At 42.2% G+C, this 144,179-nt stretch overlaps 3 protein-coding genes across 3 annotated transcripts in view; 1 reads left to right on the forward strand and 2 right to left on the reverse strand.

Moving 5' to 3' along the window:
* angpt2b (angiopoietin 2b) overlaps positions 1–9,377 on the reverse strand; it is an 18,978-nt gene extending 9,601 nt beyond the window's left edge. The window contains exons 1-5 of the mRNA XM_070921653.1: positions 9,060–9,377; positions 4,235–4,390; positions 3,408–3,529; positions 814–1,046; positions 164–288 (exon numbers count right to left, since the gene is read on the reverse strand). Of these exons, the coding sequence (XP_070777754.1) occupies positions 164–288; positions 814–1,046; positions 3,408–3,529; positions 4,235–4,390; positions 9,060–9,377 (954 nt within the window). The remainder of the gene's footprint in view (positions 1–163; positions 289–813; positions 1,047–3,407; positions 3,530–4,234; positions 4,391–9,059) is intronic.
* Positions 9,378–28,641: 19,264 nt separating this feature from the next.
* Positions 28,642–44,308, forward strand: col9a2 (procollagen, type IX, alpha 2). Its single transcript, XM_070922282.1, has 32 exons — positions 28,642–28,713; positions 29,991–30,065; positions 31,400–31,435; positions 31,546–31,608; positions 33,450–33,503; positions 33,861–33,896; positions 35,178–35,201; positions 35,337–35,390; positions 35,525–35,578; positions 36,969–37,019; positions 37,110–37,166; positions 37,290–37,343; positions 38,723–38,776; positions 38,944–38,997; positions 39,479–39,532; positions 39,622–39,675; positions 39,798–39,851; positions 39,950–40,003; positions 40,092–40,145; positions 41,001–41,045; positions 41,130–41,183; positions 41,302–41,355; positions 41,440–41,493; positions 41,589–41,660; positions 41,995–42,030; positions 42,154–42,198; positions 42,626–42,658; positions 42,842–42,988; positions 43,094–43,148; positions 43,301–43,489; positions 43,597–43,674; positions 44,103–44,308. Exons 1-32 carry the CDS (start codon positions 28,642–28,644, stop codon positions 44,306–44,308), a joined length of 2,076 nt encoding a protein of 691 aa, XP_070778383.1.
* Positions 44,309–47,292: 2,984 nt separating this feature from the next.
* col16a1 (collagen, type XVI, alpha 1) lies at positions 47,293–100,818 on the reverse strand. The gene is made up of 70 exons (XM_070921757.1): positions 100,735–100,818; positions 93,095–93,163; positions 92,899–93,016; positions 86,961–87,084; positions 85,934–86,215; positions 84,938–85,018; positions 82,821–82,889; positions 79,561–79,593; positions 75,825–75,860; positions 75,693–75,728; positions 75,343–75,375; positions 75,142–75,186; positions 74,539–74,577; positions 74,328–74,390; positions 73,326–73,370; positions 73,127–73,222; positions 72,833–72,862; positions 72,101–72,145; positions 71,951–71,986; positions 71,732–71,854; positions 70,993–71,028; positions 70,515–70,550; positions 70,116–70,244; positions 69,763–69,807; positions 69,370–69,405; positions 69,225–69,278; positions 68,823–68,873; positions 68,591–68,668; positions 67,419–67,454; positions 66,492–66,599; positions 65,998–66,120; positions 65,849–65,902; positions 65,695–65,736; positions 65,277–65,312; positions 65,141–65,194; positions 64,953–65,021; positions 64,800–64,853; positions 64,374–64,400; positions 63,336–63,392; positions 62,985–63,029; positions 62,747–62,818; positions 61,914–61,967; positions 58,835–58,888; positions 58,479–58,598; positions 58,170–58,211; positions 58,003–58,074; positions 57,820–57,864; positions 57,082–57,126; positions 55,051–55,104; positions 54,905–54,958; positions 54,722–54,775; positions 54,584–54,628; positions 54,427–54,480; positions 54,318–54,353; positions 54,168–54,230; positions 54,012–54,083; positions 53,841–53,894; positions 53,660–53,704; positions 52,494–52,538; positions 52,306–52,359; positions 52,105–52,158; positions 51,818–51,868; positions 51,392–51,481; positions 51,216–51,251; positions 51,054–51,098; positions 49,405–49,599; positions 49,119–49,182; positions 48,743–48,919; positions 48,558–48,635; positions 47,293–47,708 (listed from the first exon to the last, which is right to left on the reverse strand). The coding sequence occupies exons 1-70, from the start codon at positions 100,808–100,810 to the stop codon at positions 47,515–47,517; spliced, it is 4,767 nt and encodes a 1,588-aa protein (XP_070777858.1). The 5' UTR covers positions 100,811–100,818; the 3' UTR covers positions 47,293–47,514.
* Between the last annotated feature and the right edge of the window lie 43,361 nt (positions 100,819–144,179).

Genomic DNA, 144,179 nt, shown 5'->3' on the forward strand with positions numbered 1-144,179 from the left:
ATAAGCCCCCTCAATGGCATTATGTAGTTTGTGTGTTTGAGCATTACCTTACGCAGGCCGGGCAAAGTAAAGTGATTCCAGAGCTAAATACTAAAGTTTCATGTCAAAGTCAGTTAGGTGATATTTGCAAGAAAAGGCCAATGACCTTTTAAAGCCTTACTACCTTGACAGTCTGGGTGGAGTTGGGGAGGTGTATGCTATATATTCCACTCTCTGTCACTCCAGATCGCAGGATCTCTGCGCAGTCCCTGAGACTAGGGAGCTCCTCCTTGGACTTATTGGAGATTTCTGCAAATAAAAACATGCAGGCATTTATTTACAGATGGCAGCCGTATGGGTTTTTGCACACAAATCCCAACTCCATATGTGAGTTCTCTTGTAATGTTAAGCTCTGGCTTAAGCCTGCAGTGTCTGCGGTGCATGCATGTAAGTCGAGTGTCTGAGATTTGAATTACAAGCTGCTCTAGGTGATATTTTTCATGTAAAATGATACTTTTTCAGCCTAAATCACAAATCCCATGCTCATAAATTGAAATACTGTAGATCCCTTTTTTGCCTAAATTAAATTTCATTTATTTCATTCATTACCTCGTCTTTCAAGTCACTGACATGGTGTTCTTTTTTGCACTAAGGAAGTAATGAATGATAGGAATGCAAAATATAACTGTGTGCTAAATACTAGTGAGTGTTCTGTCCTTTATTTCATATTGACTAGTATTTTTTTTCTTATGTAAATGTATATCTTTTGTTTAAAATACTGGATGCTGGCGGTACAATATGCTCATTCAAAACCAGTGAACCCGTCAGCCTTACCATTGCATTGTTTGACCATAGCCAGCAGCTGCTGAACAGTGTCTGTGAGCACGGCCTGCTGCCTCTGTAGTAAGGTGCTGTTGAGCGTGGATCTGCCCAGTTCACCCTGGAGCTGACCGACCAGTCGACTCTGCCTCTCCAGAAGCTCTTGAAGCTGCTGCTTTTCGCCCTGCAAGCCCTGTAGCTCCCTCCCATATCGAGCCTCCAGCGCCAAGAGCCTCTGTTCCAGAAAACTATCAAAAGACAAAAAAGCAAGAAAAAAAAAAAAGGGTTAGTCTTGTGATGATTTATTTTTCTAAAAACGTCTTTACAGTGCACTGGAGATGAATAAAAATCTGAAAACATTATGCCAAGTGTTAAGATGCAAATTGATATGGTATGGGTGGCAGCAATCTCAGAACCTATAAGCTATCGTCTGATGACGATCTGAATATGGATGAATTAAAAAAAGCTAATAAAAAGCTCATTTGTAGGGTTCCAAGATTGATGAAAAGCTAAATCGTGTTGCGATTTAGGTTTACCTGCATGCAACAATAACAAAATCTTGTCCCTTGCCTACAGATTCTGCATTCAGATGCAGATATCTGTTTAGAGAGATTAGGGTGGCAGAAGATATATGTGAGTGGGTGCAGGTGGAGAATCCATGCATTCAGCATTTACCTTTCACAGCAGAGGTTTCACAAACTTGCGCTTTTACATGAGGATGACTAATAGGCATCGGCGTGACAGTCTCATTGGGCTAACATCATATAAACACCTGTACTGCAGCAGCATTCACAGATGGGCCTGCATGCTAAGCCTCTCGATCATAGCCATGAGGCAACAATCTGACAGCGAGTGTGTGTGTGTGTGTGTGTGTGTGTGTGTGTCTGCACAAGTGCCACACCCCCACCTCCAGATGAAGATCATAAATCCCGGCTGCCTGATCTTTATGGCTTTGACTAACGACTCTGCAGCAGTTATTTATTGAAACAATCCAGCCACCCAGATTGAACAAGCTACTTTTCAGCCCCGTGCACACACTGCCGCTGCACAAAACGTGTCTCAATGTTCCACTTTAGGCAGTGACTCACTATGTGGCCTGGAAGGAAAGCTGGATCAATCCAAATCATTTTTAACACCGCTTCCATTTCACATTTGCTTTGTGGGAGAACACTCAATAAAAGTGGCAAATCAAGCTAACAAATTGTTCTGCATTATGTGTACTTTACTTTGAGGAACAGTCAAAGTGTAAAGCACAGCGGTAAACCAGCACAGCAATGTTGAAACAGTCAGGGGCTTTGACAGAACAAACATGGCATTTTGTATCACATTGCATCCTGGGCAATTAAACTGTTATGCTTATGATCTTGTGCTATTTATTGTTATTGTAATATATATTGCTATCAGACTGCTCTCACTCTCTCTCCGCATACTGTTGCACTTCCTGCCAATAGTATTTTACATGTAATGCCTATGAAAACAAACATGTCTCCCTTCTCTTTTTTGCTGGCAGGAGTTCAAAAACTGGCTCCATGCCTTCAAGGATCAGCAGCAGTAGCCCCCTGCAACCACCGCAAGTCCTTATTTCCCTTTTATACCACAGCTGCCTGGCTGAAAACCCACTACGACCTTTCAGATTTCATGCGTCCTATCATGGTGTTTACCCATGTGAAGATGTATTCATTTGTTTACACGTCAGAGCCATGTCACCGACTTGAAGGACGGGGGCCAAAGGGCAGTGCAGGGCCAAGCAGGGCCAGATGTGTAACAGGTGTTGGAGCTGGGGCACTGGTGTTCTCCCAGGCACACTTGGTACAGATGGATGGAGTGATAAACAATCAGTTACAAAGAGAAAAAACACCCGCCCCATTTCACCCTGTCCTCAACCTATGCTGGCCCTAATTTGACCTTGTGTTCCTAGAGAGAAGAATGGGAAACCCCTCCTAACATGCACTGCCTATTCACTGGCTAACACACACACATGCTTACACAATATGCATTATATTGTTGTTAAGTGCCCTCTTTTGCAGATCTGCTGGATTTATTCACATATTCTTTTACAGTTGTATAAAAAGGAGCTGTTTCATACGTGCACATGTACTCATACAGTACATTACACTTTTGAAGGCCTTCATATTTTGCCACCCAGTGTAAAGTGGCTTTTTCCTGAGAAAACATTCTTCGGTGCAGAGGAAGAAATTCTTTCCTACAGCAGCCACATCAGCTCATTTGGAATCAGTGAAGGAAAAGCAGCAGGTAAGTGAAGCAAAGAAAATAGCGTTACCTGCAGTAACTAAAGCCTCACTAACAGAAAATCCAAGAAAAAATACGACATTGTGGTAAGCATAGTTCTTGACAGATAGGTGATCTCTGGGAAAAGTAAAAAAAAAAAGTAAAAACAACCGCATAAATGACTGCGTAACATAACCTGGTGATGTCTGGCCTCATGAATTTAAACTAACATAATGGATCTAAAAAATGAAGTGCCTTTACACAGTAAAAACCCACCTACTAACCCACCCTACCCGTGTCTTGCAGTGCCTAAAAATGTACTTGCCTGAATAATCTTTTGAAGTGTGTGTGTGTGTGTGTGTGTGTATGTGTGCGCTCACCCATTTTTATCACTGAGGCGTGAGATCTCCTGAGTCTGCAGGAGAATATGTTTCTCCAGCCGGTTAGTGAAGAGCGAGTACTCAAGCAGCTGGATTTCCAAGCGACTTGTCTGGTTCAACACCTATAGATTGATTAAAATTTTTTTTTAAAAACTCCATCACAGTATGTGCAGGTTGAAGAATGGATGGGAGTGATTGATGGAAAGGTTGATGGCAAAAAAAAAAGGGTGCCCACCAGGTGGATTCATAAAAAGCACCCTTGGGCATAAACAATGTCACACAGCATATCACAAGGTTCGTAATGCTCATTCTTTGATCTTACGATGAAAATTTGAGCAAGAATTATCTCACACGCACCTATGACATGTTTTTGAAGTTGATGAAAGATTAAACAAAAAAACCTGAACAAAGCAGCTCAGATATTTGTACAGGTTGCGGTTTCATATCGACTTTGATAAGAGAAAAAGAAAGCACGAGGACCAAAACAGCCCAATCTGTAATAACAGCTCTGTGGCATGATTGAAGACACATCTGTGTTGTGCTACTGAGTTTTATGTTTTAATTGGCTTGCTGTCAGACGCCGAGCTCAACTCATTGTGTCAATCAGAGCCTGTAGAACCAAATACCAGCTGTTTTGAAGCAGTTGCCGCCACCTTTGGGCATGGCCTCTCAGTGGGTTACATCTGATTTACATTTAATTAGCTATTCGCCAAGTGTTTCGCAAGTGACATTTGTTTTTGCACGGCTGTGACCCCCACAGTTGTGCATTTTGATTGGCTGCAAACAAGTTATCTTGCGCTCACTCAAACGCTTCCTGATGGGCTCACCTGGGTCTCAACGTCTGTCAGTTTGCGGGTCTGCTCGGCTGATTGGCTGAGGAGGTTGGTTCCCATTTCCAGCATGGCAGCCGTCTGGGTGTGTACCGCAGTTCTCTTCATTTCCTCCATCCCAGAGCGTACATTCTCCTGGATGAAGTTCTCCAGCTGTAAGGAGAACAAGACTCTGAGAATATTATACCGGATGTCAGATCCCTTGGTTTCATTGCGGTGATAGTCATATTTTAGGAGGTAATGTCCTTATACATTCTCTGACAGCTTGATGCAGTGTGAGAGTAGCAATCTTAGAGAGATCTGTCTTTTTCACCTCAATCTTTTCAGGTACTGTGATGGAGTCACGAAATTTAGTATCCCCAGGGTAGTTGCGGTGTCTCACCACCCATCTATCCTTCTATCCATCTGCAGGTCTACCTCAGGCAAATACCAACCTTTCCATTAATAAAACTATGCAGTGTATAGGCATTTCAGTGGTATTTCAAAAAAGAGCAGAAATGATATACAATGTGAGGGCGACATCATGATATTCATGTGCAGGACTTCAGGGATAGTTGCCTACACTCTGTAATCAATCACAAGCTCTGAGAAAGATGCATTGGCTAAACCCATCATATGTTGCAGCAGGAGTAAAAATAGAATGACATCCATCTTGCTCCAATAAATAGATTTTCTTATTAATGTGGTCGCTTTGAGAAAACGGCATCTGGAAGACAAATTTCGACTTTTCCTGTCGTGAACGTTGGAATTTAGTTTGATGCTTAACGGGCAATCACCTGTGCCTTGCAATAAAGCAAAGTGGAATATTGAACAATAATATTTATGACTTTTCTGGGGAGAGGTCAGACTTTGCTCATTAAACATCATGATTGGAAAATGAAGTCTCTAAGGAGAAAGCATTCAAAATGATCCAGCTAATAAGCTGCTATTTGCAAAAATCGAAGAGAATTCAAATGAGACTACGATTGTTTGTTTTTTCCAAGGCTAATGGCCATTTCAGAGAGGAATGGGGTTATGATTATGCATTACCACAGGAGAGGGCTTTTCCTATTTTCTTATGCAATTTGAAAAATACTGATCCCAGTGGGAAAATAGAGATGAATCGGCAATTAAATTGTTTGCCTGCTTGTAAGCTTTCTCTCTTTGTCTCTTACTTCCTCTTGATCTCTCTCTCACTAACTCCCTCTTTCATTCGAACGCCCCCCCCCCCCCTTTCACAGTAAATCCGTCTCTCACATTTTGCTACTTTAGGACAACTGAGACAGCAGAAAGAATCCCTCCATAACGAAAGTTATGAAGAGATTACCAAGCGGATTAAAGCCAACTCCAGAAGAAGGACCAAAGATCCCTGCATCATAATCAGCCGCATGTATTGGAGCTGCTATCAGCCGCCTGTCCAAAGTGTTCCTATTACAGCCTTCTGTGATAGAGCTCAGTCCAGAGGTTTTGATACGCTCCATCTCCAACTGCCAATTGCATTAATTGCAGCTCTGTCACACGGTGCACTATGCAGCCAGATAAATCACATTTGGGATGTAGCATAAGTCTCTCTTATTGTGTCTAAGAGGGACCGAGTAGGGATCAGTACTGAGAAAATCATAGGAGTTGTATCACTTGATATCTTAATTGTAGAGCCAATAGACACATTTATTCTCACTTACAATTACAGAGGAGAAGGGGGACATATCTGCTGGGTGTTCTTGTAAATGATAATGATGGACTGAGGCACATCAGGATAGTTATGATTGTGAGGAACAGGAATTAATACTTTTCCATGAAAAAGGTGACTTGATTGATGTGTAAGTGCAACACCATGAAAATCCACTTTTCACCAGAGATAAATGCATTATTTGCCTTAAGGGTCAGTTCATTTACTTCTCATAGTGTATAACCATGCAGGTAGCTTTGGTTTTATTTGAATTTCTGCCTCCACCCCAATAAAATGAAGGTGCCAACAGCATTTTTAAATTACATTTTAAAAAAATCAGCAGCATCGTGTCTTTCCAGAAACAATCTCCCTGTTACTCTGGGTAATCCACAGATCTCACTGTGGACAGTTTTCTTTGGAACTGCTTTCTGTTGAAGAATTTGTCCCTGTGAAAATGATTGACAGCATGTTCTGTGGATTATCCAGAGTTGCCAAGACATTGTTTCTGGAAGGAGACGTTGCGGTTGTTTTCATCTGGACTTTCATCAAGGCTAATCATGGCAGTGTCAGTTGATCCACCACTTTTGTCTCCACTGAAATATCTAAAAAGAATTATGGATGGATTGCCATGAACTTTTGTGCAGACACTCATGGTCCCCAGAGGAATCCTAATGACTTTTGTGCCACCAGCAGGTCAAAGTTTTGATTTATCCAAGTTTTTTCAATGTATAAATAAAACCAAAACGACCCTATGACTTGATACCACTAGAAGTAAGTAAGAAAATACGTATTTGTCAAGTCAAGGGCCATAGTTTAAGAATGTTAAAGACAGAGAAGAGGGGTGTATGCTTTTGTAAACAAAAGAAAATGGAGACCAATTGAATGATGTGAGTAATGCGGGTGACATACTTCAGTATTGGCTTAATGAAATACTGGGCCAGGAATTCCGGTCACCAAGGGTAGCCTAGCCACCTTGATCTCTATGCAATATTTCTGCATTAGCATAATCCGCACAGGCTCTTAAAAGCACTAACAAAAAAACGCTCACATCCCTTTTGCCAACCCCTCAGGGCAGCAGAAGGCTAAAGGGACTAGATGGGGGGGGGCTGCATTGGGGGTTAGTACAAAAGAAAACAAACACTAGTTGCTTCTTGGAAACACCACAGAAGGTATCCTGAACATTAATACAGTCCAGTTGCACTCGTCCACTTGGAGATTCATCTGCGGAACATGCTGGATTAGTTTGTGTGCTCCTGCGTTTGTGTGTGTGTGTGTGTTTTCTTTCAAGGGGTTTGGGTGGAAGGCTCACCGTAAGAGTCATACCATCCCAGGGGAGCTGTGAGTGACATCGTATAAAGTTTCACAGACATGCCGACACACACTTGCCTCAAGCTCTTCCGCATACATATTACCAATTTCTCCCCAAACGTATGCAGATAGGCTTAATGAGATCCACAAGGTGCTGAAAAGGCTTTGCCATCTGGGGTCAAAGGTCAGTATACCCTCGTGTATGTCTCAAAGAGGCTCTCCAGGGTCGCGCTATGTTTATGTGGAAATCCCACCTACAGTGCGATCATTTATGCATCACTATGGCCTAGTGGGGGTAGCTTGTTGAAAGGTTGGATCTTTGTGTTCATTCCAGACGTTATGTGGAGGAAGTTTGGCAACAGAGCAAGATATGTGTCAGCAGCGCTTTTTCTGTGGAATGGGGGGAGGGGGGGGTGGTTAAACTGCATCTCCTTCATGACCGCTCATATCACAACTCTGGTAGAGAAAGAGAGAGTACATGCTGCACAGAATATGCCCAAGATATGTGCAATATGTGATGCTTTTTATATTCTACGACTAAGCCTGTGCTTTGCAGACTGTATACATGAATAATATACTGCACACATGAGGGGAAATGTGTACACTTTCTCACTATCTCTTCCTCGCTCTGTCTCTCAAACACACATGGATATACAGTGTGGCCTCATGGGAGGCTTCTCATGGAAGCTAGGTCTCCAGTTCATAGACTGAGCATCAGACAGAGTGTGCACAGGGGAGCTGAGTGTGTGTTTTCCTGTGTGTGTTTCCGAGAGAGCGTGAGCAAGATAGACAAAAGAGTTTGAGATCTGATGGTCGACAAGTCAAGGTGTGAGATGAGACACATTCATCATCCCAGAGGTGCTGAATGGTCCGGATAGAAGTGAAGGAGATGGATAGAGAGGAACAGAGTGTCAACAGAAAAGGGAGACTCGGGGAAGGAAAAGAAGGAGAAAACGCCCACAATTTTGTGGTGTGTGAGTGTGGGAAGTGACAGTAGCACAGTAAGAGCTTTGGCACTCGTAATACCCCATTTTCCCCAAATCCTGAAATATAATCAACATGTTTGCTCTCATTTGGCCAACCTAAACACTCAACACAAACGCTTATAATCAGCCCGAGGATTAGTGTGTACCATAAATATTCTGTGAGTGATGCAGACAAGAATAGAGAGACGGGTGGAGAGGGGTGGCGTGTCAGTCAGTCTGTCCTAGACAATGGCCCAACACTGATTCTGCGCCCTGATGACCTTAGCAATGAAAACACTATTGTGAAGCCACTTTGAATCGCATCATTTCATTTTAGTCAATCATAATCCGGGCTAAATGGAATCGCAAAGGCCAACGGCCCGCAAAAGAGACATGCTGAAATGTGTCTCCCGCAGATAAACACATTTTTTTCACTGAGCAGTGTGTGAGTTTTTGAAAACGGGCTCAAACATGAGTCAAGAGTGAAGTTTCTATGTACTTTTTGCCTGTGGGGGTGAAAATACTAATTTTGCAGGTTTAACTGTGTGAGACACATTTGGCACCAGCGGATTTTAGCAGAAGTACTTCATCTTGTCTCTCTCCTCTCGCATGCAACAGAGAGTTCTGGCATCCCAGTGGTCTTAAATACAGACACACACTCATACACAAGGCGTTGTCATGGAGCCAGATATACATACAGCGAGAGCCCAGGAAATCCCAGCTGAGCACTGAACTTATCAATAATCAGGGCTTGTCAACAGATGTTATCGGGTAGTGTACTCCGGGGACATCTCGTGTTTTTTTTCAGCATTTTGTTTGAAGGCCTGCAGGCCACAATGTGACATGTGAAAGGGACAAGAAGAAGACAGTGTGACAGTGTGTTACATGACAGAGACCTTACCTTCTGCAGCCACTGGGTGTTGTTCTCCATTGCACTCTCCAGACTATCCAGCTTCCTCTCCTGCCAGGAAGGCCTCTCCTTTTGGGCCTTACCTGGCTTGGATTGGCTTGTATCGGGCTCTGCCTCGGGCGGGGAGTCCCTCTGGAGGGTGTTGGTTACCTGGAAGTCCTTTAAGGGATGGCAGTGCTCCACCTCGGGGAGGATGAAGGTGTAGCTGCAGGGGCCGTGCTGCACGTGGTGCTGTTGGCGCTCTGAGCCCATGGCGGTGGCCAGCAGGTAGGCCAGGTGGGCAAGGGTCAGGGCCAGCAGGCGGCCCATGGCAGGGGGAAGAGAGGGAAAGGGGAGGAAGGGGGGAGAGGGGGAAGAATGATGGACAGGTGAGTTTCTCCTTTGGTCCTCTATATCTCCTATATCTTTTTATATCTGTCTTTTGTTAAAGTGTCCCTCAAGACTCTTGTCTTCCTCCTGTCTTCTCAGTCCAACTCCTGCAGCTCCTGTCTCTGCTTTATCACTTTATCTTCTCCTCTTTTGGCTGGTCCTCCTCTTTACTGTTGCATCCAGAAGTCTTCTTTAGCCCAGTTCCTGCTCCCGCTGTTCCTCGTGAGGGTAGACAGAAAACATGCACAGGAAAAGGGGATTGCCTCTTATTGTAACTCCAACACTCAGCCAGCGCAGTGGAGCTCCGTCCAGGAAACCAACAGCAGACTTCCCTCCCACCATTTATCTCTCTTCTGAAAAGTTGCTTTCCTCACTGACTTCTTTTCAAGCTGCTGGAGTCCATGCGTTGGTCCGGACGAGAAGTGAGAGGAGGGGTGGAGTGGAGAGTGGCCCGCTGCAGGATGTTGACTGAAGTGGTGAAGCTCTTAAAGTAGAGAGAGTGGCGTACCTCTCCACACACACACACACACACACACACACACACACATATATACACATGCACCTCCTTAGCACATAATCACTCAACCACCCTTCCCTCTTACACTTTCTCCCGCCCTCTTACGGTACTCCTGTTTGCGGGGGTTAGAAGAGGAAGCTACAAAAATACACACTGCTCACCACAGAGCAAAAAACTTTCTCTGACAACTTTTTGCTCCCTCCCATTCTTTCTCTCTCTCTCTCTCTCTCTCTCTCTCTGAAATTCAAATTTGCTTTATTGGCATGACCATAATTAAGTGCTGTATTGAACATGTTATGCATGGGTTTAAATGTATTTAAAAAGGTAAGTAATAAAAGTATGACAAGTTAGAAGTAAGTAAAATAACCATATCTCTCTGAGCTTTTGGCTGTATTGTTCAGAGAGGGGCTGCGAGATATGGTCGAAAGCTCTGAAAAAAGCTATTAAGTGAATTTTGAGATTAGAATATTTTATCTTATTAAAATGAAATAGTGATACAAGAGAACCATAGAAGCAAAGAGATAACCAAAAAAAACAACGAGGTAGGTTTTGGGGGTATTCTACTGGTTTTCCCTCAGGCTGTTACATACTCTGACATATTTTGCTGCTTCCACGGCAATGCCTCAATTTTTGCCGAAGTAAATATTGAATTATATTTTCCGTCTGAGAGTGTGTCGGATTCTTGGTATTGGAGTTTTGTTTTGGTGAAGAACTTGGTTCTTCCGTTGTTACACAGGCTGCAGTGTTGCACCATGTGCTGCTCGGTCTCTACCTCTTGTTGTTGGCTGAACCGACTCTCTGGTTTGCCAGATTTGTCTGTGTCAACCATCATCAATGGCCAAGTTTGTGCACACTCATTCTGCATTTAATTAATGTGTTTCGTTAAAGTCAAGCTGACACTTGAATTCCCTTCACTTTTTGTGGAAGGCAATATAACTATTGTGATACTGCAGCTATTGTGTCTATTTTTCAACAGAGGACAAAATGTTTTGGACTTGTTTGTCCAAGCTTCAAGACTCTGTGGGCGTTTCCCATGGCAGTGTTTGACTGATGTCTGAGAACCTTTGTGTGCTGCTGTATGGAGCATGTAATACTGTATGTGTGACGGATGTTGATATGTAACAGCTATCAACTGTTAGCGATTTAAGCTTGAAGCTTGATGTGCTTTTTTACTTTGGCTGTAGGCTTTGTTAGACTGTTAGAGGAGATGAGTCTCAAGACCAGCTGGTTGACGGGACTTCTCTCCATCGTCTCCTCTTGGCAAACACAGAGCTATATAATGTTAGGAGCTGGGTTCAGTGCCTTTTAAGTGTTTATAGAATTGTATTGTTCTTTTGTAGATACAAATTAAAAGCAGAAATTAATTCATCCTCTGTTTGTTCTGTTACTGTGGACTCCAGGGATGTTCTCTCTCACTCTCTCTCTCACTTACATTGTCAGCCAAACCTGCCTCTCCATCACTTTCCATTTCCTCCCATCTACACAGTTATTGTTTTATTCATATCGCTACTATTTTCTGATGCATCATAAATGCCTTCCTGGACCTTATCTCCCGCTGTGCTATAAAAGATTCAATTCACACTACAGCACACAGATCATCCACTTAATCATAGTCTGAATGGACGTAGTCACAGAAGGGCGCCAAACTCCCTTTCAATACATCCTGTTTCTTTTCAATACTCTCCCGTGACAGTGATCAAGTACCACTGACTCAAACAAGCAAAATAAAAACTCTCCAAGGATTGCAAGAGAGGAAGCTACCCTGTCACACATCCGACATGAAGGCTGTTTGTTTCCTTCCTGTGATCAATACTCCCAAAGAGGAACAAACCAACATTAGACTTTCAAATTCAACATTTTCGCTCTGACTTTTTCTTTTTTCAAGCTTTTTCCTGTGTTAATATTGCATTAGGAGACGAGTGTACAGTATGAGAGTCTTAATCTTTCATATGCTTTTCATGCGCTGTAGAGTCTTAGCCCTTATCTCCCAGGCATGATGAGCATTCCACACTGCCACTGTTGTGTGGACGCTTAATGACCCGGCAGTCTTGAAACCCAGTGTGTGGCCCCATCACTCAGCATACCGACGGCTTGGATCTATAGTGATATGCATCAACTCATGTCCGTCCCGGTCCTTCATGCACTGTATATACAGCACCCACCTTGCGAACGCTGCACTGATTGATTGATTGATTGATTGTCATTAGTAAATGAACTTCATTGCACAGATGATGGCGTTGATTTCACAAGCAGAGCTGTCAGTGTGTGATGTTCTCCTGTGGAAAACAAAAGAAAAACAAAGCGTGTTTTTACTTCAGCCTCGAACTGCGGTGTGGTTCTATTTAATTCTGCACAGGGTCTCTCTGTAGACAGCGGTCAGACATCAAATTGACTTGTATGTAGATTCGATTTAATGACTTCCAACTACTGTTCACGGCAGGAAGAACTCCCTGTAGTATCTATTCTTGCCATGGATAATAATCAGATGTCACTTTATGTCCAGTGCTGTCCCACAATTGCGGAAATCTGGAAACACAAGATAATTGAAAAAAAATATGTTTTCCCTCTGAAATGATTTATGAATACAGACAAGTATTCTGCTGTTTTTATGTATGAATCATATTTACATGTGAGACTTGAGGTGAAATGAAAGATGGACATAGCAAGTGTATTGGGTAACAGGACGCAACAGAGTAATGATCTCGTGCAAACTCACTGACACTGTAATATCCTGAGGGAGAACTCCTAACGTGGTTCCCCTTGTGGCCTCTTTCTGGGGAATAAAAAGAGCACAGTCATATTGCACTTAGTTTCATAAAAAAAAAAACACTGACCAAGGAGGAAGATAGGATTGGATCTTTTTGGCGGAGGATGGGCACAAGCAGAAATAAACCAAGTGGCAATCTCAGCGAGTCACGTTGGAGAGCGATGCATCGATATGATTATTTATGGAGATGGCTTGAGCAATCAAACTGCCTCAGGTCTGCTGTGTGTCCAGAAATACAATATGTATCATCACTGTTTCCAGTGTTCAATCACAACGCGAGAGTAAATATTTAATATTAAACAGAGTCTGCTTTCAGTTACGCAACTGGACATGAGCGAAAGTGAAAAGCAGTCGTTGCTGTGTGCAGAGTGGAGTTTGACTGCCGTCCAGTATCCTTTCATATAACAAATATCTGCTCATAAACCAGGCAACCCATTCTGAAACACTCTGTAGAGTATCTCACATAATATACATCTGTGGGATACATGTGGAATAAACACTTAAACAGTCTCTTTTCTCTTTCTCACATATTTCACTGTCGATCGGTCGGTCGGCCCATCACTTTGGTCCAGACTGAAACGTCTCTGCTTCTTTGTCCGGACATTCATGACAACAGACAATGAATTCTTCTGACGTTTCCTCAAGCGCCACCATGAGGTTTTGTGTTAAATGTCTCCACAGCTATTGGATAGATCGCCGTGAAATCTGATACAGACTAACTTTGGTGATCCCTTAACTTTTCATCGGGTCAACATTTCTATTTGTTTGGTTTATGACCAAATACCTGCAAAACTATTGGCGTTCCCATCAGCCTCAGCTGTAGTTTGTGTTTAGTTAAATATCTTTCCCTGGTGAAGGTGATGAATTATGTGTTACAATAAAAACCTGTGTTGATATATTTTCAGTCATCTGCACTATTTTTAGACTTGTCCCAAAAGTTCGAAGGAAACATCTCATACATAAGGTTAAGTGCTTTGTTTATTGAAGTACATTTCAAAGATAAACACATTTTCTGCCACATAAAACAAAGTATGATGTAAAAAGAAATTGCCAAGGGCCCGTAATTCATAGTGTGCCGCAGTTTAACGCTCTCCCAGGGGAACGCCGGTTGTTTAGTTTAGTGTCTCCTGTCAGGCCGAGGTATTTCCCGCTGCTCCCTGAAGGCCCTGAATCAATCCGCCTGCTGCTGGATCTGAAGGTGACATTCGGCTTCAGTATAGCGACTGGGTTTCTTCCTCGTCTGCGCCACTTGTCACCCAACCCTGTCCCCTGAGAACAGTACTATGAAAGCCACAGAAACAAAACTGTAAAAAAAAATGAAGCAATCGTTCTGTGTTAAATAGAATCAAGAAAAGGGGAAAAAAAAAACATGAGGTCATTATTTTATTTTATTTTTAGAAGCCAAACTTGCTGAAAGTTTTCCCTATGCTGAACACATCCGTAGCCTCATGACCTGTCACTCCACACATCAATCTAAACCTTCCTCCTGGGCAGGAGGGGAAAGACCGGAGAGAGAGAACAGAACTGCCTCAGATTCCCTTTAAAAGTTCCTCCTTTTAAAGGCCTGTCCGAAACACTTAACACCCTCATCCACTCTCATCTGCTCAGGCTGCCACTCACAAATGACCGTCTGTTTTTAGGGTCTGTTTTTTCAGACAGAGAGAAGTGTGAGAAGTGCCCCGGCTCAGGCTGGACTGTTTCTGTCTGCAGTGGGTTAATAATAATAATTATGATAACAATGATGATGATGATGTTAGCATAGCTTTACTACCTCCCCTCATGCTGTTTCGGGGGGAACAAGGCATCCAGGCAACGGGGAGCCCAGGGGAGCTGTTCTGAAGAGAAAACAAAGTTTAGTTCCGCTAATTTGAACTGGAAATAAGATGAACTTGAATGAACCGCATCTGACAAACCAAAGAGCGAGACAAGTCCTGCTACAGTCTGTGTTCACTAAAGACATGCAGGGCAACTAAATCAAACTCCTGATGCGTTCACTCCCTTGTGGGTCAAATCACTTGGGCGAAGGTGCTTGAAAGATGACATAATCACAAACTGACAGGTCCAGAACAAACAAAGCTCCATATTCAGAGCCGGTGACTGAATTGTAACTCAAATGCCATGGCGAGTGATTCACCCGTGGACCCTTTTGATTGTGTACACAATGATACGCATTCATTTCCATGGAGACTAGACAAATAAGAACGGTCTGTGTTCCCCCTTTCCCCATTCAGGATAGCTTTACCTCTCCTGACCCGCCTATCAAAGCAACCAGGCTATTCCAAAGAGGAAATTCCTGCACTGGCAAAGAAAAATCTATTATTAACCATAAAACCCAACCTTGCTGCAATTAAAACATGAAATGTACTTGTGTGGAATTGATTGAGGCTAATACAAACAGAAAAAAAAAATAATGGCGTTGACAAATGAGCACTTGGGAAATAACAGTTTCTCATTCCAACTCCAGCATCCAGTCGCATATTAAACGCAGACAGGTAAAGAGTTGTGAGAATGCAGCGCTCAGTGTGTGTTCAGGCCTGCCAACCACTCTACATAGACAATTTAACAGCCCTCATAAAAACAAGAACATTAAGCAAAGCAGGTCCAGGTCCATGTTGGTCTCTCATCGACCTTCCCCATCCGTTCCCCATTTGATCCACTTCTCTTGAATGAAAAACGTCCTACTTCGCTCTCCCCTTTTTAAATTTCCCCGTTTAATTTTTTATTCCTAGCCGCCTGTGACACACACGGTCTGCTATGTGAGAGCTGCCTGTTACACAGCCCAGAGACAGTTATTCATAGCAAGCTGTCTCTTGTAAAACACCACAAGAACCAGTTCGAAGCCTGGGCGCAATTAATTAGAGAAATAGGCAGATGAACACTGTAATGTGGTGCGTTTTTACCACTGTTGCTTCCTGCCCAATGATGAACGCAGAATTGCATCAAACAGAATTGGTTGCGGCGCTTGGCAAGGGTGGGATGATGGCAATGAATGAGGTAATGCACATATATTAAATGGTGATGTCACAACAACAGAGGCTAAACTGTGAGCCATCAGCAAAATCGTCTGTTTCATGCAATCACAGCTCATGTCACCTTTGCTCCTTCAACATGTCTGTTTCCATTCGTTCACCCCCTTTGGTTTGAGAGGTTTTCAGTGTCTCCACACGTGATTCAACTATAAAGACCTGTAATGTGCTTCATATGTGATTTCAAACTGCAGTGTGTGAGGCAGTGAGTGTGTGTGCATGGTTGGGAGGCACCTCTGTTGTTGTGCAGTGAGATTAGGTTATGCAAAGCATTTTATGGATGAAACACATATTGGAAGCAGCTGCTTTTCCCCAGCTGTTCTCCCATTGCGTTTCTTGTGTGTTGGAGATCAGGAAGTCCACCCCCAGTGCCCAATAGCTCAACCGTTGCTACTTTCCAAGCTAATAAACAATATACACTTTCGGCTATGCGTGCTTGAATCTGTTTGCCTTTACTGAGTGTCATTGAAAGTGAGTTCCTTTTGGGACGGCTGCTGTTGATACTGTTGCGGTGTTACAATGGCTGTGCAGGAACATCTGTCTCTGCTTTGTAAAATGATAGGGCTATTAACGCCTGTGTGTTTGAGAGAGACCCAGAGAAACATGTAAACAGTTTCATGCACGCTGCATAAGGCTCTGCAAGTCTGTACTTACATTAGGTTTCATGTGGAACGCATGCAACATGACCTCTGACCCCTCACACACTCAGTAGTCAGTTTCCTTTTCCTGACACCAGCACCTGGGTGCAGTTTTCCACTTTGCACTTTTTCACCCCGGGGGGCTATCCTTTATGTATATATATATATATATATATATATATATATATATATATATATATATATGTGTGTATGTGTGTGTGTTTATGTGGGCATGTGCACATGCTTTTTAGGCCCCTAGCGTCCGGTTCTGGAGGTGGTAACATGGTCACTGATTGGAGCTCATTAGTGTGTAGCCTTTCAGAGGACTGAAGTTCAAGAGTTGTTTGTGTGTGTTGTGTTTTCTTGGCCAGCAAGCTGCATAACAGACAGAAATATTGTGATGCCTTGATTTTATTTTAATACTTAATACTTAATAATCATTTTACCCGTCCAAAAAATTGTTGTCATATTACATACATAATGCCTAAAAACTGCAGGTAGAATACTTTGCCTTTGGAAAAAAAGAAGTGGGGGGCGGCAAATCCCTGCCTTGTCGAGACTCCATATTCAGCTGTGCTACATCTGACAGCCTCTGGTTCACAGTGAAACTAACAGAAAACGATAGGTAATTTTTTTATGGGATGCAGAACCAAAACTGTACATAAACCATCTGAGTGAGATTTTAACACAGCATCAAGACAATGTGTATCCCATGCCCACACAAGTGAACATGCTGTACAGACGCAACTCCCTTCAGTGACATGTGCATCAACATAGATAATCTTACTATCTGACACAAACACACGTACAGGACCATCTCGAGTGGATCTCGCTGAAGTCTTCGGAACATTATGTCCCAGTGAATTATGGTTTTAATGCTTCATCCATTCCCATTAGGCTATCCATCACGGTGAAGCTCACTTAGTCATGGAGCAGTTTCATCAAGCGGGAGAAGGGCGAGGGGGAGACGGGGAGACATGCACATGACAGAGAGACATAGAGAGAGAGAGAGAGAGCAAAGAGTTGAGAGAGGAGTGGAAAGAAGTGGCAAAAACGGTGAAGAAAATGGGAGGGAAAAATGGCATGCAGATAAGTGGTTGTAAACTAAGGAATTAAAGCGAGGGAGAGAGCTAGGGAGAGAGATGTTGATATGACCTGGAGGGAGATAAAATGTGTGGATAAAACAGGCGAGCAACAGCAGCAGTGGGAGAGACAGAGTCATTTAGACAGATTGATGGTGATGAGGGAGGGCTTGAGATCCCTCCAATACTGATAACTACTCACGACTGCTCCGACTCAGAAAATGAGCCGCGTGCGTGTGTGTGTGTGTTTGTTTTTACTCATTTACTCATTGCACGGTCCCTGGCTGCAATAGTAGCTCTGGAAAAGTGGCCTTGACATCAGGTGGGATCCAAACAATATTAAAACACAACATTGGCCTGTTTTGACTTGCATGAACTAAAACACCTATTCCAGCAATGCCTTTGAATTCAATTCCAGGTCCCAGGTTGTTTCTGAGTCGGTTTGCATTTGGTGGTGGGTAAAGGAAAGGGAGAACTGTGGTGAGGACAAAATGTCTTACGAATGCAAGTAATCATGGGCTGGAACACGCAAATGTGTCCTATAATGCAAGCTCATTATAGGAACCTGTGCCATGAAATTGTCCCTGGCCCCTCTATCAAACATGTTATTAACCCTCATGTAGATTATCTGCGCGGATTAAATATTGATTTGCATAAGCCTTTATGAATGCATGCCTATATCATATAAAACTGTTCTTCTTTTTGTAAGATCAGGGACAAAAGAAATTCTTGCAATGAATACAGACTTCTGCAAGCAGCTATTACTTCCAAAGCAGAACCTTGTCATTTTCTTGTTTAAAGAAAAATACATCTCACACAATTGTGTTTGTTTGCCTGACAGTCTAGCGCACAAGGAAATTGTATTTTAATGGCAGCTGCCCCCAGAATCTCAATTTTATCTTTGTCCCTGCTGCTTTTCCCACTTCTTAGAACAGCTCAGCCTGATGTTTGAATAAACAATGTTACAGGAGCATGTTATATACCATAGTGCGCTGACACAGACACCCTTTGGTGTGCTACATGCCAGGCCACACTGGTCTTTATATGGAGGAAGTATCAATTCAGATGGAGGTGTTAAAGTAAAATGTTGTCAGCAATGTGGATCATTGGCCACAGAGGGTTTCAATCAACCATGCAGTGTGAGAGGAAAAAGGTAACTCTCACCAAAATGTCAGTGACAAATGCGCAGGGTGAGAGCTCTGAAGGTTGCGGGAGAAGAGGGAGGAATGACAAGGAATGAAAGAGTGGAAGATAAAGAGATGGATGAAGCCGGACAGGAGACGGGAAAAGGGGAAATGGTCAGCGATAACACAAATGAAGACAAGTAGGAATGGAGAGAGAGAGAGTTCACAGAGTCCGGGGAAGGAAGAAGTTGGTCGGGGTATGAGAGGACACAAAGCCATCGGTTGGGGTTAAAGCTTGAAACTAACAAGTCTTATCGTACAAGATCAGCCCGAGGGATGGGATGAGAATCCTCCACAGTGGAGTCTGGAGGAGGAGGAGATGGGAATGCAACAGCTGGTCTGTCTCATAGAAACCTGCGAGGAGAGAGATGGAAAACAGAGGAGATGCAGCAAGCCATATGCTCATCCTGGCTCACTTACGTTCCTCCCCGAGCACCTAAAGAGAAACATCCAACCCTGTTCTCAAAATGAAACACGAGCTCTTGTTGTTCTTGTTGCTTTACAATATGGTGAGGTTGTTTGAAGTAAGAATAAAGACGTGGTGCATAGTGTCTTGCCTGAACTAACCCATTGCTCAATTTGTGTTGAGCATGTTCTAGCTTTCATTATCACAGACTGCAGGAAAAGTCAGCTAAAAAAAGTCACTTGATGTTAAGCCGGCCAGGTAGCATCTGGTGTTACTCAAGAGTCAGTGTGTGCTTGTGTGCGTGTGTGTGTGTGTGTGTGTGTGTGTGTGTGTGTGTGTGTGTGTGTGTGTGTGTGTGTGTGTGTGTGTGTGTTGTTTGGGGAATGTTGGTTATTAGCCAGTTTTAATGCTTTCTACTTAGAAATGAAATGCCAGACAATGTCAGCATGGGATCTGAGGCAACTCGATGAAAGTCCGAAGGTGAATGTATGTGTGTTTGTAAGTGTGTGTGGATAGCTACTTTTAAGTTTGATATATTTTAATATTTTATATGTGAGCGTGATGGTTTCCAACTGTGCCATATTTGTCAGCAGTGCTTTATCAGTAGTGCTTTCTATCATACATTTCTCATTTATAAGTTGGACCGAACACACCAGAGAAGTTGTACCAGGTCCAGATGACTAAACGAGAGTCTTCAGTCCTTATTCTGGCCTAATGGAGACTGTAGGCCATTGGCAGACTTGACTTGCACGTCTACAAGCATGGTGGCGGGTTTTTTATTTGATCGTTTTCCTATTGGTTTCTGACAAATAACAGAACACAGTATTAAACCTCACAAGGAAAAACACAAGGCTGACATTTTCAGTGCCAAATGATCCAAATATAGCAAAGTGCAACACACCTTCGCTGACTTAGACAAATAAAATCTGTGTTCATATCGACTTTGACAGATGTGATGTCATTAAATGTTCCACTTTTATTTTATTTTATGATCTATTCAAAATCTACAGTACTGTTCCTAAATGTGTATACTGCAATTAAACAGTGAACTTTAACTTAAACCTGCATTCATTGATTTTTGGCCACTTGGGGGCAGCACAACAAACTGTAAAAACAACACTGACTTATCAACTTATAAAACAAAACAGCAAACAGTTGCCTATTAACACATCTAGCAGACACAATGCGAGATGTGTTTCTCGCCACCTGGCTAATATTCACTCACTCATTCATTCACCAACTCTTGAGAGAAATATCTGGCTCTTTAGCTGCTAAATGTTCCACTATGTTCTCGTGCTGTGCTGGGCAGGAAGTGTACAGTGGGTTTATCAGAGCTTTTTCCACTGACGGCGGTCAATGAGGTTGATGGGAGCGGTCAGACCGAACCAAAACAGTAAAGTTTCAGGCCGTGAAACCAAAACAATGAGCTAAAAGATGAAAAATGCAAAAAATGCTTTGGGGGGCAGAGAGGAAATGTAGTTTAAAGTTTATCTGAAATATAGTTGAGAGAGAATATGTTTTAATGTGGGGTGTGTGTGCTTGTCAGAGGTGCTGTTGGGGGGGGGTGAATGGTTGAGGTAGTCCTGAGCTTGCCGCAGATCCTGAAACAATCCAGGGATGATATATTTTATTGTGTCAGGGTTGGATTTGAAGTGTTGATGTGTATATTTTCTTGGCAACTGTGTGTCCTCTTAATTTACCTCATGGTATGTGGGCTTAAATCTGTCACTGCTGGCTCAGACAGCCAGCTGGACGTTTTTCTGCCGTGTAGAATTGTTCACTGGTACAATTGAGCGATTACCTGAACCATCTTGGACTAATTTGTTCTTAAGTACGTATAGGAAAAAGAGAGGATGAATGCGAGGGTATGAATAAGAGCTTGTGCGTACCGCTTGTAAGAATGAATCATGCTCCACTTTATTTTTCGCCTAATCCAATTCAGAGCTGATGTTGGAATGTCACAGCAGGCGTAAGATTTAATTACTGTTCTCTTTAACAGTTTAAATGTGGCATTGTTAACAATCCATTTGTGCATGCCATCCGGATGTAATACAGTAATTATGATATGCCTTTGTTATTTAACAACTTTTTTTTGTCTTTTATAACTCTAATGCAGAAATTGACTCTTAAGTTTCAAATCTATTTTACTGGTAAATGATCCGCAGGGCATGTTATATGAGACAGATTTCTGGCACTGATAAAAGTAGAGAGCTTAGTTCCACATCATCTCAAATCAAATTTATTTTCTATTTGTGTGTGTGTGTGTGTGTGTGTGTGTGTGTGTGTGCGTGTGCGTGTGCGTGTGTGTGTGTGTGTGTGGCTATATCTACACAAGCACACCTATACTAACATACTCACAGCAGCTGTTCTCTGACCCCTGTGGATAGGATTGGACTGGACTACAACAGAAAGAGCTGTTTAAGAGGACATCTCTCCCTGACATGTCTGAGTTCTCTATTTATTTTCCTTTCTCCTCTTTCTCCGACAAAATATGCAAATATGCATTTTTTTTAATCTCATTATCTCTCAGGCTGTGAGGCATGCGAGTATATCTTTGTCTCAACCATGTCTGTCTTAGAGAGACCACATATGCAGTCCTCTGTTTTACTTTCAGTATCCAGATCTGGTGTTGGAGTCCCTGTGATGTTAGGAATACTAACAACAGGTAAAAATGACTTGTAAATTTCCCCGCTGTGGGATAAATCAAGTCTATCTTAATCTTAATCTTAATCTTAAATCGTTCAGAAAACTGCTTGTGTGATTGTTTTAACTTTGTTGTACATTATCTCACTCACAGCTGTCGTACTGCTATCATTAGCTGTACATTGATAATAACACATCCTTTTTAAAGCTACATCAGGTAGTTTTTTTTTTTTGGCCACTTGGAGGCAGAATTTGACATATTATGACCTTATAAAGTTGCTATGGCATGTTAGCAAACAGTTGCTCCTTTGCACATCCAACACATTCATCACAGTCATCTGGAGTCGTGTTTTAGACCACCTGATGAATTAAAGTCCAATAACCACCCTCATTTTAGCTCTGTTTTGGTCTGTGCCAACTCCTGACAAATATATCTGGCTCTTCGGCTGTTAAATGTTTCACTATGTTCACCAGCTCGTCACTAATGTTGTCTGTCTGCTGTTTGGTGCTGGGCAGGTGGCTTAAGTGGGTTCATCAGAGCTTTTTTACTGAAAACAGCTGTGAATGAGGTTGGTGAGAGCCTTGAGACTGAGCCAAAACAGTAAAAGTTCGAGCCGTAAAACCTAAACAATGAGCTAAAAGATGCTAAAACGATCTGTAGAGCTGAGGGGGAACTGCAGAGTTTGTACTCTGACACCTTTCACATTACATATAGTCTTTTGGACCATTGTTTATATATGATAATATTGGTGAGTGCAGCTTTAAGTAATATATAAAAAAAAGTCTGGTATGTTTTTTTTATTTATTTTAGAAGCAAAGGCATTTCAAATACACTTTTAGAGTTAATGGAAGAGGAGCACGTTTTTCCTTCACTTCTCTTGTTCCCATCCCTGCTTTTCAATCTCAGTGCTATTTTATTTTAAGGAAGAGAAATGGAATGACGATTGTAATGTGCCCTCGTAAAAACATGTCAACTTACTGTGCAAAGACCTCCTCAAAGCCTAACTGCAGGAAATGAGGTTGATTACAGCAAATCTGCATGAAATCGTCCTGCCTCCTGTTATGTCACGGCACCACCTCACCACAGTAACATCGCATTTATCATCATGCATTCAGTAATTCATTAATGACGTCGTTGGAATAGCTTTTAAGAATATCGCTGTAAATAAAGATGATACATATTAAATGTCATCTCAGCTTTAAAGAAAGACACACCAGCTTGGTGGGATAACATCCAGCATGGACAATGCCCCCTTTCTGTCCCACACACACATATTTGAAACAGCAGATGCAGCTGAATCCTGGTGCATCCCTTTAAGTCCTGCTTTTGGATCATCCAGGGGGCACAGAGCTGGACTGTTTATGATCATTGTTTGGATGTCTTGGCTCATTTTGGGTGCAGGGCTTTTTGAGACAATATTGGCCAGCACTCCATTATGGATTTATTTTGATGTATTTTGCATTCCATCAATGCAATGACAGTTTCTGTGCTGCACGGTTGTCAGACTAACACAACATTTTTCACTCATTTTTCAAGAGGAGGGTATTGCAGGTCCAAAACTTATATCCCCCCAGACTTGTTCTTGGCTGGGGTGGAGAAAATGGTGTAACAGCGGGGTGTTCGTGGGGAGTCAAGGTAAGCTTACTGAGTTTGGCTTTTCCAAAGGAGAGTGACAGTACATATTTGTAAGGAACGGAAAAATGCCTGATACTTTATTGCACATTTTAAACCCAGAGCCATGAAAGAAAAGGAGGCAGTACTGTGCTGCTGTAGCCGTCTGATTTACAAGGATAGGAGATTTAAGTAAACAGTAACAATTTAAATGACGTTCCTCAAACTTTATCTATCATATAATAAGTGATTTCATTCTTTTAATGGAAGTGTGGGAACATTTTTTTTTGCGAGGATTTAGGTGAGAAGATCAATACCACCCTCATATCTACATGCTAAATATGAAGCTATACAACAGACTGGAGGCAGGAGGAAATAGCTAGCCTAGCTCTGTCCAAAGATCAAAAGAGGACCTACCAGCACCTCTAAAATATGTTGATTAGTGAGCTTTGTCCAGAGCCAGGCTAGCTGTCTCCCCCTGCTTCCAGTCTTGAAGCTAAGCTAACAGTGTGCTGGCTCTAGCTTCATATTTAGCATACAGACATGACAGTGGGATCAATCGCCTCATCTAACTCTTGGTAATAAATCCAGTAACTGTATTTCCCAAAATGTCGAACTTTTCCTTTTAAGTGCACAAGCTCGAAACGTGTCACACATGTGGCAGCATAATCCCTGAAAAGCCTAAAAACATAATTTACACATAATCTGCCTGTTTCCACTTCACATCTGCAACACATCTATTGTGATAACTCAGATTCACTGTTTGTTATTCATGATGTTTGAGGTTTGGAGATCTCACACTGAGAGTTCAAATAGGATTTAAAGACCACAGAGCTCCATGCCAGACCACCTCCACAGGCCAATAAATAGCAGCAATTATGTTTGCTGAAAACAGCATTTCATCGCCCGAAAAGTTAAATCAAATTGAGGGGAGGCTGGGAAAAATTGTGGAGGATACAACTATAATAGTGTATCTTGCTACCATAATAATGTCAGAACATGAGATATCGGTGCGTGTTAGCCAATGCAAACACATTAAAGCAATAGTAACAATCTGCTGCCCCTTCCCCCTCATCCCTTATCTTTGATGGTGCAGACGAGCCATGTGTGCCACGCTTTGTTGCTTAGAAACACCTCACCTAGCTCAGACTGGGGTCAGTGGCTGCTAAACGGCGTGTTTTTTCTCATCTCCACAGCAGTCATCGCTTTGTCAGCCTGTGACTCCGGGCCAGTTCTCACGGTACAGCTGGGGCTCGCCGCTACATCAGGTTCATCTCAGGTAGTGGGCTCGGCGAGAAGCCGGATCTCACTCTCGCTGACTCTGTGAAGGCACTTGGTGCGCTTGAAAGTGGGTTTAGTAGGGCACAAAGGGATGAAGATTTCCCCTTGAGCCCTCTTGGATGTCGTTGAACAAAGAGGAACATCACACACACACACACACACACACACATACACATGTACACACTCTGAAATGTGCTGCACTGGTAGTTTCATGATTGACAATCAAAATCACACCACAAAAATGTCTTCATCTGCTGAATTCCCCAATAATTTTACATGTCAAACAAACTTGAGTCTCCGACTGACTGGAGTGATTTTCACACCCAGAGAATAACCTCGAAACACCCTAATGAATATGTTTCATACCAGACAGACTAATATCCTCTGCCTGTATATCATCAGCCTGTCAGCGCGTACCTCTCCTCCCTCTGCTCTGACTGCAAACTATGCCTCTTCAATGGAAGGCCTGACACAGCGCGGGCCTTGGGGTCAGTCTCAAACCCTGCTGGGTTGTTAATGACCTCCTCTGTTATCGCTTCGCCGCTACTCCTCACACCTGCACTCAAGAATAATATTTACCCTGTCTGTCATCATCGTACGGTGGATGTGTGTGTGTGTGTTTGTATGTGTCCTCCTGTCTTTGCGTCAGACTTTAATGATGACTTCCATTCTCCCCTTCTCTCAGGTGGCTTATTAGAGAGGGAATGGACTCAGGCTGTCTGTGTGAAACACATCTTTCTCAGGAAAAGTGGGAGCAGAGAGCTGAATACCAGCGCAGAGCCGAAACCTCCCTGGTCACTCATAATATTTCAATTAGGCGCTACTTAAATGCATGAGCATGCGTGTGTGTGTGTGTGTGTGTGTGAACATGTCTGTGTGCTTGCTTCGTTGTGTTTTGTGCATTTGTGTGGAGGCCAGATGATAACTGGGTGGGTATATGAAGCAATGATGTGCGATGATCACTTATTGGTTGAGTTTGGGTGGCATGCTGCCTCATGCATCTCTCAGTAAGTTATGATAAGTGTGCTATCCACTTGTGAAACAAGATGTGATTGCTTTCATTTCGAAAAAAAAGTCATATTCTCCTGAGGATTTAAACATGAGCAGGGAGAAAGAGACAAAGAGAGAAGGATTCAGAGGGACTGAGAATGGGGAGAGGCCAATGTTTTCCTTGTCTGTTTTCGAAGTTTGAGGAGGCTGGGGAATCGTTTAAATCGAGAAAGACAACAATTGGATGATGATCCTTCAGCTTTCACCCGTGAGAAGATCAGCACAGCAGGATTTTGGATATGGATGCATTTCCATGCATTTGATCTCGGTTTTCTGTAATTCGATGCGCTTGTGCTCTCGCAGTGTTCCATATGGTTTTGTGTCGGAGATTTTGATGTGAAAAATGCAAAATCAAATAAGATAGAATTGGTGCACTGTGACAGATTTTCACATAACAACGAGCCAGTCTCAGCAGAAGTGTATGAGACAGTTCCCTGAAAGACTATTTGTTAGCTTATGTTCACTGAAGGTGACCTGATAGAATTGTTTAAAGCCACAGTTCAACATTTTGGGAAAAAATGCTTATTTGCTTCATTGCCGAGAGTTAGATGAGAGAATTTATGCCACTTTCTTACTTGTCTGATCAATATGAAGCTAAAGCCGGGCAGCAGGCGGTTAGCTTAGCTTAGCATAAATACTGAACACAGGAGGAAACCGTTAGCCCTGCTCAGTCAACTTAAAGCTTTAAAATCCATGCTTTTAGTCACTTTTTCAATCATTTTGATCAATTACATACTGCATCAAAGGGTTAATGGGGTCTAACGCAAGCTCTTCCTTGATGTTGCAATTTTCAACTGCCTGAAGGAAGTGACTCATAAGGATTACAAGAAAATACTGTTTGTCCTTTTGGTTTTGCAGAACTTTGCTGACATTGTCACTTTTAAAAAATACTTGTTGGAGAAGTGGCATTGAGGCAAACACTTCACAGTTCACTCGAGCACAATGAATGACCATGAATGACCATTGACAGTGTCTGCTTGTGCTCCCTGCAAAGTGCAGATTTGGCGTGCTCTTTTTCGATACTGCTACCCACAGGACGAGCCTTGTCCTACACAATCAACCCTGATTTCATGAATACACAGAATGAACATGCAGTTGATGGACAAAAAACAGGAAAATCCATCTCCATTTTGTCCCCTGCAAGTTACAGTAGTTATTGTACTTCAGTGCAAGACTTCAGCGCTTTTCAAATCGTTTTCAAATACTGTTCTTTCAAGCAAGAGCAAGCCAACAGGTTTAACTCCTTGTGTGTGTTTAAGAAAACTGATATTGAAGTTGTTGTGAAATATATGCAAAAACAGCTCTATTATACAAAAAAGAGGTCAGAACTACACTGTGTTTCTGCATATTTAATTTGAATTCCTAGATTTAGATAGATCACATGTTTAAAAAAATAGGAAAATAAGTGTGCACCAGGCAGTAGTTAATATTTCATCTTTTTGTGTAAACTATGAAAAAGTTCATGTTAGAGTGTGATAAATGTAGATAAGTGAAAATGTGCAAAACAAATGAAGTGCAGAAGCCACCACTCGGCTGGTCTCCCAATTTATTTAATGGGGTCTGCTGAGATTCCCTGTAGTGTGCAATAAATCTCAATTTACTAATAAATGCATCTCTTCTCAGCGTCCTCAGTACTGTCTTTATCATCCCTGAGGAGAACAGATGTATAATCCCCTGTTGTAGCAGTGGAGGCCTCCGTAGCAACCAAGCTGCTCTGCAGACTGGCGGTTATCTGTTAATGTGTATCTGCTGCCATCTAGTGGACGCAGAGGCAATTGCTGTATTTGGTGTAATGTAATGTCTGTACAGTAGGGGTCACTATGAGTTTTTTTTTTCCAAATTTCTATGAGTTTTGTTTATTCAGCCTCAAAAAGACACTTTGGACTACTGTGGGAACTAATGTGCTCTTTGTGAAGTGACCACTAGATGTCAGTAAATGACTCTCTTTGCATGGGTCTTCAAAACATAAACAGGGAAGTGTTGATCAGGTACATTATTTGCCATCTCTTACTTGTCCCTTTATATCTACAGTTTAACAGCCACATCTGTTGTTGACAACTGATCGAATCCCTTTAATCTATATGCTATATCCTCCCAAGGAGCTTTCTGGCTCCCCTTGTCCATGCAGTGCAACGCTCATGTGGGAAATGTTTGGAGATATTAACACCACCGTGTGAATGATAAGCTCAGAAGAAACAAACACTGAGACACATTTGCAGAGAGAGACAGAAGCAACAGTGGTAAGCTGTTCAAAGGCCTGTGTTTAGGTGTTTTACACTCAGGTTTCATTCATTGGTCCACTCCCACAGCTTTGGGAGGAGCTTGATTGCTGCCTCGCCCAATTAGCTTCAGAACTTTGTAAAAAAAAAATGTAAAAAAGCCAATGATGAATAATAAAGCTTCCAATCACGGTGGTAGAAGTTGCCTGTTGATCACATATTCAGAGTTTCCTCCTTTACCAAATCCGAAGTGAAAAGGGTGGGAGGTGTTGTGAGATACTGTGTGTGTGTGTGTGTGTGTGTGTGTGTGTGTGTGTGTGTGTGTGTGTGTGTGTGTGTGTGTGTGTTTAACTATATATAGGTACGTGTGTGTGTGTGTGTGTGTGTGTGTGTGTGTGTGTGTGTGTGTTTAACTATATATAGGTGTGTGTGTGTGTGTGTTGTCTACAGTGTTGATGGGTGCACAGTGTATTTTTCTTCTGCTTTCAGGGGCCATCTGATGGGCAGGATTACACCTCTCTCTCTGTCCTCCTCCCTCTCCATCTCCACCCCTCCTTATCCCTCCATCCACCCCTCTCCCCTCTCAGCTCTCTCCTTCCTCCTGAGTGGATTTTTTCGGGGCAGTGCACATAGCCCCTCCACCCCCCCTCCTTCCTCTCGGACAGCTTTGCTCCACCAGTTCCACGCTGTGCCGGCCCGGAGAGGACTAAGGGAGCGGAAAGAGGAGCCAGAAGAGAGGATTTGGTGAACCGAGGAGAGACAGACAGGGGAGAGGGACCATGGCTGCTCTCTCTGCCTTGCTGAAGACCTGGGTAATACTGCAGACCTTGTGCCTGGCTTTGGCCCAAGTGGTGAGTGGATAGGGGAGGTTGAGACCTGCTCTGCTCAGGCTTAGCTCCTTTTTTTATTCTGGGGTTCAGTGGGGATAAGGGCCCCTGGAAAGGATGGCCCTGGATGTCTTGGGGGGATGTGATATGTTGTGTGCTGTCTTGGTGCTGGTTGAAGTGATCAAAATGCTGGAGGCTGAACCGACACAGATCTATGTGTGTACACCATCTGGCTTTATAGCATGCATGTAAAAGAAAGATGAGCTTGAAATGGGTTTTCTGCTGTGGAGACAAAATGAAACCGGACTATCTTCTGTGGATTATCATCCTTATCGTGCATGGACTCTTATCTCCTCTGAAGCTTTAACTGAGGAGTTGCTATTGAAGGCGAGGATTTCCCATCACCTGGTTCTGGCCAAGATGATTTTTAGTAATCAAAGAATGAAGGAATGGGTTTTTTTTGTTGTTTTTCATGGGCAAACTCAGTAGCTGTGACAGAGATGGAAATCAGTGGACATTGACACACACACACACAGACACACACAAACTTTGTCCACTGAGCGTGAAAGGCCCTATTCAAACAGACACCTACATGTTATCTGCTGGACGTCTAACAGTTTTTTCACTCTTAAGGAATATTCTTGTTTTTTACATTTTACACATTTTTCTTGAACACTTGAAGAATTCAAAGCTGGATTCAAATTTTTATTTTTTTTCCACCTGGACGGACTGACTGATCCGCTGAGATGATATTCAAGACAGTGGGGTGGAGAGAGAGGGGGTGAGGTGTGGGTAGTGGGGGTAAACATGGCCAGTCTCATGACCCCTCCTTCCACATTCCTCCTCAATCCTTTGTTTTCCCTCTCCTACACCAATTTTATTCAATATTATCCAGTTTTTCCTTTTTATTTTTCCTTTTTTATTATCTTATTTTACTGTTGTGATGCTTTCATACAAGTTGATGTCGACGGACACGATGCAGTAACCTGCCCAGACTTGACCAATTAGATGTAGGTCTACTCTGCATCATATGACAAGTTACGAATATTGTTTTACTAATTATTTACATGATTTACTATTGTTGCATTATTTTTTAATGTTATAAACAACAACTGTTGTAATGTAATTGTACCCTTTGGTATTATCTCCTACAGTATGAGCATAATATTCATGTTTCTACTGGATATTACTGTTTATAATAATGTTACGACATCTGTACAGTACTATAAGAATTGCTAAGGGGTTTACTGTTGTTTGTAATTACTTGAGAGTCTTAACATTTCTTTCTGCCTGCGTTTCAGAGGGGTCCACCTGGACCTCAGGGCCAGCCCGGCCCACCAGGCCCCTCTGGCACCCCTGGGTCCGACGGCATTGATGTGAGTATCCACACAGGTTTGCCCAGCAGATTTGTCACAAAGACCATCATTGTGCTGGAGAAATACCAACCCTGTGGTGCTCTGCAGTACTGGAGTCTTACCAGCAGAGAGCACTGCAAATGAAAACACACTGGCACAAAAGAGCTCTGTTCCCGGCAGAGAGAGGGGTCTTTGAGAAGGGACCCTTGCCTCAATCCTGAGTTTGTGTCACAGTAATGTGATACATTTGAGATATTCTCAGGGTTAACTACACACAGGTTGTTTAAATGTGTTGCAAATGGAGGCTGCTGGGCTAGTGGAGCAGGAAACAGGCGGCCTGTGAAACCTTCCTGCAAAGGGAAATATTTGATATCCAAAATCTGATGTGATTGATTTGTTTGGATCAGCTAGAATGTTTGAACTATTAACTAACAAACTATTAAACTCCACCGTACCACCTTCATTAAATGCATTATGTGCATTTTGACTTGTGACGGATGGATTGAGTTACAGTAAGTTCTAAGTCACCAGACATCAGCTGGGATAAGTTAGCACACTAACGCCTCCCCATTGCAAAGAAAGAGATCAATGTTGCTTGGTCCAAACTGGAAGGTGTAGCCTGCCTTATCCAGTTTCTACACTGGCATTTATTTTTTTGGGTCTCTGCCACAGGATAGGTGGGATGTCAACGTGGTGGACAATCCAGCCTTTTATATATGAACTTCTGCTATAGGTTGTTTCCATGAAAGTTACTGGTCGAATCTTTGAACATGTGTCTCTGCCTGGAAGAACATGATATTCATGTTGCAAATGTTGTTTGTATTAATGCAGCGCCTCCATGACCATCTCAGTAGCAGTATAACTTTCTCAACTTGTCCCAGGATGTCCATTTTCATCTAACAAGTCAAACACGCAGGCTGTGATCATTTCTTTATTTTATTTATTAACCTTTAATTAACCAGGTAAGTCACATAAGGTCGGAAACCTCTTATGCGAAGACAAGACGGCAACAGAAGTCTAAGATAAAGCTATACAAATATCAGTCAAACAGATAAAACAATACTAAACAATACCAAAGAAAACCCAGATGAGACTAACTTTGATTTACTATAGTCATTGTAATAGCAATTATAGTTAGTACTTTATTTTTGTGAGAACCTGCAAAGTGAACCACAGATTCTGTCAGATTTATCGGTGATGAGGGGCATTGTGATGATAGACAGACACAAATATGGGCAAAATGTATGAATGTCTTTAAAAGACCATGTTGCTTACCATGTCATATATCCCATACTTTGTTAAATGTACAAATACCAAGTAAAAAGGGTTAACGTCGCCACTCTGTCTCTCTGCAGGGAGATAAAGGACCTCCTGGCCCCCCTGGTCCACCAGTAAGTTTGTACTGTGCTGTTTCTTAGATTTTATATTACAGAAAATTTAATGTTTCATTTATCAAGACTTGGTTTTGTTCATGACAATAGTGTGTTTTCTTTCACTGTAGGGACAAAAGGGAGAGCCGGGAGAGCCAGGTCCTGATGGAGCACCAGGAGAGAATGGCATTGATGTAAGTGAAATGACTAATGTCGGTCTTTAGTGTGTGTTTGAGAGAAAGAGTGCAACAAAGAGACAGAGAGACAAAGAGTGCAACAAAGAGAGAGAAATGCCCTTGAAAATGCTAATGAGATGATAACAAAAAATACTCCCCAAAAGAAACATTCTGAGAGGTTTAATGTGAAACCAGCTTAATAAGGAAAAGTAAACTTTGGGGGAACAAATGTGAAAAAAATCCCACAGGAATAGCAAGACGAGCAACAGTGAAACATAAACAGAATTTAACTGTCATTAGTAGTGAAGCATTTTTTTTTAGAAAATACGTCAAATGAAAGCAAACAGTGTTGGTCATCATAAACAATATGACAATTAAAAAAAAATAAAAGAATAGCCAATGAATTAACATTTAGGTATCTTGTAGTATATTTGGAAACTAGTGGTGCTGTAGAGCCATGTTTTGATGAGCGGGTCCCTGTGTTGCATCACTTGTTGCACCAGAACGTGCACGACAACGTGCATATACACCAGGAGTTTGGAGTGACGTGATGTACAGTTGTGCTGACTGGAGAGGGCTATTTAAAAAATATTAGTAGTCACACAGTCCTCATCAGCGATTGATTGAGTTGTCATGGAGATTGAACTGCTTACATGTGAGTTTAGGACTAGTAGTAGTTTGTCAAAACAGTCAAGACTCAAGGTCCACTTACTCTGTTTTTCAGAAGATTTCAATTGTATCCGAGACATGGTCTGGCTTTGCCGATGCTTTATGAGGTAGAAAATACTACAGCTTAAGGATGTGCACGGTGGGGTTTGATGAGAAATGTTCAATGTAAACAAAACTGTTTACAATAAAAACTCCACAGAGTACCTTTAAGTTATTATAAAGTCATTAAGCCTTTTTTTTTTTATTTTTTTTTTTTTAGCTTTAATGTAATATTTAAAGCATTTTTAATGATTCCCATTTCTCTGGGCTTATTATTATTTTAATGTCTCATAGCTCCTTTTCTCCAATTCAAGATTTTTAAGGAAAACAAGGCCATCAAGCTACTGTTTATTTGTTTGAGTTATTTTCACATTAAAGCATTCAGACTTTCCCTCTGTGGGCTGGGTCTTTATTTTCCAAAGACAGAAAATCCTCCTGGCACTGCAGTGCTGACCTTTGAACTCCTAACTATTGGTTTATTGTCAACACAGTGATTTAGTAATTAAAGCTTATTTCATCGTTTCAAAAAAACGAATGAATAGCTTTTAGGACAACTTATTAGGAATACTTATTCTACACAATGAGGTTAATATACTTGGTCAAACCCATTATCCCTCGCTGATTACACCTATTCAATCTCTACTAATCACAGGTAGTGAGGAGTTGGAGATAAAGACAAGCAGACAAGTTTAAATTGATTTCATAGCTTTGATGCACTTCAGTTATTGATTTACCTGATATTAATTGTGGTGCAGCTTTTCTGGTGGCACTTGTACTAATTGCTGCTTCAGTCTTGGTTGGAGGGGAATTGAGTGTCAATGGCTCTTGATCACATGCTAACAGAAGCACACACACACACACACACACACACACACTCACATGCATTCCTCAGAGATTTAGTCAGTAATCCGCCCTGGAATCTCAATCTCTGGTTTGTTTCCTAATTACTTACAAGAACAGTGTCAACTTCAATCAAATGCGTGATTAGCCTTATTATAAGGTGACTTAAAGTCCCATGCAGCCCGTGGGAAGCACAATGGTGACTGATGATTTCCTTTTTTACCTCTTCTATGTTTTTCCTTTGCTATTTTGACCTCTATATACATGTCTAGCGTGTCTGCCTGCCAACAACTCTTCCTGTCTGTCTCCAGGGTTTGATTGGAGCAAAGGGTGACCGAGGTCCTATTGGGAGCCCTGGCCCTAAGGCAAGTGTCTAAACCTGCACCTGAAAAGATCATTAGAACAAAGGCACCATTATACTGTGGAGAACCCGTAACTCAGACATTAACATGTCACCTTGTGGTGGTGTTGCTGAAACAAAGCTTTCATATTTCTCGAGGGTCCGTTTTATAACCAAATCGTCTCAGGGTCATGTTCCCATTGTCTTAATTGTTGTCTCTCTAAAGGTTTCTAATAAAACATTATTTTTCCTCCAGTATAACATTGAATGTCATGTTAGCTAAATTCATGCCCTGTGGCTATTGTCCTCATTTGCTTATGTGCCACTCTAGCATGTCACTACTTCAGTTATATTGGGTTATAATGTTTTCCATTGCCTGCAGGGTCAACCTGGACCAAGTGGCGAACCTGGACCTCCTGTAAGTAAACTATTTATTATCTGTCACCTCATTGCTACAATGAAGTGAAGAGTGAATATCTAATATATGTTTTAATATAATTCATATCTTATGCTCTGTGCAGTGGTTGAAGAAGTACTTCTTTACTTGAAAAGTCAAAGTACCAATAAAAGTAAATGTTTTGCATTCAAACTGCTTAAACTTGCAAACTCACAGACATCTAAAACATGACAAGGAGAACAGGACAATGTGTTAATGATCTGAATTGTAAATAGTAATTATAGTTGCCAGATAAATCTGGTGGAATAAAAAGTATAATATTTGATCTATAATGTTGTGGAGTAGTAGTGAAGTATAAATAATTAATACCTCAAGTACAGTACTAGAGTAAATGTACTCACTGTATATTTATATATGGTACAGTATGACTAATTAGATAACATTGTATCGCATAAGGCTGTCATGATACTGAGTCATTGTTTGAAGCCTCGTCAGTTTTCTAACGAACATATTGGAACCCAGCTGGTCTCATAAGGCAACCTCCCGAGTGTCTTTTTCTCCATGCCTGAATGCCTGACCAGCTGTGCCCCCTTTTGGGTTTAGTTTACCCAGATGTGGCATATGCCTTCTACTGCTGACATGAGCCTTATCCTTCCCCACACACACACACATGGTCCTCGATAAAGAAGAGAAGTGCTCTCACTGATCCACATTTTATGCACGTGTTATCATTAAATGCAACCCCTGACTTTATGCGCACGAGCAAATGCACGGCCAATCAATTGAGCAGTAAGCGTACCAGCACCATCATCTGTAACACAGTCTTAACACCACTAGGGGGTGCTCAGCATCCGTCTCTCAGACATCATTCAATATATTCAAACATTAAGTCCAGAGTCATCCAATGTCATGCTTGAATGCAACACTATTAGTTAAATCCTTTGTTTAGCATTAACAGGCATCCTGTCTGGGGGCTGTGCTTGTACACCCAGCTGCCTCGCGCTGCAGAGACGGGAGATCCTGCCCTGTGGGCTGTTCTTCCTCCAAGAAGGCTTACTTACTTAATTACTTTGTTTATAATTAATTCCAAGCAAAAGACACAGCAAACATAAACTGATTGCGTTCTGTGTCTTTGTTCTTCTTGAGCACAGTTTACCCTGCACTCCGCCACTGTACACACACGTATTACTGAATTACTGCTGCCAGTATTAATTGGCTTTCACACATGTTAATTGATACTTTGACGGATTGACTCCACTTGTGATACAGTAATTTAACCCCTCGTCCCTTCTGTCCACACAGGGACTCGGCCTTGCAGGATTGGCTGTAAGTAGCTTGTATGGTATAATACAGTTATGCCTTTATCACTTAATGGCTTTGCTTTGAGGTGTGGGAATCATTTTGTGTCTGGTGGGATGTGTACACATTGTTCTTTCTTGCTCTCTGTGTCTCTTTGTCTAGGGCGTCCCAGGGCCAATTGGTCTTCCAGGTGAAATTGGACCAAATGGACCAAAGGTAGGACACCAGCTTCAGTTTATTATACAGCTTTCAATACTTACCAACATCTTATAAACTGGTTGTAAACCACCAGAACACTTGTGTTTTCAGCTTCTTATTCACAGCTTCTTTCTTTCCTCTGCTTCGTTTAGGGTGTTTTGGGATCACCTGGACCTCCAGGGCTTCCTGGCCCTCCTGGCAAACCAGTAAGTGTCCACCCAGGACTGGCTATCTTTCTCTCTCGTTTTTAATGGAACAAAGATGATCTTTGTGCTAGAATGCCTTTGGAAAACCTGAGATTAAGGGGTTGGAGTGTTGTTGTAGTAGACAAAATAACAGAGTATCCTCTGTACGTACAATACATTACATTAACATGTACAACATACAAGACAATCTAAGAACAACACAATAATATATTATTATGTTTTATTACATACTACTATAACAAACTAAAATAAAGCATAGCTGCAAATAACGGCATCAGACCCCTTTATTTCCGTGCAGCTCACTGCTCATGTTTTCAAACACAGTTCACCAGTTTGGTTGGGGTAGAAAAAGAACTCTGTAGTTAGCATAAGCAACAATAGCAAAGGGCAAGAACGATACTGATGTCAATATTTGAGAGTTTTTAAAGTCTGAAAACCATGTATTTTTTACATAGATACATTTTTGATAAGGTCCCCTCAATTTGCACTGTGAGGAACATTTTACAGTTGAAAGATAAACTTTTAATTTCTCTCTGGTGGACAAACAATTTTACGTAAATCCTGCTGATGTTAATATATCTGCAATAAGATAATAATCTGCTAATTTGTCGCCCAGCAAATGCATCAGTCTAGCTATAATTGATGTCAGATTAAATTGTTTCATATCTGAAGACAGTCTTGGAGATTGGTGATAACAGCTATGTAAAAGACGTGAGAGATAAATGAGCAACCAGAAGCTTGTTTGGCTAAATCAAGCATACATTTACACCAATCTAATTGCAGTTTACTTATATTATTGAATGGGATCAGAGTGCAAAAGTAAAGCAAAGGCACACTCGACATCAACATCTGCTGATGTTATGTTGAAATGTGTTCTGCAAAACCAGCAGCAACGATTGTGTTTTTAAAAGTGTGCTGTATGATAACAAAGCACCTAGCACAGCCAGAGCTCACCGCTGCTTGTACAGGTCCCAACAGAATACCACAAACAGTTTTGAGCGGTACACTTTCAAGTTTTATTTTCCAATGGCGTATGTACTCTCCTGTGCGCATCTCTGAGTGGTTCCAAGAAGGGGGTGGTGTCTTCATTGAGAGTGATGTTCCCAGCCCAGGGGAGTGTATTTGTTTAGCTTTAGTGCTGTCCTAGGGTAAATAAACCCCCATTAGATCAGTGGGCTGTCTCATCTGACTGTAGCAGGAATACATCATCCCCTGTAGAGATACTTTACTCTCTAACTCAATCTATAAACAGAGAGAAGGAAAGATGGAGGGAGAAATAGGTAAAGAGAGAGAAAGTGAGAGTGCTGGCTCAGCTCGTGGGAGTAGAGGCGACAGTGACCATTTGACTTTCTTCATCCATCTATCTCTATCCATCCATCTGTCTATCCAGGGTCCTCCAGGGAAGTTCATCGGTGGAGAAGAGGGCAGTGCAGACTTCCAGGTAAGATGTGATGACACCCCCTTTCTTACAAATCTGTTTTGACACAACTTCACTTTTCATAATCCATGTATTTCCCTCTTTCGACAACAGTGTCCTCTTAACTGTCCAGCAGGACCTAAAGGCCCCCAGGGACTGCAGGGCGTCAAGGTGAATAGTCTGCCTGTTTTGTTTCAAGTTGCCCTGAAGGAATAAGCATAGGTTTTTTTCAGCATCAATGATTGTGTTACATTGCAATATTGTTATGACACTCTTCTGATTGTTGCCCTCTAGGGACACAAAGGACGTGCTGGTGTTCTCGGAGAGTCTGGTAGCATAGGAAAAACGGTGAGCTGCACAATCTCTGCCTGAACGGATACACGCAAACACCCATATGTGTACATGTTGTACAGTCTTGCACACTCCACACCCACCATTCAGGCCCAGCAGAGGCAAGGATTAGCTCTAATGAAGCCCCCCGAGGCACATGACTGGCACTAATCTGGCTGCGATTAGTCAGGCCTGGGCCCTGGCCCTGCAGTCACCATGCAGCAAGCCAGATGAAAGGGGTGGTGAAGAGCCAGGTACATGAAGGGGAGGATGAGAGTCAGGGTTCGCCCAGCCCGCTCACCTCGCTGTATTAAGCAGAGCTAATGAGCACACAGTGGGCTCCAAGGGAGCGGCTAGCCAGGCCCCAGGAATTAGCCTCTGATCTTCCCGCACAAGGAGCCTCAGACGCTCAAAACACTCAGCACACCATGTTATCACTCCTCCCAGGCAGACCAGTATTTTAGAAGACCCGTCATGACTCAAGACTGCACTGTGCTGCTCTCTCTTTTCTTCTTCAGCATCCAGCACGAGCTGTTTACATCCCCACTATCTGTTCAAACTAAAACACAGATACCATCTATGAAAAATGCTTTTTTCCTACTTGCTATGTTACTGATGACTATGTGATGCCAAAGACAAGTCGATTAGTGAGCAAGACCAGTATCACCTTTATCTTTAGTCTGCTGAAAAATAAAACTAGACCAGCTTAAACTGATTGATGACCCAAGCTTTGTTTTGGATGTATTTTATTGGACAGACATGATTCTGGTGAGGGTTATAAATTAGATCACTGGTAGACCAATAAGATTACTCAACACATTTATATGCTGTAACATTTCCTGGCAAACAGTACACTGACTTCCTTGAGTCTTAGCTGGTTGTTTGGATACCTCACAGTGACAACAAGTCTTCAGGAAGTCACTGGCCTGGCCAAGAAATAGTTACCACAGGTAACGTCCTACAAAACCACAATTTAACAGACATAAGAGTGATTTATAAGTGTTATATTTAAAAGTGTACTCTAAATAAGTGTGTTTCCCAAAACTGTTACTATGATAACACAGAAGACCCTAAACAGCTTCCATAATCATTTGGCAATGGTTAGCTAGCTTTAGCTGACTAGCTTGAGCTAGATTTTTAACAAGCTTAAACCATCATAATACCAGCACATGACTGTCAAAGATCAGTTTAGACATCAAAAGCATCCAGCAACCATCACAGACTGGATTTTCTGTCCAGCTCAAAGCTTCTTGGGTCAAACTCTGTGGACATGTACACAAAATCAAGACCTCCTACAGCTTGTGGAAATGTTTGAATGTGCCATGATTGGTAGCAGGCAGCTGTGGTACAGAATGAGAATAACTAATCAACATGTTCTTTTCCCTCTCCTCCATCAGGGTCCCAAGGGAGAAGTGGGCATCTCTGGGGAACAGGGCATCCCAGGACCTCCGGTATGCTTTGAATTCAACTTTTTTAGTCACTTGGCAAAGAAACATAGGCTAATATTGTATTTTTTTCACATGGTATTTACTTCATTTGATAGTGTTGTAGCATTTTCTCTATGTCTGGCCAAGGGTCTGTCCCTGTCTCACCCTGTTTTGCCCTGCTTCCTTCTAAGGGTCCGATGGGTCTGAGGGGTTATCCAGGAATGATGGGTCCTAAAGGCGAAGCAGTGAGTCCTGCCATTTCTTTTTTTTTTTTCTTTTTTTTCTCAGCCACATGTATTTTTTTGTCCTCTGTCTCTTTGGGTACAAGGCTGTTCTCATTCTTAGATTAGCACCAAGGAGGCACAACCAGACCTGCCCCCACTACACAAACATCATCCATTACCAGCAATGGGGACATATGGAAATGATGCTAACACAAATCTCTCTCCTCCTCTAATGAGTTGGGGTTGTCTGGGTCCACGGTGCCTCCATCTGTAGTTAATGATCCGCTGTAGACATCCGTCTTACTGTTAACATTAGCCGTGTTAGCCAAGTTAGCGCCCCGGCTTAGTGCCAAAGCAAGAGTGGCTGGCTCTCTGTGTAGCTCCTATTAGTGAAGTGAGTTAAGCGCTAATTACCCCTTTATCACAATGAATAGTAGGCTACCGTGACTTAGCATCCTCCCTGATCTGAAGTGATTGATGGCACTTTTTTGTTTTCCCGCAGGGGCCTCGCGGTTACAAGGGCATCAATGGACCTGTAGGAATTCCTGGGCCTCCTGTAAGTGCACACACACACATACACACAAACTACTCATATAAAATCAGGTACCCACAGTACACCTTTGGTACTCTCTCTGTTGTTTGCAGGGTGAGGAGGGCCCTCAGGGACCACCCGGAGAGGCAGGAGACAAGGGAGACAAAGTAGGTGACTCTCCTAGAGTCTTCCCTAGAAGTTTATTGTCAAAGTTGTGGCATGGGACAAAAAAGATTAAACATTTCTCAGATTCCAAATACACTGACGTTGTTTTGGTTATCTTCTGCAGGGCAGCCGAGGTATCCAGGGCCCACAGGGTGCGGTTGGCAAAAAGGGAGAGAATGTGAGTGAACACATTTTTGTTTGTGCACAACACAGTTGCGCCGGTGTTCAGAGAGTGTGCCAAATGAAGTCCACTGACTCATCTGCCTGCTTTTTCAGGGTCTGCCGGGTATTGATGGAAAAGACGGCACACCTGGTGTTCCTGGAATCAAGGTAAGGGTTGCCAGCCGGGATAATGATGATCAACTTCAATCTCAGTACAAGATGGCAATTTACTATTCTTCTGTTCTCTTTTCTGCAGGGCAGCCCTGGCCAGGCCGGGATGCCTGGTCCTCCTGGTCCTCAGGGAGCTGCGGTGAGTGATCCTTCAGTGCAGTGGGGGGGGGGGGGTTATTGTTCAGCGATGCCACTAAAGGCACATGCAAATAAGCTTGTCTGTAAACACGTATTGTCACTCAGACCACGTAGGGGGGTCAATCTGTTCTCCTCCTCAATTCAACAAAGCTGGAACACAGACAGGGGAAACCAGCGTGACGCTGCCTGTAAATCTTCGTATGTTTTGTTTTCTGGGCTCTAATCCAGGTTAACAGTGACCCTGTGACCCACACTGTTTTAGAATTTGAACCACCTTGAAATAGCATTCTCCCTCCCACCAACAGTGATTTATCACAATCAGACCAGTGGCTATACTGTGTGTGTGTGTGTGTGTGTGTGTGTGTGTGTGTGTGTGTGTGTGTGTGTGTGTGTGTGTGTGTGTGCGTGTGCGTTTTTGTGTGGGTGCGCATCATTCTGACTAAGGGGTAATGGAGCATGAGATACACACTTTGCTGTGTGGTCATTGCAGTGACACCAACAGTGTTGCAAACTCAAACACCATAACTTACACTGCTTTATGCCCTACACGCACACACACAAAATCACTGCAAGGAAACCTGCTGCAAGGTATATGCCGATAGCTGACACTGCAGCTCGGCCTATTTTCATTATTAGTATTATATCAGGCATCAGCATTATTACCACCCACATACTAATATCCACATTCATTACTGCATGTATTTTCAGGCTCACTCTCAGTATGTCAAACATAAACTGTACACTATACTGTCAGAATACAAGAGGGACATTATAGGGTTTGCGTCTTTACCACTAGGCCACCCAAGATACAGACTTTGATTTGCACTCATTTCAGTCTTGTTAATTCTGTCTGCAGGGATTGCCTGGCAGTCCTGGGTCAAAGGGAGGACCTGGAGCAAAGGTAAGCCTTTTAAAAACTCATTGTAGTGACCGCATTGTTCTGGTTTTCATTTCTTAAATGTCTTCCTTTCTCTTCCCTTGTTAGGGCGAGCCTGGACTTAGGGGTCATGTTGGCATGCCTGGTGCCTCCGGACCTCTGGTAACTCATAAACATACACACAAAATATGGATTTTTTGTTTTTTTCCCCAGGTATTGTGGTTGTGTTCTTGTGTTGTGCAGCAGGGTGAATAATTGTACTTTAACTTTATTCTCCTAGGGTGAGCCTGGCCTTCCTGGTGAGGCTGGTATGGAAGGAGTTCCTGGACCAAAGGTACAAATCCTGAATGATCACATTAAAAGCGCTAAAAAAACGCAACTATGAACCAAACATACTCATATCACCTGATTTCAACAGGGTGACAGAGGCCAGCGGGGAGAAGTGGGGCCCCAGGGAGTAGTCGGCAAGCCTGTAAGTTGCGTCTCTTGCTTTTCTTTGTCTAGAAGTAAATTTTTAGCTGATCTGCAGTTGTACTTTCTTACATAAATTTGAATGTCTCTGAACAGGGAAACAAAGGAGAGAGAGGACCAATTGGTGTTCCAGGTGCCCAGGGTCTTAGTGGAACCAAGGGAGACAAGGTCTGTACATGTATTGTGCTTTGTAAAACATGTGCATCACTGCAAATATTCAAACACACTTCATAATAATTTAGTTACCCAGACTTGTCCATTGGGGGCAGTGTTTACCCACGTATAAAAGTCATCAATGCACAGTAAATCACAGAACGAGGCAGACAATATTAATAAGCAATATAAATGATAATCTAAGCATCCTCATCTTCCTTTTTTTAGAGATGAGGCAACATCTTTCTTAGTGTCACTGGCTTGAATCAATATTTAGTTTTATGTTTTTATTTTTCATGATATTATGATCTAGACTTGACCCCATTTACATACCCATCTCTCTTTCCAGGGCTTCCAAGGAAAAGTTGGGTCAAAGGGAGACGTCGTGAGTAGCAATTTTGCTCTTTTGAACTGGATTGTCATAAACGTATCTGATATTGTTGTATGTTGTATTTCAGCTCCATGCTGACAAACAGTCCCCCCCTTCTCCTCTATCTGTCGCTTTTAGGGTGACCCCGGTGTTGAGGGATTGGCCGGTGAGAAAGGTGAAAAGGTAAAAATCATTACTTGCACAACCTAAAGCTGTTTTTTTGTGATAAAGAACCACAAAAGTCTGTGAGTGTACAAAATACTAACAAAAACTTGCAGGCTTTAAATAAGAAGGTTTAAACATTTGGTTCTGAAGGCATCAAAGCGAAGTGATGTATAGCAGAAAATTTCATAACCACACTGAAGTTAAGAAGAAGAGGAAGTCTGTTTTTGAATTTGCATACGAATCCCCATAATAATCCAGATGGCAAATGAGCTATTTACATGACAGTGAAGCAATGATGCACGTTGGCTCTTTGAAGCCGCATTCTAAGACGTTCATTTACAACATTCATTCTTGAATTATTGCTCAATGAGTGTCTCTGAGGCAGAAATGATGGATGGAAGTGATGAATGTGAAAATGACAAAGTATCTGTGTTTGCTGTGACAGGGTTTGTCTGGTGAACCGGGACCCAAAGGACAGGTGAGGTTGTACTGTGTGGAAATCTCATGTGCCATAAAAATGCCAGGCTTGAGCTTCCCTCCCTCCTTCTTCTGTTCCCTTCTTTCTTTCTTGGATTTTTCGTTTTTACTTTTGATATCATCACTTTTCTTCTGCATCTTTTTTTACTCTCCATAAATCCACTCTTCCTTAATCCCTTCGCAGCAAGGAATCAGGGGCGATTCCGGGCACAATGGACCCACTGGAGACCCTGGTAAACCTGGAGACCAGGGACCACCTGGGCTGCCCGGTCCTAGGGGACTCAATGGAGAGCGAGGAGTTCCCGGCATGCCAGGCATTCAGGGATCATCGGTGAATCCAGTTCACTCTTGGTCACATTTATGATGCATGGAACATATAGGGACTGGTAATGATTGATGCACTTTGCGATGCTCAGTCTCCTCTTCCTCTCTCCAGGGACGTGACGCATCTGACCAGCATATTATTGAAGTGGTGTTGAAGATGTTGCAGGGTGAGCGTCTAGACCTGAATATTCACCTTTGAAGTCCATAGGGGAGATTAGATTAGCTCATTTCCCGAAACTACTTTCATCTCCTGAGCAATCAGTTGCCTGTCATCAAAGGTAATTTAATCAAAATGATGATGCTGTCTGTTCTGTTACAGAGAGGCTCGCAGCAGTGGCGGTGAGCGCCAAGAGGGCTGTGCTTGGTGGAGCTGGTGTAATGGGACCTCCCGGCCCTCCTGGACCTCCTGGGTCACCTGGCCCTCAGGGGCCACATGGCTTACCTGGTACCCGGGGCATTCCTGGTATGATTGGAGGACCTGGGCAGATTGGAAACACAGGACTTAAAGGTAGAAATAGACAGTAGAGAATCAATACATTTACAGATGATGAATACACAGCTGAAAGTACATTTTTTTAGGGTACATCTGAGCACATCCTCTTTTCTCTTCTCCAGGAAAGAGAGGGGCAAAGGGAGACAGAGGAGATCCCGGTAAACCCCACCCAGGCCCACCAGGACCCCCAGGAATACAAGGTATGAGCTGAAAGCCTCACATGAAAAAAAAACTGAAAAACAATGGAATTGTGCAAGGTTTATGCACACACATGTAAACCAGTATGTAACACTGACCAAAGGTGAAGAAGAGTAAGGGTGCAATACGACTTGGCATTACAGCTCTTGTCACAGGAGAGGCTGCTCAAAGGCATTTTAAAAGCATCATTAACTCCAGTCATTTAACAGATGCTCGCGAATGAGAATGTAATAGGATTGCAACAGTACACACTAATTCAAACAGTGGAAAACACACTCACACTCCCCTGTGCACATGTACACACAGCTTAAACATATGCATGCGGGAGTCCAGAGTGGGGTTTAGAGCGATTTTCTCAACAATGGGTCATCTTGACCCCTGGAGATCATCAAAAATCCCTACTTGGTGTTGAACCCTCTCCCTCCATCAGGTCCTCCCGGTGTTGATGGTGTGGCTCGGGACGGCAGGCACGGTGAAAGAGGACCTCAGGGTGCAGCCGGAGAGGCCGGTCGCCCTGGTAAGGCGGGTTCGACGGGTCTCCCAGGCTATTGTGAGGCGGCGATGTGTCTGGCTGCATCAGCATACACCTCCCCAAGACTACAGGAGGCGGGGACAATCAAAGGACCCAATGTTTAGAGTCCCGTCTCTCCATCAGCAGCTTACAACACCTGGGAGGGAGAGAGATAGAGAGAGAGAGAGAGAGAGAGAGAGAGAAGGAGAGAGACCACTCTTCTCAGCAGGACAACATCGAGAATGAGGGGTGGGGGACAATGATAGTGACTGGGTGTATAGCGCCCCCTCCTGAAACTGACAACCTGAAGTTTTGACTGGTGGGACATCCTCTGATCTTAATCCCCCACATCACCATGACAACAGCAGCTCACAGCCACCCACATCCTTCAGAAGTGTTTTTGGATGATGTCAGTGTCAGTCCCATCCATATATCCCAGCCCTGTTCCAGCAGTGAAAGAGGAACAGATTTATATTGCATCTCCTTGTCTCCCACCACCGCAGTATCTCTGAGCTGAGAAGAGCTGAAAACCAAGCGTGGTGGAAAAGGTGCTTTTCTCTTACAAAGTGGTCACTTTAAATGGTTTTACATATGCAATATTTTGTTTGAGACGTGTTTTGAAGTTTCAATGTCCTGCCTCTCTTGCGACATCACACCTGATGCCTTAAAAGTGTACAAAAAGGACCAATAAATGATTGAAGCCTAAATTCACACTTAGTACTGTACTGTATTGCAACATGTAGTATTTTGATCTGTAAGCTTCAGTGAAATCCCTGATTTACCTCATGTGTACATTTGCCCCCCCCCGCCCGCTTTCAACCCAAGTCTCATTTTAAAAACTAACGACTAGCTTTATCTCTTCCTCTTGTTGCCTGGCAACAGCATGTCCCGATGGGCAGTCCCATCTCCCACAATGCAGTGCTGTAAATCTTTGTAAATGTGTGTTGATTATTATGTAGAGAAAAAGGAATGGGTTACGATATGCACCAACAGAAATCCTGTGTTAATGAATTCAGTGAGTAATAAAAAGTTCCTACAGATAAAACGACTTTTTCTCAAAGCGAATCAGCCCGAATGTGCTTCCTATGCCACTGTCAACTTTCCACAAGGTGTCAGATGAATGACTGATTTATTTTCATCAACAGAAGCTATTTATTGTTCTTTATCTAATCATCTGTAAAGAGGGTTTTTTTCTGGCTGTTCAGGTCAACCCAAACCAATAAAGAGGAACCTTTTATAAAATCTAATGCTCTTCTGTATCATGTGGGAAACGAGTCTCTTTTCATCTCCTTTTCTTTTCTCCTATTGTTCCAAATCTTTTATAGTATCAATTCATGCATGTAAATAAAGTCCCATGCGTCCACATGCTCCACTTTTGTCAACATTCTTGCACCATCAAGGCCAAATCTTCCAACCACACTACAATAGCATGTACTAGACTATGCAGTATAATTGTTCAAACACATGTTTCTTGCAATGAAAAACAACCACAATTATGCTTTCAAAATGTATGTTTTTTTTCTCAAATGTTTCATAATACAATATATGTAAGGCACATGATGGGTTGGACAACAATGACAGTAAAGAAATATACACACTGGCTGGACAGTTGATGGACGCACAGATAGATTGCTGAACAGGCCTACCGAGCACAGGACCAGGGGCTCGAGGAGTCAGGGGGGCGTGGGCAAAAGCGTCTGTTTGAGGAGTAAACAACTACAAAGAAAACAACCACAAAGAGACACAAGACTATGAAAGACACAAAATGAATACAGACACAAATAAACTACAAAGATGCATAAAATGACTTCAGTCAGGGTCTGCTCCTGGGTGGGGCCTTTTAACATGCCTGTGCCCAGAGGCCCATTGCCTCAGAATCCATCAATGGTTGGATCAACTGTATTTGATACAACACAGGTTGACAATGATAACCACATGATACAACCTCTTTGAAAAGCAATTTAATTCAGTTTTAAGTTGGAACATTTCCCATGGGTTAGCTTGTGAGAAACAAAAGTCTGACCCACAGCTCATAGTTTAAACTGCCGATTAAACTACAGAGGCGGTAGTGATTTTAAACTTCCAGATATAACAATAAAAAATATCAACCCCAAAATACAGTAACAGGTTACACTACAAAATACGCTGTGATGCTTTTCAGAATATTTTCTTTATCTTTACGTGATTACGTGAGGGCTTGGTGGCTGTGCTCAGTGTGTTGCAGTACAGTACCTGTGGTGAATGGGCTCAATTATTGCTCATATTTTCTTAAGTGCCTAGTGAAGCAGACAGATGGCTATTATAGCTATTTTGGAATACAAAATGAGATGAGATGCTTTAAAATGGCTGTATTTCCCAAAGGACTGGAGTTAAAATTACACAAAATGAACTTTAGCAACATAATTACATAAGCCAATATGCTTTCTAATGCAATTTTCATCTATAAATAACTTGTCTTTTACTGAACACATCATTTCATTTTGAAAGCTCATGGACCTTACAAAAATATTCCTTGGGCATTTTTTTGTTGCTTTATAACCATTGACATGAAAAATAAGTGGCTTGCCATGCATATGCCTTTTATCAAATCTGTTGAAAAAGTATAAAAAGCCACTATATATAAATATAAATATATACAAAACAGTCAATCCATCAAAAAGGGTATGAAGGCAGGTTTTTGACATCTGTTTCTACAGAACTGAAATACATTTCTTGGGATATTCTCTTACAAGTCAAATTCCAATATGCATCACACCGCAAGCACTGAAACAGAATATTAGAAATGCATGGGATGCACGACGCATGATTCTGTGAGAAAGGAACAAAGATATGAGAGGTGGAAGCAAAGTGCAACAATAATTGTGTGTATTCTCCTCCAAAGATTTAGACAAAGAAAATGAAAAAAAACATAAGAGGCCAGAATTAATCAAGGAGAAGAAAATACAGATTGTGATTCTTGTCACCTCCCCTGGGTATTTTGAAAATGTACAAAAGGAGTGAAACACAGTGAGGGAAAAAAGAGGCAAGACCAAAATAAGAGGCAGTAATATAGCAATGAATTGGTATTCATAGGGAAAAAGAATGATGCAATAAAAATGTGCTGCTGGTGTGTCTTCGCAGGCCTCATTCCAGCGGGGCCCTTTTTTTTTGCCCAGAACTACAGTAGAAATCTGTGTGGGTAAATCTATACAATTCAACAACAAAGGAGCTCCTTTATTTCATCTTGTGGTTGGATTTAATAACTTTGGATCACTGTCTTTGGCTTCCTGTCTTCTCTGTAGTCTCTGTGCTTCAGTCCCCTCTGCCACTCTCCTCCATTACCTCTGGCCCTCTACCAGGGGCCCTTGATAGGTGGGCCCTTGGGGCTGTACTCTACTTGATGGCTCATACAGTCTCCAGGATTACACCGGCCATCATTTCCCTTTGAACCAGTCTGCCCAGGAGGGCCTGGGATCCCAGGAACACCCTGCTGGCCAACAGGACCTGGGGGTCCCATCTTACCATAGCCGGGGGGACCTGGGACACCTGGAAGAACAAAGGAAGTAGAAGGAATGTAATGATTGTGGCCCAGGTACTGGCTAGCCTGGCCCTCATAAAACCACAATTTTAAATTTGTACCCTTTAAAGTTTATCTATGATACAACTTCTGTGAGTGTTGCAATTTAACACTGCAGTACCAATACAATGTAGAAACAAGATGAAGGACTTAACATAGTAATGTAAGGTATTATCTTAAGGATATCCCAACACTGTGTCAGAAAATATGTCAAGTAAGTACACACCAATAAGTAAAGAATCTCTAATAGATAAACATGGGAAAACATTACACAAACATTAAAATCAATTGATGTGAGTAGTTGCTTTTTCAACTAAAAGTATTCATCAACCCAAAATATATATATAAAAAAACAATGTAAAATGACTGCAGATGCTAATTTGCTAATTTAGCCAAATCTAACTGAACTCCATGATGATTGAGGATTCTCAGATGTTGATTTGGGTGATATGAATTAGCCTGGTAATCTTAATTAAGACCATTTAAGAACGATTAGAAAATTACTGTTGTCATTTCAGCTACTAATCAACAACAAATGCAAACTGTTTAAGATCATTCAAGTAACGTTAGCCTGTTCTGCCAGAGGGGTTTAGCATCAGATTGTGCATAAAGCTATTTTAAATATGTAGTGGAAGATTGTTGTAGATGTAAGTGCCTCAACAAAATGGCCAAGACACAATCTGGCTGAAATGTGACACAACAACATTTCACAAAACGATGCACTTGCTAATGGCTGTCCCATTTCACTGATGATCAGCCCGAACCATATGGCTGCTGCTGTACTACTTACTGATCCATGGACCAGTGGGGTACATTACCTGGTGCTCCTGGAGGTCCTACATCACCCATCTCTCCAACACCCTTATCTCCTTTTTCTCCATGTGGTCCTCGTGGTCCTACAGACAAGAAAGTCACACATTTCGACCACGTGTTTACAGTTACCTAACAATGACACGTATGTCACTGTCATGAGGCTTGAAAGATTATTGGTGACAAGGCTCACCTGGGGGACCTTGGCCTCCTGGCCGGCCTTGTCTACCAATCTGTCCCGGGAGTCCAGGTGCACCTGGGGACCCGGGATTGCCTGGCGTTCCATCTTTTCCTGGGGGCCCAGGCCGACCTGGGGATGCCACCATCTCTACTGGCATCTGCATGCGAGACATGTAGTAGGCCATTCTCTCTGGGGAGGTGAAACATGCAATAACAAATAATGATTCCACAGCGGCAGGAGGTGTTCCGGGGAAGAAATGGAGTAATTATTTGAAAGAGAGATATGCATCTGAACAGAAAATATTGCTCTAGTCTAGAAACAGTAGCATTATGCACAGTAAACCTTCACATAGCAATGTACATTTCCAGAGACTAGAACCTGCCCTCACCGTCAAAGATCTTGATGACCTGCTGGCGGATGAAGTTCTTGATTTCATCGTAATTGACTACAGCCTGTTTAAGAAGAGAGAAATGAAGAGAAAAACAAAAGGGCAAACATTAATCAAGGCAGATAATTAAAAAATTCATTATTTACAAGAGCAGATGGAGCTACTGAGCGCCCCTGGCATCACCTCACAACCAAGCTGGATATTCCATGATTTGGAGCTGATTAAAAGTAAAAAAAAAAAAAAATCTGGGCTACAGTTCTTCAAGTGTAATGAAAGTGTATCTCACATCATTTCCTGATGACCCTGGAGTTCCAGGGAGCCCCGGGGGGCCCGGTGAGCCTGAGCTTCCCCTCTCTCCTCTGGGTCCAACCGGGCCAATCATGGGCTGTGCGTCCTTGGAGTGGTAACCTCCACCACCAGGGGGACCTGGTCTACCTCTCTCCCCTGGAGGACCCCTCTGGCCTGCAGCCCCTGCCTCACCCTGGGAGACAGACACAGGTAATGTTAGGAGATAAAAGACAATGTCAGTCATGTTACTTGGAGCTTAGAGAGTGGATTAAAATGGATATTCATTCATCACATTCATTTTTTTTCACCTTTGCAAGAGTTTATGGCTTTAAGATATTTATTATCACTGATTATACATGTTCATCACCTCTTTAAACTCAGTATTTTGCACTTGCTTTGAAAGAATGATCTGTTATTGATGGCCTTTAACTTTACTTTGAAGAAACAGTTAAACATTTGGGAAATAAGTGTATTCACTGCAAGAGTTAGATGAGAAGATTGATAACACTCTATGTACACTCAGTGTATAAACACTGTTTGTAAATTAAATATGAAGCTAACGCCAGGATACGTTAGCTTAGCTTAGCAGCAAGAACATAAACAGTGAAACAGTTAGCCTGGCTCTGTCCAAAGGTAGAAACTAAAGCTCACTAATTAACAAATTATATCTCATTTGTTTAATCAATACAAAAACCTGCTACTCTTTGCGCTAAGCTAACATCTCCTGGCTGTAGCTTCATATTTGACTGACGAATGTGAGAGTGGTTTCAATCTTCTCTTCTAATTCTGAGCCACAAAGCAAATGGTCAACTTTTATTTTCTTCCTTATATTTTGTTTTTCTGCTTTTATCTGTTTACTTATTTTGCTAATTTTGAAGATTAACCCCATTTCAGAGAAGAAGAAGCAGGCCTTTTAAGACGGCTTTTGGCTACATCTATATCACTTTCCACCCAGCAGAGTCCACCATTCAGTTTGTTTAAATACACTAAAAAAACAGCCCTGCTACATTAGCGACAGTGATTTATTAAGGACAAAGCAGCCCATAATGGACGTCTAATGTTTACACGTCACCGACAGACAAACGGCTCTTGAAATAGAGAGGAGGGAGAAGAATAGAGGAGTCCGTTCTTGTCTTTCTCCTCTGTTCTACTCTTCTCCGCAGCTAAAACCCTGACAATGCCGTCCTGTCAGCGTGACAAATAGCCTCATCTAGCATCTCCCCTCATGCTTAATAGCATTATCCCAGAGGCAGAGAATAACTTTATCACTGTATCCACCTACAGTACTGTAAGCCTGTGTCTGAGGAGAGATCCAACAGGCTCTAGCAGGAGGCCGGCTGCCAGTTTGGAGAGGGGTGAAGTGAGGTGAGGAGGAAGGAGGGTGTTGGAGGGAGGGTCGGAGGGTTAGCGAACTGATGACTGTGTTAAGTGCGGGTGCTGAGCGGGCAGAAATGGAGAGGCAAGCGTGTTCAGCACCATAGTGCGCCGGCCTAAGTCTCCCTGAGCTAAAAGGAACAGAGAAAGGGTGCATCTTGCTGCATTCAGATGGTCTGTGGAGGTAATGGATGATTGATGCTCGGCTTGACAACACACACACAAACACACACACTCTCATAATATACTGTGCCACCCCGAGTCGGCTCTTACCTTTTGACCTGGCTGCCCATTGTCCCCTGGTAGGCCTGCCGCTCCCTGTTAAAACAAAGAAAGACATATCCATTGACTCAGAATGAAATATACACATCCCCACATCGATCTATCTCCATCATACTTTAATGGGGACAAACACCACACCCAGACATTACTCACATCTTTACCAGCAGCACCGTCACTGCCCGGCTCTCCCTGAAAGACAAAGTCAAAGCCAGAGAAAAAAGGTTAAGTGAGATATATTGGCATGGGAGCAGCTTGAATGATGTTTAATTCATTTTAACTTTGTTTCGGGGGACAAATTTGGAAGTAGACACAAGTTGAGAGGTACTAACCATGGGCCCTGGGTGCCCGGGTGGTCCTGGGCTTCCACCCATCCCTGGAAGACCCCTCTCACCACCTTGGCCCTTATCTCCCTTTATACCCTACAGAGGGAAGATGGAGTATTCAGGTTCACCTCTATTGTTTGCATTTTTCTCAGCATTCCAACAGAATTTCAATTTCAACACATACACAAACAATATTCAGCTCATAATGCATATATTAATTTAAGATACAATATCCTTATCTATATCCTTTCTTTCAGTATGTGTAGCTTCTGTAATTATTTACTGTAATCATAATTAATGTTAGTATTATTTGCACATTATTTACTGTATTTTATGCTAATCTCCAACACGTATTTAGCTACTGAAACAACCCATTTTCCCCTTGGCAATGTTAAATATTCAGAGAATTGTGTTTCAGAGCATTTCTCTTACCACTCCTGATGGACCAGGAGGTCCTGGTGGTCCAGCTGGACCTGTAGAACCCTAATGGGGAAAGTAGACACACACATTATTCAAGTCTAACACACTAACATACCACAATATCAACAGATTATATTCAATTCAATTCATTTCAAAGGGGCTTTATTGGCATGGAAAACAGATGTAGACACTGCCAAATGTGAAATAAAAACAAGATTTTGCTGTTATAAATACATATACACATAAGTAAAAACAACGACAAATATACATGTATAAGGTTAAAAGGGCTGTGAACTTACAACGTGGCCGGGGGGTCCAGGTCGTCCCAGAGCTCCTGGGGTACCGGGATCACCCTGGAAAAGTCACCAATTGGCCTTTAGAGATCTCCAGGGTGACACTAACTATGATATTTACTGGGCTTGTGTGCACAGATTATCTATGTGCTCTCTAATCTTTATCCAACTCGACTGGGGGTAACGATAGAAAGCAAAAACACTCACCTCATGCCCCGGTCTGCCCGATGGTCCAGGTGGACCTGCAGGTCCAACATCACCCTGAAGCGATGAGAGAAGTAATACAAAGGTGATGATAAAACAACTTGGCCTAATGCACAAGCAACAGAAAGCAACTGTAAGTGGACGGACGGACAGACATAGTGTGAAGGTGAAGCAATGAGTTGCTGGCTAACCTTCTGTCCAGGGAAGCCAACATGGCCAGTTTTCCCTTTGAATCCCTGAGGAGAGACATCAAAGAGAATGAGATTGGTACAGTATCAAAATTCACAAAGTTGAGGCTGCCAAAGAACAGGCAGACGTGTCTTTGAAATCCTGAACACCTGCTCTTGGGTCCAACACAAACTGAGATACAGAGAGAAAGCGAGAGAAATAAAAAAGGAAGAAAGGCAGCTACTCGTTTCTTCACTGAAGCTGACTGCAGTATATGAATATTACTATCTCTGCTGTGTCGACATACAAGACAGAGAGTTAAAAAGATCTTAGAGGAAGATAGGAGGCTTAGAAGTTTCAAATGGGGTCACATCACCAGTGACATCTCCAGCATTAGCAAGACACAGTAATAAGCGCACATGATAGTGTAGTGTGCCAATATGGTTGAGGTGAGTGAAATATCATGGGTCACAGTCCATGCTAATTTGACTTGGATGCTGTACAAAAGTCAAGAATTAACATGATCAAACCCGTCTTGACCTGTCTTTTCTACACATATGCATCTAACTGTAAAGGAAGGAATCTCTGTATGTATGTATGTCTGTATGTCTGTATGTATGTATGTCTGTATGTCTGTCCTTTGATTATCTCAACAACCGCTCATACGATCGACTCCACAGGTCTTTTAGACCTCTAAATGGTACATAGTCATCTAGCCATCATACATTACAACATTTTAAAATCGGGTTGAATTTGGTTCAAAAGTTAAAGTTTGAGTCTACAAGACATAGCCATCTAGCCATCATACGTAGCCATCTAGGCAAAAATCTGGTTAGATTTGATTAAAGTCTAGATCACACCTAGCCGTTGCTATCCCTAGAGTCACTGGCATGGTTAAAAATGTCAGTATACATGACTGAAGAAACAGATCGGAAACACATAATGAATTGAAACCTTACTTGTTAGTTTCTGCAACTGTCTAATTGTTAATACATTCTTTCAGAATATATAATAGATTGATCTTACCAAAAATAAGTGATTCACAATGGTTGGTATGAAAAATGCATTTTTTTGCATTTAGTGTTTGTGATATAGACACTACACTTCTCATGCCTAATTCAAGATGTTTTCTGCACTGGACAGACAGAGAATTAAATCAGGTCATGTTGATCTTAGAAGTGATACTTACTGGGATTCCTCGTGGTCCTGCTGGGCCTGGAGGGCCTGCTTCTCCCTGATAATGAAAAAATCGCCAGTGTTAAAGGTCAACTATTATATGCATGCCTTTAACTATACCAACTATAGCATGATTTCAGTGTTTGAATATTCTGCTTGTGTGTGGGCATGCTGACCATGTGGTGCTAACTTACCCGCAGCCCTGGTTTCCCATCTTTTCCATCCATTCCCTCAATGCCAGGGGGCCCCTTTCATTGCAAACACAAATAGGGAGTGCTGATAAGGATTCTGAACAGTATACAGTTCATAGATATGTTGGAATGGGTCAAACTTGGGTAATATACAGCAATATAACATGCATATACCATCAGCCCTGGGGTGCCTGGTGAGCCTGGGGCTCCAGTTGGTCCCTGAGAGCCTTGAGCACCATCATTGCCCTTTGAAAGTAGAGATTTTCAGTAAAAAGAAATGATAATTCTGGATGCAAATCATTAACAGATAGATGTGTTATTTGTACTCACTTTTTCACCTTTGAGCCCAGAGAGCCCTTCCCTTCCAGTTTTGCCAGCAAGACCCGGTGGACCCTAAAAATACACACAGCAATAAACAAAGTCACTACAACTATTCTAAAGACAAGAATTTGCCATAGAAGAGGTAAAGAATTTACATACTGGCGGTCCTGGGAAACCTGGTTGTCCTTGGAAACCCTTGAAATAAAAAGAGTAACATATGAATATGTGTTTAATTTGTTTCTAATAGTCCCATTTGTGTTATACATACCTGATCCCCTTTGGCACCAACAGGCCCTGCTGGTCCTGTGTCTCCTTTAATGCCCTGCAGACACAGAATGGCTCACATTATTCTCAGTTATTTAAGTTTGTAATGATAAATGAAGGCTCTAAATATTGCTGAGCAAAAGTTATGATGAAACACTGACCGGTGAGCCAGCCTGTCCTTGGTACCCGGGGTTACCAGGAGGACCCTGCAGAAGGGCAGGAAATGTTAGCCAATGATATTCAACACTAGCTGCATGATGCATTGTGTATTACATAACAGTGATGGTGTAATGTCTTACTGATTCTCCTTTCTGACCACCGCTTCCTGGGCTCCCACGTTCGCCTTTCAGTCCCTGACAAACACACATGGACAGTTAGTCAATGTCAGTTCACATATCAATGTATCCACCTATCCATCCATTGAAGCTGTCCGATTGTCAATCCCATAGTTCCTTTATAATGAGGCGGTGAGAGTAACCTACAGGCAGGCCAGGCGGCCCCATGGTTCCTGGATACCCTGACGTCCCCGCAGGGCCCTGAAATAAAGATCATACAATCAATCCAACATGGATTTTTGAAATTTTCCTACATCTTGTAATTCCACGGACTTTGATTGGCAGATACTTACCTGCTCGCCCTTCATTCCTGGGAGGCCAGGTGACCCTCGCTCACCCTGCTGACCCTGGGGATGATGGGAGTGAGGAATGATTAGAAAATGAAGGACAGGATGTGATATGTATGTCAGGAAGAGAACCCACCCCCCCAGTGGAAATGAGCCAAGGACAAGGCAAGTCAATATCAAAGAGAGGGAACAGCTAACTGGCGTGTACCATCTCCCTTTGGGACTGCCTACATTTGATTTTGTCCTCTGCTCTACACCTTTACGAGGCTTCAGGGTAGTGATTTCGGCATGTGATGGTGATTTCCAGAGGCTGAACGTTGCTCTGTGCAGTTGGTTGGTAAATTCAGTTTTTCTTTTTTTTCCACAACACACAACAAATGTTTCTTCACTCTTCTTTATCCCTTCCTCCTCTATTGAGTTGTGTATTTAGGTGCATATTTCTTCATCGAGTAAATTACAAAATGAAAAGTGAAAATGAGCTGTATTATGGTTACTAAGCAACAAAATATTGTGATCACAGACTGACTTTGCTCCTGTTATGCATAATATTTCTGGAGAATCATTCCATGATGTATTGAAAACCTATATGTGACAGTCACATTAATTGAATATTGAACGTTGTTTTGACATCGATATTAATATGCATGTGTGAGTATGATCTGTTGCCTAGCAACAGCTGCTGTAAACTAAAGACAGATGAGTGCAGGAAGAAAAGAAAGAGAGCATTTTTTTTTAAATGAGTGAATAAAAGAATGTTGCTGGGCACTTTTAAAAGTGGAGATCCTTATTTTATACATTATTTTAAAATAGTGACAACTGAGAGTGAGATTAATGTGAATTGTCCCTTTAGAATAAATAAATAAAACTGAACTTGAAATTGTAAAAATGTCTCTGTGAGAAAAAGATTCAGTAGTATGATTGGCTATTAAAGTGATTACTGCGGGTTGTAATTTAGAGAAAGTAATTACTACTTGATCATACTGAGGAGAAACTAATTAGTAGCTGATCATTGTGAGCAACTTCCTCACCGCTGAATATGAGTAATATATTCCGCAGCAGGGTCAAACTCCCTCACAAACAGTCCAAACAGACACACGCTGCACACAGCAGACGCTAACACCTGCTATAAAGTGCTGCTATGCTGCAAATGGATTCCATGCAGCGCTCACAGAGCTCATCCATTTAGCATCTCTATTCCCCTAAAACAATAAATCTGTATGAGGAGGGAGAGGGGGAGGGCCCTGTCTGTACAGCAGTCCCACTCTCCATCACTTAGACGGGGGAATAATTGAACAACTGGAGAAAGAGACAACAAAACCGTTTCCTCATCTGAAACAACTTTCATTAAAAGGAGCCACGGAGAGACGCAAGGGGGATGCTGAGATGGCAAAGACGGCATGGTCAATGGATGCTTGATACAAACATGAGATGATCCGTATTTGAAAAAGCCAAAAAGACAGAGAAGAGGAGACGTACTTTAATGCTATTATATACTTTTACTTCATTACATTTCAGGGATAAAATATTGTACTTTTTACTTTTATTTTACTCAACTATAGTTACTTTTCAGATTCAGATTTTTATGTAAAATAAACCCAAAGAGTCTAAGATTTTCAATACAATGCATTGTTAAATACTAAACCAGTGGTTTCCGACCTTTTTGTAGATGTTTGCAGTTACCAAAGAGTGATTTCTCCTCTAAACATCTCGTTTTCAATTAAATAACAGTCTGAAGCCCAAATATTTCACAAGAAAACAAAGATTAGAGAGAACTGAATACAAGCTTGTGTAGCAGAATTTTTTTTCTACTTTCCTGCCCAATTAATCATCTCACGACCCCCAGGGTTAATCTTGGTGTTGGAGTTACAACCATGAAATTCTGCATACGCATTGATGATTTACTGATACTTTGAGTCCATTTTGCTGATAAGACTTTTGAGTTTTTATGCAAGAAAGATTTTGAATGAAAGACTTTCACTTGAAGCATTTTTATTTTGTTAAATTGGTAGTACAGTTGGAAGTGTGAATAATACTTACAGGTAAACCAGATGGGCCCTGAGGACCTGGGAAACCAGGGGGTCCCTGTGGACAGAAAACAGTGAAAGGAACATTTTAAAACAGCTGAGACAAGATTAACTAGATATGAAAATAAAATCAATTCACACCTCTTGTTAAAGCAGGTTTGAACATGTTCCTGACTGTGAAGTGAATGCTACAAGCACTGAAAGAGAGCTAGGGTGTGTTCTTCTGCAAATCAGTATTCAAGAGGTGAGTGTGTTGGTGCCACATTGTACGACATTTTCTCTGAGACCAGTAGGGGGCTCTGTGATATCATGGAAACACAAGCTCCTCTCAAGTCACTTCACATCTAAAGCTGTGAGACAAAAACCCAACGGTGCTGTCCTAAAATTAAACAAAAGAAAAATCACAGAAGTTCCGACAAACTAATGTAAGGCAGTGTTTAGAATGCACTTTATAGTTTTCAAAGGTTGAGTGGTAAGTTGGAAAAAAATGTCATCAAAGTACTAGAAAACTTTTTTAAACCTCTACATATGGGTACTGTAGGCACATCCACAGAGTAGATGAGGATTTCAGAGTCCATCTTTACAGCTTTCTAGTCTTGCCATTGACAAGAAAATGTGTCTTTAAATCAAAACATGGCAAAATAGCCAGGGTTCTCGGCTCTAAATAAGTTTCACCGGAGTTAAAGTTGAGCAATCTGTAATGTTTCAAGATGAGGGAGATATGTTGCTGATAGGTTTGACAAAGCCTCACTATGTTTCCTGGTATGCCAGCTGGGCCTCTGTCTCCTTGTGTGCCCTGTGGTAAAGATAAAAGGGTTAGGGTTAGTAATCTAAACTCTGTGAAGTCATTTGGATATGCATACTTGGACAAATACACGCTCTCATATCAAATCAAAAACAGTGTGTACGTGAGAAAACACAGTCACAGACTCACTGGCTCTCCTCTTGTTCCTGGCGGTCCAGACATTCCAGGAACTCCAGGTGTTCCTGTGCAGGACCTGTCGTCCTGTGAGGCAAAGAAGAAAAATACCAGGAAATGTGCACATAACATCTCTGTGAATGTATGCATGTACTTAGAGTATGACAGTGATCTTAACCAACCGCTGGTTGTGTCGCCTGCACTCTCTGCAGTCTCTCCAAACACTGGAAGCAGACAAGAGAATAAGTTATCAGAGTAATGCCTCACTGCTGGCACTGTATCATGTCAGACTGATAACTTCTCACATCAAGCCATGCAAACTTGAACACAATGCAAAATGAGGGATTGCCATTTTGCATTCATCAAAGCACAACAACAAACTCAGTGACTGTACTGTAAGTGACATTTCACATGATTCTGGATACGGAGAATCATGTAGCGAAGCTGAAAAAATGTTTCATCAAGAAACTTCTGGTCCTTCCGAGTCTCACCTTGTCACAGCTGTCCAAGGGCATTACACCAGGCTTGCCCTCGTCCCCTTTTTCTCCCTTGGCACCAGCCATGCCTGGCACCCCTGGCAACCCTTGGGAACAGCCCTCACCACAGTCCTCCTGTGTTATAGAACACACACACACACACACACACACACACACACACACACACACACACACACACACACACACACACACACACACACACACACACACACACACACACACACACAGCACAACATGCATTTATAAACACACACACTGATCAACAGTTTTCATGCCAAAACCTGCAAAGCGAAAAGACTGAGTACAATAAAACCCCATTTCCCAAAATGCATTTTTACTTATAAACTTACATCACCATCTCCCCCAGTGGAGTCTTGAGGCAGATGCTGTGGTCCAATGGGGTTCTACAGAAGGGTTAGGGAAACGTAAATTAAATCAATACTCATTTAAGAACTTCATGACATCAGAGATAATAATTAAGGGAAACCCTGGTTAACAAAAACGGCTCTTTTCTTCCACCAAATCCAAAAGTTGCCCAATGGTCTACTCCAAATACAGTCCGAGGACAGCGTTGCAAGTAAGGTTTCTTCCACAACTTCACACCCTAATAAGATCAAATTTAAGATCACACTTCTCCCCAGTTTTATGTAACATATTGTATAACAATCACTGAGATGGATTTGGAGTTCCATACATGTTTATGACTCGACATGGTGAAGACACTACCTTGGTACCAGTTGAGTGCTACATACTAATTCTAACCAGGATAGGTTTGTGCATTCACATGGAAGAAGTGGCAAAATTAAGTACATTCAAAGATGTCAATATGCATATATAGTTTGCTCAATTTTTAAATGTGGTGTTGTTTGATACTACTGTTCCTCCATGCAATGTACAGATGCAATGAGGGTGAAATTGAGAACTCACAGCTGGAAAAAATGAAAATCTCTGAAATTAGGTATTAAATGTTTTGGAAAATATTTTGTTTTCCCTTTGGTATATTTCTGAATTTGAGGTAGCAATTTTCCAAAGTTGGCAGTTTGATTTGAAACAATAGTGTACAGTACAAATTAGCACTCAGTGTCATTATCAGTATAGAGTAGAGTCTAGAAAGATACCTTTCTCAGGCACTGACACACTTAAATGGAAAGCAGCCATAATCAACATCATTAGTTACACCTGTATTTGACAAGTCAAAGGTTTGCAGTGAGAAAGGTATATTGCTCTGAATTAAGACACAAACAATCCATTTTCCAATACCAACGTCTTGTCTACTTAGATGAATGAATGGGGTACACTTCACTTTAACACCATATACAACTGCACCACATACAACCTTCTGTTTATTGCCATTAGTTATACACATTAGTGGGCTGAGTTTTGGTGATTTCACTAATGTCAACAAAAGGTTTTGTACGATTTTATGGCCTAGAAAAAGCCTATAAGCCTAAAGTAGCCTATATGAACCGTAGTAAGTCAGCAGTATTGACCATATATGCTGATACTTGAAGAATGTGACAAATATGAATTTGTTAAACAAAACAATAGCAGATAAACACGACAAAACAAAAAAACCTCAGAACCCATTTCAACTAATGGCCAGGGAACTTCTGTCAAGAGATCCAGTCAGCACCAGAAAAGTTTACAATTCAAAAGAGCAGAATGTGGCACCAAGAAAGCAGAACACAGACACACACACTGTACATACACGTGCTGGATATCTGTAAGTACACATAAAAAATAAAAAGAACGGAGACAAATGCCACAATGGAGTTATGCTGTCTATTTATAGCAAGTTCTGAAATGAAACCGGCTCACTCCACAAGCCCAATCTCATTTACTGTGAAAGGCGGTCTGCTCCCTATCAAAGTGGTGGGACCCTTTCCACTGAGAGAGTCCGTCAATAGCACCTGGCCTGGTTTCAAAGTCATTACAAACCCATTTGACATTGTTCAAACTGGAGCCATTAGCTTGAAAGGCTATTTTATGCTGCACGCTATCGGCTGTTTTACGGGCTAGAACAAGGCCTTTCTCAAAAGAAGGTTCTCTGTAATTATATGTCACTGTGCAATGCTCACTTCTGCCACACTCTGAGGGGATCTGCAAATTGCTATCGTTGCGATTTCTCTGAGCAACATGCTGTTAGGTGTCAAAGACAGTTTTTGAGGGTCCTGAGAGCTATGCTGTCACTTTGAGTGACATTATACCTGCAGAACCACGAAAGAAAAGGAGGTATTGATGGGTCTATCTACCAACATTAATGACAAACTAAGTCTGGACATGTGTGTGCAAGTAAGTATACGGAGGTTTGAGGGTGCCAGCTTTTCCACTGTAGTCCAAAGTCCTTACAGAGCTTAGACTATGACTATGCATCTCTTCCTTTCACCAATGATCCATGGATGTGTCTAAATGTACAGATTATGGCTGTTTGTATGTGAAACACTAGTAGTCATTCTGAAAAGTTTTCATAAGATGAGCCTCAAGTCTTTTCCAGAATGGGCTACTGATTTTCCAGGACCTCCTTTTCCTCCATTCAACTACTACTTTAATTCCTGTGTTGAAGGTGAAGCTCCCCTTGAGTGCTGGCTGGAGATCAGCATGGATGTTCCCTTAATGAAATTAAGCCACCCGCAGACTCGAAAGAAACAACACTGACACCATATAAAAAAAAATCTTCACAACACTCCACCTCATTTTTCCACTTTGATGTTGTCCTCGCCCTTACTGTCAGTAAACTTTCTCCACAAGAACACATAGGAGGTTACAAACAGACCTGAGGCCAGATGCACAACAGGCTAAAACTCTGAATATACATATGTATAGTCCAGCATATGCTTCAAGTTATGCATCTCAGTCACCATGAAATAAGATGGCATAGGCATGAGCCTTATGTCCACAGTAATCCCTAAATAGACATCAACATAGCCCTTTTTTTAATATTGTGCGACATAAACCTCTTCTCTGTCCCTGGTCTGGCATCAGCAGAATTACCTAACAGTACAACAGCCGCACTATGCTATAAGGGGGGTAAATCTTATTCCAATTTGGTACAATTTGGGGGCGTGTAGTATGTAAACTCCTTAAATCATGGTATAAATAAATATAATTTTGTTAACAGATAACACAACGATAATTGTTATTAAATGGCACAGCTTTTAGATTTATGGAGTCAAATTTGTGCCAAATTTTCTCACAAATCATACCACTGTTACCCTTAATTTGTGCCCTTAAATTAATCATTTCTGACCTCAAAAAACGACATCTCTATCAAATAAAGCATACATGGAAGTACGGGTCCTTCTTTTTGTTTTTATAAATACCAGTTCCTGCATTCATTTTTGTGCTTTAGTACCAATTATACATAAGGCCCCAGATCTTGATCAGTAGATAAGAGCTGCCTCTCCTCCTTTTCTCTCTAATTTTACTTACGCTGTATGCAGGCAAACCCGGGTTCCCCGGTATCCCGTCGCTTCCAGGGATACCCTGAAAGAAGGAACTGAGGTTGAACTGGTTTGTTGCCAGTCGAGGGCTAGCCACTCCCATCTCCACCAGTGGTCAAGGCAAAGTCAAAAGGTCAGGGTCAAAACGATCAAACCTGTTCCCTCATCAGTCTTATTAAACTTTATAAAAATCGGATTGAATTTAGGAATCTGAAGAAAATTGTTTTCAATATATTTGCATTGAGGACTATTTTGCATTCACCAATTATTACAAATGCACCCTCGTCAGAGACATGACCTCTTCCTTCCAGTTACCATCACCACTTCTGATGTCTTTCTTACACCTTTGACTCTTGCAACACACATCACGGTAACACTTTATTTGAAGGTCTGCTCAAATTATCAAATTCATCAAACTGGTACTTTAAATAAGCATTTTACATTTATATAGAACTGGACCTTCAAATAACTGTTTATGTCTTGGTGGACATTCCCAAAGCTTGCTCAGTTGCTTCCCACGTGGGTTAAAGCTTGAAGCACCATATGGGTTAGTGCATTTATCATTTGATCCTGATTATCTGAGCCTATTTTAAACCAAACTATTGCACACATTCAGTATATAACGTCGCTCTATTCCCTACATGCATATCAGGAACTTTATTTGCCCATCAAGTTGCAAAGCATTGCCTCTCTTAAGTACCCCAAATGCCCAAGCTGAAAGCCTACATCAGCCTTTGTAGTTCAATCCAGGCTGATGGAGCAGCTGCTGAATTGAACTGAAGAGAGACCCCCCCTCACCAGCCTATTGCCCCTTTGTCTTACCTGTGGTCCTTGGATTCCATTAACACCCTGAGGCCCAGGTGGGCCAGGGGGGCCAGGAGGTCCTGGTGGGCCCTACAACACACAAAGACACAGTCACAAATGACATCACACATTTATAATCAAACACAAATGAAGGATTCTGTGATTTTCCGAACAAACGTTGCAAGGTGAACAACAGAAACAAAGCTTGCAATCAGAGCAAAGTTATCAGACAGTACTGCTGGCTGACAGATCAGACCTGAGGCCCGGGCTGCCACGTGTTTATTGGAGTTCCTGGAGCTCCCTGGAAGGAAAAAGCAGTCCAAATCAGAGCAGCACCGGTGCTTGCACAAACAGAATGTACAGAAAATGTGCAGTGTAAAGTTAAGAATAATACAACAAACGTCAAAGCACAGATAGATGCGGTGAGGAAATAACTGAGCATGAACGTGTCCTCAATGTGTCCCCTGTGGAGTCATAATAAACCCTCTGAGAGTCAATGTGTGTTCAGACTCCTGTTGTGAGGTAATCATTCTCTAGATTAAACCAACTGCATGCCCATATGTGTTTATTTCAGTGTGTGTGTGTGCGTGTGCAAGCGTGTACTCACAGGTCCGCCTATGCCCGTGTGAACTGGGATTATGCAGTTGCACTCTCCAGGTACACCCTGAAATACACATGAAAAAAGCTAAAGTGAAAGTCTTTGCAGAATTTTAAGCACAGGCTGCAAAACCGAGTCCTCATTCAACATTAAAACTACTCTACTTACTGCGAGGAAGTCAGAACTCTTTGAGCTTTCAGACTCTTTTGTGCGGTTTGGCTAAATCCTGAAATCTTATGCATCACAAAGACGCTCGAAACTGCAGGGGATGAAATGCTATGAACGTTCTTTTATAATACTTTGTGAACTTAATGCGTTGCATTATTAACGAATTTGTCCTAAAACCTTAATGTAGTGCAGGAGTACAATGAATGTATGGCACTATGATGCAAAGAAAGGTGTAATTCACCTGAAATCTGTAATACGAGGAGCCCACGGGATATCCCCAATTATACACCTGCTCTCACTTTCCTCTGACATACAAGTCAGGTTTTTACAATATATATGAGCTTTCCCACGGTAGCTCCAAACTCTGTATGAATACACTGAATAAAGATTCTGAATCCTCTGCAAAATGTTACCCATTTTGCTCATTCTCTCTCACTTTTCTCCACTTTTTCCTCTTTAACCGTGGGCTCCTGTCCCTGTCTCACACCCCTCCCAACCCCTAAGCATGGCCTCCACCACTTCTTCATCTCTCCCACCCTCTCAGTGACAGTCTGGACTGGTGGCTCTGATGAATGCGGTAATTAATAGTCTCACACACACTCTCTCATAAGGCCCCGAAACTCCTCTTGTCTGCCAGCAACAGTACACTCGTCACCTCCGCCTCTACTCTATCCATGCCCCCAGGCAGGTGTGTGCATGTGTGTGTCAATGCATGTGTGTGTGTGTGTGTGTGTGTGTGTGTGTGTGTGTGTTCGCGTGAGGCGAGGGGATGGGGGGGGGGGTTGGGTGTTGAACCATCTCTTGCGATTACCATCTGTTCCACCCCCTTATATTCAAACCCCTCCAGATCCCTTCATCCAAACAAAACGGTAGACTTACCTTGTCCCCCTTAGCTCCATCAAGTCCCTGCAAGAGAAGGAGACAGCGCAAATGCACACACACAGACAAAGATACACACATACACACACACACACACACACACACACAAACACTTAGTTACTCTTGCTTTGTTGTTCCAGAAGAAAGCTCACGGGGCAGTGAGCTGAGCGTTGATCAGGGGACAGAGGATGAGATGGGAGCAGACATTGCCTCTGTTATGGATCGAGGCAGACATCCTTGGTTACAAATGATGCCTAAATCAAGGACAATTCCCAAAGAAGCTCAAAGAAAATTAAAACTCTGAACAGACGCTAACACAGAGGCAAAAACTCAAGTTTGCTACTTAAATTTCTCTAACATCTCTTCAAATTGTTGATGCACAAAAGAAACACACACTTTAAACGATAAAGGAACAAGACAACTCACAGGTCCGCCATCAGCTCCTGGCAATCCTTGAGAGCCGGGGGCACCATCTCTACCCTGTGGGTGAAAAAGTAAATAGAAAACAGTGTTTGACAATATAACAGCATGGCATTATATTCCCATGTGCACATGCAAATAGGTGCATTTATGTCCTACTGGGGGCCCAGCTACTCCAGTGGCCACAGGCCCCTCTGGTCCTGGAGGTCCGACATCTCCTTTGACGCCCTATGAACAGGAAACATTTACAGAGTAAGTCACATGGTTTTATTGTTTCAAACAAAAAGAGGTATGTTATTGCATATTTCAACAATAAGTTGGGCTTCCGCCTCTATATTCTATGCTACCTTTTCCCCTGCAGGGCCAACAGGGCCAGTCAATCCTCTGGCTCCAGGAGCCCCCTGTACAAAGAACACAAATTAGACCAAAATCTAAATATGTAGTGTAGAAAAACAGGACTTCAGAAATATGAGAGAAACGTACTACAAGTCCTGGGATCCCTCTTGGTCCCTCTTCACCCTATGACATGAATGGAAAAAGACAAAACAAAAAGAAAGGCAGGAGGTTTAGGTGGTCTGGGGAGGAAACAAAGAGTGCAGACTGGCTTCCCCATGTCAACAAAGCAATGAAGATTCCACAGGGAATCAAAGGATTTCAGAGAGAACAGCCCAGGATTATTTTTAGATGGTTATTTACAACCTCATGACTTTAATGTTAGATCTAAGAGGCAGGGAAACTCTGATATCATGGGAGGATATGGTGTTCATTACTGAGATCACAGTGGGACCACATCCATCTGGGAGCTGTGTGTATGTTTTGTATGACAGAGCTGCATCAGCTGTAGACATAAAACTGCTTTATTGATCCAGATGTGTTTTTTTAAGGACATCATCAGCCTTACTTGTGGTCCTGGAAGGCCGAGTCCTGCAACTCCAGCTTCTCCCTACAGGGGGCACAGGACAACACAGATTAGAATCTGCCAGTGATACACGAAGAGACACAATCCTCCGCATGTATTTATAAACATGACAAAAACAATAAATGGACATTCACACCTTGTCTCCTTTGGGACCGGCAGGCCCCTGCACACCTGGTAAGCCTGGTTTTCCCTGAAAAGAAAACATGTAAGATGATCATTAGCAATTCTCATAGTACAGAGAGCCAGAAGTAAATGAATAAATAAATAAATACACAATTCCCTCACATTTTTGCCATTTTTCCCTTGTCCTGGGGGACCAGGTTCTCCTCTCTCTCCTTTAGGGCCTGGCACGGCTACACCATCACCCACCGCAACGCCCAGAGAAGGACAGCTGGTACAAGCATCACCCTGGAAAAACACAAATCCAAACCGTGATCAAAGGAACAATTAAATTTAAGTTAAAAAATATGACAGTGCCCCCATTTACCCTATCAGTGTCCATTTTTAACCACTGGAAACCATCATTGGTCCAAAAGTGTGACCAGTGGTATCTTAGATATCACCTGTAATTTGATATTTGATGGAGAGACAAAAGCCAGATCCATATGAACTATGGAAGACCCAACTAGATCGCTATCATATATGGTCTGTGGAAAGGGTGAGGACTGTGCAGAGAACATGGCTGCTACTTTTAATATTTTACAACTGATGCAATGAATGATGTATAAAATCAGTCAGAAGATGCAAAATAAGGTGCAGCAACCTTGATTACTTTGTACCTTCTCTCCCTTCAAGCCCATTAGTCCGTCCCGACCAGGCTCTCCAGGCAGTCCTGGGGCTCCAGCATCTCCGTCCAGTCCCTTATCTCCTCGATCCCCATGTTCACCCTTGTAACGTTGAGACATGATGATAACTCTTTGTACTGTAGCTCTCACAATGCTTACATTAAAGGCACCCTGTGGAGGTTTTAACCAATAGTAGTGCTATGGAGCAGTGTTTTTACCACTGAATGTCACTGAACATCACTTTTGTTTGTTTACAAGAAAGGCTTTAGCTGATATCAAACTAAAGCATTATTTCATTATTATTGGCTGATTTGAGTTTTTGTGTTTTATTATGAGATTTATTTAACCCAGTATAGCAGTAATGGTATCAGCCTCAAAAGTCCTGCACCGGTCTGGCTCTACTTTGACGTCCAAGCAAAGTTACTGTGGGAGAGCTTCAAGGTAATTTAAAGCAGCCTGGCTCTGTTGATGGCAGATTTATTTCCCAGTTTTTTGGGGGTAAAGTGATGTGAACGTTCCAAAAGACAGACTTGGTGACCTGAAATAAAGCGGAATGCCTGGGTTCGCTTGAAATATTATTCAGTACCGTGTGGGGTGATTTTCCTGCAGACATCCTTGGTCCCAGAAGATGTCCGATTACTTAAGAAAGGCTGACTGTCTCTAAAGGCCACCAGTGACTCCCAAAGAGTCTAATTCCTCCAGGTTATCCAATAGGTTATTTGAGGTAGACTGTTTTGGGTATGTGGACATTTAGTTATTTAAAAAACACACAGAATGCTCAAGAGACATTAATTAGTTGGTTTTAATTTCAAAGCTGTTTAATGTGGTGTGAATTTGTTGCTCGGTCATTGATGGTAATAACAATGTGTGAAAATACATATATAGATATAGATGGATTCTTAACTTTAACAGGAAACCTACCTTTTCTCCTTTTCTACCAGCAAGACCTGGTGGGCCCTGTTTAAGCAAACAGAAGGTGATGAACAAACGCTTGCAGATACATGATACACACACAGGTGCGCAGCCAATGCACACACCCACACTCTGAAACATCTGCAAGTATTGTGCAAGCCTCTATCCATTCAGGTAAAAATAACTGTTGACATAAAGCGAACCACAGAGGCACACAGCATGTCATTGGGAGGGACGACAGAAGCAAACAGAGATTTATTACAACTCTGCGGTAAGAAGAGAATCCCTGCTTATCCTATTTATACAATAAGCATTATGGTTATTTCGCCCTGGGGGTGAAATCTTTCAGCATCTCATACTTTTCACTCATCCAGATGCTGCTTAATCTGTTTCACTGTGGCAACTAAATAAGATAGCAAGACTCTGCTTTGGTTTTGTGGAATTTGTATGATTTAATTTCTATTCTAATTCAGAGAAAGACATATCACTCTGACAGTGGTGGTGTATGCAGTATAGACTTATACCGTTTAACTTAGGTGTTAAAGGATTCTGTTTCTGGTTATACAGGAGCTTGGTTGCAAGCTACAGCTACTGTTCCATGTTTATTCAGTCAAGTTGTATTGTTTCATTTCAGGTTCATGAGTATAATAAACAATAAAATGCAACACAAGCACAATAACATAAACAAATGGTGGCAATATATACAATATACAATTTAAGCCATTCTGTAAGACAGGAAGTCACTAACTTCATAAACTCCATAACATAAAGTGAGCTATCAGTACAAAATAGCAAATCAAAAATATAAGAACCTGACTCACTTCATGTCAATTCAAACAGCAGGGATTAAGAGTGCTTGGTTCTTCTGTTTGTGGCTTTAGGTGCTCAGAGAGCATCATACTGCCCTCTGAAGGAGGGACCAAGAAAGTCTTGAGAGGCCCTAACTGTTTCTCACCTGATAATTCATACTGTGTGTTTGCAGTATGCAGTGTTGAGTGTGCAAGCATAGCGTCATTTTTCTAGCACCTTCGACCAATCTCACTGGTTTGCTTCCATTGCAAGGCGACGATGCAAATACTTATTTAAAGCATCTAAGATAAACCACCTTCCTAATTTCATGCCTTGATTTAGCTTCTTAATATTCTTGTGCTGGCCATCTTTTTCTTACAGAGCAATCGCACCTGTTTGCCATCAGCTCCGAGACCTGGAGGTCCGGGTGGACCTGGAAGGCCCGGTTCGCCTGGCTTGCCTCTTGTTCCCTCGGGCATTTTGATGCCGGCGGGTCCGCTACCGACCTCGGACGGCTGGCACACACCACACTCGCCCTTAGGGAAGGGCAGGGAGTCAGGAAGGTTAGTTTGCATGACAATCGAACTAAAAGATGCAAAAAGCAATGCATACGTCCATGCTTACCTTCTCACCCCTGAGGCCAGGAAGACCAAGACCAGGCAGCCCTTGCTCTCCCTGTCAAAAGATAAATATAATATTAAAGTGCCATGGAATGTCAAAAAATAAGCATATACAGACGGGTTTCTGCACACAGGTAATTACTCACTGACCTGCAAAAGCTAATTTTGTGTGGCCTGGATTAGCATTATTACTGCTACTAGCTGCCATTTCTCACTGGAATTCCATGTGTCATATTGGCTAACAAGCTAGAGCCGGCAGATGTCTATCAAAACCTTTCTAAGTACTGCAGTACGTTATTGAGAAAACGGAAATACTCTGACTACAAAAACATTGAGGCTAATTTAGCTAGCTTTTTTGAATGCAACCAGCCCCCCACAGTAAAAGTTTGTCACTCTATTCTCTTACCTTTGAGCCTTTCTGTCCATCCTTGCCACTGGGTCCCCTTGGTCCAGGTTTCCCCTGTCACAGGGACACATTTCATTTAATAACATCACTGGATCAGGATTGTGAAGCAAGACATTCTGTTTCAAAGAACTGAACCTCAACTTACCGGCTTACCGTCACCTCCTTTGCTGCCTGCACTGCCCTGCAGACAAGTAAAGAGAAATCACTACAGTATCTGAATTTCACAAATTGATAAAAATGAATGGGTCTTTTAAATTGGTAATTCACATTTCATAGTAAGGAGCACCCTACAGGCAGCGATGTCAAATGATTCTGGTTTTTCACTACCTACGCTTTTCACTAATAAGTTCCCCACTGAGTAAAATCCCTATGGCAGACAGTTTTGGGCCCTAAAATTAGCGCACTGCTGTGATTATCTTCCTCATGAAGTCTATTAAGAGCCCCATTCAGCAACCTACTGAGTGGGCTCCCCTTATGTAAACCTAGTCTGCTATCGAGGTCACCTACTCTCAATCCTGTTTCTTTTTATGTTACTTACCTTCTCTCCTCTAAGGCCTGGTGATCCTGCATTCCCAGGCTCCCCCTGTGGAGCAGAAAAAGCCAACGATGCATCATTTTAATGAAGGTGCTTATCACTGCTCACACATGCTAGCAAAACACACAGACGTTAGCAAAATCAGAAATATACATATTGTCCAAAAAAAAAACCCCAAACTAATTACCAAATCAGTTTTCTTCTACCACGTTTGTTATTTATCATTGTTTCCTTTCAGTGAGCCCAAAGTCCTCTGACAAGATAAGACTGTTTGTTGTTTTCACCTTGGTTGTGTCTATGAGTTTTCATTCAGCACTAGAATCACATTCATTCTCACAGAACCAGAACAGACTTACTTGTTCTCCTCTCTGTCCAATCCCAGGCTCTCCCTTCTCGCCCTTTTGCTGCAGGGTTTGGGTCCAGACACCAGGAACCAGGTTAGGGGTTAACTCTTCGAGAGTGGGGCACGCGGAGCACGGCTCTCCCTAAAGCAGGTAGACAGATCAGACGTGGGTCAAAAATTGTCTCCAAATAATTATCCATATCAGGACTCGATTCAAATAAGGTAAATTAGAAACATGGTTAGAAACGTTCAGCTGCAACTAATGCTACATAAAAAAATGATGTGTACAGGTTTAGCAATAAAAACAATGTTTAGTTCGCTAATTAGGGTACTCTGTCTAGCTGACAGCTGAATAAAGTAGTCTAAACAAGAATCTGTTTAACCTCAAGCCTAATAAAGACACAGAGCTGACCTTTTCTCCTTTGGCGCCGTCTGATCCTGATTCTCCCTGCCAAATACAAAAACACAGACACCCAAGAAGGCAAATTAGTTCCAGCTCACCCTGATGAACATGTTTTCTTTAAGATTGCATTGGAAGCATACAGTGGAGCAATTAGGCAGATGTGGCAGTATATCAGCAATGTGTGAGTGGGTCGGTGTGGGTGCACAGACTTGAGCAGGTTGGCATTCATGCACAAATGTGCATAGACCTACTAAGGTGGCTGTGTGTAGGAGGGCTGAATGTGTGTGCGTGTGCACTTTGGTCTCTTTTTGTTTTGTGGAGTTTAGTTCAGCTGGTCTGCTTGCATCTGCTTTAGTAGACAGCCTCCTGCACTGCTGATGTTAGCATATCTGAATGTGTAGGAATGCAGATGAGCGTGTATAGGTCACACTTCCACAGAATATGAATGAACTATACGCTGAAAATGAATGAGGGGGAACTTTCATACCTTCAGTCCTGTCTTGCCATCTGCACCTTGAGGCCCCTGGTAAATATAGGGAAAGAAAAGAGAGGAGCAGGGATGAACCAGAGTGTTGTTGGTCCAACTTTGTAAGAGTGAGGTCATAGCTCACTCTCCCACTCTGAGGCTCTACCTCCTTCTCCTTCTGCCCTAACCAGGTATGACAGATGGATGCTGACATTATTGGAAATCGTTACGCAGAGAATCTCACGAGGCTCTAGATTTATATTCTTTTTTCCCCCCACAAATCATTCCCCATTTCATCTGCTGGAGTAAGTGGGAAGATGCAGAATGAACAGAAAGAGAAACACAATGCACAGTGTGTTGAGAGAGAGAGAGAGAGAGAGAGAGAGAGAGAGAGAGAAACTGGAGAGGGAGAGAGACGCGTTAGGATTACATTAACAAAATGACCTTTGCCTCTGAGAATAATCTTTTGACAGCCTATCACGCTTTCTCTTCCTCAGCTGCTGCAACACTGTGAGAGTTACAAGGGCGAATACAACCCCAAGGTAAAAATAAACGCCATACTTTCCCTCAGAATGATAAGAAAAATAAAATATACACACTATCAAACAAGTGTTCAAGGTTCAATCGTCAGCTACAGCTCACACTGTGTCTATGACTCCCTAATAAAACATGTAGCAAGATCATAAAAATGTTAAACTCAACACTCAGGGCAGGTTCAGAATACATTAGTTTGACATTACCGTGAAACTGGTGTACTTACAGCCAGTCCTCTCTCTCCTATCCCTGGTGATCCAGTCTCTCCTTTTGGGCCGGGCTTTCCTTGCAGAGCCACCGTGTTACCCATGTCTGCAGGCAGCACAGGGCACACTTCGCATGGGTCACCCTGAAGATTGAACACAAGTAAAAATCCACACAATATGTGGATGAGAGAGCACATAGGCATGCAGATAAAGAGATTAAAGACAATGTTTACGTGTACCTTCTCTCCTTTAGACCCTGCTGGTCCTCTTGGTCCCTATGAAAACAGCAGAATCCCAGTCAAACACTGATGTGTTGGCTCACAGTTGGAATACTGTATATTGGAAGCTCATTCATACTGAAATCATCAATGTTTAAAAGAGTCTCTCACTGGATCTCCTGGCAATCCATCTTCTCCCATAGGTCCTGTGTCTCCCTGTTAACACAAATCACTGCATTTGTCTTAAGAATATTGTTGCCGTGAAAACAGTCCTCAAAAAAGCATCTTTGTTTTCAATTTGTCTGGTATGCCATTTTAGGTTTTTGCTAGCCTAAGAATGGCAAAAATGTATGAATTCACAGAAGATCATGGAGTCCTTCAACTAAAGTGAAAACACCAAAAAGATCTAGATCAGTGGTTCAGATCAGATCAGAAGTTCCTTTTCCCCCTCACCCATCATGTTCCAAATGTGTTCTCATGAATGAGAATGGATTATAAACTGGATGTTATATAACACTATTTCAGTAACTATATAAAAGTGGATAAAATTACAGTTACAATATTGAATTGTCAACTTATAGTAGGCCCAAGTATTTCAACTGTTTATCCATTACTTTTCGCTAACTATTTTCAATGTTCCATTACTTTTAGTACCCATGACTTTTAGCTAAATATTTAAACAATTTATCCATTACTTGTACTAACTATTTCAACTTCTCTGCTTACTTGCTAACAAGTTTTCATGCACTCACAATTGTCTCAATAATCAAATTTAAGTTAATTCCACATACCCCCTGGCAATTGCAGAAGTACCCTCTGGGGTACAAGTACCACTAGTCTAGATCACTTTCACATACCATAGTAGGATAATACCATAAGTCATGTGCCAAAGGGGGAACCTACCTTTACACCACCCGGCTCACCAGGAGGGCCCTGACAGGAAAGAAAAACACTCATAAATCTTTTCAAATGGCTTTCTTAAGACGCTTTTAGGCTTCTGTCAAGGGCAATGCATGCTGCACCAAAAGAAGGAGTCCTGCCAAGCCTGCCCTGCACTTCTGAGAGCAACGTCTAATAAAAGTACATCTGTAAGACGAGTGTAAGGACAATGAGATAATCAGTGAAATGACACCATCCAATAAGTGCATATAGATTTTTTTTCCTCCACAGTTCTTTAATGAAAAAAAAGACACTTACTGGTAGGCCTGGCTTTCCAACTCCTGGTGGGCCTGGATATCCGGGCTTCCCTGGCTCCCCAGCCAACCCTTCAGGACCTACCAAACCTGGGGTACCCTGGGAAAAGAAGTTCAGCACAGCTCTATTAAATCCAAAGTGAACTGAAAGTATGTGACAGACAGGTTGACGGTAGAAACTCCTAGACTTAATGCAGACAGACCTTCTGTCCCTTGGGGCCGACTACACAGATGGACCCTGCTCGACCCTGGGAAATGGTGACAGACAGAGAGGGAAGTGACAGCATCAGTATGGGTCAGTGACGTCATCAGTGTCAGCCTAGAATAATCAAAGCTCTCCAGAAATCTATCTCCAAAACGTCTTCATAAATTGTTAAAGGCACTTATTGATTTCCCTCATTTGTTTGACATTTTACAACTGGAAACAAAAAGAGGGAGAATTGTAGAGTCTGTAAGACGTATTATCTTCAGTGGTGCATATGCAATATTTTCTGCCTGCCTGATTCAAGTCACATCAACAAGCACATTCATATTCACAATGTCAGATAGCTGGGAGGCTTAAGAAAATCTATCCTCCACCAAATCCATCTGTCCACGACAAGCACTTAGCCTGGTGAACAGCTAAATGTGAGTGCCTCTGATGCCAAAAACCAGGGGAATATCTCAGAGCACACACACGTTGTAATTTGTTCCTCAAAACTTTCCATGCGTCTACGGGATCACTACGCTGAACAGGGAAGATTATAAGGTTTATGTCTTCCTGAATAGGCGCCTGCCTGTGTGAGAGACGAACAGAACAGTCAATGAGGCGGCATTGATTGTGCAAGCTTTGTTGCTCTAGCCTAATCTAACAGGCATTAACAGCCCGACTTAACGCCATGGGAGAGAGACGGGGGGAGAACAGATATCAATGGGAGTCTGAGCTTAAAGAGTAATACCGTATAAGTTTACGAATATCCGCTCTTAGCCTGATAAAAGCGGCTGTGTAAGTGGATGTGTGTGTGTAGGTGTATTAGTGTATTTATGAGTGCACTTTAGCATCTGTGGTATTGAAAATATATAATTCAAGTGTTTGACTTAACCTTAGCAAAATTCATGCCTGAGACACACTTTGACTGATTCTTATTATGGAGAATCTGTAAGAACAAAGCAAAAGGGAGCAAAGGACAAAAAAATAAATAAAAATAAAAATAAAAAACACCTACGTCCTTCCCTGGAGTGCCTGTGAGACCCTGTGTACCGATTTCTCCCTTTCGACCTTTTTCTCCCTAGACAGAGCCAGAGGAAAAAAAAGGTGAGAAACATGCAGAGAGAGAGACAGAGACAAGAGAAAAGAATGGGTTAGAAATTAATTAGATGATCATTAAAAGGTCATATCTTCATTATTCATCACTGAAGGTTTCTTAAACCTTTCACCTTGTACCCAGCTGCTTTGCCCCAGTCGGCGGGCAGCGCCTGTGGAGAGAGGGAATGGAGACAAGACCCAGATCAATGACCCGACTCTAAAGAGACATCACACACACACCACTGGAACATGGCAAACAACACAATGACCGGTCAGCAACTCGTACCGCCTACCAGCAGGACCCATATGCTCCACTCATACACAAACACACACGCAGCCTGATTAACAATCAATATTATGCATGCAATAATCTGAGGTATATACAGATTATTGCATGCATAATATTGATTGTGCATGCAATAATCCGAGGTATATACAGATGCATATATATGAATCAGATGCATAAAACTTAAACTTAGGCGCAGACACATGTGCATAAACACAGTCACAGAGAGCTGCACACATACTGTACATTACATTCATGCACACACAAGGACTCACCGGTAAATAAACATACAAAGCACACACTCATTCTTACTGCATAATTAATGTCGGGACTGGATACTTGGAAATGTGGTTTTGAATAAAGATCAAACTAGATAGCTGAAGGGTTAGTGGGGTTGGGAGGCAATGGGATGTGGTGCTGTAACCTGTAGCAGAAAATTGGCACTCACCGGCTCGCCTTTCTCTCCCTTCAGGCCCTTGGATCCCTCTGCGCACTGAGGTTAGAGACACTTGGTTGGCATGTATTATCACAGACCACTTTTTGGCCACATTTCAGGTTCATACTGTGCTGCATGCCAAATAACGAGACAATGCTCTTCTGCAAAATGAGGCACGGTGCGAGCCTGAGACGCAATGGAAAAGTTACTTACTGGACCTGAATGGGAGCCAGAACAGCCGTCACCCTAAGATGGAGAGAGGCAGAAGAGGAGAAAGATTGCTTGTGGGCGAGGAATACAATCAGTGAGCGCTGAAGAATGCAGATCAGCTAGGTGGTGGATTGGTCCTTAGCCAGGCTCATATTAGACTACAGCGGCATCAAAGTATGTGTGTGTATGTAGGATAATGCTAGGTATCATTGTTCAGTGCTAGGCATGTCGGGGCACATATGATGACATCATACATTCCGCTGATATTAGTCTCACTACACACACACACACACACACACACACACACAGATGTGTGTCTCTATATATATTGTGTACATGTCTTTCATACTCACCCGGTCGCCTTTTTCCCCTTTCAACCCAGCAACTACCTGCAACACACACACATAGCGTTACACACTCTGCAGCGTTACATGTTTGACATGTTCTAATGGAAAGAAGTGAAAGTAAAGATCAGTGATCCTTACATTTTCTTCCCTATTGAGGAGTAAACAACCAGCACACTACAGACAGACAGACAGAGAGAGAGAAGTATTATTATACTGTGTTTAATATTTACTGAACGAGTTGTGAGTAAAAGGACGTTTGTGAAGGAAGTGAATGGTTGTAGTTTCTGTAGTCACCAGATGGTGGCACTGTTACACAAAACTAAACTGTGCTGAACCCCCAGTGCTGCTACTGTATGCAGTTAAAAAGGATGAGAGGTGGAGACACACACACACACACACACACACACACACACACACACACACACACACACACACACACACACACACACACACACACACACACACACACACACACACACACACACACACCTCCCGTGGGAGAAGGAGATCAATAGGAATGTCTGATTCCCTCAGCACAGGAGTGAGCAGACCAGCTGCTCCTCACAGGAGGCCACTCACACACTCACGTACACCTACCAAATAAGGATAACCATTATAAATAACTGAAGCATTTTTAGTGGAAGCGGATAATTAAAGCCAAATCCCCCACCCAGTGTTTCTGGGAGTCTTGCTTTCACACACCAGAGCTTGCTGAGACGACGAAAGAGGGGCTAGTAACAGCACAGAGACGATGTGTAATTCTCCCCACCCCACTTCTCGCCTCCCTCTTACGAGCTACAAATCTATCAATGGCTGGCTGCAATGTCGAGTCACTCTTTCCGAGCTCCAGTCTGACCATGGACTGAGTCAAGCCCTCATATAGTTCCACTTAAAACCTCAGCGGCTTTGCCTTCGTTGTTTATTCTCTACATTCAACTTTGAAATGGAAAAGACAGATTGCTGTTAAAGAGCAGCACACTTCCTCTGTGCATTACAAAGTGGCACTTAAATATCCTTGTGATTTTGCTGTCTTAACTACCCTCAATTAATTAAGATTAATTACGAGTAATTAATGTAGAGCAGAGTATCTGAACATCAAAAAACACTATGCTCACTGTAAAATAAGTTGCTATCTCCATGGTTCTTGTTTTTGTTGTTTGTTTATGATATACTGTATGAGTTTGTATTAATACTAACACTGTTTTCCCACAATCACAAGAGCGTCAAAGCTCTCTCTCTCTCTCTCTCTCTCTCTCTCTCTCTCTCTATTTTCTCGTCCTTATCCTCTCTTTTCACTCAGGCTGGACTTGAGCCGTCTTGGGACCTCCCTCTCTCCCCTGGCTATCAGTGCCTCATTCCAGATGTTTTGGATCTAGATCTTGATCCTCCAGGAGATTCAGCCTCTTCTCATCTCTCCCTCTCTCTCGCTCTCTCCCCCTTGTGTGCATGTTGTCCTTGTCTCTCTCTCCCTCTGTGTGTTTCTTTCCTTTCTCTTACCTGTGTGAATGGTGTGCTTGAGCTGTGCCTCTTGTGAGCTTGTGTCTCCATGGTGGAGAGGAGGTTGTTTGGTGGCACCTGGAAGTTAGTTGACGTCCTCCTGGGTCCATATTTTTGATATATGTCTAAATTTATCTATAATTTTGTCATCCTGATCGTCCTTACTGTAGGATCTCTCCTCTGTTGCTCTTCCTGAGGTTTCCTCCATTCTTTTCCCCCATTACAGTTTTATTTTGGCGGGGTCTTCCTTATCCAAATCAAAGGTCTAAGGACAGAGGGTGTCATATGCAGTATAGATTGTAAAGCCCATTGAGGCAAATTTGTGATATTGGGCTATATAAATATAACTGACCTGATTTGATTTGACAGACACCTCTCTTTCTTTTTCACAGTATTTATTTATAGTATCACTGTTTTGGGCGACTTGGGGGCAGAGGAACAAGCTGTAACACAACATAAATATTGCCACCTTAAAATTATGATACAAAGAATGTGTTAGCGTACAGATCTAGCCAACACAGAGCAATATTGGTATTCAGTCATGTTTCAGGCGACAATACAAATTGAAGTCACTCTCTTTTTAGCTCTGTGTTGGTCTCTACCTGCGTCTAGTTCTTTAGCTGCTAAATGCTCCATAATGTTCACCAGCTAGTCGCTAAAGTGCTCTGTTGAGCTGTGGGAAACGATACCTTCCTGTGTGTTCGTCACTATAAGCAATCCCTTTCACATTACACACAGTTATTGTATCCCTTGGTAATTGGTAAATATTCATTAATACAGCTTTTAGTCCATCAGTTTTTATAATTGGCATCCCAGTACAAAGGTTAATATTTTGGCACAAGTACGGTAGTTAGTAGTGTCATATAAAAGTATTAAATATCCAAATAAATAGGCTCAGTTTTTGACATCCAACATCCCAATAAGTAGGCTCTCATTCTGCATTATGCATGCCGCTACCTATGCTCATTTATTGACTTAAACATCTCAAAAGACAGGCTGAATTTTTGGCACCAACATCCTGTCAGTGAGCCTTGTTCTTTGGTATTAAACATCCCAATGGGCAATTCTATTTGGCATTGTCTCTCTAGCTGCCAGTAATTGACAGAACAAGGGCGAGACCCACCACACACTAATGAAAATCTACTATCAGTATAAACATAAATTAGAAATTGCCTGGGTTGTAATTTTTCAAAATATGTAGAATTGATTATATTTGAGGTTTATGTGCAAGGGCCACTTTCTCAAATGCATGATAATTTACTCTGACGCATGATCCAACAGCAAAGGAAGGAAGTAGATGCTGGGACTTCAGTTAATGGAATACTGAAATAGCCCTTTGTGTTAATATATTCCTGTCGATTGATGGAGCCTTTTGACTTTGCATAACCAAGAAGCCACTGATGTAGGGGAAACAAGCTATGGAGGAATAGCTGAAGCAGCATGACATGAATACTGTGACGAAAATTACTTTCTGACTGAGCTTTAGGATTGTGTAGCAGAAGCCGAATCTATCCCTTGTTTGGACAATTTATCACCATAATCACATTAATACATAGCCCTGCTTGGCATACTTGTTGGCATTTGTGTTGCCGTGCATAATATCAGGTTGTATTATCAATGGATTCCTTTGGGTACTACGCCTATTTTTACCCTGACAAAACTGTCGCCTGTGTAATTTGACCAAATTAAATTCACAGAGCAGAAGAAAAGTCACTTTTGTTTCTTTGCAAGTGTGTGCCCCCAGTGGCAGGGCAAGCTGTGTGCTCCAACCCAGGTAATAACCTACATTGGGGAAGTCAGGGGAGGCCACCAGCTGCATTAGTAAGCACACACAGGAGCAACATAATGAAGCGTCTGGAGTTTTGTATTCTATTTGTGAAAAGAACACACCTATTGTAGGTGAATGACAAAATTAATAGGCAGCAGCAACTCCCGACTGAGACTCAGCGCATAATGAGGTGTAAATCAGTCCTCGGTCAGTCAGCAAGCTGGGTACGTGGGAGGGAGGGAGGAGGAAATAGAGATAGACTTTTTCTTTTTCTAACCCCATGCACAACCCACATACACACATATGGCCTGCACATTGTCTTCCTATTTGAATTACAGCTGTACATGTTGGCAGTATATTTATCCATCCATATACTTGCTAATTCTGGACCTATTTCAGGATGTACTAGGTTAAAGGAAGGGCACACTTTGGACTGGTCGCCAGTCCCTTCATGCTGGAGAGTTTCCAATTCACCTAACCTTCATGTCTTTGGACTGGGAGGAAACCAGAGCACACATGGAGCCACTGTGCCGACCGACAAGTCTCAGTAGAAATTCAATACTGCTAAATCAAATGTGTGTATGTGTGGGTGTGAATTGTGAGGCTTACTTTCTCGGCCAGATCCTTGGATGCAAATATATCCTGTTGATAGAAAGAAAGAAAAGATAAGGAAGAAAGAAATTGTCTGGCATTTTTTTCTTCCACATCATGTCTGAACATGCGCTCAATATTACTACCATTTATTGGCTTCACATTGGTCAACATTTGGTTTCTGTCTATGTTTACACTCTAATGCTGACAGTTTCATGGCCAAAACTGGCTCAAATAATATTCAGACCTGCTGGATCCAACAGCTTGGAAGGCAATTCACAGAAATATTATTTAGTCTGGTTTTCTCTATTTTGGCAACACTGTAACCTACTTCTTGCTCAAATTATATCAAGAAATGAATCTATATTTTCGAAATTCTTCTCACACATTTGAGCATTTAGTTGATATTCCCAGTCACTAGCAGCTCTGCTGCAGTTCATAGTAACTGAATCTCTTGAAGATGTTCCGAGGAATGGCAGCAATTGGAAAGTCTCCATAATATCAACATCATATGACATCTTCGGCATAGGCAAGCTGTTGTTTTCCTGTTGCATGTGCAGTGCATCCCTTGAAACCTTGTTGCCATTACAATTCATTGCATCAGATACACAACAAAGAAAGGAGAAATAATGGCCATCTCGGTTTCACACATGGGTCATTAACAGTTATCCTCTATTCTGAGTGAAAAAAAGAGATGAAAGAGGATGAGGAAAGAAAGCAGGAGACGTACTGTACCTCATGAGCCCAGAGGCAAATGAAGAGATGGACCCTGCTATGCATGGAGTTACAAATCAGACCAAAAAAGTCAATAACAGGAAACATGGAGGACAGACTGGAAAGCAGAACGGAAACCATTTGTTCAAGACGGCAAGTTAGAAGGAAAGAAATAAGGAAGAGTTTCAGCAAAGGGAAGAAGGGAGAAGATATTTTATAGCTGGTTTTAGACTTCAACATAAAAAGTTGAGTAGAAACACACGGAGACCGGGGAAACAAGACACAAAGAAGCCTTTGGGTCTTCTGGGGACTAAGATGACCTTTCAGGTGGGAGCTGGGTTGAAAGCAGGAAAAAATAGGTTTACAGCGTTGGAAGATAAGAAACAGTGTGGGTGAGATTTGTCATACCTCAGGAAGGCAGTAACTGCTGTGACCCAAACACAGAAACAAGCAATGGTACACACACCTCAACCAGTGGAGACTTCAGGAAGTTACTGCATCCCACCAAGAAACAGTCAAGCACATAACCCCCTTTGAAACAATACCCCGTTGTTACACTTAAGGTTTTGTACGGATTAAACAACAACAAAATTAAGTGGGCTGTAGAGGTGCTATTAGGCAGATTTTGTTACCTTTGGACAGAGCCGGGCTAACTGTTCCCCCGTTTCCAGTCTTTGTGCTAAGTTAAGCTACCTGACTGCTGGCAGTAGCTTCATATTTACCATCCAGACACAAGACTGGTATCAATCTTCTAATTTAACCCTCAGCGAGAAAGCAAATGAATGTATTTCCCAAAATACACTTTTTTTTCTTCATTACCCACAATGCAACTTGACTGCAGACGGAGGAGATTTGGGGGTGTTATGATAGTACCAGCTAATGCAGCCCCGAGCCTTAAGCAGAGGAGTGGGCTACAGAGGTCTGGTAAGCTCCGTTCTTTCTAACTCCACACCCCTGGATTTTTTTTCACTTTCAAACGTGTAGTCTTCAGCCCTAACCAACGTTGCAACATAATAAAAGGCTTAATACAACTTTTTTCCACACACTCAGTAGTACTCCTCAAGGCCTGTAAACAGACTTTCATGTGTAAAACCAGTGGTGTTCCCCTTTATGTCTACTTAAGAAACTGCATGTTGTGAGGTTATCAAAGGAATATACATCCACAGAATTAGTATTTCATCAATAGTTAAACCCCATTTTCCCTGTGCTCACTCCTGTACATACTCTTTGCACATACAGAACACACGACATTCCTGGTATGCTGAGTTTAATTCGCTGTCACTCAATAAGGCTTAGTTTAATGGAAGCAGTGCTGTGGCTCACTAACATCTGGCCCGCACACTGGAATCTTGGATTACATGGTTCATTTACTGTGTACAAAGCTAACATACAGGTAAAAACTACTACTCAAGTTAGTCTGTGCATGTATGTGCACGTGTGGCACTGTGGAAACAGAGCAAAAGAGAAGGGAGACAGAATAAATTATGCTCGGATATATTATAGATAAAAAATGCGAAATGAGGAAAGAAATGTGCTTGAACGCCTGCATTCATGGCAGTTAGGCATGACTGACTACACAGTAAGGAGGAGGATGGGGGTAACAGTACTAGGCCTGGAATATTGTATTATATAAGGCTAAACATCATAAAAACACATTAAAACAGTCAGTCTGCAACTACTGATAGCAGAGACAGAATGACAGGTGAGAGACAGAAAGAGACAGAGAGAGATGGCATGCCTGAGTTATTGCAACTGTGTCTGGCTGGAACCATCTATGGGATGGATTTCTGCGTCCTGAAGTCTGCCTGAGCTCTAAGTTAACACCAGCACTCCACAAGACAAACACCAGGGCCTAATGAATAGATAATTGAATATAGATCCCATTAATATGAATGATGAAACAGTGGAAATAAAAATGAATTGCCTTTACGTTGCACTGGACAAACTTCGTGCATCACGCAGCATTGAAGCAGCCATAAAAAACACCAAGGAAATTTGGGGAAAAACTGCTCCCAAGTGTTGCATAAGGCTCTATTTGTCATGCATTCGACACTGCCTGCGGACACTTTGAACGATTGCTACCAGCAGACTGAACTGAACTTAAGTCATATAAAACTCAGACGGCAGAAGAGTAGAAAACATGTTTTCCACGGCAGAAGTTTCAAGGGAAAACAACTACGGCACTTGTTATCAGTCCTACAGGCCAGTGTTTGCTTGCCAGCAGGAGCATCGAAGACAACTCAAACTGTTTCAAGAATAAAGCTGTTTGAGGCCAAGTGCTTGTCTGTGTCTGTATGTGTTATGTCTGTGCCTGATGGGAACCACGTGTTGTGATAATTCATGATGAAAGTGACAGTGTTTGTAAAAGATTCTCTAATTTTTTTTTTATTTTAGTGCTTGTCATTGATTTTAACAGTGATAAAAGTATAAGAAGTATATTTTGTGTGTATATGTTTATGAGTTTGTGTGTGATCATATGTTTTGCATTGTTTTTGTTTTTCTGTAAGAACACTGAAATGTCTTTCTTTGTGCGCATTTGTTGGTGGGTGCAGGCTTTGACTTACCTGGTTAAAAGTGTTTTCCAACAGGTCATTCTCAGCAGCCCGGCGGCTCTTGGGAGCGTCGGGTGGGCACTGCAAACATGCAATAGTTTAGCGTGTCAGCATGCTAACATTTGCTAATTAGCATTAACAAAATGGTGGAGAAATCGACAGAGAAATCTACAGAGAAATCGACAGAGAAATCGACAGACCAACCGACCAACCGACCGACAGCGCCCTCCCTTGACGAGTTTATTTGACATTATTTTTCTAATTTAAAAACATGCAAACTTCATTGATGGCAAGTTGAACAGGACCAGACAATCTGTAACACTGTGAAACTGAGCGAAAAGGTTCTCTTTCCTTTGTGTTTCAAGTAGCTGCAGCCTTCATGGGTGTGTGAGCATGCAGGTGAGTGTCTACATATGTGCACACATGCTCCTCCACTATTTCAAATTCAAACGCAGCTTGGAGGGAGCCCTGCAGCACACATGCCCTGAGCAAAGAAGAAGAGGTTTCCTTCTTCAAACCCTCTAATGAATTTTACAGCATTCAGTCCTTCCTCCAGAGGATTCTACAGTTTCAAATGTCGTGAGGGAACTTCTCACCTTATTTGTATCCCTCTCATAAATTCATTTGGTTATGAAAAAGACACACATGCACACACGGACACATAAGCACAGACACCCTGGAGAATTTTGACAAAAAGTTGGCCGAGCACAAAAATACCTTCAGCTTAAAAATAAACCCAAAGAACTGGCTGTTTGTAATTCTTCCCATAACTGAACAGTCACTTGCTCTGTGTGTGCCTGTCTAACAGAAACATACTGTTGTATCTAGGTCCAATGAATGTTTTCTATTTGATAAGGCTTTTGTCTGAAGCTTGCAAACAATAACGGCACAAAAATACCGACCAAGAGAAGAATTAGATAAGCAAGAGAAAGTGGAGACAATGGTATTTCTGAAGCTGCAAGACAGCAAGCGATACTTTCAATTACGCTTTTAGTCACACTTTAGGAGTACAAACAATATTGGCGAACCGCAGTTGATGTGACATAATTGCACACAATGGAATTACCCTAAGCCCTAGTCAATTTGTATGCATAATAACCTATGTTAAACGAAGCTTCTGAAGAATATTTTGTTAACTCACATAATACTGCTTTTTACGACAGGCCTTTTCATATTAGTGGAAGCCTAGAGTGCTCTATAGTAAGGGCAGCTATGCTTTTTTATTTCTTTCTGACCACCTCAAATGAGTTGGAAGAAAGAAATTGAGCATAACACATTATGAAGACAAAGTGCTGCTGATTAACAAGAAGAGCAAATGCAGATACCCTGTGTTTAATTCTGACAATGCAAACTCAGCTTTTCTTGCAGCTGTTGCACAGTAACCTTTCATCAAATAACTGTCACTTTTATTGAGAGGCAGCTGCAACAAGTGTTGAGTTATAGTCACCAGAGCTTCGATTAGGTTCAACAGAGGTAAGAAGTTACTCCAAATGGCACCAAACACTTTTTCTTTCAGTGGATTAGTTGAAGAGTGGCAGGCGCTTATAGACGCAATTTTAAAGCCACAGCTAGATCAGTTAGACCAATCATTTGTGGTGGCAAGGGCACCAACTGGTTAAAAAGGGTGCCCTTTGAGTCGGCATAACAGGTTCAAGCCCCTTGTTGAGAAACTTCAGCATCACTGAAGAATCCCTGTGAAGGTCTTTTGAATTCTTGCCAGGCAACCAGTGGAGATTTCTGGAAGTTACAGCTTCTAGCTAAGAAATAATCCATTATTCTTTTTCCTTTTTTGTCCAGATTAGACTAACAATATATATAACGTGTTAATTAGTGCTGTTTAGATCTGCTGGTTGGAGGATTTTTGTTACCTTCAAACAGAGGCAGTAGTGCTAAGCTAAGCTGACTAGCTGTAGCTTCATATTTACTCTATCTTCTCATCTAACTCTTTGCCAGAAAGGCAAATAAAAATATTTCCCAAAAAGAACTCTTCCTTTATATTCCACTTGCATTCTACAGGATGATGCAGGAGATGATATACTGTGGAACAGCTGTGAATAGCCTCTGCTCCACACAAATTCATTGTTATTGTTCATGAATGATTATCAGCTAGTGAGGGTTGCCAGTCTCACCCTTGCGCCGGGTATATCACAGCAGGCCTCCTGGATGGCGAGGGAGGGGTCACAATACAGCATCACCTGCTGAAGGTCCAGCTAAGAAAGAGAGGGAGAGAAAGAGATGCAGGTCTCCATAAGTCCTCTGTGTTTCTTATTTAATAATGTAAATAAAGTTTAAATAAGGCAGTTAACAAGGTTAAAAGCCAATTCATTTCCCATTTATATAAAGCATTAGGAAAGCACTTTGTCAGGGGGTTTACATCCGTGTTTACATGTGTGTGTGTGTGCATACATGAACACTTCCTCCCTGCGCTAACAAAAGACCCTGCCTGCTTTCAAACTGGGCCAGTTAATTGATCGTCAAACTAAGTGCCTGGATTACTGGATCTATTCAGCACTAATAGTCCTGGCTCTCTACAAGCCCATTCTCCAAGGTAGTCTGCTCGCTTTTTTAATCAGGACTGACGGAGAAAAGAGCACCTCAGGGGCCTAGCCTATAGTCTACAAGACACATACATACATACAAATACAGATGTACACATACACGCATGGAGAAAATGAAAGATTTCAGTACAAAAGCCTTTATGGGAGGTGGGTCCACGAGAAATATTTTACTCTGTCCTTCCTGCTGGAAACATGGCTCTATAGGGAGGTCTGGATTGTCAAAGTTGTATATGCCAGGGGTAAACTGAATTACATGATGTAACAAAGCACTACTATGTGCACTACTACATTCTCTATTGTATAGGTCCCAATAAGGGAATCTGGTCCATTCAAAAAACTTCTGAAGCAGACAAGTAACAGTTTGTTCTTCATACAGAGAGAGACTAAAGGTCACCACACTTTCAAGTAGTAAGTTTAGTTGACATTTACATTGCAAAGCTTAGCTTTGATCAAAAGCTCTTCAATGGTCAACATAGGGCAGTCACACACTGCATAATTAATCAAAAGCTCATACAAATTCTCCTCTCATTTCAGTATTTTCTTCCCCAGTTCTACATGGATCCGTACCTGCACAGGCCCAGCATCTGAGGCCCGAATGCCCAGCAGAGTGTGTCCGTCAATGGGCAGAGCTCCATGGGGCTCCAGGGGTTTGGTCTCGATGGAGCTGCAGTCCACGTGGAGGGAGGCGGCTCCGTGTTGCACGCTGAGGGCCACCTTGTGCCAGCGCAAGTCCAAGAGGGCTTCCACGCCCTCCCCGGTGAAAACACAGCTCACCAGGTCAGCTGCGGGGTCTACCGACCTGGCACGCAGGGATAGGGTGCCATCAGGACCGTTGAGGTCTACAGAAAGCTGGATTTTGGGGGGAGATGTCAGGGTTAGGGGACAATGAGAAGATGAGAGGGGTGGGAGAAAAGTGATATATGAATAAGTGCTAATTAAACACACAATATGTTCAATGTGCCAATTCATAAGAAAAATGTACTGTAGCTCAAGCTGTCTAAGTGGCAGTGGCTTCAAAGAGAATATGTGTACTCGGCTACCACCTAACAGAGCGTTAGAACACAGTAGCAGAGAAGAGGTAAAGGGGAAGACATATTAATTACACACGCGAGCAGTACAGCTAATCAATCACTCCTAATGAGGCGACTTGGCCTTCATCCATCATACACATTGAGTATTTAAATCTGGCCTCAAACTCTTAGCGATTATGGGGACTCTGAGGGACCCTAGTGCTTCATCATGGAACACACATGAATAACAATGAAGGTGAATGAAAGAGGAGAGCAGAAGATGATCGAGGGAAGAGTGATCGAGAGACAGGGAGAGCGAGAGAGACGGGGAGGACAAAAGACGCCAGGAATGAAACGGAGAGAGAATTGAAAAGGTGTCATGAGAGAAAATAAATCGGAGGGGAAAGTGGATGACTGTGCAAAAGAGAGACAAGAGACGGGAAGAAGAGTAGACAAAAGGTGTGATGAATAAAAGGCAAGAGGAAGAGAGAGAGAAAAGGGAAGGGTGGATTGAGACAGGGAAGGAATAGTGATAGGAGGAATGCGTAAAGCCAGCGATGAGGAAACGGGAGAGTGAGCAGCACCTGCGGGTATCCCTGCTGATCAGATATCTGGAAGAGGTAGACGGTGTCTCTCAGGGCAGCCTTCTTTAACGCCAGCGTGAAGATCAGGGTGAACTCCTCGGGCAGGCCGTGAGGAAACACCTGACTGGAACACAGAAGTTCAGAAGGGTCAGGGACACCTCACTCCTCCATACATGGCAGCTGTGAAGCTGTGAAACGGTGAAACGAAGCACAGGGGAACTCCACCAGTTTTATACAAAAATGTCTTCAAGTGAAATCAGTATGATAATGTCTTCTGCGACAGGTGGAGCTTTTGTCAAGTCTGAGAATTTAGACTAGCAGCTAAGGAGACACGACATGTAAATAAGACAACTTTGGAGTTACCGGTAGGCACATTCCTTCACACCCTGCGCCAAGCGAACACGTCCCAGACCTGTCTCTCTACTGACCACGCGGAGACAAACAAACTTTCTGCAAGACCCTTAAATGTGTCCAAGTGAGCATTACTGAGCTCAGTAACTGTAAGAAATGACATTACTGTAAAGTGTTACTGTCCAACACTGTAGCTGTATATGTCTGTACTGTATGCGTGTGTGTATAGGCGTAAGTAAGGGGATACATGGAGGGGCATGGATGTATATGTGCATATGTGTCAGTAGGTGTATATTGCGTGTATTTGTACGTTTCTCTTTTGAGACGCAAGCAGCGACGACAAATTTCATTCTGGGACAATAAAGAATCTGCCTTGACATAAATGCAGTTGGTAGCCAGAGAGCTAACTCAATCAAGCTTTTGACAAATTAAGACAACGTTGGGGTTCACATATCTTTCTCTGATGTCCTCATGAGTACAGTGACAATGTAATTATATGTGCGTTTGTGTGTTTCCTGTGTGAGTGTCTTTATATTCTATACACTTTCCCTATTTTTCCTTTTTGCTTGTCACAAAGTGTGACTGCAGCCGGCAGCACAATGCAAGGCTGTGTGTAACCCCCTGACATTAATTTTCATAGCAGATACAGTCCGGCAAGCCTCATCCCTCGGTTTTGGTCAAGGGCATCTAAACACACAAATATATATACACACACACACACACACACACACACACACACACACACACACAAACATTCACTGCATGGATGTGTGTAGATGTATTGAGAGATGAAGGGTTCACAAACAAGCCCAGTGAAATGCATGCAATGCATGCTCACTGAGATGGTGAACACTTTGAAATATTCACTCTTGCTCTATTTCTTTCTCTCTCTCTCTTTGCATACACACACACACACAAGCGCACACACAGAATTGTTGATGCTGGCAGCTGGTTTCCGGCTCCTAGAAGTGGGGTGACAGTGATTTATGACTGAGGGAAGATCCAAGGGAAAACAGCCAACTACAGGACGTCAAAACAAAGAGAGGATGAGTAGGAGAAAAGGTGAGAAAGAGAACGTTGAACCTTGAGAGACGGGGGAGGGGGGATCAAGAAATTCTGGGTATAATGTGAAAATGCATGAGAGTTTGGAATTAACTAATCCACGGAAAAGAATGTATGTGTGAGACGGACAGACGAATAGAGTAAAAAGAGAGAAACCAATGTTCAGAATAGAGTTGTTTTGCTGTCGATTAGTGACATGAGCTGCAGGGCACAAAACCACTCACAAACTATTGACTTTTAAGTTGGAAGTACCTCACCTTGGCCTATTACATTCAGAGACCTGGAAAAAAAAACACATAAACCCCACAGACACACACACGCACATACACACAAACGAAGCAATGGGGAGATAAATCACTCAGTATGGGCCAGACAGATTCAGATCTAGCCTCTCCCAACTCTGAGAGAAAGTTACTTCTGCTTCTCTTGTTTTTTTGGGTTTTTTTTTTTAAGAGAGGTAGAAGAAAGTCTAGTGCAAGCCAGAGAGGCACAGGGGAAGAGGGGGAGAGGAAATCTAATGTTGAAAAAGCAGATCTTTGGTTTGAGATGGGAATATCACCTGGAGAGGTGTACAGGAACCCTTATACCGGGCTCTAACTGTGCTGGAATCAATTGCTTTCAGTGGAGAGGGTTTCTATCCCTGAATGTATTAAACATAACTATATATCTAACTGAGAGGAATTTTAAACAGCTCGAAGATGACACTAAAAGAAAGAATATAGTTTCACGCTACTGTATAGTGCTCAAATGTTGTTCCACATTGCAATTTTTTCCCCTATGGCTATCTTCTATTTTTTTGTATTTTGAACAATATGTATACAACTTGAGGAATAAAATTAACTGTGCAGACAGCAGCACACACCATGACAGCCATTGTAAAAAATATACTTTGGATATGGGAATTTCTGTACTGCTGGTGGTGCCTGGCTGTGGTTCATATCACCATTTTTTCAGCACTGGCCAAAGCCTTTTTGGGGGCCTGAGCAGAATTTGATTCACTCGTCAAATACTGGGAAAGGTGAATGGAGGGCAAAACTCTGAACAAGGCTAGTCTCGGCTAGTCTAAGTCTAAGATCAGCATGCTAACATGCTGATGTCTGGCAGGTAGAATGTCTACCATGTTCCCCATTTTAGTTTAGCGTGTTAGTATGCTAACATTTGCTAATTGGCTAAACACAAACTGCAGCTGAGGTTGATGGGAAAGTCCTTAGTTCTGCAATTAATTAGTCAAGTTATCCTGAGGAAAACATGAATGTGCGCACCAAATATCATGGCAATCCATCCAATAATTGAAGAGTCAAGGCATTACTAAAGACACAAGGATTCATTGTCTGGGCACTATGAATGTCTGTACAAAATTTCATGTCAGTCCATTTTGATGTCAGACATTTCACTAAAAGCCAAAACAGTCCACGTGCTGTAAAAGGAAGCAAGGACAAGTCAGGGGATCACCAAAGTAATTCAAATGTATCCTCATTTGATGGCAATCCATCCAATAGTTGTTGAGATGTTTCAACCAAACAGACCAAACGACTGACCATCTGTCATTGCCGTCCCTACAGCCATGCTGATAACATGGCGAAAAAATTGTGTTCTTGTGCTCCCATCTGCACAAATACAGTTGAGCTGCTGAACACTTTGGTCACAGCAGCTCCCGAGCTTGACTCAGAAAAGAGATTTAAAAAAAAAAGAGCCTGTACACTCAGGCTGATAAAAGTCGATATAAATTGTACAAAATCACAGCCATTTTGCATGGTTAATGCATTGAGTCTGGACAGACTTGCAGTACCACAAATTCAACATTAGTCAGACTACCAATCATCCCGCTTCTGCAGATGTAAGCTGAAATAATTTGGTAAAAAGTATATCACCCTCTCCTCATTGACTCATATTCCCCTCCTACATGTTTGCTCTTTATGATCCTTCCATGGTTACGAAAACACAATTAGCACCAATGCCCTAACTTTGCACTCCTAATCTTTGGTTGCTTATAATTGTATTAATCTTTTAATACAAATTCATTCTACAGTTGAGCTTATTAAGTCATTCCTGCATAAGAACAGCAGCAAAATGCTTAAACAAACTGTAAATTGTACCACTTTTGCTATGTGATAATAAGTGCTGAATTCATTAAATGCATTTCAGTTCCGTCATAAATAATGTGATCTTGGCCTCATGCCATAATATTCCAGAACTGCTTTTTCTCTCTCCTACACACTGTAGCTGCATAAGAGAAACAGGCCGAAAGCAATCAAATCATATTTTGCTGAAATTAAAATGCATGTGACCAGCTGTGACTGGTGCCCATTTCACTGTCAGCAAACAACTGAAAGAGGCGAGAGACAAGTGGCTTCATCTGGCTGTCACTCATCTGTGTTAGCTCGGATTACCTGAATGGATTAGCCTCAGATACAAAGCAAAAACGTCGCTTTCCAATTACTATACACACGTCTCACACTTCAGTCAACCTCACCGGCAAGGAATTAAAAAGCTTGCTTGAGTGACAGGGCTGGATGGGAGCCCTGTCTTACACAGTTTCAGAATTACAGTACTGGAACTGGAAAAGGGTGAAATTTAATGCAAGATGCTGCAAATGCACACATACTGACAGATTCAAGCAGAATAGCACACACACACACACACACACACACACACACACACACACACATATGCTCACCATCACACACATGCATACATGCTGAGCACACACACACACTCATACTGTTACTGAGAGAAAAAACCACAGAACAAGCCTGAAGGTTTGTTCTGATGCATTCACTTATTGCCTGGATTCAAACCTTTAACCCTTTTGTTCCCTCGTCACTACATCCCTTAAACGCCCATCTGTTCTCCGCCTCCATTCTTCTTTTCTAAATGCCTGAAACCCTTTCATACAATGCAATTTAAGTAGGCAAAAGCAAAAGAAAAACATTAAAAGCAAATAATTAACGAAAGGGAACTGACTTTATAAATGATCTCTCTGATTCTATCTCTTTTTTCGGTGAGGCAAGAAGGCAAAGGAGAAAAGGAAAATGGAAAAAAAAGCAAGCATCTCCTCTGATTCTGTTTAGTCATTTTGAGCAACATGTACAGACGACAGTGAGTTCTATGTATAGAGAGTAGCAGAATGAAAGGCAGCCGACGGGCAAGGCTGATGTGCTAACATTGATTGTTCTCTGTCTTGAGTTAAAAACAAGTCACCCAGGTAGCATTCTTCGCTGATAAAACCGACAGCAAAGCTCTCAGTGGCATCACAATTTCAATAAACGCTGCAACACAACAAAATCCCAAACCAGGAGCAGTGAAGAGATAGAGAATGGTGTTCCCATCTTCTCTTCTCTGTATGGTTAGAGGAAAAACAAAAGCATCTTGGATTTTCCTCTTTGGCTCCACAGATACTGATTTCCTGAGAAGTGACAGTTTTTTAGTGCCCCCCCCCCCCCCCCCTTCTCATAAGGACAACTACTCTCTAAGCCAGTGACAAACAATATATGTGACACTTTTAGAACAAAATGTCTCTACCGAAAAAGGGTGTTTTGTAGACAGATTTATCGGGCCTTCAAGCAAGTGGAACTCACAGTGCTGGACAGAGTGATAAAATGCTCTAGGCTGACCCAATTGGCAAGTTCTGCTTTATCGGTGGGTAGAAAGAAGCTCAGCCGTCTGAAAACCAGCTATAGTCCGCAAGAACTGAAAAAGGAAAGAAAAAAAAGAAAAAAGGGGACTGAAAAACAGCCAGCACATAATCCTAATAAGCACTTGTCACACAATTCCAAACATAATTTACACCCAACTACTATGTAATAACAACATGAAAACCTAGGAAAGCATAATTAAATGTCAAGTTGCAAAACCATGTTGTGAAAGGAAGCCGTGCTCAGTTGGATTTTATGGCTGCGGGTCTCTTCGCCCAGAAACAAGTTCAGAACAAGCTTAGGCTCTCGAATGCAGCTGTTAAACTCGTACCCATGTAACTTTTCTATTTTTTTTACTGGCAACTGCAGTAACTGCCTACTAATTAAGGCATCACTCCTATAGTTTGTGCTCAAGCAAATAAGCCTGACATTTCATGTGAAAACTAGATACAATAAGTACATGCGGTCAGCACCGGAAAACCAAAAGGCGGTTACAGTTCAGTTTTACAAGCCAGTGTCAGTAGTGAGGGAAATGAAGTGGTATTTCTGGAAATGCAATCAGAGATTGACCCATGCTGTACGGTTTGCCAAGTGTCTGCTTTTCACACAACAGCCACTGGACAGCGCTGACATGTTGAGTGAGGGTTCAGAGGCTGATTAGCCACAGGGTGTTCAGTCTCTCTGCCTTTCTCTTTCTTCAGACATGGCATGAAAAGCAAGAGACTGTCAACATAGGCCTAGAGGAAGCTGAAAATCCAACAGAAAATTCACTTTATTTCACTTCCTGTAATACATTCTCTACCACCTAAAGCTGTGCATGTTGTGTATTGTGCGAGATGTGTTTTTCTGTTGGTGCTGGAAAAAGTGAGGGACATGTACTGTAAACTTACTCTGTGGGGCGTAGGAGTGCGGTCTTGCCCAGGCGGAGGATGACGGGTCCTCGTGGGTTGCGGATCTTCTTGACATCTGCACTCTTGAGTAGGGAGAATCGCCTCACCAGATTGAAACCTGGCAACAAATGACATTCATCAGCACCCACGCAAATAAAACTCAGAGAAGGATATGTGTCTGTTTGCGTCTCCTCACCGGTGATATTATGCCTGGCCGTCTGAGGAAACTTCCACTCATCCACTTGTAAGGATGGGCATTGTACATCTGTGGAGACAAATAGAAGAAACTGAGGGTTATGCTAGGAAAAAAGTCAAGACGTAAAAACAGCAAACACCCTGAAATGTACTATAATTCAAGCATTCACGAGATGTCAAGAAGAGCACAACAGTCTTTGGAGAAGTCTTCCCAAAAGTAACCTTTCACACTTACTGCTGGGTGAAATGGACAGCGTTTCTGAGAGAGACCAAGTAACTTCAAACATGCATGCATTGGAGAGTAACAGAAATATTGATCTGGAAGAAAGAGAAAGGGAGTAGGTGGGGGTGAAAGAGAGTGTAAAACACAGAGAGCGAGATGAAATGAGGGCAAAGCTGTGCAGAGAGGAACACAGCCTGGTCTGACAGGTTGTCTAGCACCAAGCTTGTCTGTCGCAGTAGCCTCTGTTTGATGGATATGTTCTCACCCTGTCAGGGGAGGTTACAGAGAAAAGTGTTGCCTGTCAGAGCGGCCTGCCTGACTACAGGGGGGAGATGTGAGAGAAAGCTAGTACAGGTAGACATGAACCCTGTGAATCACTGTGATCCACAGTTAATTGATCTCTTTGGGGCCATGGACCAAGGCCCCAAGCAAGACGTTCTACAGGGTACAGTTTTTCAAAAAGTGTTTTTTTTTTTGTGCTATGACTGCATCTGGAAGCAGGTGGTGCCCTGTGTTAACCAAAAATAAAACCTAATAATTTTCTCTGAGCTGTGTTGCTGTCAGTAATATTCTAAATCATTAATGTGTGCTTTATGGCAAAGCTGAAGGTTAGATATTTTAATCTAACCTCATTCAATGCTGCCTCATGCCGAAGCGCTGTCCATGTGGACCAGATAAGAGCGATTATCTGTATCTAAAGAGTTTGAAGGGTGGTGTCTTTTTCTTAGATCATTTTACCAAAAGCAAAAACACAAAAGTGAAAGTTTAAGGACGAGGCTACATGCATAATGTTTAAGGTATGTTTAAGGTGCAAATGTTAGCATATCTGACTAACTGACTAACTAGCCAAAAGTAAATAGTAACGTTATTTCCAGAGGCAAGGAGCATGTCATTAGCTAACTATATTATTATGGGTAACTTTAGAAAAATACATGTTCAGAACTTGAACATCCACTGCTTGGGATCCAAGGTGCTATTATATAGAGTAACAATAGCATGTTAGCATGTTGGCATATTTAGGAAAAAAGAATAAAAAGTCAGCTGGATATTCCATTTTCACAGTTTTAATGTTAGCATTAGCTTATGCTGGGGAGCTAGAGATGTTAAGCATACTTTTGATTACCTCTGTATGAAATCGAAGACCCATTGCTTGAAAAAAACCCTGCATATTTCGAGAGGTTATCTGTCAAGTTATTATTTGTAAACTGTATATGTGCGAGAACGGAAAGCTTGACAGGCATAGCAACAGTAACTAAGAGGGATGGGGTTTAGCCAACGGTCAATTGTGTATGTAGGATCATCAAAGATGAGGCATTTACTCAGCTTCATTTGAAGGTCACTATTGACTGATGCTATTAGAGAGGAAGACAAAAGCCTGAAGAAAAAGCTCTTCAAACAAAAGTAATAATGTTTTTGTGTCTCCTAGCTTTATGGATTCAGTGTAATAAAGCTGTTGAGAACGTCTTTTTGATGAGACAGAGAGTGCACTGCATTGAGAGTTGCCTTGAAGCATGCAACGGCAACACACTGTCTATGTTTCCAACCACAATTGAACTTCACCCAAGCTGGAAGTCACATCAAAACAAGGGGAAAGAGCCTCAAATAATTACTAAAATAATAGCATCCAACTGGCTTTAATTAAGAGTTAGGAATTTAATTTCACGGAAGCTGACTCAAGAAAGAATTAAATCACATTTAGCTCTTCATCACCTATTATCAAGTCCATCACTTGACACCCTGCAGCTTCTGCTCATCTTGGATTCAAAACACAAAGAAAAGTGCATGACAATGCACAGTGTGTCATTCTCTAATAGCCGTCTACACGTAAAGATCAAGGTGTGGAAAAGAGATGTCAAAAACAGTGGTGTTATGGGAAGCTGAGAGAAAGAAATTGCATGAATTGAATGTGAGTTCTGAACAAAGTAACAGATACAGTGGAGAGTACAGGCAGCATCAAGAACAAATTTAGAGTCTGCTGAGCCCTCCGACACTCTCACTCACTCAATCTCACGTCCTTGTTACTCTCACACTTTCTCTCTCTCACACACACAAGCACAAACACACACACACACACACACACACACACACACACACACACACAAACTGCATTTATAATCCTGAAGTCTTATCTGCTAACTCAGCACAAAGTGCACTCTCTGCAGCATCACAAAGATGCTGCCTTCTAAAGAAGACACATTCACATACACACACCAAGAGCTTATCTTCACATCTCCCATCCAAGGTTTTTTGAAGTCAAAAGATGGTAAGATCTACCTTTCGTCACCGCTTACTCTTTTTTCTGTTTTTGTTTGTTTGTTTTTTCTTTGGTTTTTCATCACCGCCTCATTTCCATCAGACAGAATCAAGATGAAGGCTTTGTCAGGAGTAATCCTGGCTGGAGGCGAGTGGGAAGCCCAATGAAAAGTTAAGCAACAGAATAAAGGAGAAGGTGGAGACAGGAGGAAGAGCGAACACCTACATTTTACTCAATGTAACTTTACTTACCTTGTTAGTCATTACTTAATTCTTTATTCTTATTTTACATTTCTTCTTATTTTTTATTGCACAATTGTAAGGACATACGTTTTCACTATGATTGTACCCTGCATGATCACATCTGACATGTGAACTTGAACTTGATGTAAAGAAACTTTAAACAAAATGGAGGAAAAAGTGATCATAGCGGCCGACAGCTTTGCAATACTTTACAACATAACTTTAAACCTATATTTATACATTTGTTTTTGCCTCTTGGCGGCAACGCATCAAGCTGTAAGCACAATATTGACATAATATCACTTCATAAAGTTGATATGGTCAATGTGTTAGCAAACAGACACAAAGCAACATTAGCATTCATCTGGAATCATGTTTCTGTCCGCTTGATGAATATAAGTCTAATATTCACTCTTGTTTTAGCTCTGTTTTGGTCCAGCTAGTCATTAACTTTTTCCATCTGTCATTTTGGTGCTGGGCCGTAAGCCTACACAGGGTTTTTTAGAGCTTTTTCAGGAACTGCAGTTGGGTGATAATTCTCTGTGACTTTGTATATATATATTGTCTATAAGTGACCCTGTTCACATGGCACTTCAGGTTATATACTGTATGATATGCGTTTGCATATGGGTAAATCACAATGGCAAACAATTTCAAAACAATTGTTGGAACTTTTAAAGTAGTGAATCACGTTAAATGCTACGTTTACTCATAAAAGCATCACACTTTTGCTCACGCTCATGGGAGAAACAAGCTGTTTCTACACAAGGATGGATGATATTTTAGTGGACTGTTGCAGCACTTTGGCACTTTGGCAGCGGACACACTGCAGAACTTGAACCCCATTTCCTCTCAAGCTGTGATGAAAGAAAAGCGTTTGCTTGTTGACAAGCTAATTAGCACATAGTATGAGTGCCACTCCAAGATCCTGCTAGTAGCTGCATGTAGCCTTAAAGAGATTGGATGGTCTTGGCTGGGTTCACTTCCTCTTTGATGAGTTGTGTTTGAGTCTTGCCAAAGCAGGTAATGATACTACACTGGCAGTCATGCAGCACACTGCTGTGAGTGTTCCCCCAAGTCTCCACCTTGCCAAAGATAAAAATTCAGGACACTTTAGGTCTTTAGAGGAGTGAAACACTACCCTTTGATGTATACAGACTATTCAAACAGAAAGTAAGGCAACTGAAATATGACTTGTCCTTAGGCCAATGCCTAGACAAAGATATACCACTCAGGCATTCATTATAACAAAGAACAATGTACGTGTAAAGTATCAGCTCAACTCTCGCTGACCCACTGCAATATCCCAGCTAAAATAAGTAACACATGACCTTTCTTGAATCTTGCAAGATATTTAACAACCTTCCGAAGTTTTTAGGAATCAATGGCCTTATCTACCAGCGCCTTGTTGTGGCCAGAGTCTACTGAAACCGACTGCCTCTGAGTTTTAATTCTGTTTTCGTAGCAGCAAACACTTGGCAGAGCGCTTTCATTAGGGAGAAGAGGTCAGAAGTGTGCTCACAGTGTCAGAGTGTGTGGTGCGTGGTTTTTAATAAGAGAGGGTATGGTAGTTATTGAATGTGCCTCCCAATGTGGCATTCCAAGATAATTGGACTAGGCTGCTGATCAGCAGAAAGTCAGACTCAGAGGGAAAGTCTTCCAGGTCCCGGAGGTATTAAACACATCCAACATACGGACAGAGTGGGGTATTCTGGGTAATGTAGTTGATGATTCAATACAATGATGTGGCCAATGTGAAGCTAAAATGAGGGGGAAATGACGAACTGAGAGGGAGCTGAAAAGGAAGGAGGGACTGAGACAGAGGGAGAGAGTGTGTGTCTCACACAAATGAGACAGACAAGAGAGAACACTCCTGGTTGTTTTCCAGAGATAAAATTGCAGCAGAGAGGAGTGGAAAGACTAAAAACGCTGCACTTCAGAGGGATGAGCTCACTCATTTTCCCCTTGTAGGCCTTTGGCCGACATTCAATACACTCTTACAAACCCCCCACACACACCCACACACACAGACACATACACACAGACTGGACTCATGACACACACATTTACAAGCTTTTCACATCGATAAACTTAAGACAAGACATGCAGTCTCTACACTTCTCAAATGATTGTCTTAGTTAGCAAATGCTCATTATGCTTTTTTTTAGCAGTTCTGATGAAGCTCCCAAAGCACTTTCTTTCTGTAGATAGTAGAGACATCACAGGACAGGTTAATTCATGAAGCTGCAACCCTGAAGCAGCTACAAGTTTAAATGTTTTGCTCAAGTTCACTGCTCACTTAAAGCTGGACAACTCAATATTTTTATATTAACAATGGATCAAACGACTACTCTTCATGTAATATGATATCAGGTGCTCATGGTAACAGACCCAAAATTAGCATGTGACTCTGCAGTTCCTGTTTTAACATCGTTTAACGTCTTGTTTTGGTTTTCCGACCCGCAACTTCACTGTAAACCCACTGTATACTAACTGCCCAGCACCAAACAGACAGACAAAGTTAGCAACTAGCTCAAGACGAAAGAGGAGCATTTAGCAGCTGAAGAACCACACCTTTTTTTTGTTACAAGAGTTGGTGGAGACCAAACAGGTGGAGACCAAACAGAACAAAAATGAGAGTGACAACAGTCCCAACATCCTTTTATAAGCATTGCATTGTATTAACAAAGTAAAGAAGCCCTTTAACTGTACTTTTTATTCCACTTACATAGAAAGTCAACTGTATATGAAGGAATGCTTTATGTTTTAATATTAGTATAAGGGACTGCAGTATGTAATCACTGTCATTATCAGCATAGAAGCAGTCGGTTTAATCATTTATATCCTAACCACAAGTAAGATTCTTCTAACCAGGCACTATTATGTTTATCTGTTTTTGCTGCAAGCTGCTCGTCTTCACTAATTTCTGTTTCTGTGCAAATGAGCTTATTACAACTACAACTAATTGCCACCAGAAAACATACAACTTAGCTCAAACACAGAGGGAAACTGACTCAAAACATAATGCAATACATTTACACATATAATACCTAAATCCATTACTTCAGACTGTGTAGGGTCTGTGGTGCACAAAAAAAAAAACCATATCAGCAACACTTTACCAAAGGCTATTGGGACTAGTCTCTCTGGCTGGTACACTGCAGAACTGCAGTGCAATCATCCAACTCTACTCTTCAACAGTAGTTTTACTTAAACCTGCTTCCCTGCTGTAATGTCAGCAAATTACCAGTAAGTAGAGATTTGGATGAGTCAGAGGAATAGTGATAGTGTGTGTGTGTGTGTGTGTGTGTGTGTGTGTGTGTGTGTGTGTGTACGGCGCTTGCTGTGACAAAGTGTTATAGCTGCACTTGAGAAAGCACTTTCTTCTAGCCACTGGGGGAGAGGACTCAGAGGAGCTCCAAGCTGACTCAGTCTCATCTGAAAATGTCTGACTAGGGTCTCCCCTAGGGACCCCCTCCTCCACAAAGCTCCCTTCAGAGCTCCACAAGCTATAGAGGATTGCTCGGGCCCCCAAGTGATGTCACAGAGCCGGCCTCTGAGAACGCGCTGACAGTGTGATGAGGGAGTATGACAGACAATAAAACAAGACAATAAAAGAGATTTCTCTTTACCTCTCTGTCTCTTGATTTCTTGGTTGTCTGTTTCTGTCTCTGTCACACATACACACACCTGGATACAAATAGAAACACATGCACATTCTCTCCAACACACCAACAGACAAAAACACTAGCATTTCAACAAGTTCGCAGTCTCATATGTGCCCATATAGACATTCAGAAACATAAAAACTCTTTTTTTCTCCTATACAAATACACAGAAACTCAGAATGATTGATGGCTTGTGAAGAGGAACACAACCGCACATGGTAAACAAACTCGCCTCCTTGCCACAGCCTAACCACACTGCCACCAACAGCCAGCATCGAACGCACCTACGCTGTAACTACAGTCAGTTTTCATTGTAGCCTTGGGCCCCATCACACACACAGGGCACAGACGGACACAGCTCCATCACACTCAGATGGGCTCCAAAGCGTGATGAGTTGGTCAAGTATACGACTTCAGAATGAACATTTGAAAAAAGGTGTTATGTTATAACTGCTGTCATGGTTTTGTGACTTTTTTACATTTAAATGAAGATGTAAGGGCTGTTCTGAGTTGATTCAGTGGAAGACAGCAGTACTGTTAAAGGAGTTTAATAGAGCTCCACAGTGGCTATAAATGTAAAGCAGTGATTTTATTTTTTACATTCAATTTGGAATAGATGTTCATCTTAATCTTATCAAAAATTGTATTTCTCTTAAAGCAATAGTTTAACATTTAAGGAAATATGCTTCTTCGCGTTCTTGCCGAGAGTTAGATGAGAAGATTGATACTACTCCCGTGTCTGTATGGTAAGCTAAATATAAAGCTACAGCCAGCAGCTAGCTAGCTTTGGTTGGCAGAAAGCCTGGAACAGAGGTAAACAGCTAGCCTTGGCTGTGTTTGAAGGAAACAAAATCAGCCTACCAGCATGTCTAAATCTTACATCTTGTTTGTTTAATTCATACAAACCAGATTATTTCTTACGTTAGCTCACTAAATTTCTAACATAGCAAGCTTTAGAGGTGGGCAGACTTTGTTACAGAGCTAGGCTAACTGTTTTCCCCTGTTTCCAGTCTTCATGCTAGGCTAAGCTACGCTAACTGGCAGCTGGCTGTAGCCTTACACTTAAAGGATATATATGAGAGTGGTATCCGTCCTCTCATGTACCTCTTGTCAAGAAAGCAAATACGCGTATGTCAAGCTATTCCTTTTGTCAAAGCAAGACATTTTGTTTGTTCAGAATATCACATCATGCATAACCACTACTGGAGTTTACCCCCCCCCCCCCCCCCCCCCCAAGTCCAGCAGTAAACTCACCTTGCTCTGATGTCAGCGTGTCACATGATCCGAAGCTGAGGGCCAACAGAGTCAGAGAGGAGCAGAGGAGCCACATGGTTTCACTCCTCCGGAAAACACCTCACCTCACCTCACCTCAGCCACCAGCTGACGGATGAACAAACAGAAAAAGAGAATGTCAAAAAAGTCAGATCCTTCCTACATTTTGTCAGCATGCCACCCAGTCTGCTCACTCTGCCGACAGCTGCACATTATGCTTGACTCCTAAATAGACGTTGATGTATATTTATGAGTCAGTCACAGTTGATGTGTTAATTATGTGGTATGATGCGGGCTTTGTTAGTGGCATATGAATTAACCAGAATGTCCCTCATTAAGGAGTGTAACTCTATAAAGTCTGATCATAGTCATTATCCTGTCCATCTGGCTGGCCTTTGACTGGGCAGCTGCTACACACACACCCACACATGCATGTAAATATGTCTGAGTGCACACACAAGTGGCCATATTTAGGAAACCATTCTTTAAGTCAAAAAGATAGTACACATACTGCTGCAAACAAATACCTACTGCATATGCAAAGCAGAATGCACACATGAAAGTCAAATGATTTACATGCGGCCTGGTTGGTCCAGAGTCAAACAGACAGTGGGGCCAAAACACACAAACACATCTGGAGCCTATTCCACTGGAGCCATGGTTGTGTTGCACCAGATGCTTCCACGTGGCCAAACAACAAGCACACACACACTCATGCACAGATTAAAACGTGTGCCACGTCTAAATAATCATTATCTTCCGTCTCCACAGTCCCTCTCCCTTACTACGACCCCTTATTCATAAACACACACAAGAATGCACGCACATAAACACACCAACCCCGCCCACTCCGACTCGCATAAACACATCCCAGCTGACCTGGACTTGCCCTCAGCATGTGTGAGGACCCCATAACTCTGCAGTGTTTACAGGTACAGCAGGGCCCTCAAGGCAGGCAGGCGAGCAGACTGTGTCTCTGTACACACACCTGTCCCGTCTGCCAGGAGAAATGACCCCCACGCTCCCCCGGGGGTACACAGTGTGGCGCTCCTGCCCAGCCGAGGACACGGTGTGAATACCATCTAGCCTGACCTGACTGCCTGCAGCGTGCTGCTAACAGACAATGCGGTGGAGAACAATGTTTCAAATTATGTTCTAAAATAACAAGGACAGCTTGACATGCCCCACATTGTGAATTATGCATTCAATTTTGGGGGCTGCTGACTCAAGGGGGTGGTTGCTTCCCTGGCTTTCTTACAGTTTAAAAGGCCAGGTTACCATTTTATGAAAAAAGCACGATCTTCGCAAGATGTGTAATCATGCTGTGGCACAATTTTTCTGATGACAACTGTTGACAACATGGACACTTTTAAAGGAAAAGTAGCTTCAAGCTAAACAGCGAGAAGAATAGTGGTAAAAAACAAAACATTTTCGACTGCAGTTGGATGGACAGAAGGTTAATCAAAGCCTTAGACGGCTGAGTTTGAGCGCTCTAAAGCTGCAGCCATTATTACAGGCTTCATGCCACATGATCACAATAATAAGAAAGTTCACACAGTACATAATACATAATGTATCACAGTCCAGAGAACACAGAACACAGGCTGAAGGAAAAGTTATAGCTCATTGCTATTATTTTGTGGCCATAATCCAAAACCATTTAATAGGCTTCCTAATATGTGTTGCTATGGATGTCTCTCTTTCTCCTTCTCTCTCTCTGCACTCCATCTGCAGCTTCACGGCCACCCAGCTGGCTATAGCAGATAAAGGCAGTACAGGGTTAGGCCACTGGGCTTGGCAGGCCTGCGAGTGGTCGGGTCACTGAGTGCGAAGCCAATACAGGAAGGAAGGAATACAATGACAGATTTGAAAGTCTTCCAGCACTACAAGCGATCAGCGCTGGACAGGAGCTGTGACCAACATCAACAATCACAACACGGCCCTCATTCTTGTTTCAGACATTTTTTTGCGACGACAGTGCGTCTCCCTTGAATATGCAGAGCTGCTCTGTAATTCCAGGAGTCATCTTGGTTCTAGGTCCAGACCTATTGCCTATTTTCTATTTCCAGTACAGCTATCAGTTCCAGTACTTATAATGGCTAGAATACACAGACAAAAGAGGCACTGATATTGTCCTATATAACAATGGAGGTAATTTGTGCTCAGTGCTTAGCAATTTTTGTTGTCACACATTTCATCATCATTGCCACCGCTTACAGATGGAACAACAGCCCCAACAAAAGCCTGTTTAGAGGAACACACTCTGACAGAGTTAAATGTAACATGTCCTCTCTATGGCTTGACAAGAGAATTGCTTATTAGCCACCCAAACACGGATGATTAAATAACAGTGAACCAGTAGCCCACTGTTTAGACTACTTTGCATCTCTTTAAATGGGAGAACCCGGCATAAAGGTGTCAGTCATGTAATATTTGACGGTTCACTGCCTCTCCAGCTGTCTCTCCCAGCATACCGCATCAACAAGATTGATGGACAGCTCACTCGCATTGTATCTGCTTCCAATCTACCCAGCTCTATCTCACACATACAAACACACAGTAAAGGCCGGTTTTGTGGTGCCAGGCTGTGAAAACAACCTGATGATTTGTCTGTGGGGCTGTGACCCTGACTGAATCCTCCAGAGAAAGTGCTCTCTCAGCAGGGGATGTGTAGGAAAGTGCACTAAAAGTTGACTGGAACGCAGCCATAAAACAGAAGGCCTGCATAATAAGTAAATATGGAGACGCGCATGCATACATTCATTGACATACAGTATAGCATGTGTGCCACAGAAGGCAAAAGGGGCTAATATAGTGACACAAGTCATTTTTACACCATGCGCTATTGGAGTAAGCAGAAGCAAACACCCAAGACGGCAATCACAAAGTCAATTGCTGTTGTTAACAAAATGCTGAAAACTCAACTCTGTTAAGTGTTGTTGTTGGGAGTAGGGTTGATTCTTATTGTGAAAGAACTGAAATGATTGTTGGACTGTTTACAGCCCTGTGACCATACAAAGAATAAGTGATTTAGAAAGAAGACTAAGAGTCTACAGCCATGCAAGCAGGACTATGAGGCAGTACTTAAGGCCAATTCATGGTTTCCGAACCCGTGTGGGGGTCCAAGTGGCGTAAATTTCATCACAAGTCCCCAAGGGTCTGCGCCCACTGTCCGCACTACAAGCACGGCAACTGTGCCTGCGCCAGAAAAGTCAACTGGAGGCTTGTTTTGTGCACTGTACATATGCACTGTATTCCCCATCCTATTCCTGTTAAGCTGTTGCACGCAATTTTTTGGGGGGGACTTTTTCATGTTGCTCAGCCAAATACAACAAACAAAGGAGCTCTTCTTCTTGCTGTCAGGAGGTCGCCATCATGTTTTCTAGTGGGCATGTCCGTCCTGGAATACGATCAAGTCTTTAGGCACATTGGTGCTTTGAGCTAACACCAGCATGCTAACATGCTCAAAATGGCAATGGTAACAAGGGGATGTTCAGCAGGTATAATGTTTACCATCTTAAATTTAGCGTGTTAGCAAGCTACCATTTACTTTACTTTCTAACACAAAGTACAGCTGATGCTGACGGTAATGTCATTGGTTTTAGAAGTATTTAGTCATAAATCAAAGTAGTAGACAAATTGAAATTTTTATATGATGATGATGGCACTAGATGAAAAGTCAGGGCATCATCAAAGTTTACACTCACTATAAATCCCGAGGGGAATATGAAAGTATGTTCCAAATGCCATCGCACTTCATCCAACAGTTGTTGAGACATTTCACTCAAAACCACAAATGTTAACCTCATGGTGGCGCTGTAGGAAAAGTCAGGAGATCAGCAAAGTCATTAGGATCCTCGGGGACCATGAATGTCTGTACAAAATTTCATCCATGTAAAAAAAAAAAAAATAATCCTAGATGGATGCTGACATCAGTCAATGTGCTGCCATCTTTTCAGAAACTCACTGAGTTCTTTTTGCCAGATAGGAGTTATCTAAGCATTTCTGTTGAATGTTCTTTGACAGTTTGAAGCTTATTTATACTGCAACTCTGATATACCATCATGAACAAAAAATGTTCACGTACACTCTTGGCTCCTGGAACCAGATGTGCTTCAGGCCAAACCTGAGAGCGCATTGCAGGCCTGTTACGACGGAGAACTAGGAGTGAATAAAGTTAACTAAAGATGGCCTGAGGCTTTGATAGATACTCCAGATATCCACTGACCGGGAGCAATAGAAACTGGAAACTAGCAAAGGCAATATCCAAACCTGTATGACACTCAAGAGAGCGAGAAGGCAAGTCTTTACTAGTCTTAGATTCAGGGTAGTGTTCAGGGCCTTTACTTGAATATTTGTGAATAAGAAACAGGCCAGCACAGACACAACACAGACTGTGAACAAAAGAAGGGAGTGTAGAATACATACAACCCTCCCTATGCTCAGGGCTCCCTCAAAGTTCCACTGGCCATGGACACTTCCAGTCCACTTACAAAAGTAATGATGTAAAGTGACGCCTACTCTGATGACATGAACCGGTTGGCCTCAAGCCCATGGTATGCATGGTTGAGTCAGCCTTCAGCAGGCAGATGACCCGCTGCTTTCCTTTACATTTCTGATAGCTTAACGTTCACTTCACTGCTGACTGGAATAAGCAAAGAGTCAAGTGGTTTATCCAATTAGCTGCAGGCCCATAGCAAAAGGCTAGAATTGGAAGTGGCAAGTGAAATAGACATTGCATGGCCCACGGCTAATGAACTGTGCATGTGCAGCCTGCAACAGGTTAAATGAGCAACACTTAATGTGTAGTTAAATTCTAGGTCATCAATTTGTAATGTTTACAGGGAATATTCCCAAAGGTCTGAAGAGGGAGTAGAACCTGTTACTGCAGGGGCAGGGGGGGGGGGGGGGTCCCTGGAGATACTGCAGCATACATGGGTTTCCATTTTTTTTTTTTATGTCTAGTGTCCTCAGATTATGATTTTGTTGAAATTTCCCTTCAAGAGAAGATCTCTGTTCACTGAAGGTGAGGAGGTAACAATGGAGAGAATGACACCTCTGACCAGAAAATGAAACCTCATGTTCTCTCAAGAGGCAGCTCTCTGGTGAGTTAAACACATGCAGCATTCAGCTGTTCCACATTTTGCAGGGGAGTGGGGGGACTGACAGAAAAATGTTCAAGAAGCCGCAGGGGTTTTTTTGTGGGGTGCACAGACAGGATGCAAAAGCCAGCAAACATGGGATGGCTGAGTCATGAGGAAAACAGATGTGACTGTGGCATTCAAGCTTCCTCCACAGCACTTCCCCTTTCTCCCCAGGTAGGGGAAAGAAGTTAGATGTTGGACACTTATCTCAAATCTGTACAGTGCTCAGAAGTTACTTAGCTTGGATGATATGCATGTAGCAGATCCAAGCACAGTGTGGCTCTGAGGCTTTTCCATGCCACAGGGGTTGGATGCAAGCCACAAAAGATTTACAGTAACAACTCAGCCCATACTGTGTTGTATTAAGGCCTGGCTCGGGTATGAAGGGAAAATCAGCATCACTTTTTGCCAGCAGCCATACTGACTAGTTGTGGTTTAGAAGTTTCTAGAAAATAATAAAGAAATAAACAGTACTACCACGTGTCAGGGCTACTCAGTAGATAATGATCTCCACTGGGGGAAAGTGAGTTTATCATGCTTATATTTTATGATATTTTATCTCCCAAAATCAGTACACCTTTCTGCAGCATCACTGTGATAATCGCATAGGGAGTTGCACTGCATCTATGGTGAAGTTACACTGAGTTCGTGGTGTTAATTTGGTCATCTGCTTGTCCCATGTGATGTACTGTGTCAAACAGTCTTCGCCTCCTGCAATACAAAGCTACTGCAAAAGTTTCACCGTAAAGTTTCACTACAGTCACTTTACAAACTGCAGTCTTCCATCACTGCAACGATTCTTCGGCGAAAACAAAAAAAAACTTTCAACACTCACGTCGCTTTAACAGGCTCCCTTACAAGCATCGCAAACACGTCCACAGAAGTCCATAAAAGCCATACCTTCAACTATTGATAAATCCCACAAATTTGCGACCACATGAATCCGTTAGTGACTGCGCGTTATGTATCCAGGGACCAGGGGGGGAATCTCGTGGGGCGATGCAAATGCAAATCAAATGTAATCCAGTGTGCTTTTTGTCCCGTTGACTTTTTTTTTCTTGAGGCTTCTTCCACGAAGAGAGGAAAGACGAAAAAAAGTTACTGCGAGATTGTCCGTGTCCAACTTTTCCCCTCCCCTCTCTCTCTCTCTCTCTCTCTCTCTCTCTCTCTCTCCCCCGCTGCTGCACAATCTAAATCCCAAGTCTCCCCCCCTTTTGTTTTCTCTATGTCTCGGTTTCTCCTTACTTTTTCTCTCAGTCTCTATCTCTTCCCCCTGCCTATCTCTCTACCTATGTCTTCCCAACACCTCCCCTCTGCCCCCTCTGTTTCTCTCTCTCTCTCTCTCTCTCTCTCTCTCTCTCTGTGGGAGACCCCTCAGTGAAACGTGTGGTGACATCACCTTGTCCACAGTGCTGGAAAATGAGCCCAGGGCATCTCTCTAATCTCTGTACCAACCTCTCCCAGGCCTCTACCCTCTCTTTGCCCTCTACCCCCCGCCCTCTCTTCCTCCTCCTCCTCCTCCTCCCTCCATCTCTCCCTCACCTCTCACTGTTTGATTCATGGCTTGCTGGAGGGTAGGGAAGACTTGCCTCCATTCTGTCTGGGTTAAAGCACTGTATAAAGACAAGAAATAGGGATAACGGCAGCACGACTGCTGCATTATTGAGAAGAATTTACTCCATTAAAATTAATGAACTTACTTATCATACTTACCTTTGATTGACGGCCAAGTCCACGGCTTCCATATTGTTTTATCACTGGCTTTTATGGCATCCAATCCATAAAGTGGCCCTCAGTTGCAGCCCCTGACCATTCAGAAACACTCGTCTTAATAGCCACATAAATTCCACCTTTATTGTCAGTGAGTAAATAGTTCAGGAGGCGAATAAATATCACTTTGGCATTTGATTTATCTGTGCCTCCCCCACTGCTGTGGCTGAACAGGTACTGAGGAGTGCTCCCATCTTCAAGATATTTATTTCTGTCCTCTGCTCAGAGGTCAACTTCTCTACCAAGCCAATATCTTTCACTTTCTCATTAACTTTAACCTCTCGCTTGGAAAAAGAAAAGTGTAAACAGCATAATCAGAGAGCAGGCTCGACAACAACTTGGTGAAATCCAGCAAAGCCTCTTTGACTTGTGTATGACAGGACCCAGAAGTTTACGTTCCATTAATGACTTCTGCAGCTGCCTTGTAATGCTGCAACCTTTGAACTACATGTTAACCCGGATGTGACTTTTTTGAACTTTTGACAAAATCCTTTGGTCCTTTGGGACATCTGGACAATAGTGTGTGTGTGCACGTCTTTATATGTGCTGGTGGTACAATAATATGGAAGCCGTAATAATTTAAATTTTATGTGCTACTGAAGACCTTGTTTCGAAATGTACCCACTACTTAATCCTGAAATGTAAATACCACTGAATTAATAGCAGTGAAATAGTTTGCTCTAAAAGCCATCAATCTTAATTTGTGTGGTTTGAATTCCTCTCTTTGATATTTCCAGTATGTCATGTCAAGTGCAATTAGATTTGATTCTGAAAGAAAATTCAAGTGTCTGAGGTTTCCAATCGTTCATCTGAACGTCTCTTTCTTGGATCATTTGAGGAAATAACCTGATAATGCCAGGCTCGGACTACATAAAAGTGACCTGGCCAATACTACATGCTGGTCCCCGACCAATCATTCGTGACCTGCGTGATGTCATCGGGAAGTAGGTACTATCGAGACCGACTTCCAGGAACAAGATTGTAAAACAAATAATGGCGTCCCAAGCAGTGTGTATGATACTGGCTGTCAAAGTTTTCATTTAACCAATGAAATATCTCATCATCTACTTGATGGATTAGCTCAAAACTGTGTCATCACAAGGTTCACATTTTCCATGGTTTTGAGTGAAATGTATCAACAACTACTAAATGGTAAATGGTCTTCAATTATATAGCGCTCTTCAACCTTAACAGTTCCCAAAGCACTTTGCAGATCAGGTGTCATTCACCCATTCACACACATATTCACACACATATTCACACACCGATGGCGACCGGGCTGCCATGCAAGGTGCTGGCCTGCTCTACCTCCCGTGCAACAGTGCTAACCACTGCACTACTGGATAGATTGCCATGACATTTGGTACAGGCATTCATGTTCCCCTCAGGATGATTCATACTTGCAAAATGAACAACATTCCCGTGTCATTGAGAGCGTTTTACCATGCTGATCTTAGCATATAGCTCAAAGCACCATTGTGCCTAAGTACAGCCTTACAGGGCAGCTGGCATGGCTGTTGACTCTTGGCGTTGTTTGAACGTTGGGCACTTGATGTTATTTACTGGAAAGCTCAGAGATGAGATTTCAAACCACTTAAATTTAAACCTATTGTTAAGTAAGTAGTGGTGTTTAAGTTTCACAATTAGTTATTCTTATAAGATTCACATTTTTACAGGTTTGCCTCACATACATTAAAGGTTCAGTCATGTTGAATAAAAGGATAACATGCATAATTTTTCCATCTCCTCCCCCAAAACAGCCCTATGCAGTTGTCAGAATCACCTATGGCACAAGAATATGTCCCCCTCACATGCAAACACCGTCTCATGTACACTTCTTCTTTGCTGCTTTACAAACACTCTTTCATCATAATCAACTTGAAGCTATTTGTCTGATCCACTTTGTCATCATCAATAAATGTAATTGATTAAGAAGCAGTTGGCCAAAGTTTTCTGTTTATAGTGCTCTGTTCAAAACTTGGCAATGCAGAGGAAAATTGCATATAATAATTACAAGACCTTTCCTTCAAAGGTGCTATGAATTTTTCTCTGTGTGAGAGGGAAAAAAAGAGAGAGGACTGACAAGAAAGATGCAATTATTTTGAAGGTCTCTGTATTATACATGAAAGGATGCTGTTTCAGAGTCCTCCTGAGAGCTACATACGGGTAACAGATTTGTCTTCCCTTCCAGTTCTTCACAGCTCTTCCATGTGTACAAGAAAATCAGGCCACACAGCAGCATGCGGCTGCGGTTTCAATGAGAATTGATGTAAATGCTCCAATTCACATGCATATGAGCCATTCATATCCTCGCCTGGTGGGACTAAATTGTGATGACAACCCTGAGAGACACGATCATAAATGCTTCATCATAAAAAAAAAAGGGAAACAAAAAACAATACAACAAAATAAAAGATTGCCGTGAAGGATCGACGACTGAGATATCGTAAAATTCAGAGCCTTGGGGGAGGTACGGGTTGTGACAAAATTGGCCCCGTCTTAAATCAGTCTGTGCTGTTGTTAAACAAATCGACAGGGAACACAAGGCTTCTGAATATGGCCTGGTTAGACTGGTCCAGGTTTTACTGGCTTGGTATGTGTGTGCATGTATGTGATGGTGTAAACCATTGCAATCACACATACTGTGCGCGTTGGGTGGGTTTGGCCGAGTTCCAGCTCTCGGCAGGGGAGCATCTCTGAAAAGGAGGATCAATGAGCTAGTCAACTGGCATCGTATGGTGGTCTGAAAACGTTCCATGATTTACGAGATGCGGGGCCTCGCTCTAACCAGCTTTATTCTGTCAGCACTCTAAGTTTTGCCTCACCTTCTGTTCAACTTTAACTCTGCTCTGCCCTTATTTTTCTTTAATGCACCTGCTCCATATTTGTCCACAGGACACCACTTTCAAAATTAAGTAGGTCTTCTCAATTTAAGCTCTCTCCAGTTCCACTAATTAAAAACGAGCAGAAAGGCAATCCAGTCTGATTACTGCTGAGGACTCTTGAGCTTTCTGTTGCGAACAAACATGAAAGTCTCAAGTTTTTGCCGTGGGACTGGAAAGGATTGCACCTGTTGCAAAGCCCTCTAGGGGGTACTCCAGGATCGGCCAGACTCTTCGTCACAAGCACCCCTGGGTAAGGAAGAGGCATCAAGGGAGGGGGGTCCATATGTGTGTCCACATGTTTCCTCCCAGAGCTATTTTCTCACTATCCAAGTCTCTCCGTCTTCATTCTATGCTGCCCTCCTTCTTCATCCTCCCCAATTTATCTTCCCTCCAGCCCACGCCTCCTGCATCCTGTCCTCCACCACCTCCTTCATCCATAGCTGTAGTCATGTTAGAGGTGGACTTTTTTCTCTTTTCCCCTCTCCACCACTCTTTCTCTCCCTCAGTAACTATGTGAGGCGCAGGGAGTGGATGGATTCTGGCAGTGTCTTTATTGGCTCAGTTTTTTCCACTGCATGCTCATGTGCTCCTCTAAGAGGATGAGGGATGGGGGAGCAAGGGAGCATTGAAAGAGGGGAGTAGACAGGGAGGGTGGGTATTGGTTAGGTTTAGCTGGGTCGAGATGGGTGAAAGAACGAGGGAGAATGAGAAAGAAAGAAGCGTATTTTGTCTTTTTTTTTAATTCACCTTAGAGTTGCAGTCAGTGAACCTTTACACATGCATGGTGGTAATCTGATACATACACACACACACACACACACACAGCCGAGGAGAAGATACAGTCAGTGCACCCGGCAAGTTCCTGCATCTTCACTGCAGACAGTGGAGTGGATTCTATTTCAAGCATGAGTGCCGATATAAATCAGTCAATCAATGAGGAAAGAGATAGCCACAAATGCTTATAGATGAGCAGTCGCACAAAACACAGTCTAGCACACAGCACTGAATTAGTGTGAGGGACTCCTGTTTTGATAGTCATTAAAAGCCTCGGTACACTAGTGTGTACCAGTAAATTGGCTTAATACTCAACACTGGCTCTTGTTGACTGATAATGTAACCGAGGCTTCAGCTTAGCATAAATAAAACAGTGTGTGTGTGTGTGTGTGTGTGTGTGTGTAGAGCTCCTCTGTTTGCTGGTCTGCATTATTGCTGCAATAAGCCATGGAATAAAGTCAAACTGCCAGACACTGAGCTGAAACACTCCCACTGCTGCAGCAAACCGGCAACTTAAGTTACGGCACCGCCACACACCGAGCGCACATCCGATTTAAGATGGGGGGCGAGACGCTGTAATACGTTACTAAAGTCTAATTTGCCCGTCGTGGCATCGGGGGGATGGGGGAATGGGATCCATAAAGAAAAGAGCGAAAGATAGTTACTGAGGCAGATGGGGAAGGAGGCTTGAGACTTGGGGAAAAAAATGAGATGAACAGCGAGTAGATTATGTCTGCCACATCCTGCGCCATGACGACAAGCATGTGGAGCCTTTTTGGCCAACTGACACATATTCCATCGACGGCACTTCGTTTTTTTCCCCACCCTCCCTCCTCTCAGTCTTTCCATCCAGAAGAAAGGTTCGAAAGGCAGAGAAGGGGGATGGGTCTGTGGAATATGCTGACACAGGCTAATGGGAAAGAGGGAAAGAGGGGGAGAAATACAAAGAGAGACACACACAAAGAGGGAGAGGGACCAAAAAGTTGTGGAGAGTGGTGGAGGAAATACAGTAGCTGCAGCAGTAGTTTTCCATTGGAGTCTGGAAAGAGTTGGACGTACTCCTCTCACTTGGAGCCAGGAAGCATGTGTGATCACATGACCACCAGGCCACGTTATTCAGAAGTTTATGGGAGCTCAGCTCACTGCTTCCAGGACTGCGGGAAGAGAAGGATCTTCTTCCTGCCAGGTTTTTCCAAACATGCTGCATAAACATGAGTCTGACAGCATGCCAAATGTATTTTCCACATTAAATGTAACACAGACAACGTTCTTGTTCAGATTATTCCCGCTCTGTCCTTCTAACTAAATCAGAAATGCTGGTGCTCTGCTTGCCCTCTAACATTTCCTCTATTTAACTGACACGTGTATCTCTTTTTAGCTCAACTTCTGAATACCTGTTTTTACTTGTAAAGGACAAGAATATGTGTACATGTGTCTGGACATATGTATGTGTAATCTGTTTCATTCCTGAGGATCACATTGTGGTATCTCATCCAAATTTGTACTTAATCACACCTGTGCAGCTAAGCCAACAAGCCTCTACCTGAGTCCCTATAACGACTGCGTCAACACTGTGCTGTCCAAAACACACAATTATTGAAGACTGAGTAAGCTTAATTCATATTCCTGAGATGTATTAGACGACATGCATGCTGGGCACAATTCGGTTACAGCTACAGCTACATTCACGTTACAAGTTTTTAATTTCCTTTCTCTGCCAGTCAACGTAAAACAAGACGATGCTAGCATGCTACAGTAGCAGCTCTGTGAGGCTGTACTTAGCAGGTATAATGTTTACCATGTTCACCATCTTAGTTTAGTGTTTTAGCATGCTAGTTAAGCAAGTTATTACGATTCATGGCAATCCATCCAATAGTTATCGAGACATTTCACAAACAACAAATATAAACCTCATATTGGTGAAAAGTCAGGAGATCTCCAAAGTCATTTGGATTCATCGTTTGGGAAACATGAATGTCCAAAGTGAAGGACCTACTGCCAAACCGTCCAACACACTGACATTGCCATATTCACATACATTACTCAGGATTAAGTCTTCTTTTCCTAGTTTCTTTCTTCCCGCCTCTTTCTCATTTGGCCTATACTGAAAAAGAATATTAACTAATCCTGAGGAAACTGACTCAGGGAATGTGAATAATTATAAGTTTCAGTTGATTTAACTTCACACTTATATAAAAAGGAACTCATAAATTGCTTTTTGTCAGCAACTGTAATATTTCTGTTGGAACTGAACCTTTGTTATGCTAATGTTTCCCCAGCCAGCACTGGTTGGACAGCATGTGACAGCCAGTTCTACTTCAACAGAAACAGAATACTTAGTTTCAGGATCATTATCATTAATACCTCCGCTGGTACCTTGCCACGGGGGCAAACAAACTTCCCCCTGAGGTGTATTGCTTTCCATCAGTACTTGAAGTTAATCGATTTATTATTGCGGATGTGCGAGGGAGCCAAGCAGCTCGGCAAAAAAAAAACCCCTCTTCGCTTTGCTCTCTTTGAGGACTCAGGAAGTGATGTCGTTAGTTCAAGGGCTGGAGACGGCCAAAGGAGCATTAAGACTTGGCCAAGGTCGACTGTTGACACTTGCCTCCTAATTGCCCAGGGGCTGCATGGGCATGCAATCTGCTTTCAAATGCAAAACTGCACTTTAAGAGATTACAGAGACACACCTGGAATACATATTGCCATTTAGCATCACCCAAGACTTTTCCCTCTGTTTATCAGCTCAGATAGTTTATCCTGGCAAAGGGGTGTACACACACATCTGAAACACACAGACACACACACACACACACACACACACACACACACACATACTGTAGTAAAAGAGCATGCAGGTAAACACCTTGGCATGTAGAAGTACACACTGATTTGCACCAGCTGAAGCAAAACTACATTACTATGAAGAGGAGTTTTACAAGCCAATGTAAAGAGGAAATAGAAGCATCTGCATGTCCTCCAGTGGCTCTGTAGCTAATTACAGCAGGTCATAAAGCACATACGAAACACACACCACAGCAAGTGTCTGACTGAATCAATATCAGCATGCTTCACGCTGCGCATGTTCTCACACACGCATGCTTGCACACACACACACACGGTCACAGGGTGTTTATAATCAAATCAATATGAGCAATATCAGTGTTGTGTATCTCAGCTGTAACCTCAGTGCTGTGTCTGCCATGCTTGTCTGTTATATCTGCTCCATTAATCTTGTAGGGACCCAACACTCTTCTTGAATGTCTTAAAAAAAGCTAGTGGAGAGTGTATGCACAGTGCAGCCATTTGCATGTCAATGTAAGTCATCCTCAAGGTGGGTAGGTTTAGAACCGCAACCACCTACTGTACATCTCTGAGAGGTTTAATCCTGGTCTACATCTCACCAAAAAACAGTGGCAGTGGAAATGTAAATCAGGCCTAAAGTCGGTGGCTTTTAGGCTAATCGAACTGCCAGGTAAACGAAGCACACCAGGAGTTCAGGATACTTCAGACAGCCGATGGTGGCAGGTTTAATGAAAGTGTTGGCTCATTAACATAGGCCTCACACGGTGGCCTCGTGCTGTCCCTTCCAGGCTCGTTATCTCAACAGCAATCCACCACATCCATGGCTAATTGGCTTCAGCACGCAACAAAACTTCTAACATTTTGAGAGATCATTAGAACAAGTTTGTTTTTGGAGCTTGCTAGCATGTTATCAGCAGGTCCACTGATACAAAGCATCAGATGGCTTCAGGTTCACCTAATTTCTCCACCCTAATGATGGATCCTGCACAATGGGCGAAAGTTTGTGTTTGGAAAGTGATGGGGACACAAACGGGAGGTTGAACGGCTGTCCTCTTTTCAGAAAAAAGCTATACAGTTTGTCCATGCAATTCTACAACTGCAGAATAATCAAGGGTAAACACAATGTACTGTGCTTGTGTAACTAGTGTTGATACAAACCTTGCACCTCCCTCTCTCTTCTGTCACCATGTAACATCACAATCGCTTTTTTGTGTCTTCTGTATCTGCTTTGGTGCATTTCTCAAACAGCAACACACAATGGATTACTTGCAAAAGCCCATAACTCGCTCAAAATTCTAAAAGTTTATCTCTCAAAAGTAAATATTTATATCAATGAACATGTATATTTACTGTATACTGTATAATGCAAGTGGAATACTAAACTAAGCTAAGTAATATGAAGCCTTACAGTACGTATACAGTATTACAGTGCACGTTGTGGGATTACATACCTGTTCTCTCTATGAAACGTTTGAATGATTGAGGACACGGTTGTTCTCCAACAACCAACATTCGGCTGCACCTCTCGACCAGCTTCAGCCATTGTAAGGCCATGATTGAGAACATGGTCCATAATTTTGGCCCTTATTTCATCGGGAGCTGTGCCTACGTCCTTGGCCTCTTCTACCTCCACCTCTGTTTTGCCTCCCTACCCTTCCACCATGCAGCCTCACTCATTTTCTTCTTCTTCCCGGCTGTTGTAACACTGCGTTGTGCTCTGTCTTTATGATTGCCAACTGAAGGTTCATGAGATGCACCTCTGAGCTATTTTAGAGAACTGGTTGATCATTGGTTGATCTAACGTTTCACACGTTTCCCTTCATTAGTGAGAGTCAAGATTCACCTGATTAATCAATTCATGACACATTTATAAAGAAAGTCTAATAGAAATGTATAGAAAATATGCTTGACAGATTATGAAAATTTATGCAATGAGCTAATGCTGAGGTGTTTTGGGGGGTAACACTATTCAACAGAGAACCAGTATGATACATTTTAATCAAGATCAACGTAAGCAATGATCATGTAGGAAACAGCAGACAATTGTACATAATCATTTGCATGAATGACTAGATGTTGTGGAGGAACAAGTAGTTTTGAGAATTTCAATTCTGCGACTGAGAAAAGCTGTAACAACTGCAATGAAAAGGAAAACAAGTCGTAATGTGCTGTAAGTATACTGAAGATTGGCAACACAACATAAACATTATGTCATGTTTTGGTAACTTAAATGACCTGTATGTATTTACTTGTAAATGTGGTTAGAAGTAGGATAAATTGCATCAAAGTAAACTACTTGCCACTTACTTTATTTAGCTGCTTGTCAGAAAAGCAAACCTGCCATGCCTTTTCATTTCTGTTAGACTGCCGCTTGTGTCAGCGCATAACAGACAGGATTTGAAAGTGGGTTGTGACAGACCAGCACACTATAGCTTCTCTCCTTCTCTTTCATTTTACAAGTAAATAATGGCCAAAATGAAAGTGTTGCAATTCTTATTTTTGTAAATGACAAATTGTTGACTAAATCTGCACAAAGGCCAGCCTGCAGGGCAGAGAAGCTAAGGCATTATGCTCCCTCTGCTGTAGGCTTTTAGAGTTTGTTAAGGTGGTCAGATGTTTGGGAGCAAAAACACAGATATCTCCCCATCTGGTGAGCCATCATCTCTTCCTGTTCTTCTAATTTGTATTTCCTTCTCTCTGAATCTTGGACGACTGCACTTGTGATGCCAGCAAGACACGGCAGGTGGCAATATTAGTCCCAAGTCCAGTTTCCCTTAAACCCAATGCCTCCGCCTTTTCAACAAACAATCTCCATCTACGGGACCCTGGGAACTACATCCGAAAGTAAAAGTATATAATGCATCTTTTAGCTTGTGTTTTCACTGCTTATCAATAACCTTGAAGGTTAGGAAAGTGAAACCAAAAAAAAATGACAAACAACAGCACAACAGCTACGTCCTCCGTCAGTTAACACTGGAGTGCAAAGGTTGACAACTGGAAAACATGTCTGTATTGCATCCAGTGTAGACAGAGTGGTCATTTTTACATGTAGTGAGACAACAATATGGCACCCCCGAAAGGTCACGGTGGTCATTTTTTTCTGAATTAACTTTTGCATTACCTCGCCATACGTTTAGCATCCCCTGATTCATAGAGGAAGGCAGTAGCATATAGCATAGATGTTTTAAGATACACGAATGCAGTAGTAGTAAAGTCAGCTATATAGCTTTAAACATCAAAATAATGGTAAATAGAACTCTACTTGCTGTCTTGAATGAATACTATACATGCTGTAGCAGTCCTGAGGTGTGTGTTTGACCAGTCAGACACTCAAGCTAGCCTCAGCCCAAACCTTTGCAGCAGCGAGGTTGGCAGGTGATATTTTGTACATTAAGTCTTCACAGCGTTGGCGGCGAACAGCTTGTCTCAACAAAGAAGCAATATGTCGTACGTGTGTACAGCTCGCTCAGGCTGATTCATTCAGGTTGGAACGCCTGTTACGTAAAGACCTGTTACTCTCCACTACCCTTCTTCCACATTTCTTCACATTGTCCTGGTCATTAAGAGTCTCAAAGGGTTTAGCGTTGACCTCTTCACCCCTGCAGAGAAGATATGCTCACTATCATCGCCCAAGATCAATGACGGTGTGAGACAAAGAACAGAGAGAGGGCAAACAGAGAAAGACAGACGGAGAAAGGGAGAGATATAGAGAGAAAGAGACTGTTCCACATCAAGTCCAAAGCTGATCGATTCCCTCCTAACAGGGCCTAGTAGTATTGATCGCAGTGTAAGTAGCTGCCTCGCTGTGGCTTACACTGAAGCCCACACAGCACTGCTGCAATGGTCTACTGATACACAATAGAAGTTGGTTTTGAACACTTACTCTGTTTCATTCAGGCATTATCTCTTTTCAAATATTTTGGTTTGAAAAGAGATTTTGCAGCCTTGATATGGCATGCATGCCCTCATATGTACACTTCCACAAATTTACTGAGTAAATAATTTGCCACACCACATCTGCACTACACGGGGGGCCTATTATCACTGCATCAAGTGCTCACCCACTCATGCTTGTTTGTTGTTGTTTTTTTGTTTTTTTTATCTGAGAACTGTGTGTTTGTGTGTATGTGTGCGCGGGGATGTGTGTTGTCCTTTGAGCCACACACTTCAAGGGATTTTCTTGGTTTATGATCTCAGCACAAAAATCCAAACAAGCTAAACAGAAGGGAAGACCGAGATAGAAACTGGGAGATACAGAGGAATATCTGTGACAGAGGAGACGGATGAGGGGGGGGGCGGGGATGCAGGTCAGGCCTCGAAAGATTACTGCATGAAGGTGGTCTAGGCAGCACGGCTAATTATGCGTGACATTACTGAATAAGCTGTTCCGCTTGCTACATTTTATTAAAGGGAGTAAGAGCCTGCACGCCTTAATTCATTATTCATTGATTTTAATGGATATTTCACAGTGAAAAGACAGGACGGGAAAGAGCAGAGGAACTGTCCACTGGTTCAAAATTTGGCCTTCAGAAAATGTGTATTTCCAGGCAATCAACTTATTGATTATGAGGAAAAACAACAACTCAGTCCGACTGTTTTTGGGATCGGTAACAACACATTTGGAATTATACTGCACAACACAAGCCGAGGAGTGGTGTTATTGGGACATCACACTTTGACAAGACGTAAATGTCTGTGGGCTTAAGGGAGGTGCAAAATTTGAGTTGTGATGTTTACAGGTGAGATCTCAAGGCAGCTTTGCTCCATTTACCCAACCACTGAGGCAATGCAGTTTTACAAATAACTATAAATGTTGAGCACAAGACAGTCTTCCGTGCCAGAGTTAGAAGGAATCAGTGAAGAGGGTTTTGTTCTGTACAAGGCATTGAATCAGACCTCCAACTGAGTGAGTTGTGATTCTAATCCGTTCATTTGTTCTTCCTCCCTACGAAGCACTTGCCAAATATGTTAATCTACCCACATATGCCAACTTATTCTACAGTGCGGCGTGTGTTTTCCTCAAAGCAAAGACCCCTGACTTAGTCCTAGATATTTGTGGTATGAAAAGCACTTTCTTGTACACACACATACATAACACTGTTACAATGCACACACATACATGCTCAGTCTTCCTGCACACATCCAGACTCCCAGATATGTAAAGGCACATACAGTACACGTGTACACACATAAACTGAAACCCCTCTGCAGGGGCGAGCTTTGGGAGCAGCTGTTTTTGTGCATCTCCGGGTTGCCAGTGTGAATTAGAGAGAAGGCTGCTCTGCCTCCTCTAAATGTTTCATGATGTTTACCAGGCTGTTTGTTCTGAGAGCACATCAAGGGCGGACCACTCCCACTGGCACCCACCAAAGGGGAGAAGGGGGGAGTGGCAGAGTGGGTGAGGAAAAGAACCGAGAGGTGGATGAATGAGTTTTTATAAGGCTGGAGTGATGGGTGGATGGATGGATTCAGTGATGGATGCTTAGATGGATGGATGCGGACATACATTACACCAGGATCACACCTAATCTGTAATGCATGCGTGTTGTTGCCATTTACAGTATGGGCAGAGTGATACTCTAAGGTCCTGTGGCTCGAGTAAAATGAAACAACGTTCATTAGATGTGTTATCAATCATGTGTTTTCATTATGAAAAACCCTTACTGGCAGCTGGCCACATACAGGGGCAAAAACAATATTCAGCATGTGCATGCATTATCAGTGCATATGTTAAGAAGAATTATCAGAACATGCAGCCGTAATCTAGACTCAATCAGTGTAAACACAAACCGTTTGAAGACGATATCGAGGCTGACAGGCACTGCCGAGTGAGAGTGCTTTGCCAAAAGACAAAGAGTGGTAAATCTTGATGGATAGAGTGAAGGTGAATCAATGGAAATGAATGAAAGAATGAGGACAAATATATGACCAAAAAGATGAAGGGCAAAATCATGAAATCTAAATAACTCAACAAAACATTTTTGGAGAGTGGTGCAAGACGGATGAATTCGGGAACACACAAAGACAGTTGCAGACAGACCATCTACATACAAAATCTGTTTATTGCTGGGGGATAGTAAACATAAAGAAGATTATATAAATATGATGAGATAGAAGTTCATATTCAGTTCAAATTGAGCATGCCTCTACAATGAAAAAGTAGATTACTAGTGATGATGGGAATTCTGGGGGAATTCTTAGCTGGAATTCCTACACAGACAGGAGAGACAGGAATACAGAGCAAGGGATATAAGAGATCCACCTGGATTCGCAGTATTCTTATGGCCGGGGCACACTTGAAAAGAGCTACAGACCCCCACTTTCAGACAATTTCTTCTGGTAGACATTCATAGTATTGCACTCATTTGAACATTTGAAAAGACAGAACTGCAGAAATAGTTGCATAAAATATGAAAAGAAATGTGTCCAGTGCCAATGGAGTTTGGTTAGGTTAGGGAATGATTGTGGTTATGTTAACTGCAGGTCTGTAATGGGACTTAAACTCCAGAAAATCAGATGCATTATATGCCTATCGACCACAAATGGTTGGAAAAAAACATGGATACAATTGCTAAGATATTGTGCTGCATACAAACCACAGGTTGCCCCCCCACCCCACCCCCCCCCCAACTCGCCCTCAGTTCACCTCCACTGTGCCATGTGTGGTACGAAAGGTCCAAGATGATGGGACACTGAGTGAAGTGGCACAGGGAATTCTGTGCTCTCTTGCCTTCTATCACATATTAAACAATGAAGAACCCATTAGTATTCTGGCCCGTAGCCTTATCTCTCGCACTCTTCCTCCTCTTTTTCTCAAGCTTGGGCAAATATTTCCTTCCTAACTTGACATTTTTCATCGTTCTCAACCCCAATCCCCCCACTTCTCCTTCCCCCCTCTCCTCAGACGGCATTTAAGACGATAATTGACATTCTCAGACAAGATCAGTGCTGACCTGGAAGCGAGCAGGGGGGGGGGGGGCGTTTAGGCGGTGGCAGAGCTCACAATGCCTCCGCTGTTCTGCTGGTAATTACACCCGGGGCACGAAGATCGGCCGCTGCTTATTGAATTCATATCAAATAAAACTTGGGAGAAAGTGCCGGCTGACGGTGCGGTGTAGCAATCCCACCAATTCAACCCCCCCCCCACCATCACCCATCTCAACCCCAACCCCCCGCAGCTCATCTAGAGCCCAGTCTCTCCTAATTCACTTATTCTATCATATCTGCTCCCTCTCTTATTTTCCTCCCTCCCTGTCTCTATCACTTTCTTCTCATTGGTTGTCCCCCCCCCCCCCCTCTCTGTTTTTCCCCTTCATCCTTTTTCTTTTCACTTGGTCAAACCTCTGGAGTTTTGTTTCAATTTCTTTATCAGATTCACTGGCTGATTTACTCTCCAAAAGCTGGGAACTCTGTGTTATTCTCTGGTGTGTGTTCCCTGCTTTTCCCTCTAACTCAGCCTCAGCTGTGTTTCTACCACTGCCTGGCATTAGGTCTCACCTGGCCTCTCGCTCTGCCACTTGCTATTTTCATCACATGACATTCTCTACTTCGTTCTGTAATCTGTAATCTCTCTGCATCCAACAGTCTAATCAACCCTTTGCATGGATTTTTGTTGTGATTAAAGCCGATGAGAATGCAGATTACTCTATAGCACTCTGCCCACGTAATAGCAAGTTATTTCAAGCATGCTTGCATTTTTGCTTCACTCTATCTCCAAGAATACATGCTGTTATTTTGTCTGTTGCACTGCCGCAGTTTGTCCCCGCTCCAAGACTTCTGCTGCCTGCCACTTGGGGGCGACATGACCATATGCTTCCATTTATTAACTGATCTGCAACTGCAGGTCCACAGCCCCTGCTGCGCCTTATACACAGTCCACAGTCTCTGGGTAGCTGCACCATCCCATAGGCTCCCTCCTCCCTCTCTCCATCCCTCCTTTCATCCCTCCATTACCCCCTCATGCACCCCAGCACTTCTTAAATCAGCTGCGATAAAAACAGATGCCGGATTGAAATGTCACAAGTGTATCTCAAACTGCCAGAACATTAACCTGTTCACCCTTAGGTGCCTTGCTTTTCTCAGAGGGGGGGGGGGCTCAAATAGGGTGGGGGGCTGAATGGGCTGGATCAGAGTAGGAGGACGTGGCGAAAGGGAGAAAGAGAGGGAGGCAGGGTGAACTGCCATTTATTAAGAGCTCTCATGGGTTACAGAGAGCAGGCAGATATACAGGCAGGCTGTGGGGGGAAAACAGACGGCGTAAGCAAAGTAGACAGAAAAGACTCCAGCGGCGAGGGGAAGGAGGGAGGGAGGGAGGGAAAGAGGGAGGTAGAGAGAGCAATAAAGAAAGACATAGAATGAGCTACAGAAAAAGAGAGGCGAGAGGGTCGACTGAACAAGAGACACAAAGTCAAAGACGAGTAGGAAGAAGGGGAGATAGGTGAGAGGTGAGTAAATACTAGGGGGAGGTAAAAGAGGAAGGCTGGGAAAGTCAGGTCATGTGTGGTGATGGCGGAGGGGGTGAGCACTGATCTGGAGAGTGAGTGGGGATAGAAAACAGAGAGAGTGCAGAACAGAGTAGATATGTGTTACGTCTCAGTGGGGGCGATTTGGTTGATAATGGGCTGATAAAACCACCGCCTGCTCTCAATGCCTGTCATAAATCTTTCATTGTTACTCTCGTCTTCTCCATCCCCCCCCCCCCTTTTTTTTTCATTTTCACTGGTATAGCCATCTCATCGGCCTTCAGCCGTACAATACAACTGCCATGGTTGAAACAGGCCGGTGATGCTTTTTAAAATAAGCATCTGGGAAAACAATGAGGTGGGACTACGTCTTCCTGTCAGCAATGGCAAAGCCCACTGTCTTCGAGTTAAAGTGGATGTGACTCTGAAATGAGAAGTGTGAAGCCTTGAGGGTTCTTTGTAAATAGGTTGAGAGGGATAAAAATGAAAAGGGTACTGAGAAGAAATCCTTGACTTTGACATGTGGAACTAGTATTAATATTGTCTAACCCGAGGATTTGTTGAGCCACATTACTTGGATGTCTCGTATTTCTCCGTGCCCGTTGTGCCTTCACCTGTCCTCTTATAAAATCCTCTTCTTCATTTCAACATGCTGCACTAGACTCACCTCTATCCCTCCCTCCTCTCCGAGCCTATCTCTTCCTTGCTTCTGTGTCTCCTCTCCCTTGACACGACAATAAATCATGGGGACTGAGAGGGTCTTGTTTGCGTTGGGGGGTAATTATATGTACCATATGTAAGCTCTCAGGCCATGATGAATTAGCTGCCCTAAATAGGCCACTCCTGACTGACACAGTTGGCACTAGCATCAGCCACAACTAGACTAGCTGCTATAGGTAACAGGTAAATAGCTGAGAAGGATATGAGGAAATCAATTAAAAATGGGAATACAGAGAGTAGACAGGAGAGGCAGGTGTGGTTTGTTGTGAGTTGTTTAGTGTTTCTCCTCCTCAGCCCTACTGATCAGCTTAGTGATTTGGTTCAGTCTCACTACGTGCCTGTAGAGCACCAAACATCAGATGGACAAAGTTAGCAGCTAGCTGGTTAACTAAGTGGAATTTTTAGCAGCTAAAAAGCAATATATTGTTAGGTTTGGTGTAGACCAAAGCAGAGCTAAAGCAGACAGACTGCCAATGCTGCTCCATGCCTGCTAGATGTGTAAACAGGCCAGTTTCCTAACATGCTAGACATACCAAGTTTCTAAGGCTACAACGTGTCACATGTAAGATCTTCAGCTTGACCTGTCTTATAAAAAAATAAAATTCCTTTTTCATGGAAGTTATTTTGACATGTCATGATTGGAAAACACACAGGTGTAAATGATACAATTGATGATGCCTGAATTTAATTTAGCTTTTTTCGGTTTCATGGTCCTGGTAATGTGCATGCTGACTCACGCTGTCATGGTTTACGGGGACACTTGAATAGAACGGGAAGCATCGTTAATGTTATTAGTAACACCTGTGCTTTTCCTACCATGACAGGTCTGTGAAGCAGCTTTAACTATTAGAAAACAATGGACCCTGCAACAAGAGCAATTTGTGGTTATCATTTATAAATCAAAATTTGCAAAGCAACTTTGTGCAGCAGCAACAATAAAAAGCAAATGGGTATAATGAGATTAAAATTTATGTTTTATTGAACAACCTTCAGTCATACCGCACATTGATGTGAGTAAAATAAAAATAAAAATTCATCTGAAACCTCAGCATGTATCAATGATTTTTTTATTTGAAAAAAAAAAGGTTTTTTTTCTCATGCTTTTGGCCTTCATTTCTTTCAGTTATATAAATATTTTAATAACCAATTTAAGTACTGAGATGTAAGGATCAGACAGCTTGTAGTCCTCATATTAACTCTATTATTGAAACCAATTTTTACAGAGATGAAAATAAAGTTACCAGAATATATTGGACATAGCCATGGAACATATTTTACATATTTAATAACATGTCGAGACATGTCACAGTGCAACTGCTACCGACTACCTAGACAGAAAACATTACACCGTTTAGCTGAACCAAGTTTCGTAGTTGACTTACACATCACAAAAATCAAACTGTGACACTCATCTACTGTTTATGGTCTTTTAAGTTTGATGCTCACAATTGGGAACAGTCTCACATTACCAGGAATTTATTAAAGACTGTGTAAAACAATTCATAAAAGGGAGGCATTCAGGATCAATTTAAGCTTATATGAGTTTTTGAACTGCATCGATAATGTATCACATTGGAAAGAATAATCATATCTCTTGTCACTGACGTCTTTGCTTGCCTGCAGAATGAATCGATGTAAGTAGCTTTTCTAAGAGGCTCTTGGAAATTTTTAGTGCCAAACAGTACTTGATGCATTTGATACTTTTTAATAGCTGAGACTTCAGTGAATTTGCATTCCTGGACTCTTGCAGAGAAAGAAATATTTTGGAACACAAAGGAAGACACTCATTGACTTTCAGCCAAGAAAAAAAGACTCCAGTCTGCCTATAATGGGATTTAAACAAAGACTGAAGTGGGTTGAGGTAAAACGTCACGCTTTGCCCGTGTACCCGCCAGCCATTGCCATCTCTCAGCTGACAAGTGATGTTCAGTGTGTTCCAAACGCCATGACAGAATGCTCTATCGTTTCGTGTCAGCCGGCCAGACAGTAGCAAGGAGGAGAGGGAGCAGGAATAATGTGGCTGGACTGAGGAATACGAAATGAGGGAAGAGGGAGAGATGGAAGAGGGGCTGTGAGCGAGGGCAGGGAATAAGGCAAGTAGAGAAAATACATTTATCTTCTGGCATATGAATAATCTTTTTAGCCCCCCCCCACCCATGCATAATGTTTTTCTTCATCACTGGCAAAGGTGCCTGTGAAAAGCTGCATGAGAGAGATGCAAAGAAAGTAAGAAGGGAGAAAGGGTGAGAGAAAAAGCCTTGCAGACATAGATGGCAGCCTCAATATGTCCAGGAGATGCAGTACATGTGCACACACATACCGCTGGACATTCCCTAATGCAGCAGATCAGAGTTGTATTTATGGCTCCTCTGATGGTCACCATGACAATATGACACATGGAGGAAATGTTTCTCCCTAGGAGCTGTCCACCGACACACCTACACACACACCCACACACAATTTTTCACACATGCATGCATACACCCAATTTGACATTGAGGTCAGGATATATATTTGTGAGTGCAATTATGTGTTTGGTGTGTGTGTGTGTGTGTGTGTGTGTGTGTGTGCTCTCTTGCAGTGTGTGTTGGTGACTTTGCCGGTGTCACTTGTATGGTGTTAAATCTGTTTCATCGTACCTTGAGGATGGATCTCGCCTCATCTCTGTCCCCTTGGCTGTGGCACCTCTGTCCCTCATTGTCTCTTGCTCTCCTTCCCCCACCCCCTCCTTTCTCACTTTCTCCTTGTCTCATTGGCACAGGCCTCGTCTCTCAGCGGAGGTGTGTGCAGATCCAGCTGGTGTGTGTCATGCTCTGCTGCTTGGTACTGCTCAGTAATGGCCACAGTGGCCAAGAGAGCAGCTGGACACACACACACACAGGCAAGAGGAAAGTCTTCCCAGAGACTCACTATTCATTCCCTCATTACCATATTGCCTGTCTCTCAGAGAGAACAGGGCCAGGTGGGGGGGAAATATGTGCTGTTGTTTCACCCTGGAGCGCCATCCAAGCGCCTTGGACTAGCTTTCACTGTGATGACCAATGGCACGTTTCCATTTCCATCAAACCAGAAAATGCCACGGGACTAAAGGTTTAAGCCTGAATTTACAATTGCTGGATTAAAGCCTAAACTGGCAATTGTAACAAAGCAGTGCCAATCACAAGGGCTCTGTAAACAAATCCATCTTAGTTACAAGTCTCCCAGTTTTTTTTTTCTTCCACAAGCTGAGAACCACTCGGTACAGGCTATCTCCTGTCAGTCAGGTCAGGGGAAGCAGCACCACAAAACCACATACATTTCAGAGTGTAGTTCAATAGATATACATAGAAATTACAGCTCTTCTCTAAAGATTTATAGCATCATAATTACATCATAAATCTGATTGCAGTGATTCTGTAAACCTACAGTTTTTAGGCGATGGCTGTCCTCTGGCTCCATTCCTCCATCCTTTCAAGGGTAGTGGGTGATCTGCTGTGCAGCAAAACAGTAACGGTACTATTTAACTAATGTTGTGAAAGGCAGCATTTTCAGCCCCATTTCATTGGGGTTTACAGACTTCATTTGCATCCGTGCCTACACAAATTGAGATTTCTTGCAAGCAACAGCTGGGTCCATCAGTTTCTCCTTGACTCTGTGGACACTGGAAAAATCATTTTGGGTAATTCAACATCAGTTTTCAAACACACAACATTTCCTCAAACAACTAACCGGATAAAGAGAAAGACACCTGCTGGACTGTGTTGACAGGCACAAACTCTTTGTGTGAGTTGAGGACACAAGATGTTTGGGTTTTAAGACTCTAATCATGGGGTTCTGTTGAGTGCAATTTTGGCAATGTGCATGTAGACTGGAACGTTTGCAGCAGGTTCAGGTCGGGTAGAGTCCTTTGTTTTTCAAGCGCTCAGGTCTGCACAAAAAACAGACTTTGTTCCACATCAAAGCAGCCACGGATTTGTTAAGGATCATTTCATCTGCTAGTCTGCGTACTGACTTGTGCTCGGACAACACATGTCCCTCTCTGTCTGTCTTCTTTTATCTTTCTGTAACTTCAATATTCCCTGACCATCTAATCGTATTTATTTAAGAGATAATTCTAAACCCAGAGACAGATATTTAGAGGAAACTCAGAGGAACGGCGAGAGGTTTCCACTTCGAGGACAGACCAGATTTCACTTGGGGGGATTACAGGTTGGCACTATTTCAATGTGAAAACCCATCAAAACAGTGACTACACACAACGCACTGCTAGCTTAGCTGAACAGCTGCACACAGCTTACCATAAGAGCTTTGCCCATTTTTATATCACTTGTCTTCACCCACTACAATCTCAATCAGATTTTCTTTATACAATGTCATTGTGCAAGTGCTCCATCATTTATAATTTAGCTACAACAATTTCAGTCTGCTGATTAAAATCAGACAACATCCAGACATGATAACTGAGTCATTATTAACACTAAGCTGCTTGGCCATGACACTCACACCTGTGGTTCTGGTCTGCATGAGTTTCACTGATGGATACACATGTTCTGTTGGGTTTAAGGTTCTCCCATTTTGCCTGATTTACAGCACCATCAACACAGCTAACGGGGATAAAAACACAACCTCTGTTTTGAAATACAATGTGAAAAAGAAGTCTCAATAGAAATGTTCTAATTTATTTGATTGGCAGGTGTCAGCCTATCTCACTCATCCGCTGTGGTTTCTGCTTGCTTGTCAGACACCTATGGGTAAAGTCACAGACACTAGAGCCATTTCTACAATTTGCTAAGTTGATGTTTAATTTAGGCTTCAGTGTTTCACATACGCATATAACATCTTACTATTACTAAATGTTACGTTAATTTTTCCTTTAATTTGGCACTCATGCGTATATCTGTACTTAGTCTAAACCGATTGCCCTTTCAACATCAATCTCATCATCAAACAAAGAGAGAGAGTATGGAGAAATAGGGGAGAGGAATGGATGAGGAACAACCCAACTACACAAATGAATATTTGAAGAAGATGAGTGAAGTGATCTTGGAATTCCTTCTTTGTTTGGGCAAACTTCAGAAACACCTGACTGTAAATGATTGATGAACACCAGATAAAGATCATATTCTGTAGAGGAAGTTCATAGACACACACACACAAAGAGATGCAAATTTGTGAAGCCTCATTTGCAGCCATAGCTACAAGGTTCAGCAGGGTTTCAGAGGAGGAGCATAATCAAAAGGTGGGAATAAGAGAGAAAATGAGAGCTATAAAGGAGGAAAAGTAAGCGAAATTAACCAGTGAATGCACCCCAAGAAATATACAATAAAACAGAAAACAGGAAATAGACATATTGATGGAGTTCATGTGACCAATACATGCGTAAAAGCAGAAATACAGAGAAAGAGAGGGAGATGGATGATAAGGGAAACAAGGGCATATCCATGACTAAGCAACTGAGATGAGAGCAGAGAGTGCTGAAGACGACAGGGATGAAACAGTCCGGAAGCAAAAGAAGCCCAAGGTGAGGAACGGAGATGAGGTGGACAAGATGGAGAGAGGAGTTAGGAAAGAGACAGTGGAATAATTGATTGAATTATTAAATCAATTTACGTAATTTAATATATCTGACACAAACACACGCACATACTGTTCCCTCTAATACAGAGATCTCTCTCTCTAACACTCTTACCCAGAGAGCAACTGTCTCTCACACTGGCTCTTACTGAGGGATTATTTTACTTTTCCCAGCTTCTCCACTGTAAAACTCATTTTGAAGACAGTGCTTCTGTCTACTATAATCCATTTTCTAAAAGTCTATCTTAATACAATACTCACATGCCATATGTACCTTGACAGGTCGCTGTGATCACTCCTCCTCTCCATACCGGCCATGAAGCGATTCCAGTGTAGTGTGACTACACTGTAACAGTGAAGACCCACTGAACATGATGCAAAGTGCGCACCAATTTACTGCAAATCACTGTGAGGCATTGTGGGATTCCAGGTGATGTGGGAATGCCAAGCGACAAGAACAAGGGAGGGGTTGAAAGTTGAAACGTTGTCATTATAGGCAAATGACGGCAAAATTCACACTGAGGCTCTGTAATTTCCCGAAAAAGTGACAACAAAAACGTGATGCACCTTCACCTGCTTTGGATACATGTCTGAAGATCATTATTGCTCTTTCTGGAATCCCTCTTTTGTACTACTGCAAAACGCAATGTTGCATGATTTGGTTGCTTGCAGTGGGTTTTCAAAGTAAGAAATTGTATAAAATAATGTGAATGAGTTCCGCAAAATGTATTTATAGTCACATGTTGGTGCTTTGCTGGTGTTTTGTCCCAGCAAGACAACTGTGTGGAAACACAAAGACAGAATGTTGCACTAAATCACGGACACTCTGGGAGATACCAGCTTGACTTGACCATCTCAGACTGCTGAAACCTCATTTTAGATTTAGCTGAACTTTGGAATGCATTTTTTTGCACAGAACAACAACACTGTGGATTTTGTGTCTCATTTCTTACAGTGTACTTGTGCTTTGATGGCATCACTCACATTCCTCACAAAACTGAACACATTTCAGCAGAACTATACAAAAGGAAGGATTAATTGCTTCTATCAGCGCAATCTAATTGTGCCACACAACAAAACAGGCACTTTACACCATGAACAATTGTGCGATCTCGCACTGCAAGTCTTACACTGCAAGCACGTTCTTCAGATTTTGAAGTTTGGGTGAAGTAAAGTCAATTTTATTTATACAGCCCAATATCACAAATCACAAATTTGCCTCAGGAGGCTTTACAATCTGTACAGCATACGACACCCTCTGTCCTTAGCCCCTCAATTCAGATGAGGAAAAACAAACCTTTATAGCTGATAGCTCACTTCGACCTAACTTCAGCATTACCTGCTGAATGAAGCTAAAAGTGTTTTTCATGCACTGTGGGTACTCCAGTTGGAGTGTGTGGGTAAAGCCAAACAAGAGGCACATTGCCTGAGGTAAGTTGGTGAGTACATCCATTAAAAGGCTGCCCTCTAGGATGATCCCTACTCTTCAGGGGTTCAGTTGAGGCAATGCCAGGTTTTGGACCCTGCTTTCCTCTAAGCAGGGGATGACCACTGGAATGTCCAAGGGTCTGCATCATCAAGACCCCACAGAGTTTGAGAGATGAGAAAAAAATAAGATATTCATGTCAGTTGATTTGTCTGTAAATAGTTAGCTTCTCACTACTTTCCGCCTGTTTTCATCATGATACTATATATCCCATGTGTCCTTCTGATCCTGTTTGTGTGTAATTAGACCCAACTACACAAAAAATATACACAAGCATTAAGTCCTTCGTATTTTTTATGTAGTCTCTGCAGGATTAACTACAATCATTTAACACATCTTGGCAACAGGAGGGGCAAATCATGAAAGACAAATTAACACAAATTAATTGAACTTAAATTCAATGAAACACAAATTAATAGACCAATTATTGTAACCCACTTGCACAAATGATCCAGCGCAGGTAAGCTCCAACTGCAATAAAAAAAATAATTACAATAATAATAAAAAGTTATAAACAGAGCTGCTCTGGAGGAACTTAGATATATCATACCCCAAAAGGACAGAAAGTCCCCTAAGGACAACGTACTTGATGGCTGTTGGTTCAGTGGTCTGGAAGAGGATACAGCATACACAAAAAAACAAACATATTTTCTCTCTTCTCTACTGGTACCTCTCCATGCAGATAGTTTAGGCTTTATTTGTCCAGGTTTTGAGAGCTCCGTCTTTGATATTTCCACTAGTTTGTGGTGCTCAAAGGACTGACCAATTAATTTGAAAAACTCACAAGCAATAACTCTTTCAGAAACAGTGTCCCTGTTACTTAGGGCACACTGGAGACAGTTTTCACAGGAATTATTTCTTCAGTAGAACAAAGTTCCACAAAAACTGTCTCCTGTGTGTTCTGTGGATTATCTAGAGTAACAAGGGAACTGTGTCTGGAAATAGATGTTGGAGTTGATTTTTTTTAAAAACCATCTTTCAAGTGAGTACCACAAACTAAATTCTGTTTACCTTGTGTTGGGGTGCAGTCATACATTCAAGCGACTGATATCAGATTCAAACAAAACAAAGTGCTGCTTGGCACAAAGTCACATAAATTGTTGGAGAACGTCATAGGTTGCTTATTTACATGTTCATTTCTTTCTTGACACGCCTGCAGTGACAAGCGAGGAATTTTGTCAATGGCAACATTGCAACCCGCCTTTGTCTGGTGAAATAAGTCAGCTGGTCAGTCAGACCTCTCTTCTTCTTGTAGACTTTCATCAGGCTTGGACACAATCCATCAACGGCATCAAAGAATTCTTCCTTAAGATTTCTTCCAACAACCCCTGTTAAACTCAAAGTAAACATACATGCCAAGTTTTGGTATACAGGCAGGGTCATTTATAATAACAATCCAATGAATATCCTCTTTCAATATGTTAAGAAAAAAATAATTTGCAAAGTCCACCATCATACAAACCTAGCTTTTGGTGAAGAGAGCTGGCCAGCATGGGACCATCTGGAGAGAGTAATTCGGCTTTGTCTTCATCATTTCATTGACTATGATCTCTGGAGCTGCTTCAAGGCCGGGGCCATCTATTCCCTACGTAATTTATTTCCCCTTTCCTACACTTCTTGATGTTTTTGTGTGGAGGTTCACTATCAGCATTGTGTTTTCCTTGTTTACCGCCATTTATTGTGACATCAGGCCGTCCCAGCTCGTGCATTTTCATTCTGTAGTTGTCCATCTTGAACTTAAGACTGCTCCTCTATCCATCACAGCCAGATGATGAGCCAGGTCCTTTAAGACAAGGGTGTTCTCCTTAAGACAATGGTGTTACCAAGTCTTTCATAACAGCTTCAATCTCTTCGTTGGGTATGCTTTATAATCTCGGCCAGTTTCTCAAGGTTATCATGCTTCAGCGCTTTCGTCACTTTGAGATAAGTGGCGTCTCTATGATAAAGCAGGTTGCCTTGGCGCAGTCTGTATTCTACATCTATAGAAAACTTAATAATGTTCAATACCTCTGGCCACTGTCTGTGTCTCTCCCCAGATGAGACAGGTAGGATCTCAGTGTCTTACTGGCTGCTTGCATCACTGCTTACGTCACATGTTGGCACTGGTACAAGGTCAAGCCCAGGGATAATTTGAATGGTTGGTTTCTGCGGAAGCTCAGAAATGTCTGCTAGGTTACATGGTGCGTTGATAAATTCAGGGTCCTCATATTGTAAAGTGAAGTTGTAATTGGCTCCAATTGAACCTTTGATCCAGCCTATTAAATCTTCAGCTCGATTGTCATTTTCCTTAAATCCCATAAGTAACCACAGGTTTCCTTTATACTTGTATGCTGATAGTGAGAAGACGTCATTTAACTCTGACAGTTTAATGACGCACATAGAGGGGGAATCAATGTAAGCTGGTAAGACCTAAAGTGCTCTTGATACCATGCCGTCACTTTTTTGCAGACAAACATAATTTCCAGGTTAGCTGCAACAATATGTGTAATCTGACCAAATTCTTAGCACAGCTCCATCAAAGGTGCCTTTAAATTACTTCAAATCCTCTACACCCACATGTCACATACAGTGACAGTGAATTAGAGGTGTTCAGTTCATGTACATGGAAGATTACAACTATAGTGATAAGTGAGAAGTAGGGTAAATTTCTCATAGATGTCTATACAGAGGTTTCTATGGTATTTTTGCAACCCGTGGAGTCGCCCCCAGTTGGCCATTAGAATTAGCGTCACTTTTCAGACCCAGAGGCTACGTTCACTTCTTTTATACAGTCTATGCGTAGTACTGAAGCTAAGCTCTGCTAACTTGCTGCTCATGCTACACCTCCTGTGTGGACACGGTGTAAGACAGCAAACAAGCTGTCACCAAAATTTTCGCAGTAACAGAGCAGTAGTGGGATTAGCAACTACAGTGTAATCACTGAATTTCAAATTGTACTCCCTTACAGAAAAACATTACTATGATGTAGTGTTACTTCCCAACACTGCAGATCAGGATGCATATTTATGGTGACGGGTGGTTCTAGTGTGCCATGATGCAACTCAGTGACATTATAACCAAGTTAAATGAAGCCAATTCAGAAAAGAAAAGTGGAACATTTACTTAACTATTGGAGAGGAAAAGGAACAGCATGTACATTTGACGTTTTGAACATCATTATATATTAATGCAGTAAATCCGTGATGACATGATAACTACAACAGTTCTCATCCAACCATCTAAAGGGTTTTCTTCGTTACTAGCGCTTGTAAGACCTTATTGAAATAACCATTACCTTAGTCGCAGCAAAGCTCACCTCCCATATCAAACTCCCATTCATGCTGCAAGACCTCATTTGGATGCTGATACGTCTTCAAAGAGCTTGATTATGAAGAACAATAGCTGAAATAACCCTGTCATTTCCAAGTCAATAAGTGAAATACCTCTTTCCCAGAGAATGAAGGAGATAGAATGAAGGAGATTTGAAATAAGAAAGTCAGTAAAATGGATTGAGGTTCTTAAGATACTGTTGGGAGATATGAGGTCATTCAATTCCCAGGAATGAGGGAAAAAAAGTCTCAACTGAATAGATTGAAGAAACTGCAATCATTTTAACCCCCAATTATCTCTTGCTTTTCTATTCGCAGCTATCCCAACTGGCTTTGTCCATCTCAACAGCTCTGTATTTACTAAAAAGTCACAAGTGCTCTCTTTCTGCCTCTTCTCCACCTCCAGTTCTCTACCAAAAAGTTCTCTCTGCTTCTTAGTAATCGTCAGCCATGCATAGGAAATAAATTGACTTGTCAGTGGACGATTGCTTACGTCTGGTTTGTCATCTCATCTCTTTCCCTTCCTTCCCTCTGCTTTTTTCACCAATTATCTCCCTTTTCTTTCTTCCTTCTCAAAAGATGTCCCTTCTCTAATCGCTTCTCTCTCTTCTACCCCCTCTTCTTTATTTTCTCCTTCTATCATTTTGGCTATCATTTCCTTTCCTGGATGTGTTTTCTTTGCTTCTCTATTACCCCCCCTCTTCTTCCTCTCTCTGGCTGTGGGGTGATGTATGGTCCCTGTCAGCGCTGGAATCAATGGGACGCCGGTTGTTTTAATTTAGCCTGGGAGCCCAGCGGATCCAGATCCTCAGCGTCATGGAAGACCGATGGCAGTGGCCTTTCTCTCCTCTGTTTGTGCTCCCCTCCCTCCGTCCTCCCTCGCCCGCTGCATTGATCAACACTTAGCTCCCGTTGGACGATGCTCCGTGGAGGCCCACACCGTTTGAAGGCCTTAGAGAGCAAGTGAGCTCACCTCTTGTCTGTTAACATGCTCTGGATTCGCATCAGCACCAATCGATGAGCTGCCTCACAATCTGAGATGCCTTGAGCTAAAGCATATTACAGTTCGAGTGTAGTGAAAAGCAAACAGATAGGTGAAAGCTGCCACCTGTGCACCCCTGCTGTAGGCTAACACAAAAAGAAAAAGCACATATCATTCTCCACTTGATATTTCAGGTTGATTCAAAGCATATGTGCGAAGACGCGAGAGTGCTGCTTTGAGGATCTGGCTCAAGCATGCAGAAGTCATCCTGATAGACTGATAAACAATTGATAATGGGCTGAAAGGTTGGACGAGCTTCATTTGAGCCATGATCTGGGGCTCATCAGCCACATTTCTCATGACAGCTCCTCCTCTCCTTCTGTCTCATATCATTTTCCTCCCTTTCGTCATCCCCCCTTCATCGCCACCCATCGTTAATACAAATCATCTCTTTGCATATCCCCCAATGGCAGGTTTGAGCAAAAGCCGTCATGCAAAGCTCACATCGCGGGCTAAAGTAATTAAAGTGGCTGCTTTGAAACAAAAGGCTGAATTGAGGAGAGCTTTGGAGAAAATGAAAGAAATGAGCACAGAAAGAAGGGGAAGCAATCAAGAGAGGTGGGTTCCACCACAATGGCTCTGTTGATGAGAAATGTGCTGTACACACGGGTCATGTATTATTGGGTTTTTAACAGATGTATGCATGGCGTGACACAAAAGGTTGGAGGCGTTTCGTTTTTGTTTGAGCCACACCATTCATGAAATACAGAAATAATAGAACGGTTTGTTTAATAGAGAAGATTATTGTCAGGGCTGTGAAGTAATCCAATGATTTAGTTGTTTTCTTCTCCAACTAAAATCACATAACTCACTCAGTAAAAATGTTTTCATTACCAAAAGGAACAAAAAAGATACATATACAAAATGTATACCTTCACACCTTCACCCATATTCCACTATACGAAAAGGTCTTCAAAGACACCTATCAAGTTTACCAGGAAACAAGAAAAAAACACATGTCATGGCAAAGACATTACAGTAAAGAAGGTGGCAGGTGCCATCGGGTGGAAATTAACATGGTGGAACATGATAGAGTGAAAGGAGGAGGGTTGGCGCGACGTAGAATTGGTGGTTGTTGGATAGGGGCTTTGAGGTGAAGTCGGTGTAGTGTCAGAGAGCACGCGTGCCATTCGCTGGTCTGCGGTACACTCCATTTAACATTACAGCACTGCAAATGTGTCAGAGGGAGCCAGGCAGAAGAACTGTTAACTGTTATTTCAAGCTGTCAGCCTGGATCTGTGTCACGCAATGCCTCACAGGGCTCCCTCATTTATGACACAAGAAGAGAGTAGGTGGTATATAAGAAAGGACAGAAAGACATTGTTATGAATACAAAAGCTGCTTTGCACCTGTAAAAGAAAGAAAATAAATGATAATGTCCATGTGAGACTCAAACAATTTACGCATTTGAACATTTTGAAAAAAATGCAATCATCACAGTATGTGAACACAAAAAAAGCAAAGTACATGATGATGTTGTTGTTGTTGTTGTGGACTACATTGCCTTTCTTTAGAAAGTCCTTTAATTAATTGTCTGAGAATACACCACAACAGAGCTGAGCTGGAAAATGAAGTATGTAGGTGAAACAGACGTGAACTCACAAATGCACACAACCACAAAAAACACATAAACCAATTCAGATTTTACATGATCCTGGTTCTTTCCCCTTCCCTCCTTCTATCTAGGTTTGCAAAGATGCGTCGCCTCCTCCCCGCAGCCCCCGTTTGTGACACAAATGGCACAAACTTTAAAGCACAAAGCAACAGTTCACTAAATGTCAGGAGCTGCAGGGCCAGACACTGTGCCTGAAAATATGCCTCCATGAAAAAACTGTGTGCTGAATGCCTGCAAACAGAACGATCTGTAGTCTAAATCTAATTTTCTCCAACTGGATTAGACAGGATTTTTTATTTAGGTACCAAATGCTTAAAGACACTGTGCATATTTAACTAGTCAACACAGCAACAGCTACACACAGCATCAATTTAAGAAAGTTTGATCAATACACAATGTTTTGATAAGTTCATATAAACATAGTTACTAAAAACACAAAGAATAAAGGGCTCAGTATTCTTCAAATAATCTAGTATGTAGGAAGTCTCATCGGAACATTTCTACAGGCAGACTGACTCGATATTGACTGCTTTGTTATTTTCATGCTGAGCCTCTTTCTGTTAGCTGCTGTTCACAATTTGGAGGAATTAGCATACAATATTGCATCTTTGGATGCAAGTGCTGACATTTTCTTGTCAAGCGGTCTTTGATTTGTGATGCATAAGCAGGCGTCATTTCCTCGGTTGTATCAGTAACAATGCCGAGTAATCAAGGTGGTTGTCTTGGTTTGAACATTCAGACATCTTGTCCGCTGAAGAGCCATCTTAGTCCCTCTTCTCTTTTTGGAAAAGACAATTTGTTCTGCTCAGGTCATCAAATTGAAGACCTTTAAATCTTTTCTGTGTTGGGGGGGAGGGGGGCACCTACAGGCTTCCCTGGTAAAAATCTGTGGTAGTCAGTTTGCTTCAGAATACCAAGCAGTCCTTTTTCCACCTCACACATTCGCTACTGAGTGTATTTATGGGTCCACTTATTAAAACTCCTTCCATTACACATGTTTAGTTGAGTTGCTAAATCTACTAAAAGACACAATTCTCTGGTCGAGCCATCTTTTGTTTAATCCAGGACGGTCACAGCTTCCACAAAAAGTCTTCAAGACCTAAATGAAACCTGCAATGTATGTAGAGAGAGCACCACAGCTGAGCGCACAGATTAGTACTGCAGCCAACACAAAAACCGCAAGTCAAGGATGTTTGATGGATGACAACTATAAACAAATTCTAAATCAATACAGAACTGAAGCAAGCTAATGTTTGCCATAGCAATTGTGCTGCAGAGAGCATTGATGGCTCTCAGCTTGTTTTGGTACGAGGACAAAATTAATTGAATCATTTTCCATTTATTAACCTGCGCAATGAACAGAATGAATGCAATCTCCAGCAACACTGAATCAAATGAAAAACTTTTTTTTATCAAACCTGGGTTGATAGACACTGACATTACCTAAACTGATGGTCTACACTGTGTTGAAGAAACAAGTCAAACACAGGCATTGACAAGCAGTCACGAGAATAAAAAAAAACTGCCAAAAAGAAAAAACAAAAAGACAAAACCAATAGAAAACAGAGTCAGAGAAAATACTGGATTTTCTGTGATGGCGGTACCTGACTTTCTACTCTGCCGTTACCTTGGAGACAGGGCACAGGAGTGTACAGACCCACATATGTGTGCACACATACATGCACGCCCAGTCACATAAGAGAAAGTGCACCAAAAGTGGAAAGAGAGGGCAGAGGAGGGGGTACTGGGCAGTCTGACATTTCAAGTTGAGTTCAGTGCCTCAGTGTGGAAATGTCATATTATTCGGCCAGACACATCTATCAAAGTCGGGAAGAGTTTCCTAACAGTGGACAGTAAAATAATTATCACTTCATTACATCACCCTTTTTGTGTCTGGCCCTGTATGGCTTCCATTTCCTTTATTCTCCTCCGCCACACACACACACACACACACACACACATATACAAATGCCCTCAAATGAGTAAATGGATGTATATTTGCACACCATTTTTAGCTTTGAATCTCTTGGCCAATAAAACTCAACCTCACAAAGGTGGGAAATGCTGGCAAGCACTTTGTTTTGACAGTGCATGTGGTGGATGCAGTTCCCTTGTGAAACATATAAAATCCATTTGAGTGCCCCAACTGACTCACTGGTACTTTTGTAAAAACATTGCTGTCTGGGGAGAAGGAGGAGTGGAAAAAGATGGAAAAGCAGTGGGTGCTAGATAGTGGTCAGATGCACACACACACACACACACACGTTTGCCCTCTGGGTAGTCAGAAATGTCAAGAAACACATCATGCTGTCAGTCACTGACTCAAAATGGAAGAATACAGTATGAAACAGGAGCCCTTTCCCTGCAAGATGTGCCACCACAGGACATGGCATCCAGAGCACAGCAGTGCCCCTACGGCTAGCAAACAGTTATCACAAACTGGAGCTGCAGGACGCGAGCACTCCTCCAACAGCCACTTCCCCACCCAGAGCCATACCCCCCCCCCCCAACATCATAATGTCCGGGTTAGTTGCTTAAAGGCCACGCGCTCCATTTGGAAGAGACAAAAGTGCTTGCTCGGACACAATGCGGAATTATTGCAGAGGAAATGTTGCGCCTGCTGCTTTGCCCAAAGGCATGGATATGTTTGTCTGCAGTGGAGCGGACCACCTAGAGCAGTGCTGCTAGTAGAGGAGAGGGAGGCAGGGTGTATGTGTGTGTGTGTGTGTGTGTGAGAGAGAGAGAGAGAGAGAGAGAGAGAGACTTGTTGTGAGGATAATGCAGGAGGTGAGGATTGCATCCCACAAAATCTAGCGCAGAGAGAGAATAAAAGTTTTCTTCTTTCTTAAATGTTGCTATAAGCCCTGTAATGAGTCATGATGTAATATTATTTTTGATCAGCTTCTGAAGGACACCATTACTCAAATTTATGAAATAGCCAATAGTTAAAACTCCACAGGTGGGACCCAATTTCTGCCTGTTAACTAGAAAAAACAACAACATTAATAGCATCTGAGTCAAGCAATCTACGGGGCTTTAGTGTTAACTTAAGTGCCACGCTCACTTATATTAAGGATTACAGCAAATATTTTCCAACTAGGAAAATTGTCCACATTATCTTCTTGTGGAAATAGTACACAAGCCATTTGCCCAAGTGTATTAGCAGTGCCAGCGAACATTATCGCTTACAAATGATGCCCATTACGTTTTTTGCTGGTGTATTTTTCTTTGCCTTGTTTAAATATGAAGGTAAAGGTAAAGATGATGCAAGGCCACATCAAGATAGTTTAGTGAGGTAGTTTCACAGTTTGCCAAAACAACATCTGATCCAAAATTAAGCATCTCAGAGGAGAAAACGTGTCCTTCCCAGCCCCAAATTATCACACATTTGGCCCTTCTTCAGGCATAAGAGTAAGCATTTAATACATGTTCTCAACCTAGGTTTGTCATCCTCTCAAGACGTAGAGTGCAGTCCTGTCCTAACCAAATGAATCCACTATATCCACTAACAGAAACTGCTGGATATTACCACACACTTTTATTATCCATGCCAGCGTCTCTAGATTTGACAGCACACACAGTGGTCCTTGGCATGCAGTGTAAAAGTATCTAAAGGTGGATGCGAGGCGTTGATGAAGGACAGAGGCACACAGCCACCTGCATGTGCAGCAGGTTGAGAGTCTAAATCACAGATACATTCATAACTTACCTGGAGATGGCCTTGCCAGAGTAATCCCTATCGCCAGTAGCTTGATGCTGTGGCTTAAACATGGTTGAGAGGACTCTCCCAGGCTAGCCATAAATCTGTGACTTTAGCCGCCGAGAGAGCCAACAGGAGCCTCTCTCTGCCTTGTTATCTTTATGTCCCCCATTGTGAGAACGCTGATTAAAAGGTGCTTGATTTAAAGTGGCTTTGCCTCGTCTCTCCCTCTCCTTATTTTGCATTGTGCTCTCGCTCATTCTCATTCCGTTTTTTCTTTTTTTCTAATTCTCTGTCTCACTCTTGTTCGCTGGCGTAACGCTTCACTTCCTCAAGAGCATCCAATCATGGCCTCACACAGTCATGCACAGCTGAAGCACACACACACACACACACACACACACACACACACACACACACACACACACACAGACTCACTCACAACATATAGGAGAGGGAGCTGCCTGCTATTTATATGGCTCTGCTATAATTATAGAGGTAGTTTTAGGAAATTCATCTGCTTGTTGCTGCTTGGAAAAAAAAAAGTAATGGAGGAGAGGATGGAAGAAAGACATTCATGTAAGACAGATGTACAAGAAGAGTAAATTATATCAGTTGAATTCCTTTTAATTCTATTTATTTTAATCATGATTATGAAGACATATGGTTATTATTATAATTATTATTATTATTATTATTTTAATAGAGAACAAGCTGGACCTATAGACAGTGAATGAGTATTGCAGTGAAGAAAATAAATAGCAGATCAGTCATGGGCAAAATGTGAACATTGAGCAATAGATGGGGAGTATTGATTCTATCTCATGCGTATTAATAACTCCACGACATTCTTCAGGAGAAACGCTTGAGAATCACATTACCCGCCCCCCTGTAATCCATTTCAGGCCCTCCAGAACCGGGGTCATGTTTCGAAATTAGTTCAAAGTATCCGCCATGACAGGCTGGGCTCAGCAGCCGTCACGGCAACACCTTCTCAGTCGGGATGACACTGTGGGGTCCAGGGAGAGTCGGGAGGAGGACAGAAGAATAGTGAGGGAGTCATGATACTTCATTAAAGTGATACACTTGGCTGATTTCTGTCTCCTTTTCCTCACCTCAGTTAGCACTTTGCTTCTCATCGTGATGTGCCCTCCCTCACTTAATACCCATTTCCCCCCTCCATTTCTTCTCTCCTTGTATCCTGTCCCCTCTGTTGTTATATGAAGCAGAGCATTTAGAACATGACAAAATGAGACTGTCATCACAAAAAGACCATATTGTTCAAATGCCTCTTGTGGCTGTGTGAATTATGACGGTTGTCTTTCAGGATCAAAGGTGAAAGTAGCGTGACTTTTGTTGTTGTGCCACAAACAATCTCTTAGGGTGGAAGTCAGCAAGGATGGGTGGTTCAACAAAGTGTGTGACTTTAACACATCATGTTTAGTACAAACAGTGGCCATGACCAACCATCTTTCCATAACCTTAACTATGTAGTTTTCTAACCCAAATCACAATCTTTCCCTAAACTTAAAGTTATAACCCTTAAGATTTCAGTGCTGGTTGATTTGACGACACACGTGGTCACTGGTGGTAATGCAAAGAGCGGCTTTTTGTTCCAAGGATCATTTTATTATAACGAGTATACATGCCTTTTTCCATGATATACTTTAGAAGAGCATAGCTGATGAATACAAAATATAACAAATATTTTGAAGAATAAAAACTTAACAAATCACAGAGCCCTTTCTCCCCTTAGGTTATTATATCCTGTATGGTATAACATCTCATTTCATTTAAATGTGATCCAATACTTCAATCCAATACTACATGAGGAGATTGCCGACATCACTGTATCTTACATAAAGATTGAATGGCTTCCAGATTTCTTTATAAAGACTTCAAAGTGTGTGTTACTTTTTCCCAATCCCTTACAATGTGCCATTTCTTTTTAAGAAATCCATCTTTGGATTTTTATTTTATTTCACGTTTACCCACTGGATCTCATTTTGAGAGGGTTCAGAGTAAATTTATGTGTTTAATGCAAGCAAAGCTGTGTTGTACTCTAAAGTGGAAAAAAAAAAGCGATAAGAAAATCTTCATAATACAACTTCCAGAGTTTCCTCTCTAACTTAAATCGTTAATAGCCTAAACATAACCAAAGTTAAACCGTAGTTGTGGCAGATCAGATAAAAAGGTAACATGAATGGTTTTTGTATAATTTATAGCGGTTTTGAATGGTGCTGGGAAAAAAACGATTGTCATCCTTCCTCCAGGGCCGCCGGAGCAGAAAAAAAACTCATGGGTCAGTTTTAAAGGCAAAGCAAGTTTAAAGGCAATAAGAAACAACTTACTTTTTCATTTAGTTTGGGGTACTTTGAGGGCAAAACATTCCACTTGAAAAGCCAAAAACTTGCATATAATATGCTTAAAAATACGTACTGTGAGTAAGAAGGGATAAGCTGTACAGTCTAAAATTCATTCCATCTGCTTTAACTTTTGTTTATTTTAACATACAGTTCATAAGCACCTGTATGTGAAAGGTAATTTTACAGTCTGAAATGGGCTTTTGTGCAGAACCCACATGGCTTCCTAGAGTTCATTGTGCACAGCTTCTCTTTTTTTAATGCAGTAGAGTACATTTGTTTGCCAGTACCATCAACAACAACATCACTCTGCCACCCAACTCCCTTTCTGTCCTCTCTCCATCTCTTTCTCTCTCTGTCGGCTCGCCTGGCCAAAGATAGTACCCCTCTTTCTCATTGTCTGCCTGGCTGCTGTGCTCTAGACCCCAGGGCTCTCTCCAGTGGAACTGGCTGGGCATTGCTCCATATGACATGTCCATTTGCAAGACTTGCCCTTCCCCTACTTGCGAAAACAACAGCCCCGTAACCACAGAGTGCACTGGCAGACAACACAAAGACAGGGAGGGAGAAAGTTTTCTGGCGGGGAGATGGGGAGGAAAGGCATATTGTGAGAGAGAGAAAGAAAAAAAGGTGTGTGCGGGTGATAAAAAGAAATTTAAATACAGATGCACAACGATAGGCACAAAGATATATAAAATATATGGTAAAAACTTAAAAAACAGTGTCCATCTATAGCCGGTTTGGTGTTTTGGTTTTCTTTGAAATCCCTCAAATACATTGGTCTTTCTTGGATTTACGGCTGAAGCGCCTCATAACATGCCTCAGTGTTTACAGCTCTCTGACCTGAGGGACAACTTAAGCATTAATATGCCACTGGAGAGGCGTGAGGTGTACTTGCAACGTATACCCTCCTCTGCTTCCGTTAAACTGCCCAGCGCACTGTGCGAGGGTCGAGGGAGAGTTTTTACGGGGAAATGTGTTGTCATGGTAACTAATACGAAGCCAGACCAATTGATAAACAGTGAGGCAGAAAGACAGAAAAATTGAACCTGTGGATTTGGCGGTTCAGAGGCAAATAAACGTGCTGTCATAATGTTGTCTAGTGGTTTCAGTTTAACGGCCACGTGCACAAATCACTGTCATTCACCTGTCATTGGACATGTTATAAAAAGAAGCATAATTTAACGGTGGCCTCTAAAGCGTTTGATTACTTCTTATGACCTACATCAGGCACCACAGACGCCCCATATATCACACAGCACATCATGAGGGTCTGGAGGACAACCAGGCTGCATCGTAAACATAACAGTAAGAGGCAAAATGAGAGTTTCTATTTGAACATAACGTGATGATATTATGACAGAATGCTTCTAATATGATAACTTCAGTTTTCTTATTCTCTAAATCGTATTATTCTGTTACTGCACTGTAAAATTACACCAAACTAATGTAATACATTATGTAAAAAGTACTTTCGGCACAGCAGTACTTTGAGTTAAATGCTGACGCCAGCATGCTGACATGCTCACAATGACAATGCTGACATGCTGATGTTCAGCAGGTATATATCTTTACCATGATCACCATGTTAGTTATCAGGTGTTACATTTTTATGAGGTGGAAAAGTTGGTTGAGTTGCAAAGTCCAATGGAAACAGACTTATCGAATAAATCATGACGTACATGAAGCATGTGACACATCCACTGAAGCTTCCCCTCCACTGAAGAGACGAGAAATCAGATCTCTGTGGAGAGATGAGGATGACTGCAGAATGAACAAACAGAAATGCCATATTTCCAT

Source organism: Enoplosus armatus, chromosome 16 (assembly GCF_043641665.1).
Source record: "Enoplosus armatus isolate fEnoArm2 chromosome 16, fEnoArm2.hap1, whole genome shotgun sequence".
Lineage (NCBI taxonomy): Eukaryota > Metazoa > Chordata > Actinopteri > Centrarchiformes > Enoplosidae > Enoplosus > Enoplosus armatus.

Coding starts and splice junctions, on each gene's coding strand:
- col9a2 (XM_070922282.1), top strand. CDS start 28,642: ATGGCTGCTCTCTCTGCCTTGCTGAAGACCTGGGTAATACTGCAGACC. Junction 37,020..37,109: donor AGGGCAGTGCAGACTTCCAG/GTAAGATGTGAT, acceptor TTTCGACAACAG/TGTCCTCTTAACTGTCCAGC. Junction 40,004..40,091: donor CTGGTGTTCCTGGAATCAAG/GTAAGGGTTGCC, acceptor TCTTTTCTGCAG/GGCAGCCCTGGCCAGGCCGG.
- col16a1 (XM_070921757.1), bottom strand. CDS start 100,810: ATGTGGCTCCTCTGCTCCTCTCTGACTCTGTTGGCCCTCAGCTTCGGA. Junction 86,216..86,960: donor ATCAGCAGGGATACCCGCAG/GTGCTGCTCACT, acceptor CCCAAAATCCAG/CTTTCTGTAGACCTCAACGG. Junction 64,854..64,952: donor CTGGAGTAGCTGGGCCCCCA/GTAGGACATAAA, acceptor TTTCACCCACAG/GGTAGAGATGGTGCCCCCGG.